Source organism: Callithrix jacchus, chromosome 5 (assembly GCF_049354715.1).
Source record: "Callithrix jacchus isolate 240 chromosome 5, calJac240_pri, whole genome shotgun sequence".
In the NCBI taxonomy this organism is placed as follows: Eukaryota; Metazoa; Chordata; class Mammalia; order Primates; family Cebidae; genus Callithrix; species Callithrix jacchus.
Genome location: NC_133506.1, coordinates 132,279,064 through 132,404,789, shown reverse-complemented (window position 1 = coordinate 132,404,789; position 125,726 = coordinate 132,279,064). Strand labels below are relative to the sequence as shown.

Here is a 125,726-nt window from a genome sequence, read left to right as displayed (position 1 = left end):
TTGTAATTTGTATGTGTATTTTATTTTATTTTTTGAGACAGGGTCTTGCTTAGTAGCCCAGGCTGGAACGAGGTGGCTCCATCTCAGCTCACTGCCACCTCCCCCTTCCTAATCCTCCCTCCCTGCATCCTCGCTCTCCCTGGTCCCTTTATTCCGGCCTCAGGGCTGATGGCTCCAGGGCTCTGTCCTTGCCCCTCTTCTCTTCCCACACTCTTTTCTCAGTGAGCTCATCCAATCCCACATTTAAATCCCAGCCCTGACGTCTCTGTCCCGATTCAGGCTGGAGAATCCAGTTGCTTCCTGGACTCCTCACGCTTCGTGTGAACAAAGCAGAACTCCTGCCAAAGCCTCCTGTCCCCTGGCTATTTCCCCTTGAAAATGGCGACTCTGTTTGCCAAGTTAAACAGGCCAGAAGCCCTGGAGTCCTCAACTGTCCTCTCTTTCACCCCTTGCATCCCGTCCATGAGTAAATCATGTTAAACTGGGCATGATGGCTCACGCTTGTATTCCCAGCTACTTGAGAGGTGGAGGCAGGAGAATTGTTTAAGTTCAGGAGTTCGAGGCCAGCCTGGGCAACATAGTGAGACCCTGTCTCTATCATTTTTTAAAAAAGAGACTAAATCAGGTAGTGTTTCTCCTCTCAAACCTCTCCATGGGAGGAGAGGGAGGCTGTGCACATGGGCGTGGATACCACAGAGGCGGGGGCTTATTCAGAAGGGACGGTGAGGAAGGTTCTGGGAAAGAGGGTGCGGTGCGCCTCAAGGCTCTGTAACGAAGGGAGACCATGTCAGTGGGTGGAGATCATGTCAGTGGGTGGAGGCCCTGGGGTCGAATGAGCAGAGGCCAGGAGCTAGAGAAAGCCAAATCTGGATGGAGAACATGCCAGGGTAAGGCCAGGGATGTGTGTTGGTGCCAGGTATCAGGGCCCTTGATGGCTGAGGCGCTGAGACTGCCTTTGGGAGGTGACCTGGGGCCTCTGGAGATCCTAGAACAGGAGCAGTGACGGCTGCAGAGCTGGCAGCCAGTGCAGGATGGACTGGGGAAGGCAGGGAGGCCACCCCAAGCTTAGGCCTGAAGCAACCAGGGCAGCAGAGAGAACAGATGGGGACGGGCAGATGGGCAGGCAGGACTGCAGCTGGTTGCTGTGGGGTGGGGGCAGAGAGGACCTATGATCAAAAATTAAAACTGCGAGATGCGGTGGCTCATGCCTGTAATCCCAACACTTTGGGAGACCAAGGTGTGTGAATCACCTGAGATAGGGAGTTCAAGACCAGCCTGACCAACATGGAAAAACCCGTCTCTACTAAAAATACAAAATTAGCCAGGCGTGGTGCCACATATCTGTAATCCCAGCTACTCAGGAGGCTGAGGCAGGAGAATTGCTTGAACCCAGGAGGCAGAGGTTGCAGTAAGCCAAGATCGCACTCCAGCCTGGGCAACAAGAGTGAAACTCATCTGCCTTAAGATTGTGACCACTTCTGCCTCCTTCCCAGCACCCGAGACTGCCAGGCACCCTGGCTTTTCCCTTGGGTGACAGGCAGTTCCCAGGGTGCCTAGGGTCTGGTAGCCCATGAGCACCTGGAGAGAGAAGGTCACTCACGGGTGCCCTCCCCGGCATGATGTCCTAAAGGCAGGCAGGGTGGCAAGGAGAGGCGTTACAGAGGCTTTGGCATCTTGCTAACCACTGACGAGTCCTGTTAAGAGCGAGCCCATGCCCCTCTGCCCTTAACCTTCAGGCTGGACTGCCAGGGTATCAGGTGAGAAAGCAGGTGGGGGGAACACGAAGACTGCAGCTTCCCCAGGTTCTTCTGACCCCGTGAGTTCCTTGGCGCGGTACCTCTTCTTGCCACCAGGTGGCAATCCCACATCATCAATCTCTGTGGCCAGGATGGCAAGATGCTGTGGTTCTCTTCTCTGGGGCTCCCACTTGGGCCAACTACCCAATGATTCTCCCTGCTGGAGGCCGGGGAGGTGGGTAAGGGGAGGAAATCTAGAGCATATATGGAGAGGAAGTCTGGGGGCTAAATTCCGAAGAAAGGGGATGCCCTCTCAGCCCTCTCCCTACTCTGCTCCCCCAGCCACTCCCCTGCTCCCTCTCACCTGGCCTCCCCACCTTCACCCAAACCCATCTGCCCTAAGCACAGCCAGAATGACCCTTCTGAAAGATGGGAGTGGTCTGCCGGGATGGCTGGAAAGAGTGTGGGCATGGGGCCAGCACTCAGCCCTGTTCTTGCTCACCAGCTGTGCTGTCTTGGGCACAGTCCGACACTTCTCTGAACCTTGACAAGGAAGTCACCATCCTCTCATTCAACAGAACTTCACTTTTTTTTTTTTTTTTTTTAAGATGGAGCCTCACTCTGTTGCCCAGGCTGGAGTGCAGTGGCACGATCTCAGCTCTCCGCAGACTCCAACTTCCAGGTTCAAGTGATTCTCCTGCCTCGGCCTCCCAAGTAGCTGGGATTATAGGCACGCACCACCACACCCAGCCAATTTTTGTATTTTTAGTAGAGATGGGGGTTCCTCCATGTTGTCCAGGCTGGTCTCAAACTCCCGACTTCAAGTGATCCACCCCGCCGTGGCTGCCCAAAGTGCTGAGATTATGGGTGTGAGTCACCACACCCAGCCCACTCACATTCTAAAATGAAAAAACCTAACCAAGAGACCCCTAGTATTAGTCCCATGGACAAATACCAGGGCGTCCTTCAAAGGTGTGTTGTCAGAGCTTTTCTGAGTTCACTAACTCATGGCTTCAAGGCCCTCTGCCCTTTTCTTCCAAGGATCACAAAGTGAGTCTGGAGGGGGCCACAGTTCCCAGTATGGGTCCCTCTCTGGGGCACATTCCCCTGCCTTCCTCTAAGGCAGTACTCACTGAGGGCCAAAGCTTCTCAATGTCAAAGTCGGAGCCTCTGGTCTGAATTCCACAGCAGCCTCAGTGTCCTCAGCTGGAAAACCTGACCTGCCTATCTGCAGAATTATTAAGATTTAAAAATAAAATAGGCTGGGTCAGTGGCTCATGCCTGTAAACCCAGCACTGTGGGAGGCCGAGGCGGGAAGATCGCTTGAGTTCAGGATCTCAAGACTAGCCTGGGCAACATAGTGAGACTTCCATCTCTACAAAAAATAAAGCAAAATTAGCTGGGTGTGGTGGCACATGCCTGTAGTTCCAGCTACTGAGCAGGCTGAGGTGGGAGGATCACTTGAGCTCAGGAGGTTGAGGCTAACAGGGATCCCCCTGTACCACTGCCCTCCAGCCTGGGTGACAGGTCGAGACCCTGTATCAAAAGAATAATAATAAATGAAATAGTGTCTGTGAAAGCATGTTTTAAAGAAGGCTACACAAGCAGAAAATATTAGGGTGCAATTTCCTGGTTGAAAAATGCCTCGGCCAGGCACATTGGCACATGCCTATAATCCCAGCACTTAGGCGGATCACCTGAGTTCAGGAGTTTGAGAGCAGCCTGGCCAACATGGTAAAACCCTGTCTCTACTGAAAGTACAAAAACTAGCTAGGCATGGTGGCGGGTGCCTGTAATCCCAACTACTCAAAAGGCTGAGGCAGGAGAACCACTTGAACCTGGGAGGTGGAGGTTGCAGTGAGCTGAGATCGCGCTATTGCACTCCAGCCTATGGGACAAGATTGAGACTGCATCTCAAAAAAAAAAAAAAGAAAAAAAGAAAGAGAGAGAAAGAAAGAAAGAAAGAAAGAAGGAAGGAAGGAAGGAGAGAAAGAAAGAAAGAAAAGGAAAGAAAGAAAGAAAGAAAGAAAGAAAGAAAGAAAGAAAGAGAAAATTGGCTCAAAATAAACCAAAAAAAGAAAGAAAAAGAAAGAAAAAAGAAAAATGCCTCATGGTTCTCCCTTGCTTACAGAATAAAGTAAACCCCTTATCCCACACACAGCAGCCTCCACCCTGAGGCCCCCCACACCTCCCCAGCTTCTCCTGTCCTCCTCCTCACACAGTCTGTGATGTAGCCAAGCGATAGCACCAAAAGCTTCCACACCACAGCCAGAGTTTCCCGGCTGTGTCTTTGTTCTTGTTCTTCCCACCAGAAATCCCTTTCCTCATCCCAATCTGTCATGATCTTCCCTATACCTGTAGGTCTCTAAAAACCAAGGCTGGGCTCGGTGGCTCACGCCTGTAATCCCAGCCCAGCACTTTGGGAAGCCATGGTGGGCGGATCATGAGGTCAGGAGTTTAAGACCAGCCTGGCCAACATGGTGAAACCTCATCTCTACTGAAACTACAATAATTAGCTGGGTGTGGTGGCGGGCGTCTGTAATGCCAGCTACTGGGGAAGAAGAAGAAGGAAAAAACCTAGATAGGTTTATACAGTGTTTTTTTCTTTTCTTTTGAGACGAAGTCTCACTCTTGTCCCCCAGCCTGGAGTGCAATGGTGTGATTTCAGCTCAGTGTAACTCTGAGAATCTCTGCCTCCCAGATTCAAGTGATTCTCCTGCCTCAGCCTCCCAAGTAGCTGGGATTACAGGCATGTGCCACCATACCCAGCTAAATTTGTGTTTTTAGTAGAGACGGAGTTTCTCCATGTTGGTCAGGCTGGTCTGGAACTTCTGACCTCAGGTGATCTGCCAGCCTAGACCTCCCAAAGTGCTGGGATTATAGAGGTAAGCCACTGCGCCTGGCCAACATTGTTTTTCTGTAAATTATAAAAGTAATATATGCAAAGTGTAATCCCAGCACTTTGGGAGGCCAAAGTAGGATCACTTGAGTCCAGGAGTTCAAGGTCAACATGGGCAATGTAGTGAGACCCCCACCCCCCACCATCTCTACAAAAAAAAATTTTTTTTTAATCAGCCAGGAAGGATGGCAAGCACTTGTAGTCCCAGCTATTCAGGAGGCTGAAGTGGGAGAATCACTTGAGCCCCAGAGGTTGAGACTGCAGTGACTGTACTCCCCCCTGGGTGACAGCAAAACCCTGTTTCCAAAAAGCAAGCAAACAAACAAAAAAACACAAAGAGTTTAAACAGTGTTTCTCTTTAAGTTATAAAAGTAATGTATGGGCCGGGCGCGGTGGCTCAAGCCTGTAATCCCAGCACTTTGGGAGGCTGAGGCGGGTGGATCACGAGGTCAAGAGATCGAGACCATCCTGGTCAACATGGTGAAACCCCCGTCTCTACTAAAAATACAAAAAAAAATTAGCTGGGCATGGTGGCACATGCCTGTAATCCCAGCTACTCGGGAGGCTGAGGCAGGAGAATTGCCTGAACCCAGGAGGCGGAGGTTGCGGTGAGCAGAGATCGTGCCATTGCACTCCAGCCTGGATAACAAGAGCGAAACTCCATCTCAAAAAAAAAAAAAAAGAAGTAATGTATGTACATGATATAAAATGAAAAGCAAGTTCCCGTCTTCCCCTAACCCCTGCAGGGTCACTCCACAAATAACCTTCCAGAAAGATTTTGTGGATCTACCAACAGATATATGTCTGTTCTATTCAAATCTGGGTAAATGGGATTATACTTAACATGCAATGTGCTTTTTTTTAAACTTATAAAAGGTGGAGATAATTCCTCATCAGTACATGTATAGCTGCCTAGTTGCTTTTAACAGCTGCATGACATTAACACAAATTATACCCCCTGCCTAGTTAACGCTCTTCCCTCTGGCCTGGCAGGTGTGCCTTGCTGCAGCCAAGGCTGAGCTCAGCATCCCTGCACCTATGTGGCTGGGCAGCATGCCATGCTTGCATGGGACAAATTCCTGACACCAGCTTAAACACCACCATGAATCCCTCCCCTCCTGGGGACTCCAACAGAGCTTCCAGTAGAGCTCCAGGAGAGAGGACCCAGCTGGGGCGTTTGTAGCCACGTTTGTTAGACTGTAAGGTCAAATCGTGAGTGAGTTTAAACCCCAGCCGCTGCCCTCACATTGCCCTCTGCCTCCGTTTTCTCATCGCTAAAATGGGGATGATCATATGGTACCCACTTCATAGAACTGTACCACAGGTTAAACAGACAAAAGCACTTTGGAAAGGCTAGCTGCTCTCACCCTTCCTGTGACAGTATTGAGTCCCCACGTCATCTCCCCTGTAGAGTTCTGGCACTTTGTGGACAGACCCTGGTTTTGTTCGTCTCTGCACATAACCCTGGAATATGCTGGTTGCACAATAAATGTGGACCCTTACATTTCTGATTAGGAGCACACCCCAGCTGTGGCCCATGCCCCCTCCTTCCAGGCTGTGCCCTCCTGGTTGCCCCAGAGCTGGGGAGGAGAGATGCAATCTCTCAGGATAATCCCCAGCAGCCAGGCACTCCCCACTGCCACCCAGAACAGTGATAAACACCAGAGTGCTGGGCTGGGGGGCAGAGTGGCTCAGGAGCTCTCTAAGGGCTGGAGATTTTGGCTCTGCCCTGACACCCCCACCCCCACCCCTCCAAGCCTGAGTCTCTTCAAACTCTGCTCCTCCTGGTCTGGCCAGGCCTCCTGAGGCAGGACTGGCAAGATGATAGCGCTGGGGCTGAAGACGGGGCATCCAGACCTTGGAGTTCGGTCCTAGCTGCTCTGGCCAAGGTTTTGTTTGTCAAGTCCCAGGAGGGAGGCCAAGTCAGGTCCTTGGAGTTCAGGGAAGAGAGAAGGATCCAACCCGGGCAGATAGACCCAAGCAGAGGGGCCAGGTGTCCCAGCGTCCCCAATCTCCAGTCTGGCTCTGGCCCGCATGGCAGCTGGAAGGGCCAGAGCTGGGTGGGTCCTGTCAATGCTCTCGGGGGAGAGGGAGGGGGAAGTAGTCACGAATGTTGGCCTTAGCTACAAGGCAAATGCAGATAGGACCTCCACGGGGTGCCTGTTCCCAGCCCAAGGGCACAGCAGAGCTAGAAGCGAGACCTCGGGGTCCAAGCCCAGTTTTCCAGATAGAGAGCAACTAGAGATTAAAAGGGTCGAGGGAACAGGCCCACTTGGCCTGAGGATGAAGGCGCCGGAGGAAGGAGTTAGGAGATTGGGCGCTGTTTCTTGTTACACTTGTTATTAGGAGCAACCCCCAGCTGTGGCCCACTGCCCCAATTCCAGCCTGTGCCCTCCTTGAGGCCCCAGAGCTGGGGAGGACAGATGCATCTGGATTGCAGACTGCAATCCAGACCTAGATGACGTGCTTGGTCTGGGGTGGAGGGAAGACGCCAAGAGGGAAATTCCCGGATGGCGCCCTGAAGAGGCCAGCTCGGGCGAAAACAGGGAGCTGCCCAGGCGATGACCCAGCCGGGTGGCCGGCGGGGGCGGGAACGCAGGAAGCAGGCGGAGCCCAAGGCCGCGTCCAGGCCCCGCCCCGCCGGCAGCGCGCAGGTAGGGAAGAGGCGGAGCGCCGCCGCCCCGCCCCCAGGAGCCGCCGCCCGGCCGCTCGCAGGCGCCGCTCGGAGCCTAGTCCCGGGGACTCGGGGTCGCAGGGAGGTGAGCGCGGGGCGACGAGCGGGCAGAGCGCACGGCCACCCAGCCGCAGGCGCCAGACAGGTCCCGAGGCTGGGCCCCAGCCTGCCCTGGAGCGGCGGTGCGCGGCCAGGGAGGGTGCCCAGTGCCTGGTGCCCGCCCTGCGGAGCGCCCGGGTCCCACGTGGGCTCGGCCGGAGGCCTGGGCTGTCTGGGACGGCGCCCGCGGGGCCTCTGGACCCGGTCTGCGGGCCCCTGGGCTCGGCTCGGAAAGGACGCCTAAGGGGTCCCTGGGCAACGGGGCGCCAGATGTGGAGGCAAGACGACTGGGCAGAAGTTTAAACCTCCGGAGGAAGGGGGGGGACTGAGCAGGGCAGGACCGGGTAGTCCCGCCTGCGCCCCAGAAGAGCCTGCAGTTCAGACTCGACTCTCCTCTCCCCTCCGCTTTCCCCCGGTTGAGCATCCGGCGGCCCCGGGCCGAAGTTTGTCGGTTGAGCCCAGCCAAGATAGAACAGGTGCGGGGTGAGGATGGGGGAGCCGGACTCACCCAGGAGCCCGGACTTCTGGATGGGGGGCTGGGGAAGGTTGGCCCTGGGCTTGCCTTTTACCTAATTGGCCCCTCGGATGTTCCCGCAGAGCACTGGGTTAGAGACGGATGAGTCCCCTAGGGTACAGACCCCGCGCCACTTCCACCCCAGGGCGCAGAGGGAGCCCCGGTTTCAGCCCCTGCCCCACTCCATGAAAGACTAACGAGGCGGCTCTAGGGTTAGGGCTGCTGAGTGGGTGGCAGCGGGTGTGTCTGAGGAGCGGGAGGCTGGGGGAGCTGACCCTACATGGGGAGAGACTGCTGTTGCCTGGGCAGCCGGCATCAGGCCCCCAGTGTATGCCATTTGCTGGTAAAATAAGGAGACCAACGTCTGTCTTACTTGACCGCCATTGTTTGTAGGGCAGGGCGTGGAAAGAGGGGCGTGTTAGAACGGTGGTTCTCAACCGGGGGTGACTTTGCCTGCCATGGGATGTGTGGCAATGCTGGAGTCATTTTGGGTGTCACACATTTGGGAGGGGAAGTGAGTGTTGTTGTTACTGGCAGGTAGTGGGTGGAGGCAGGGATGCCACCAGACATCCTTCAGTGCACAGGGCAGCTCCCACCACGGGGAATTATCCAGCCCAGGGCAGTGTGCTGTGGTCAGGTGCCTTCTCAATGGTTCTCCCTCAGTGAAACTACCTGTTTCCCCAGTGGTTAGGGGAGGAACTTGGAGGAACCCTAAATGAGATAAGAAGGCAGCATGAGGGCAGTTATTCACCTCGAAAGAGTCCTTTGGTGCCATGAGCCACCGCCTTCCCCATCTCCACTGGCCCTTTGGGAAGCTGGTCTAGATGCTGTAGGTTGGGGGAGGGTTGAGAGCAGGGGCCCCCTCGAAGCCGGGGTCTGAGTGCTTAACCCCAGGGCAGTCTCCCAGGTAGGCTGGGCCGAGGCAGTCCTTGAGCTCAAATATCCCTGCTCTGGGAGGGCGGGCAGAGGGTGAATTCTGTTCCCATAGATTTTTCCAAAGCTGGATTGCTGAGGCTGCCATGGGTGCCTGATACCATGTGACCTGCTGGAATTTTCCCTTGTGAACCCACACCTAACTCCTCTGATTATTTACACCTTTTGAAAGTGACATCCAAGGAGCATCAGAGCTCCTAATTCCTGGGGGCTCCCCTGGCTCCTTTCTCCTGCAATAAAGAGGGTATCCTGGGTTAGCCAACAAGCCCTGGAGTGGGCCCAGCTGCTGGTGGGGTGGGGACATCCCTGCCCTTGTCATTAGCCAAGCAGAGGTGAGAGATGGGAAGCATCAAAGCCCAATCCAGGTGGCCTCTGATAGGGATGACTCAGAATTGTTTGCGTTGGGCTGGAGGAAGCCACTTCCAGTTTTCTGGCAACGAGGAGGGGAGGCTGGCATGGTGGGAGAGGATCGGATGAAACAGCCACATGTGTTCCCAGGAGCCGGGCCACCTCCTGCCCTCCCTCCCTGTTCCCTTGCAGTGGCCATTACACCGTCCTGTTCACTTCTGGACCTGGCTGCTGTGCCTGGTGGAGGTTTTGAGTTTGGGTTGTTGGTGTTGCTGGGTTGTGTTTGGTTTTGTTTTTCTTGGTCTGTCGACTGTAAAAGCCCAAAGTGAAACCCCCACCTTTTCATTTGTACAAAAAACAATGACAGTGGTCCCCACCGCTGTGAGCCTCTCAAGGCACAGGGCTGAGCACCCGGACTTGTACAAAGTTGTTCAGGAAGTCAGCAGTGGAGTTCAAGTGTGAACCCGGCTGCCCACCCTCAGGCCTAGCCCAAGAGCTCCACAGACAAACCCCCAGTGACTCCTACCTGTCTGTATCTGGTGTAAACACACACACACAGATACACACTCACTCCCTCTCCTCCCCAGGAAGGGGCCATTTGTTCCTGGGGAGGAGAGGAGTAAATCACACAAGTGCTCTGGGTGACCCACTTGGGGCCCGAGTCATGCTCTGGCGTCACCAGTGCTGTTTTTCCTGTGGCCTCAGCTCTGGATACTATGGTGGCCTCTCCACCAGGGTTTCTGTCCTCCTTGCTGTGTAAACTGTCCCAGACAAGGTGACAGATGACAGCAGAAGTCCAGGAGCTGTGCACGCCTGCCTGCGAGTGTCCAAGTGGCCTGGCCGAGCCGCCTGGTGTTACCCTTTGGGCCTGGTCCCCGCCTACTGCTGGCACAGCACAGGGGAGACGTGTACCCTCCTGGCTGCCTCTCCCCCTCCGCACACCCCTCAGATCCCTGTGCCTTGCACTTCGGAGCAGGCCTTGGAGCTGCCCCTGCTGTCCCAGGGGTTTCCAGAGTGAGCTCACACATCTGACCGGCTGCACTGGCTGTCAGTTTCCTATCCCGCTGAGCCAGGCAGGGGGAGGAGTGGTGGGGACATCTACCGTGCCCAAGACCTCGGCATTGTGGCGGCTGGGCAGGGCATGCTCAGGGCACGGGTGGCTTCACAGGGAAACCAAGCCTGCCTGGAAAGTCATTTTGCCTCCCTAGGAGACCTGGATGGGTGTAAGGGAAAACTCATCTTCAGGGACGTACAAAGCACCAGTCTGTCCACGGTCCCTACTTCGGTAAATGGATCCGGGCACCGAGCTGGGAGTTGTTTGTGGTCCCAACGCCGCTGGAAGGCAGTTCCAGCCCCGGTGCCCAGCTCCTCCAGGAAAGTGGTTTCAGCCAAGTGGGCAGTGCAGGAGGTGGGCCAATTAGAGACACTGTGTGAACCGTGAGGGTCACCTTGTCACCAGCAGAAAGGATGTAGAGGGATTCCAAACTTCGGGAGCTGGGCCAGGGTCCAGGGGCACAGTTGTCTGTGTGTGACACAACTGAGGCACAGTTGTCTGTGTGTGTGCTCAGTAGGATGGGGTCACTTAAACAGTCTGTGCCTCGGTTTCCCCAGCTGCACAGTGGCGTCACTAACAGTAATCTACCCGGAGGGTTGTGTGAGGTGAGGACTCCCATGGTGATTTGCATGCAGCCTTCAGTGTAGCGCCCAGCCGTGGCAGGAGCAGTGAGGGGAGCCATCATGATAATGGTATTATGGTGGCTTCAGGTAGGGGCGTGGCTGCTGGTCCGTGGCACAGACCTGGGAGATGGCTGAGGCCCTGCCTCGAGGGCTGTTGAGGACTAGACAGGAGCACACTTAGGAGCAGTGGCGCTGCTGCTATTACTGTTACTCTGTATGAGTGGCTATGTCTGGGGTAGGGGGACCTCAGTGCCTTGGTGGCCAAGGGAAATGCGGGTGGCTTTCCATCTGGGCATGAACTGCTGACCTCTGCTGGGGGGTTCCTGGCCTGCCAGTATGTGTGTCGCTGACGTTGGAGTGGAGGACAGGTCACGGAGTTGGTGCCCCTCAGCTGTACCTTCCTGGTGGAGGTTCCTGAGGCTGGGAGCTGGGCAGAGGTTTTCTCCTCTGCCTCCCCGTGTGGCCCAACCCTGTGGCGGCAGGTGCTGCGGGGATGGCTTTCTGCTCCTGGTCTCTGGCAAGAAACCTTTTCCCTCTCCCAATGGGTCTTCCCAGGTTGTCAGCTCCATGTAGCCATAAGCAGATCTGGAAGAGGACAGTTGGGATCTGCTGTGGGGTTTGGAGTGGGAACAGGAGTTTGAACCTGGGCCTAAGCCCCTGATGACCTTGCCAGCCTGTGAGGAGGCTGACAGCTACCTCTCGCCCTTAGCCTCAACTAAATGAGATCATGTTTGTGGAAGTCCTTTGCCAAGCCGGGCAGTGCTGCCCAGGGAATTAGGTGTTGTCCCTTCTTCATGAATCAAAGGACTTCACACATGGGACTCGCTCCAGCATCGAAGCCACTCAGAGTCCTCACCATTCTTTTGCCCCTGCCTCTCACCAGTGCCAGGCTGGCAGGAGGCTGCAGTGTGGGGGTTAAGACCACGGGACCCTGACTGGGGTTGTAGCCCCACAACTCCCTAACTGTGGGACCTTGGACAGGTGACTTCATCTCTGTCAGTTTCCCCACCTGTCGAATAGAGATCTGTCTCCTGTCGAATAGAGATCTGTCTCCTGTGAGGCTCATGGCTCAGAGACTAAGTGAGTGATGATAGCAGAGCTCAACCTGAGTGCCGGGTGTGTGTCAGGCGCTGCACATCCATATCTGCTGTGGTCTTCCCTGGCTTCCTCCATGGTGGGGCATCACTCCGTCTCAGCAGAGGAGGCAGGCTCCGCAGCACCCACTTGCCCAAAGTCTCACAGCAGGTAGGTGGCCACTGCGGGTTTGAGTCCCATCCCATCTCTGGCCCCTTATCCCTCCTCATTCTTCAGCAAGAGAGCCCCACGCTGCCCCAAAGCAAGGTACAGGGCATGAATAGATGGCTTTGCAGGCTGCTTGGGACAAGCAACCTGGCAGGCTGGTGGCCAAGTGTCCTGAAGCCCTGGCAGCCAATGGGGCTAGGACCAGCCTCTTCCCCGGGAAGCAGGGAGCCGCGGGGCAAGGTTCTGGGAAATCAGGTTTATTAGTGTCTTAATGACCGTTTACAAGCTCAGAAGTGTCTACCTGGCATTTTCCGTCCCTGCTGAGGGGCTCCATGCAGCCAGGGGCAGAACTGGGCCTCCAGAAGTTTCCTGAGTGTGTGGAGGTGAGCGCCCAGGACCGTTGTCAGCTCGCTGGGGTCTGCATGCTAACGCCCAGCCAGCCCAGAACTATTTCTGGCTGGGTGACACTGGGCAAGGTGCTTACTTCTCTGTATAATAGGTGAGACCTTGTACCTCAGCTGAGCTGCTCCTGGGGTGAGCCCTTGTTCAAAGTGACAAAGTCACCTAGATCTTAGCCCCTAGGAGGGTATTAGCATATTATGCATACACAAACTCAGGCTCAGAGATGTTAAGTGGCTTGCCCAAGATCACACAGCAGTTAGGGATGAGCCTATGACCCTGTCTTCTGTCGTCAGGCAGGATTTTACCTGTCTGGAGGCAGGTGGAGATCAGGTGGGCACCTGCGTTGCTGTGGCACCATGTGTGAACGCCCCACCCTGGGAACCCTCCAGTGTCCTGGTGTCTGACCCCAAGTGGACAGGCAGGGCCTTTTGGAGCCACTTCTGACTCCTCCCCTTCACATCGATGCTGAGGGAGCAGAACTGGGGTCTGGCTGCTGCGCATGCCCCTGCCCTTGATTGCCCCAAACCCTTCAATCCAGCTCCAGGCTGGGGAGCTGCTTCATCTTCCCTGGGGTGTGGAAAGCACCTGCATCCCTGCCCAGCTGCTGTCACTTGCCTGCCTCCACCAGCAGCTTTGTTTTGTTGTATTTTTTCTGAGATGGAGTTTCACTCTGTCACCCAGGCTGGAGTACAGTTGTACAATCCCAGCTCAGTGCAACTTCCACCTCCAGGGTTCAAGTGATTCTCCTGCCTCAGCTCCTGATGGGATTACAGGTGCCCCTGCCACACCCGGCTAATTTTTGTGTTTTTAGTAGGGATGGGGTTTCACCACATTGACCAGGCTGGTCTCAAACTCCTGGCCTCAGGTGATCCACCCACCTTAGCCTCCCAAAGTGCGGGGATTACAGGCGTGAGCCACCATGCCCAGCCTCCACCAGCAGCTTTTGAAATCCAGAAATTTCCAGGGGAGGACACTGTGGTGGGTAGGGCCCAGCACTTCGTCCAGCTCAAGAGGCCTGGCTGCACTCCCACTTCCTTTGGTGCCCACCCCTGTGTCTTGCCAGCAGCTGCTGCACCTTGGGCTTCGGGGGTGTAGGGCTTGGGCACCCCCAGCCCAGCCTACTTCCTGGACTGGAAACCCTAGCAGAGGAGGGGGCATTTGTGTATCTGCCATCCCTGCTGGCAGCTGGTCCTGAGAAAGCCCAGATGGTTGGTGCAGAGGGGGCGTCAGGGGCTGGACCACCCTAAGAACATGACACATCCCCCACCCCTGCAACACACACACGCAGGTTCACACCCTCACACGCTGATCTTGGTGGCTACCTGGAGCCCAGTGCCCGCTTCCCGTGTCTGTGGTTGGCTTACAACGCCCCAGCCACTCTAACTGGGTTAAGGGGAGCCCAGAGCCTGGGGTCTGATGAGAGGAGGCACAGGGCCTCAGTTGAGAGGAGTTTTGAGGCTTTGGGAAAAATCCCAAAGAAGTTGGGATGGTTAAGCTCCTGAGCCTGCCCTTGGGGTCTTGAGCTTCTGAACTGAGTTTGGGGTCAGCCCTGGAGAGGCGAGGAGGAGAAAGAAATGGCTCCCTGGGTAAGGGCCCACAGTCCCGTCCGTGGGATGTCTGGGAGGTGTGGGAACCTATAGGCCATTTTGTTTTTCTCTGTCAGTGGCTGCGGTCTGAAGCATGTGCCAGTGGAGTGGGTTGAGATCGTGTCTGCACCCACTTGCCACCAGCTCCGGTCTCTGGGGAGGTGGTGCTGAGAGGGAGGGAGAGAGGCTCCTGTTTGGCTTTTGGAGACTGACAGCTGGGTGTCCCACCCTTGGAGTGCCCAGCCCCCCTCCCCTCCGCTTACTCTGCTGATGGAGCTCACACTGCCACCGGCTTCTGCCCCTTCCAGCCCTGCCTTCCTATTTTGCCTCTTATGACTCTCCCCAAATCCTGCCCCCAGACCCCAGCCAGTCGTCTTGCCACTTTCCTGCCCTTTACCCTTGTCCCTTCTACCTCTCGCCAGAGCAAGGAAGCGTGCAGGGGAGCATCGCTGGCTGCATGAGGCCCAGCCTAGGGAGGTGTGGGGAGAGGTGAGGACAGCTGTGCCATGACCCATCCCTCGGGACTCTGGGGCTGGAGAACTCCTCTGGGGTCAGCAGAAGCAGGGTTTTTTCCGGGGGTTGCACAGTGGGTGAGTCCCAGCTTCCTCTTTGCAGCTTTCTAAAAATGCTCTGGTTTCCAGCAGGGCCACAGGCAGGGAAAACAAGTTTCAGTTTCTGCCTCGCATCCTGTGATTCAGCCAGGAAGATGTGGCCCCAGGCCTCCCCCCCGCCCCCCTTCTGTCCTGACTGCCCACTCCCAGGGACACCGGGTGACTGCTTCACCCTGGAGGTGGCTTCTGGCCCAGGGGGTGGTTTCCTCACTTCCTCTCTTCAGGTGGCTTGAGCCCCTCCCTTCAGGAGGTCCCCTAAACCTCCTGGTCATATCCAGTGGTTAATAATGGTCTCCCTCCTTCCTGTCTGGAGGGGAGGGGGCTGCTTACTCTTTATCCAAGGGCCTGTCCCCCACTCTGTCCCAGGCTTGGCCCTTGCATCAAGCCCTGTGTTTTCCTCCGATCTGCCCCTGCATGCTCTCCCTGCCCTGGCCCATAGAGCACTCCCTGCCCTGGCCCATAGAGCACATAGAGCCCAGGGCTTGTGGGGACTGCACCCTACAAGACCCGCAGCCTCTAGAAACTGTACCCTGAAAGACCCGCAGCCTCTAGAAACCCACTCCTATAGGGGGGTTGTGGGGGGATTGGTGGCACCAGGTAGGGGGAGAGAAGGAACCACACCCGGGGGAGTTGGGAGGGGCAGTAGGCTGGCCCTGCATGTTGGAGTGCGGCTGGTGCAGTCCGAATTGGGGGTGCCCTTGTACCCTGCCTGGGCTGGCTGGTAGATCTCTGTTGGGGACCTCCCTGGCAGTGGCCTTGCTTACCCAGCTTCGAGGGACAGGTTTGGTTGGGAGTGCCCAGCCCCACCCTTTGTGGGGAAACCGGATTCTCTGGGCAGCAGTGGTAAATGGTGTCTGAGTCTGCATTTCTGTTGGATGTGCTTGAGCTCAGCTGCTGCTAGCTGAGTTCTGCTATCTCCAAAGCTATCTGCAGTTGGGGAGGCCCTGAGCCTGGGCAGGAGAGGGTACAGAGGCCCCAGCCAAGGGACCTGGGGGTGATCTGAACTCTGCACTCTCTCAGGATCTCCCTGCCCCACCCTAAAGGAAGAAGAAATAGAGTCTGTCTCACCCTAGCCCCTGTCCCTCTCCCAAGGTCCATTTGGCATCTCCCAGCTGGGCTGGGGCAGGAGGCTGGGATCCAGCTGGGCAGGTGGCAGGGTTCCGCCTGTGGGCTGTGTGCGGAAGCAGGCCTGGGGTCTTAGAGAGCGGCGGATGTGACTGCAGGCCAGGAGGAAGCCTGGTCCCAGGATGTCACCATTTCCCCTGCAGTGAGCAAGCATTTCTGGGGCAGGAGATAAGTGCTGGGTGGGGCAACTCCAGCTCTCCAGCTCTTTTTTCTGCCTGGTCCCTGTTATCTGGACTTGAGCCATGCTAAAGGCCAGAGAGGGTCTGATAGTCCCCACTCCTTTCCCCGCTGAGCCCCAAGGAAGGGGGCTGGGCTTTTGCACCCCCACCCCAATGTCTGCACAAGTTGCAGGCAGTTGGTCTCAATGGTGGAAAGTGGCTGGTGCAAAGTAATGCCTTCCTTCTTTCTTTTTTTTTTTTTTTTTTTGAGATAGAGTCTTGATCTGTCACCAGGCTGGAGTGCAGTGGCACAATCTTGGCTCACTGCAACCTCCGCCTCCTGGGTTCAATTGATTTTCCTGCCTTAACCTCCCAAGTAGCTGGGACTATAGGTGTGTGCCACCACACCGAGCTAATTTTTGTATTTTTAGTAGAGTTGGGGTTTCACTATGTTGGCCAGGATTGTCTCAATCTCTTGACCCCGTGATCCGCCCACCTCGGCCTCCCAAAGTGCTGGGATCACAGGCGTGAGCCACTGTGCGTGGCCAAAGTATTGCTTTTATATTCCGTGTTTGGGCTTTGTCGGTGTCAAAGCTGGGCTGTGACCTTGTCCCATTCCCTCAGAGAAGGGAACTGAGGCAGGGGGTGGAGCTGCTCACAGGCCGCTGCCTAGGCCTCTTGTGCTCTGAGGTTCAGGTGGCGCTCCCGTGTCAGGCTCCTGCCCCAAAGGCATAGCTGCCCACCCCTGCGCTGCCCCTGCTTGCTGTCTGGTGTCAGGCCACCTCTCTTTGGGACTCCCCTCCCTACCGATTGCCCTGGGGCTGGCCAGGCTCTCCTCTTCCTCAGTGTTGGGTCTTGGGAGCCCCTCTCATTCTCATCAGGAGGTTGGCACAGATGCCAGCAGTGCAATGGCTCCTGGGCAGGGGTCTCATCTGGGATGGCCTGGCCTTGGGATGGGGTGCTGGCTGAGCAGAACCCCGTAACCAAAAGCAGTGCCTACGGTGAGCTAGGGAGCTAGGCAGGGAGTCTAGCGGGGAGGCCCACTGGAGATTCGTCCTGGGACAGCATCCAGCGTCCTCCAGCCTGGCCATGCTGTGGATGCAGAGCCAGCAGGGTGGGAGCTCTCAGTGAAGCCCTCAAAGGGGGCTGCTTCCTGGACCAGCTGCAGGATGGGGGAGACCGCTTCTGTCCAGGGCTTATGTGGACGGACTGCCCATGCCTAGCCCCCCAGCCCCCCCCCTCACTAGCTTCACATGCAGTTAGCCATTAATGAGGGCCCCTGGGGTAGGGGACTCCACAAGTAGGTAGATCTGCAAGATGCTGGAGAGAGCGGGCAGTAAAGTGATTGACTCTCTCTGGGAGTGACATTTTCTTTTCTAGTAGGGCTTGGCCAGGCAGGCAAGGTGGAGCATGGTGGGCCAGGTACAGGGCTTCGAATGAGGAGGTGAGAGCTTGGAGGCGGCACAGGGATGTGGCTTGTCTGGTGAGGGTGTGGCAGGGAGGGCAGACCTGAAGGGACCTCCAGGGAGGTGTGATCAGCTCTGGCTTCCAGAAAGATCCTACCTGCTTGGCGACCTTAACTAGCTGGAGTCTGGAGTCCCCACCCTTGCACCCGGTTCCTTCCGCTGCCTGCCTCCCACTCCCCAGTGCTAGTTCCCCAGGGCAGTACCCTCCCAATGCCCTCTTGCTGTACCCTGGTCCCAAAGGAGGCCAAGCTATGAACGTTCCCTGCAGAGGCCCCGGTGAAGCTGTGGTCTTGGAGCTGTTCCCAGAGCAGTCTCAGGATGAGGGGACCTGGCCACAGCTTCAACCAAGTGGGGTCCCTCGGTGGCTGCCAGGACTCCTCGGTACCAACCCAGCCCAGTGGGTTGATCTCTGAGGGCCTCATTTCACTCCACTGGGCAATCTGCCCTAGGGGGTGGGGTCAGGACTCCCCAGCACTTTGGGTGGAAGGAGGTGAAGCCAGCACTGCTGGTCTAGCCTTAAAGAAGCAGGAGACATCGTAGCTACGCCTCAAGATTTCTCCTCTGCACCCAGCATTCTGCTCTCCAAAAGTCCCAAATATGCAGGGGTAAAGGGGCATTGCTCGATGGAATCACTGGGAAGCCTGGGCTGCTCCCCAGCCTCTGGTTTGCCCCATAGCAGCCCCTTGGGCACCTCTGGGGAGCCAGGCCTCTGAGGAGCATTGTTTGGAAAGTGCTGGAATGCTGGACCAAGTTCTCTCTCTGGCTCCTTGAGAGGGGGTCTTCTAGCCCCAGTCTTAGGGCAGGAGGCAGCCTATCCCCTAGGAGCCCCCAGGCCCTGGAGCTGGACATCGGGAGTCCTAGCTGCACCACTTCCTGGCTGTGTGAGCTTGGGCAAGTTACTGAGCCCCTCTGAGCCTCCATTCACCATCTGTAGAATGGAAGAGATGCTAATGTCTCCCTGGAAGGTGTTTCAAAGGGTAATGCATATAAAGGGCCAAACGAGGCCTGGCACAGTTGGGGACTTAATCCTGTCCGGCTTCGGGAGGGCCTCCAGTACCTCAGGGTTCCCCTCAGAGGAGGGCCTGGGCAGGTCTGCTTAAAAACAAACAGGAATGCCTCGGGGTTTCGTGCTTTAAAACAAAACCACATATTTTGGGGCCAGATGGCGGTGGCTAACGCCTATAATCCCAGCACTTTGGGAGGCCAAGGTGGGCAGATCATGAGGTCAAGAGTTTGAGACCTGCCTGGCCAACATAGTGAAACTTTGTCTCTACTAAGAATACAAAAAGTAGCCAGGTGTGGTGGTGCGTGCCTGTAATCCCAGCTACTCAGGAGGCTGAGGCAGGAGAATTGCTTGAACCCAGGAGGTGGTGTGTGCCTATAATCCCAGCTATTCAGGAGGCTGAGGCAGGAGAATTACATGAACCCAGGAGGTGGAGGATGCAGTGAGCTGAGATTGTACTACTACACTCAAGCCTGGGCGACAGATCAAGACTCCATCTCAGGGGAAAAAAACAAAAAACCTCATATATTTAACTTTAAAAGGCCAGGAATTGCTAGCTGCCTTCTGATACTTAGGTAAAGTTCAAACAATCTTGAAGTGTTTTGTTGTTTTGATTGATAATTTATTGAAGTAAAAGCCACACAACATAAAATCAACCATTTTAAAACACGAAACTCAGGGGCATTCCTGTTTGTTTTTAAGAAGACCTGCCCAGACCCTCCTCTGAGGGGAAACCTGAGGTGCCGGAGGCCCTCCCGAGGCCGGGCAGGATTAAGTCCCTAACTGTGCACCACATGGCCTGGAGCTGTCTCCCCATCCTTCCAGCCATCTGTCTATCTATCCACCCTTCTACAGACTGAGGCTTCACTGCAGAGTATCTGTATAGAACGAGGAGAGGACAAGAACATGCTCTAAAGCCTTTCACAGCAAGACCCGGGAAGAAGCCGCAGGCAAACCCAGACTTGAAGGTAGGAAGCTGGGCAGCTGGATCCAGGGCACTGGCTGCTGCGCCCGGGTGCACCACGTGCAGATGCTGCCCAAGGGGCCCACACTCTGTGTCTGAACAGTGGTGGATAGTGAATGAAGGGAGCAACAGGGAGGGATAAGGGCAGGGAAGGGCTGGGTGCAGTGGCTCATGCCTGTAATCCTAGCACTTTGGGAGGCCAAGGTGGGTGGATCACTGGAGGTCAGGAGTTTGAGACTGGCCTGGCCAACATGGCAAAACCCCATCTCTACTAAAAATACAAAAAAAATTTAGCAGGGTGCAGTGTGGGTGCCTTTAGTCCCAGCTACTTGGGAGGCCAAGGCAGGAGAATCGCTTGTACCTGGGAGGCAGAGGTTGCAGTGAGCCAAGATCATGCCACTGCCCTCCAGCCTGGGCAATGAGAGTGAGATTCCGTCTCAAAAAATAAAAAAGGGGAAGGGAGGGAGGTGGGGCTAGCACTGCTCAAGATTCGGCAGGAGAGAAGAGCTGGCCTGTCTGCTGGGTGACAGTCTGGGACAGAGTGACTGGCTCAGGCAGAGGCCCAGCATTATGAAGCTCCTGCTTCATTGAGAGAAAATTCACACACCAGTGATTCACCCATTTAAAGTGTACCATCGGTGTTTTTATTTGTTTATTTTTTTGAGATAGGGTCTCACTCTGTCACCAGGCTAGAGTGCAGTGGCATAATTGTGGCTCACTGCAGCCTCAGTCTCCAGGCTCAAGCCATTCTCCTGCTTCAGCCTCCTGAGTAGCTGGGACTATAGACATACCACCACACCTGGCTAATTTTTAAATTTTTTGTACAGATGGGGTATCACTATGCTGCCCAGGCTGGACTTGAACTCCTGGGCTCCAGCAGTCCTCCACCTCAGTCTCCAATTGCTGAGATTACAGTGGTGAACCATCACTCCCAACCTTCAGTGGTTTTAATGTATTCACAGTGGGTGGGTGTGGTGGCTCACACCTGTAATCTCAGCACTTTGGGAGGCTAAGGGGGGTGGATCACTTCAGGTCAGGACTTTGAGACCAGCCTGGTCAACATGGCATAATTCCATCTCTACTAAAAATACAAAAATTAGCTGGGTATGGTGGCTTGTGCCTGTAATCCCAGCTACTCAGGAGGCTGAGACAGGAGAACCACTTGAACCTGGGAGGTAGAGGTGGCAGTGAGCCAAAATCACACTACTGCACTCCAGCCTGGGTGACAGAGCAAGACTCTGTCTCAAAAAAGACAGAAAGAAAAAGGCTGGGCACGGTGTCTCATGCTGGTATTCCCAACACTTTGGGAGGCCGATGTGGGCAGATCACGAGGTCAGGAGTTCGAGACCAGACTGACCAATATGGTGAAACCCTGTCTCTACTAAAAATAAAAAAATTAGCGGGGCATGGTGGCATGCACCTGTAGTCTCAGCTACTCGGGAGGCTGAGACAGAAGAATCACTTGAACCTGGGAGGCAGAGGTTGCAGTGAGCCAAGATTTTGACACTGCACTCCAGCGTGGACTACAGAGTGAGACTCTGTCTCAAAAAAAAAAAAAATTATATATACATATGTATATTCACAGAGTTGTGCCACCATCACCACAGTCAGTTTTAGATTGCTTTCGTTACACCCTAAAGAAAGCTTGTACTCAGGCCGGGCACGGTGCCTCACACCTATAATCCCAGCATTTTGGGAGGCTGAGGCAGGTAGATTACGAGGTCAAGAGATCAAGACCATCCTGGCTGACATAGTGAAACCCTGTCTCTACTAAAAGCATAAAAATTAGCCAGGCATGGTGGCATGTACCTGTAGTCCCAGTTATTTGGGAGGCTGAGGCCGGAGAATTGGTTAAACCCGGGAGGCGGAGGTTGCCGTGAGCGGAGATCGCACCACTGCATTCCAGCCTGGACGACAGAGCAAGACTCTGTCTCAAAAGAAAAAGAAAGCCTGCACCCTTTCGCTGTCACCTCCTCCCTGCCCAGTCCCCACTTATCCAGTCCTAAGCAACCACTAGCCTGATTCTGTCTGTAGATGTCCCTATTCTGGGCCTTCATATGCATGGACTCAGGCAGTGGGTAGCCTTCCATGACTGGCTCCTCTCACGGGGCACAGCATTCTCAAGGCTCGTCCATGTTGTAGCTGTGTCAGGACTTCCTTCCTTTTGTGGCTGAAGGATGCTCCATTGTGTGACTTGACCACATTCTGTATTCGTGCCTTTATCTGCTGACGGGCGCTATTGTTGTTTCCCTTTTCGGGCTCTGGGGAGCGGTGCTACTGAGCACTTCCTGTCCAAGTTTCTGTGTGGACACAGTGCTTCAGTGTGTCAAGACATCCACTCATTCATTCATTCATTTATTTTTGAGACTGAGTCTCACTCTGTTGCCCAGGCTGGAGTGCAATGGCGCAATCTCAACTCACTGCAACCTCCCCGTCCCAGGTTCAAGCAATTCCTGCCTCAGCCTCCTGAGTAGCTGGAACTACAGGTGCCCACCACCACGCCCAGCTAATTTTTGTATTTTTAGTAGAGACAGGGTTTCACTATGTTGGTCAGGCTGGTCTTGAACTCCTAGCCTCAGGTGGTCCACCTGCCTCAGCCTCCCAAAATGCTGAGATTACAGGCATGAGCCACCATGCCTGGCAATGTCATTTACTCATTTGGTCCTGCAGATGCTTCCCTGGGGAGGAACTGTGACTCTCCCCCTTGTACGCGTAAGGACTCTGGGTGAGAACAGGAAATCCTGGGAGAGTGTTGGGCAGAGAGTGACAGATGCGATCTGTGCTTTAAGGAGATCACTTGTCCCAGCTGTGGTGCAGAGAATGATCAGTGTCAGAGGGCTCGAGGCAGCAGGTAGAGGAATTGAGAGAGTAGAGTGGGCCTCCAGGTGAGAGGAGATGGAGGAGGTGTGGTCAAGATGGAGGGAGGAAGACAAGTTCAGAATATACACAGCTGCTGTCTTGCCCACCCGTGCATCCCACGCTTCAGCCCACATATGCCCTTGGCCGAAGGGCTCCCAGGGAGGTGGGTATGGAGTCCCTGGCTTTGAACAAGGAGAGGAAAAACAAAACTTGCCCAGGAACCTTGGGATGTGAGGGAGAGGGGACAGCTGGGGGTTTTAGCAAGAAGACGGTCATGGGCCAGAGCAAGAGATGAAACGAGGAGAGTGAAACAGCTAGAAGGTGTTAATTCCGGTGGAGTCAGAGGAGAATTGGAAACTGGTGGCACAAGCACAGGAAATCCCCAGATGGGGTATTGGGCAAGACCCACTGAAATTCGGGATGGACTTCCTTTAACCCAGCCATTCTGCTTCCAGAACGTGGTCTTGTGATATACTTAAACAGCGCATGTGGCATATGCAAGGGTGTTAGTGTCAACATCAGACCCATGTCTCCAATTCTGGAAACATCCTAAACAGCCAGCAATTAGGACTTAAGTAAATCTTGGTGCCTTCCATTCTATAAAATGTTTGCATCCATCAGCCAGGCCCAGTGGCTCACATCTGTAATCCCAGCACTTTGGGAGGCCAAGGCAGGTAAATCACCTGAGGTCAGGAGTTTGAGACCAGCCTGGCCAACATGGTAAAATCCTCTCTCTACCAAAAATACAAAAATTAGCTGGATGTGCTGGCGGACACCTGTAATCCCAGCTACTCGGGAGGCTGAGGCAGGAGAATCGCTTGAACCCAGGAGGAGGAGGTTACAGTGAGCCGAGATCTCATCACTGCAGTCCAGCCTGGGCAACAAGAGTCAAACTCCGTTTTAAAAAAAAACTTTACATTCATCAAAAAAGTTTTGCCATCCAAAGTGCAGTGGCCTCTGCCTGTAGTCCCAGCACCTTGGATGGCAAAAGTTGCAGTGACCCAAGATGGTGCCACTGCACTCCAACCTGGGTGACAGAGTGAGACCCCATCTCAAAAAAAGAAAAAATGTAGGTCTGTCTGTATGTGTTGACAGAGAAAGATGTCCATGCTACAGATAAGAGAGTGTGGGCCAGGCGCAGTGGCTCACGCCTATAACCCCAGCCACTTGGGAGGCTGAGGCAGGAGAACTGCTTTAACCTGGGAGGTGGAGCATACAATGAGCCAAGAACATGCTACTGCACTCCAGCCTGGGCAACAGAGCAAGACCCTGTCTCCAAACAAAAAATGACATGAGTGTGTGTAGGATTTTGAAGTATGTATTTCCAGGCCCAGAGAGGCCTTCCAGAAGATGAGCGGGAAAAGAGGGTCATCTGCTCACGTTCTGCTTTATAGAAGTCTGATTTTTTTTTCTTTGAGACAGAGTCTCACTCTGTTGCCCAGGCTGGAGTGCAGTGGTGTGATCTTGGCTCACAGCAACCTCCACCTCGCGGGTTCAAGCGATTCTATTCTCCTGCCTCAGTCTCCCGAGTGGCTGAGATTACAGGTACGAGCCACTGTGCTTGGCTAATTTCTGTATTTTAATAGAGATGGTGCTTCTTCATTATTTTGGCCAGGCTAGTCTCAAACTCCTGGCCTCAAGTGATCCACCCACCTTCGCCTTGCAAAGTACTGGGATTATAAGCGTGAGCCACTGCACCTGACTCTGTGATTTTTTTTTTGCAATGAGCATATGTCATTTATATTGTTAAACAGTGTTCTCACTGTGGGGGGAAAAGTGCCCAGACAAGTGGCAGTTTTCGTTTTTTTTTTTTTTTTTTTTTTTTTTGAGACAGAGTCTCACTCTCGCCAAGGCTGGAGTGCAATGGCACGATCTTGGCTCATTGCAACCTCTGCCTCCTGAGTTCAAGCAATTCTCATGCCTCAGCCTCCCAAGTAGCTGGGATTATAGGCATGTGCCACTACACCTGGCTAATTTTGTTTCTGTTTTTTTGTTTCGGTTTTTGTTTTTCTTTTCAGACAGATTATCACTCTGTCACCCAGGCTGGAGTGCAGTGGCGAAATCTTGGCTCACTGCAACCTCCGCCTCCCGGGTTCAAGTTCTGCTCCTGACTCAGCCTCCCAAATAGCTGGGACTACAGGTGCATGCCACTTGGGAGGCTGAGGCAGGCAGATGTCTTGAGCCCAGTAGTTCCAGACCAGGCTGGCTAACATGGAGAGACCCCACCTCTACAGAAAAAGAAAAATAAACCGGGTGGGCTTGGGGGACAGGAACCAGCATAGTAGGTTTCTCATCTCTCTGGGCATTTGGCTGAGCTGCCACTTCCTGCTGCACAGCTCAGGAGCCCTACTCTGAAAGCCACCTGCTTCCTGCGCAGCTGGCCCTGGGAGCATAGCACGAACCTGCCCAGCTGAGCTTGTTGGGAGCACCAGGTTGTCCTGGAGCCTTCTTGTCCTCCCTCAACCCCCCTGTCCAGAGACAAAAGCAGGACCCATTGTCTACAAGAAGCCGCCCTACGCCCCCTGGCCTACCCCTGATGAGGCAGTCAAGAGCACTCCAGCTCTACATTTTTTCATCTTCATACTCTTTTTTTTTTTTTTTTTTGAGACGGAGCCTTGCTTTGTCACCCCAGGCTGGAGTGCAATGGCGCCGTCTTGTCTCACCCCTCCCGGTTCAAGCGATTCTCCTGCCTCAGCCTCCTGAGTAGCTGGGATTACAGGCATGCACCACCACGTCTGGCTAATCTTTGTGTTTTTAGTAGAGACAGGGTTTTGCCATGTTGGCCAGGCTGGTCTCAAACTCCTGACCTCAGGTGATCTGCCTGCCTCAGCCTCCCAAAGTGCTGGGATTTTCAGGCTGGGTTTAGTCCCCAGAGATATCTGAAACAACTTTGGGCAGGTCGGTTGGTTCTCGGCATGCCTTGGCATCAGGGTCCTGATACCCCGCCACCCCTTCCGCCACCCACCGCCACTCTCCCGGTCTCCATTCCAGCCCTCCTGCCTCCTGCCCACTATGGCCTCTGCTGACAAGAATGGCGGGAGCGTGTCTTCCGTGTCCAGCAGCCGCCTGCAGAGCCGGAAGCCACCCAACCTCTCCATCACCATCCCACCCCCTGAGAAAGAGACCCAGGCCCCTGGTGAGCAGAACAGCATGCTGCCTGAGGTAAGGGGGCCGGCCTGTGGGCTCACTGTCCAGCTACAGGCGACAGATGTGCCCACATGACACCTTCTGGACAGTTTCACTTCCTAGAGAGGCTCTTCCTGAGCCACAGCTGCTGCCTGTGCAGCCCTTGACTCGGCCTCACCCCCTCCTTCCTGGGCCCAAAATAATCACAGGGAGTCAGGCTGGGAACCAGGCTCACTCTCATGGTCAGAGGCGGATAGGAAGTGCCAGCCCCGAGAAGGGGCTTGCTGGACTCTTGGTCTCTCTTCTGAGGGCTGGGGGCTGTCTTTGACACAGGTGAGCAGGGACAGTGTCTCCCTGGCATCAGCAGCCTGCCTAGGCAGTACCCGGTTCCTTTGGAAGAGGGCAAAAATGAATCAGTGTTTCCGACAGTCTGGGCTATTGCTCCATAAAGAGCTCATTGAAACAGGCTCATAGCAGCGTGGGCTTCCCGCACAGACTGGAATATAAAGGGAAGCAATGTGAATACCACCCGCTCAGCCCAGAGCTCTGCAGAGGACGCAGCAGCAGGCAGGAGCATCAGTGCGGAGGGGTGGGACTGGGTGATGAGTGAGGGAAACATGCTGGGCTTGATGGAGAAACGCTACACAATGGCGATTTTAAATTCAGAATGAGGCTGGACACAGTGGCCTCATGCCTGTAATCTCATCACTTTGGGAGGCTGAGGCAGGCAGATCACTTGAGCCCAGGAGTTCAAGACCAGCCTAGACAACATAACAAGACCCTGTCTCTGGAAAATACTTAAAAAAAAAAAAAATGAGCTGGGTGTGGTGGCACCGCCTGTAATCGCAGCTAGTCTACTTAGGACATGGAGGTAGAAGGCTTGCTTGAGCCTGGGAGGGTGAGGCTCCAGGGAGCTATGATGATGCCACTGCCCTCCAGCCTGGGCAACAGAGCAAGACTGTCTCAAAAAGTATGTATGTAGGCCAGGCAAGGTAGCTCACGCCAGTAATCCCAGCACTTTGGGAGGCCAAGGCGGGCACTTCACTTGCGGTCAGGAGTTCGAGACCAGCCTGGCCAACATGGTGAAACCCCATCTCTACTGAAAATATAAAAATTAGCCAGGTGTGATAGCGGGTGCCTGTAATCCCAGCTACTTGGGAGGCTGAGGCATGAGAATCACTTGAACCAGGGAGGTGGAGGTTTCGGTGAGCCAAGATTGTACCGCTGCACTCCAGCCTGGATGATAGAACAAGACTCCATCTCGAGAAAGCCTATATACATATACATATATTTACAATGAAAGCAGATTGGGGTTGAGGTTCGTTCTCAGGGTTTTCAGAATGGGAGGCTAAAGAAGAGCCAACCTCGGACCTGGGCTGCACACGTCACTGCCTGCCCTCCCTCCTTCTTCCCCAAGAGGCCCAAGAACCCAGCCTTCTTGAAGAGCGTCAGCCTCCAGGAGCCACGGGCCCGATGGCAAGAGAGCTCAGAGAAGCGCCCCGGCTTCCGCCGCCAGGCCTCGCTGTCCCAGAGCATCCGCAAGTGAGCCCCACACCCAAGCTCAGCACCCCCCACCCAGCAATCTGTGGATTCCTGGTGCCTGGACATTACTGGGCCTGGTCCCTGCGTCCCTGCTCTGGAAGGAATAGGCAGGCATTGAAGAGCAGTGTCCTGCAGCCTAATGTCATGGTAGAGAAGGGGAGGTGGGTGTGTCCCTTGCGGAATGTCACAGTGTAGAGGCTGATGGGGTTCAAGGATCTCGCTGGATCAGCGTGGGGGTGCCTGTGGCCCTAGTCTGGCTCCTCACACTCTAGTCCTCCCCTGCTTCTGCTCATCTGGTCACTGGGCTCCAGCCAGGGGCCTCACAGGTGGATCCGCCTCCCAACCCCCTGCAGGCACACAGGCACACATGTGCCATCACCGCTTCCACACATTCAGGTGCACAGGCACAGACAAGCTCATGCCCACCTGCTCCTTGTCTGCTCCTGCAGGGGCGCAGCCCAGTGGTTTGGAGTCAGCGGCGACTGGGAGGGGCAGCGGCAGCAGTGGCAGCGTCGAAGCCTGCACCACTGCAGCGTGCGCTACGGCCGCCTGAAGGCCTCGTGCCAGCGGGACCTGGAGCTCCCCAGCCAGGAGGTGCCATCCTTCCAGGGCACTGAGTCCCCAAAGCCCTGCAAGCTGCCCAAGGTGGGATCCACAGGGAAAGGGGACAGGGGTGGGGACCCTAGTGGCTCTGCTCACTGCCCCCTCCCTTCCAGATTGTAGATCCACTGGCCCGGGGCCGGGCCTTCCGCCACCCAGAGGAGGTGGACAGGCCCCATGCCCCACACCCACCGTTGACCCCAGGAGTCCTGTCCCTCACCTCGTTCACCAGCATCCGCTCTGGCTACTCCCACCTGCCACGCCGCAAGAGGATGTCTGTGGCCCACATGAGCTTCCAAGCTGCCGCTGCCCTCTTCAAGGTACAAGGCCCCCTCCTGCAGGGCCCCTGTCTCACCCCACCTCTGCCCAGCCTCCCTCCCTTGCCCCTCCCTTCCGCTCCTCATAGGAGCATCTCCTAAAGCTCACCTGGGCATCTGCCTTCAGTGCCAAGGACAGTGGGTGTGCTGGGATCCCGGGGCAAAGAGGGACCCCAAAGCACAGCACCCCGGCTTCCATCCTTCCGTCTGTCTTCAGTCTCTCTGACCCCCCGGCACCTGCCTAGTTTGGGAACCTGGTCTCTGCACTGACTGTAAAGCTGGGGAAGTGGGAAGTGAGACGTGCACTTGCTCCTCACCCACCCGGGTTTGCCCAGTCCCTGTTATGTGCTGGGCACAGCATGCAGAGCCATTGCTGTCCTGGCTGAGCTCCCAGCCCAGGGTGAGGGTCACCATTCAGGGTGGTCAGTTTAGGAGAGCGGCTGGTATCAGGGAAGACATCGAGTTAAGCACAGAAAAACGAGGAGATGTTCACTAGGGAAGGAAGGGAACAGCATTCTCAGCAGAGGGAATGGCCTATGCAAAAGCCAGGAGGCTGGAGGAAGTGCGGTGCTTTGAGGGAGCAGCAGGCGGTCATGGGAGCAGTGGCAGGAGATGGGATCTGGTATTCTTTGCCAAGAAACAGGATGGAGACATGGCCTGAGCCTCGGGAGTAAGGGTATAGCCTGTGGGTTGCTTTGAGTGTTAGGATACCAGCAGCCCAAGCCAGAGGGGCAGCAGGACCAGGGGAAGGTGACTCCAAACTGTGCCAAGAGTGGTGTGCCAACAGAAGCTGGTGCCCCATTTCCTGACCTTCTGGTCTCAAGAGCTCCTCCTGGCCATTCAGCTTGCAGAGCCATGCTTTGGGCAGGATCCCTCCGCCCAAGGTGCTGTCTGCAGGCAGATGGACCTGATGATTCATTCGGTGCTGGGGCTGGGGGTCTGGATGGCTGGGCCCTGGTCCTGATGCCTGTGCCTCTGCCTGTGCACAGGGGCGCTCAGTGCTGGATGCCACCGGACAGCAGTGCCGGGTGATCAAGCGCAGCTTTGCCTTCCCGAGCTTCCTGGAGGAGGATGTGGTTGATGGGGCAGACACATTTGACTCCTCGTTTTTTAGTAAGGCAAGCATGGGGTATGGGCCCTCAGGGACGGGAGGGGTGAGGTGGCCTGGGAGCTGGGTGAGGAGGCCAGAGGCCCACTGGCAGAATGTGGCATGGTCCTGTGTGGAGCTGCTGGGCCCCCATCTTTCTGTTGGGTAGAGTGAGGATCTGGGGTGGGGCACAGTGCCACCCGGGAAAGTCACCACTGGGGCTGACAAGCATGTGGCTTCCCGCTTCATTGGGAAGAGCCTGTCTGTCCAGCTGTGTCCTGCCCTTGAACTGAGGTGCTGAGGTGCAGTGTTTGGGACAGACTCCTTACACTGTGTTTTCTTGTCCCCCACCCCAGGAAGAAATGAGCTCCATGCCTGACGATGTCTTTGAGTCCCCCCCACTCTCTGCCAGCTACTTCCGAGGGATCCCCCACTCAGCCTCCCCTGTCTCCCCCGATGGGGTGCAAATCCCTCTGTGAGTGCTAGGGCAGTACCTCCTCCAGGCCAGCCACCAGCCCAGGGACATCCCCAGACCTCACCCTGGCCGCCAAGCCCTTTCTGATTACCCTGGTGGGGTCTGGGAGTATTTCGGGGAGTGGACATCAGGCTGAAAGCCACCATCCCCACCAGGAAGGAGTGTGGCCGAGCCCCAGTCCCCGGGCCCCAGCGCGGCAAGCGCATCGCCTCCAAAGTGAAGCACTTTGCCTTTGATCGGAAGAAGCGGCACTACGGCCTAGGCGTGGTGGGCAACTGGCTGAACCGCAGCTACCGCCGCAGCATCAGCAGCACCGTGCAGCGGCAGCTGGAGAGCTTCGACAGCCACCGGTGAGGCGCCGCCTTGGAGCCTCCAGGAGGACCTGGAAGCTTCCAGATTCCTCTGGGCCCTCGTGAAGCGCCCCCTGACTCATTCAGTGAACCTTTCATGAGCATCTCCTGCGGGTCAGGAGTATAGTGACACCCTCTGTCCCAAGGGCTGTGCACGTGACCTGGGAAGGGCCTGGGTGCTTGCTGCCTCTCCTCCACCCCATGCTTTCTGAGCCTGCATCCTCAGCCTTGCTCCCAGAGAGCAGCCAGTCAACAAATGTTCATTAAGTGTCACTGCCTGCAGGCCCTGAAATGGAGCCCCCCCGGAGGTGGAGATGGGAGGGCAGGCTGGGTCAGGGGCCAGTTAGACGCTGGGGCCAGGGCTCATGCTTGTAATTATAGCACTTTGGGAGGCTAATCAGACCAGCCTGGGCAACATAGTGAGATCCTACCTCTACTTTCAAAAAAGAAGCTGGGGGCCGGGCATAGTGTCTCCCACCTGTGATCCCAGCACTTTGGGAGGCCAAGCTGGGCAGATCATTTGAGGTTGGGAGTTGGAGACCAGCCTGACCAACATGGAGAAACCCCACCTCTACTAAAAACACACAATTAGCAGGGCATGGTGGCTCATGCCTATAATCCCAGCTACTCAGGACACTGAGGCAGGAAAATCACTTGAACCTGGGAGGTGGAGGTTGCAGTAAGCCAAGATCACGCCATTGCACTGCAGCCTGGGCAACAAGGGCAAAACTCCATCTCAAAAAACAAACGGGCTGGGAGTGAGGGGACCCTGGGGGAGGCTATACAGAGCCCTTGGGGAAGAGGAACAGGGCTTCTGATTTGCAGCAGCCCAAAAACACTGGGCCCAAATTAGAAAACAACAAGGTGGCTCACACCTGGAATCCCAGCACTTTGGGAGGCCAAGGTGGGCGGATCACCTGAGGTCCCAAGTTCAAGTCCAGCCTGGCCAACACAGTAAAACCCTATTTCTACTAAGAATACAAAAAAAAAAAAAAAAAATTAGCTAGGTATGGTGGGCGCCTGTAATCCCAGCTATTCAGGAGCCTGAGGCAGGAGAATGGCTTAAACCTGGGGACAGAGGTTGCAGTAAGCCAAGATTGCACCACTGTACTCCAGCCTGGGTGACAGAGTAGAACTTTGTCTTAAAAAAGAGAAAAAGAAAAGATAGGTGTTGTGGGAGTCCCAGAGCAGGACCGAGAGTGAACAGCTGGTGGGGAGGGGTGCAGTTATGATCAACAGTGGTATCGTGCAAAAGCCCTGGGGCCACACAGAACAAAGTATCCCAGGAAATGCAGGCAAAGAAGCCACAGACGTGGTCGGGCAGGTGAGGCTTTGCAGCCAGCAAGAGGGAATTTGTCCAAAGCACAGTGGAAAGCTGTGAGGGTTTTAAGCCGGGAGAGAGATGCTTGGAGGTGCATCTTCAAAGTTGATCTGGTTTGAGAAGGGCTGAGGGGGCGGAGCCAGGCGACTGGGCCAGGGTGGTCCCATGGCTGGGACTGGAGATTGGCATAGGAGCTCGGCTCGACTGACCCAAGGCCTCTCTACACAGGCCCTACTTCACCTACTGGCTGACCTTCGTCCACGTCATCATCACGCTGCTGGTGATTTGCACGTATGGCATCGCACCCGTGGGCTTTGCCCAGCACATCACCACCCAGCTGGTGAGTCAGGCTCCATGCTGGGAGTTCCAGCCTCCCCTAGGAGGCCTCAGTGTCGTGGGTACCTGATCCCTCCCACCACAACTATCTGGCCCCTTCCTGGAGGCTCCGAGCTGGGGGCGGCTGCCCCAGCCCCCCACACCCAGGGTCCACGCTGTTCTGATGTCCTCCTCTGCACTACCTCTGTGCTCTGTGACAGGTTCTGCGGAACAAAGGTGTGTACGAGAGCGTGAAGTACATCCAGCAAGAGAACTTCTGGGTCGGCCCCAGCTCGGTGAGGGTCCAGGCTGGGGGACATCATCTGAGCCAGGAGTCCCTGTGCCCTGTCACCCCCAGCTGGGCAGGTGGGCTGCTCACCCACCTGTAGGCCCCTCATCAGGGGGAGACTCCACAGAGCAGAGGTGGAGTGATGGACCCATCCCAGGTCTGGAGCCCAAACTCACCCTCTCCCCTCCCCTCCTCTCCCCTCCTCTCCCTTCCCCTCCACTCCCTTCTGCTCCCCTCCGCCAGATTGACCTGATCCACCTGGGGGCCAAGTTCTCACCCTGCATCCGGAAGGACAGGCAGATCGAGCAGTTGGTGCTGCGGGAACGAGACCTGGAGCGGGACTCGGGCTGCTGTGTCCAGAACGACCACTCAGGCTGCATCCAGACCCAGCGGAAAGACTGCTCGGTGAGGGCAGGCCCGCCGTCCCACCCCTGCCGGACCCTGGTCCCAGGCCAGCCTCACTTGCCCTGGCCTGGGGGATGGGCCCTTCAAGGGCAGTGACCACATTCCCTCTTCCCCGCCCCACCCATCCCCAGACCCCGCTAGATGAGACTTAGCCCTGGGAAGATGGAAAAAGCCTCCATCCTTGCCCACTCCAGTAGGTCATGGCACCAGCATGACCGACCAGCCCTCTTCTGCTCTCCAGGAGACTTTGGCCACTTTTGTCAAGTGGCAGGATGACACTGGGCCCCCCATGGACAAGTCTGATCTGGGCCAGAAGCGGACATCGGGGGCTGTCTGTCACCAGGACCCCAGGTAGGGCCTGGAGCCTCTGCTGGGTCTCGAGGTCAGGCCATTGGAGCCACCCACAGGAACGTGGCTGGGTGGACATGGCAGGCTGGGGGTGCCACTGCCCAGTCTGATGTCTGTCTCCAGGACCTGTGAGGAGCCGGCCTCCAGCGGTGCCCACATCTGGCCTGATGACATCACCAAGTGGCCAGTGAGTGTCCCTGGCAGGCATTTCTGGGAAGGTCGGGGACAGGGGACCTGCCCACTGCACAGGCCCACTCCCCTGCCGGTGCCCCTCCCGGCAGATCTGCACAGAGCAGGCCAGGAGCAACCACACGGGCTTCCTGCACATAGACTGCGAGATCAAGGGCCGCCCCTGCTGCATTGGCACCAAGGGCAGGTGAGTCACCTGGGCCCGTCCTCAGCCTGTCCCGCTGCCCCCCAAGCTGCAGTTTCCTGTGGGCCCTCTGCTCTGCCACCATCACCACCCACAGTTGCTGGGTCAATGCCGTCCGATAACTGTCCTTCCCTCCCCTGCTCTGGGGCCACCCATGGTGTGAGCTGGAGGAAGGGAGCTTGTTCCAGAGTTGAAGGCCCTGTAAGAGGCGTCCCCCTTCCTGCCAGCGATGCCTGCTGTCACCAGGTTCTGGGCTCTGGGCAAGGTGGGCAGTGGTTATTCAGGGCCCTGATGCCCCCTCTTGCCTCACCATTGACCCAGCTGTGAGATCACCACCCGGGAATACTGTGAGTTCATGCATGGATATTTCCACGAGGAAGCAACACTCTGCTCCCAGGTGAGGCGAGGCCTGGGATGGTGGAGGAGAGGACGCTGGGGCCGGGGCTCACACACTCCCTCCCAGGCTTCTGGGGCACTGAGCACCATCCGCCTACCCCCAGGTGCACTGCTTGGACAAGGTGTGTGGGCTGCTGCCCTTCCTCAACCCAGAGGTCCCAGATCAGTTCTATAGGCTCTGGCTGTCTCTCTTCCTACATGCCGGGTAAGAGGTTCCTCACTGCCCCCGAACCCGGCCCCTGTGATGGCCACCCAGCCAGACCCCTGGAGAAGGGTTCCTGGGCCTGGGCATGGCCAGCCCAACCCGCCAAAGCCTGCTGCTCCTAAAGCACCTGACTGAAGGCCACGCCTGGTATGTCCCTTCCCCAGTGTGGTGCACTGCCTTGTGTCTGTGGTCTTTCAAATGACCATCCTGAGGGACCTGGAGAAGCTGGCTGGCTGGCACCGTATCGCCATCATCTTCATCCTCAGTGGCATCACGGGCAACCTCGCCAGTGCTATCTTCCTCCCATACCGGGCGGAGGTAAGGACATGGGGGGTAGGACCCTCTTGAGTCTGAAGCCTTTCAGCACGTAGGGGGCCAGTTCTGCTGCTCCTGTTCCACCCACCTGGATCTGCCTGAAGGACATGGGGCCCCTCCTGTGCTGGGCTCCATGGCAGATGGACGGCTAAGCTGGGGGCTTACTGGCTGGTAATCCCAGTGAGAGGGAACAGTGATGCTCCTGAGTCATCCTGTCCCTCCACTGCCTCATTTATCTTCATAACCGTGCCCACTGCCTGGCAGTATGCCAGGTATTTGTAGGTTGAGGGGTAGGAAATGGCTCACATGCGCTATCAGGAGCCTTTGATCGTTCCACCTGACTAATCTAGCTTGCTCAGTGTCCGTCCTCTCGCCTCCGTGTGTGGCCTGGAATTTGTCTTTCTTATTGTTGTGACCCACACCAGGGGTGTACACAGTAGGCACTCAGCATTCGCTGAAAGAATGGACAGAGCAGGCCCAGCTTTGGTCTGGCAGCTCCAGCCGACCCCACCCCTCAGCCTCAGGGGTCCCCAGTGCCTGCCAGGGAGGAACTGACCGATGGGATGACCCAGGGCATAGGCCGGGCCCAGGCCGCCCACCCTTGCCTGAAGCCCTGTCTCCCCTGCCCCGCCCCAGGTGGGACCGGCCGGCTCACAGTTCGGCCTCCTTGCCTGCCTCTTCGTGGAGCTCTTCCAGAGCTGGCCACTGCTGGAGCGGCCCTGGAAGGCCTTCCTCAACCTCTCGGGCATCGTGCTCTTCCTGTTTGCCTGCGGCCTCCTGCCCTGGATTGACAACATTGCCCACATCTTCGGCTTCCTCAGCGGCCTGCTGCTGGCCTTTGCCTTCCTGCCCTACATCACCTTCGGCACCAGCGACAAGTACCGCAAGCGGGCCCTCATCCTGGTGTCGCTGCTGGCCTTCGCAGGCCTCTTCGCTGGCCTGGTGCTCTGGCTGTACATCTACCCCTTTAACTGGCCGTGGATCGAGCACCTCACCTGCTTCCCCTTCACCAGTCGCTTCTGTGAGAAGTACGAGCTGGACCAGGTGCTGCACTGACCCAGGTCCCACGGCTGTGCCATGGCACCGCTGGCACGGGGGCTGCCTGCGAGGGCTGCCCACTGCTGAGTGCCCTGCATGCCACAGACCCAAGACAGTGCCCGGGCTCTGGACCCGGGCCCCCTGGTGCCAGGCGAGGCTGACTCAGTGTGAGATGGTCGGTTAAGCCGGGTTCTTTGGGGACATGAGGCCTGCGTGATCCTGGCTCAAGTTCCGGCACACCCAAGGGACCTGCTTCTCCGAGCCTCGGGTCCCGGGTCCCGACATCCTCCCGCTCCCTGCTGGGACCATCTCCTGGGGGTCAGGGTCCTTTTCCTCCCAGGGTCCTCAGCACTGCCTCTGCTGATGCCTTCTCCCCTTCTACTACCCAAGCGTGCCCTTGCTGGGGACGTGGCTGTGCCCTTAGTTGCCCCAGGGCTGGGTGCCCACCATGGCCCTTCCTGATTGTCCTACCTCTGCCCTGTGAGCCCATCCGTAAGGCTCTCAGATGGAACGTTTCGGGAGAGGCTTTGGCCATAGTCTAGGGGCAGAGGGCAAGCAAGGAGATACAAGCAGACCTCAGGTGGAATGAGTCTGGGTGGAGCCACACCAAGGACTGCTCCCAGCAGGTGCTCAAGGCTCATCAGGCCCGTTTTCTACCAGTTTATATCACAGTCTTAATTTTTGAAAGGAACGCTAACTTTGTACGGATATCTTATGGATTAAATAATTCTCTTTATGGCAGTGTTGTCTCAACGTAGACCTCAGGTAGAATGACCCTGGTGTGTGGGGTGAGGGGTGAGCCATCAGCAGCTCAGAGACTGCGGTTTGGCCCAGTGGACGGCAGAAAACTTGCAGAGCCTCTTAGGGGTTTAGTTGGGCCAGAAACCAGATTGAGTCATGTGAAGACCTCAGGGGATCCACTTGGGAGGGCTGGGTTGAAGGCCCCTGGGGTTCCCATCCCCACCTGCTCAGCCTTGGCTGCAGGGCAGGGAGGGGCTGCCTGGGCCCAGGGGCCACCTGCACTGATGGGGATGGTGCTGAGGAGAAGACACAGCACTTGTCCTGTCACCCCTCCTGGGGACAGGTCCACTCCCTGTGCCCATGCCTCACCCACCACACCGAGGAGCTGCCCAGGAGGCATGGGGCATGACCCCTTGATTACCATGGCCAGAGGGCCCTGCCCCAGCTTCCCTGCCCCAAGCTGCCTCCACAGCACAAGCCACCTCTGCCCCATCCTGCTCCCCACTACCCCCAGGGGCTGAGGGTGAGAAGGGGCATCCATGAGGCTGGGGAGAATAAGGACCCCCTGAGCACTGGGCTCCTGTGAGGACCCGCCTTGGTGCTTTTGCCCACCTGCCCAGGGAGGAAAGGAGGCAAGGACCCAACATCACCTGCCATTGTCCCCATTTAACCCAGCCTGGTCTCAGGCACAGAGTTCAGAACACAGGAGGTCCAGAAGCCTTGTGGGGACAAACGGGACACACCACTCCAGCTCAGGCCGTGAGAAGCCACCCCATCTCTTCTTTATTTAGCCCTGCTCTCTCCACTCTCTGGAAGCTACTGTCTCCATGCTCAGGAGATGAGCCCAGGGCAGAGAAGGGGATCATGTGGGCAGCCCAGTTTAGCAGCCGCTGCTCCTGCGCAGGAAAGGGTAGTTCCGCAGGGAGCAGTGGAGCTCCGTGAAGGTGAGGGAGCCCATGCTGATGGCGCAGGGACCCATGGTGTGGAAGCCGAACCTCTCATAGAAGGGCACCAGCACATCCTCGCACATGAGCACAGCCCGGTGCACAGCCAGCCGGCTGCCCAGGTGGTGCAGGTAGCGCCACAGCAGGATGGGGCCCCTGCCCTGCTGCCGGAAGGCATGGTGCACGGCCAGCACATGCAGGTGGGCTATGTGGCCCCCAGGCCTGTGCAGCATCAGCGACTCCTGGGGGTGAGCAAGGGACCACTGATGTGTGCTTCCCCCCAACCACCTACCCAGGTGGGGAGCAAGGTGTCCCCTGGGTGCCTGGAGTCAGGGCTCCCTTCCCAGCTAAGGAGGGCCCCAAATTGGGAGCCATACCCCTAACCCCATGGAGAAAACTTGAAAACAGAAGGTCTTGCATATGGTGCTGTTCTCAGAGGTTTCTAATCCCCCCACCCCACCTCCCATGCTATACCAGGCAGCTACACCAGGGAGGGGTCCCGCGGCTGTACTCTCTCCAGTACTGGAGGAAGAATTCCTAGCCTCTGGTCTCCCCTCCCCACCATCTGGCTGACCTCTGTCTTCAGAGGTCTCCCCGGAGCTGGGCGTCGCAGCCCCATCCTCACCTGCGTGAGTCTCTCCTTGTCCCAGAGCGAGCCGATGATGAAGGCCACAAGGCAGCCCTCCTCGAACCAGCCCAGGGACAGCTCTGGACACAGGGTCAGGAAGTACCGGATCTCATCCAGGTAGAGAGGGCAGATGCCCAAGACAGAAATGAAGGCTGAGGCAGGAGGCTCTGGTGGGTGACTGGTTAACTGTGCCTTGAACCCACTGCCCACTGCACCCCGAGTGTCCACTCAGATGTCCCGCTCCCCACAGGAAAATGGGGTTTAGGGCTGCTGTTTTCCCCACTTTCTTGAGCACACACCTGGTCTGATACTCTGGGACCCAGCCTCCAAGAACAGGAGACTCAAGGGTCTCCTCCCCACAGGATAGCTGGGCCAGAGTGGAGCACCCCCCAACCCTGTGTGCAGCCACTCACCTTCACGCTCGATCTCAAAGGCGCTGACAGCGTCCTCCAGAGTGAGGCAGCGAAACTCACTGGCAGGGAGTGTGTGGCGCCGCTGACAGCTCAGGGACTTGGGGATCCCAGGCGGCTGATGTGGGGCCTTCGGTTTCGGGGGGTTGGTGCTCTGCATGGACATCCTGGCCACTGCTGCCTCCCTGAGGTGCCCCAGCTTTGGAAGTGGTCTCCTAAGCCAAGGAGGGCCTCCTAGCACCTGGTGGAGAACAGACAGGGGTCTGATCCGCATCTCCAGAGAGGCAGGCCACACAGTGAGCCTCTGGCCTCTTTTGCAGCAAGAACTGGGGCAGAGCCAGCCCCCAAATCGATGGCCACATTCCCCAGGTCCCTGGTTCCCGAGGCTATTACCAGGGACTGCAAACATTGGCACTGGCTCCCCACCTTTCCCTCGCAGCCAAAAGGATTTATGGAGGTTTGTGCCCCTTGCAGACCTGCAGACACTGGTCTCAGGGTGCCTTCTGGGTGCTTCTGAGCCCCAGAGATGGTGGGAGGGATGAGCAGGGCTCAGTGGAGCCTGGGGCACCACAGTCTTACCCTGCGGCACCCCAGCCTTACCCTGCTGCCCACGGTGGGAGAAGATGCAGGACTCGTGAACCTCCAATGACCACATCTAATGCAACTGTGTAGTGGGTGGGTGCCCGGGTCCACCACACCACCATTCACATGGTTTATCTTACTTGCCCAGAGGGAAGATTATAGTCCTTTGGGTGCAAGATCCTGTGGCGGAGAGCTTTTAGGTAGCCTCCGCACTTGACCCTAGAGAAAAAGCCCCTTAATCAAAGTGGGCCCTTAGCAAGCCTCTGCTTCTATCCAGATGGCTCAGACTGGACCACACACATGCAAGATTTGTGCTGGGGGGTGGGGAGGTTAGAGAGAGTCGGTGGCTGCAAATGGCCTGGAGGATGGGGAGGAGCAGGCAAGGAGGGTGCATAGGACACCCCCTGCCCTACATGTCCAGCTCATCAGACATGTCCTCTGGGCACTCTTGTCTCCCAAAACACCCTGCTGATCTGCAGTTCTTAGAGGAGGCCGTCCCTCCCTCCAACTTCCAAGACAATAAGCTCCATGAATTCCACTTTTCCCTCCATGTCTAGAAGCTCCAAGCAGGGAAGCTCCTGTTCCTGACAGCTGAGGGGTCCTTAAAGTGCACCCCTTGCCCTCCAGCTCACACACCATCCTTTGCCCCTTAGTTCTTCTCTCACCGGCACCTACCCATCCCTGCCACTCCCCTGCCATGCCAGCTCCTGCCTCTCCACCCCACCCAGGGGCTGGGGTTCCACCCACCTGGACGGTGAAGAGGGCATTTAGTGTTCCCTTCACAAAGCCAGTCGCCCTAGGGGCCTGTCCGCAGGCACAGGAACCAGGAAAATCCGGGACTCCTGGCTGCAAGGCTGTAGTAGCAGGTGTTACCCGAGCAGCATGTGGTGCTGTTCTCAGAGGCTTCTAATCCCCCCACCCCACCTCCTGAGCTATACCAGGCAGAATGACGCCAGCAGGACTCTGGCAGCCTCACTCCCTGCCCCTGCCTTGCTGAAGGGAAATATCAGCGCTGGTGCCCTGGGCACAGAAGGGATTACCAGAGGCTGACTGAGGCCCCAGGGTTGGGGAAGAGAGCATGGGGCTAAGCCTTAGGGGTCCAGCTCTAATCCCTGTTCTGTCACCGACTGGCTGAGCACCAGCGATCCCACTGTCCCTCTGAGTCTTAGACAAGCCTGCCTCTTCTGTAGGGGAGGTGGTGGGAATTCAAGCTGCCAATTTGTGCACTTTTAAGTAAGTTCCACTTCAAGTTTACTTAAATATTCAGGAGGTTGCTCTACCCAATATCACAACTCCAAAGCTCTCTGACTGCCATTGACCTTGGCTCCACTCATTCCCAGGGCTGCTGGGCCTTGGCACCTGGTGCCTGGTTCCCTTGGATGCAGGCCCCTCTCTCCTGCCTTCCAGCTCACACCCCATCCTGCGCCCCTTCGCTCTTCTCTAGTGGCACATGCCCCGTCTCCCGACACTCCTGCGCTGCCTGCCTGTCTGCCCCACCCAGCAGTGCAGATCCCCTGTCCATCTCGGGTTCCTGGGGGCCCTGCAGGTTGGGTCTCACAGGTGCACTCTTTCAACACCTCCCAGAGAAAGCTCCTGCTCCTACCCACACGGTTTGGGACACACTTAGCCCCTGACAATGGAGTGACCCAGTCCCAATGCCCCTGCCCACCCACCACACACACTCCTCCTGTCTCTGGGTCCCCTCTCCCAGGGCCGGTCCCTATTCTCTGAGGCCCACCTGCCTACTAGAAGGGACCCTCGACAGATCTCTCAGTACCAACCAGAGACCTCCTGGGACTTGGCCTGGCAGGGTGATCATGTCCAAGACCTCAGCTTGGAACCCCCACCTTCAACCTCCAGGGTCTCCCCAAAGGCCTCTTCTGTCCCTTCATAGACTATGGCTCCATTGCACCCCCTGGTGGCCAATCCTAATCACAGCCACTTGGCAATGCCTCAGAAGGTGATGCCTGCTGTCGAATCGGCCTTTTTCTTTTCTTTTTTTTTTTATTTTTATTTTTTCTTTTTTTATAGAGACACCGTTTCACCATGTTGGCCAAGCTGGTCTTGAACTCCTAACCTCAGGTGAATTCCTAACCTCAGGTGATCCGCCTCGGCCTCCCAAAGTGCTGAGATTACAGACGTGAGCCACCATACCCGGCCGAATCAGCCTCTTTTTTCCAACTTCCACAAGGCCCTGTTCCTTCTGTACAACACCCTAGAGGTCTAGACAAGTAGAACCTCAGGGAACAGGATGAGGCAGTAAGACAGGCACAGTGGCTCACTCCTGCAGTCCTAGCACTTTGGGAGACGAAGGCAGGAGGATAGCTTGAGCCCGAGAGGTCAAGGCTGCAGTGAGCCAAGACTGCGCCACTGAACTCCAACCTGGGCGACAGATGGAGTGAGACCCTGTCTCAAAATATATATGTATTTTTTGAGATGGAGTCTCTCGCTCGCTCGCTCGCTCGCTCGCTCGCTCTCTCTCCCTCCCTCCCTCCCTCCCTCCCTCCCTCTCTCTCTCTCTCTCTCTCTCTCTCTCTCTCCCAGGCTGGAGGCAGTGGCATGATCCCAGCTCACTGCAACCTCTGCCTGCCGGGTTCAAGCGATTCTCCTGCCTCAGCCTCCCGAGTAGCTGGGATTACAGGCATCCGCCACAGGATGTGCCACTACATCCAGCTTTTGTTTTTGTATTCTTTTTATTTTTCTTAGAAATGTCAAGTTGTTAGAACATTTTTTTTTTTTTTTTTTTTTTTTTTTTTTTATTTTGAGTAGAAACAGGGTTTCACCATGTTGGCCAGGCTGATCTCAAACTCCTGACCCCAGATGATCTGCCTGCCTTGGCCTCCCAAAGTGCTGAGATTACAGGCATGAGCCACCGTGCCCAGCCTAAAAAATATATATATATTTTAAAGATGAGGTGGTATGTTAAACATGACGAAGCTGGGAAGTTCAAACCTTTTGGGACAGGAGAGGAGACAAAAGGGGAGTGCAGGGTGATGGCTGGGAACTTTGTCCTGGTCAACGGGAAGAAAACCACACACCATTACCAATGAGAAGGAAAATGAGAAGGGTGAGGGGCCCACAGGGTGATGGCAGCAGAGAGGAGATCCCTAGGTTGAGCATATGACTCGCACCTGTAATCCCAGCACTTTGGGAGGCCAAGGCAGGAGGATCACTTGAGCCCAGGAGTTTGAGACCAACCTGGCCAACGTAGCAAAAAAATTTAAAAATCAACCAAGCATGGTGGCACACACCTGCAGCCCAGCTACTTGGGAGGCTGAGGTGGGAGGATCACTTGAGCCTAGGAGGTTGAGGCTGCAGTGATTGCGCCACTGCACTCCAGCCTGGGTGACTGAGCAAGATGTTGTCTCAAAAAAAAAAACAAAACTCCTGACCTCAGGTGATCTGCCCACCTCATCCCAAAGTGCTGGGATTACAGGCGTGAGCCACTGCAGCCAGCCAATAAAGTCTATTTTTAAAAATCAATGTTCCCTTCTAAAAATGTGTGGGTAAACAAATAGTGGCATATGCATGTGAAGAGTTACTTAGCAGTTAGGAGGAGTGAAGTATTAATATAAGCTGCAACCTGGATGAACTTCAGAAACATTATGTTGGGTGAGAAAAGACTAATAAAAGGTCATATACTGGCCGGCTACAGGGGCTCATGCCTATAATCCCAGCACTTTGTGGGGCAGAGGCGGGAGGATCACTTGAGGCCAGGAGTTTGAGACCAGGCTGGCCGAGAGGGCAAAATCCCGTCTCTACTAAAAATACAGGCATGGTGGTGAGCACTTGTGGTCCCAGCTACTCAGAAGGCAGAGGCAGGAGAATCACTTGAACCTGTGAGGTGGAGGTTTCAGTGAGCCAAGAGGGCACCACAGCACTCCAGCCTGGGCAACAGAGTAAGACTCCGTCTCGAAAAACAAGGTCACATATTGTGTGATTCCTCTTACATGGAATATCCAGAATAGGGCTGGGCATGGTGACTCACACCTGAAATCCCAGCACTTTGGGAGGCCCAGGCGGATGGTCAGGAGTTTGAGACCAGCCTGGCCAACATGGTGAAACCCCATCTCTACTAAAAATACAAAAATCAGCTGGGCATGGTAGCGGGTGCCTGTAATCCCAGCTACTTGGAAGGCGAGACAGGAGAATCACTTGAACCCAGGAGGTGGAGGTTGCAGGGAGCTGAGATCTCACCACTGCACTCCAGCCTGGGCAACAGAGTAAGACTTCACCATCTCAAAAAAAGAAAAACAAAAGTGAATGTCCTAAGGATTGTGACCCAAGACTTTGTCTAATCTTGCACTTGCATTTTCTCTGGGAAAAATTTTACTCATATGTCTTTCATTTTTTTTGGTAGAGATGCCATGTTGCCCAGTCTGGTCTCAAACTCCTCAAGTGATTCTCCCACCTCGGCCTCCCAAAATGTTGGGATTACAGGTGTGAACCACTGCGCCCTGCCTATATTTTTTAAAATTTATTTTGAAGGGTTAATAGATTTATATGGTTCAAAAATCAAATGTATTTTCTGAGAAGTTTTACTCACATCCTATTCCCATATTTTCTGCACTTTCTTACATAAAAATAGCATACTGCATCCACTGTTCTGCACCTTGCTTTTTTTTTTTTTTGAGTTGGAGTCTCTCTATGTCACCAGGCTGGAGTGTGCAGTGGCATGATCTCTGCTCCCTGCAACCTCTGCCTCCCGGGTTCAAGCGATTCTCCTGCCTCAGACTCCTGAGTAGCTGGGACTACAGGTGCATGCCACCATGCCCAGCTAATTTTTGTATTTTTAGTTGAAATACGGTTTCACCATGTTGGCCAGAATAGTCTCGATCTCTTGACCTTGTGATCCACCCACCTCAGCCTCCCAAAGTGCTGGGATTACAGGCGTGAGCCACTGCGCCCGGCCCCTTGCTTTTTTTTTTTTTTTTTTAAATCTAATAGTATATCCTGGAAATCACTCCAAATCAGTGCATGGAGAGCATCCCCCCGCCCTTTTTTTTTTTTTGAGACAGAGTTTTGCTCTTGTTACCCAGACTGGAGTGCAATGGCACGATCTCGGCTCACTGCAACCTCTGCCTCCTGGGTTCAAGCAATTCTCCTACTTCAGCCTCCCAAGTAGCTGGGACTACAGGCGCGCACCACCATACCCGGCTAATTTTTGTATTTTTAGTAGAGACGGGGTTTCACCTTGTTGACCAGGATGGTCTCGATCTCTTGACCTCGTGATCCACCCGCCTCAGCCTCCCAAAGTGCTGGGATTACAGGCGTGAGCCACCGCACCCGGCCAGAGCATCCCCCTTTTTTGCAGCAACAGTACAGTATTCTATTAACTAGCCCCTTCTAGATTGACTCCTGGACTGCTTCCAATCTTTTCGTATTTCAGAAAGGGATAATCATATTTCTACCACATTTTAAGTCTGTACAAGTGTGTCTTTAAGGCATAGATTTCCGGGAGAATTGCTGGGTCAACAGGAAAAGCTGTTTGTACTTTCCTGAGCTGTTGCTAAATTGTCTTATCTGGGGGTTGTGCCATTTTCCACACCATCAGCATGGTGTGGAAAAGCCTTGCTTTGCTTCACTGACTCTGCGCTAACCGCCTCGCCTGTGCCTCAGACTCATACATCCAACTGTCCCGGGTCCTCTTCCACTTGCAGTATTAGGTCTAAAGTCCTTGCAGTGTGTACACTTCAAATCTATCTCTGACCCAGCCTTTCCCTCTCCATCGCCACCTCCCACTACCCCAGACGCACACATTCACCTGGACTCCAGACACACGGAGGCCTGAATTCCCTCATCTTTCTTCTGTCTACACTGCTCTCACTCTGGCACTGTCCACATGGCAACACTACTTGGCTGAAGGGTCTGTTTTACTGTGAAGTTGCCTTTGATCTCGTAGATGAAACTGACCAATCTTCCTTTTTTTTTTTTTTTTCTGAGAAGGAGTCTCTCATTCTGTCAGTAAGCCTAGAGAGCAATGGTCAGATCTCTGCTCACCGCAATCTCCACCTTCCAGGTTGAAGCATTTCTCCTGCTTCAGCTTCCTGAGTAGCTGGGAAAACAGGCATGTGTCACCACACTCAGCTAATTTTTTTTTTTTTTTTTTTTTGAGACGGAGTTACTCTGTCACCCAGGCTGGAGTGCAATGGTGTGATCTCGGCTCACTACAACCTCTGCCTCCCGGGTTCAAGTGTTTCTCCTGCCTCAGCCTCCTGAGCAGCTGGGACTACAGGTGCTTGCCACCATGCCTGGCTATTTTTTGTATTTTTTAGTAGAGACAGGGTTTTACCTTATTGGCCAGGCTGGTCTTGAACTCCTGACCTCATGATCCACCCGCCTCAGTCTCCCAAAGTGCTGGGATTACAGATGTGAGCAACTGCGCCCAGCCTCACACCTGGCTAAGTTTTGTATTTTTAGTAGAGACAGGGTTTCACCATGTTGGCCAGGCTGGTCTTGAACCCCTGACCTCAGGGGATCCACCCACCTCAGCCTCCCAAAGTGCTAGGATTACAGGTGTGAGCCACCACGCCCAGCCCCAATCTTCCTTTGTAATTTCCATGCCACCTGCATTGCCTCTGTGGCCATTTTAGTCCCTGTAACATTTTATGGAATTTATTAATGTCCATATCTTTCTCCCCTTAGAGAACCATCAACTCTTTGAAGGCAGCGATGATACAGTAGGTTAGGAAGTATCCCCCAAGCCCCCAGATTCTTGTCCATCTGGAACATTAGAATGTGACCTAACTTGAAATTAAAGTCTTTGCAGATATAATTAAAGTAAAGATCTCGAGATGATGAGGTAATTCTGGAGTAGGATGGGCCCTACATCCAATAACTGGAGTTTTTATAGGACAAAAGTCAAGGGGATTTGAGACTAGCATGCAGGGAGGCCACATGAAGATGGAGCAGAGTCTGGAGGGTTGTAGCCACAAGCCAGGGAACACCAAGGACTGAGGGAGCCCCCTGTCCCCAGAAGCTGGACAGGCAAGGAAAGCTCCTACCCCAGAGATCCTCCTCTCTTCTCCTTCCTCCTTCCCTCTATCTCCCTCCTCCAGGAGGGACTGACCCTGTCAACACCTTGACTTTGGACTTGTGGCCTCTGGAACTAGGACGAAATACATTTCTGTCGTTGTTGCTTCATTGTCTTGTTTTGAGACCACTCCAGCCTGGGTGGGAGGGTCTTGCTCTGCCACCCAGGCTGGAGTACAGTGGCATGATCACAGCTCACTGCAGCCTTGACATCTGAGGCTCAGGTGATCCTCCCACTTCAGCCTCCTGAGTAGCTGGAATTACAGGTGCACACAACCACACCCAGCTAAGTTTTGTAATTTTTGTACAGACAGGGGTTTCACCGTGTTGTCCAGGCCGGTCTCGAACTCCTGAGCTCCAAAGATTCTCCTGCCTCGGCCTCCCAAAGTGCTGGGATTATAGGCATGAGCCACCATGTCCAGCCATTTCTGTGGTTTAAAGTCATCCAGTTCGTGGTCATCTGTTCCAGCAGCCTGGGGAAACTGCAGGTGTCATTCTCCCTGTCTGTACCTACTTTGCCCATCAGGTTAGCAGCTGTCTAGAGTGACTGAACAGGTATGACTTGCAGGGCAAAGGATATATTCTCCTCTCCATCCCCAAGATCCATCTGAGAGGCAGTCACCAGAGATGTTGCCAGCACTCTAACTGCAGAATCAGGATAAGATTGGGCATTTGAAGGGGTCCAAAGTGGCTCCCGCCGGAGGTCATGGCGCTCGCGAAGGTGAGGTCATCAGTTCAAGGCTAACCTGAGCAACCTCATAAGCTCAAACTGATTGGCAAAAAAAAAAAAAAAAAAAAAAGATTGGGCATTTGATACACAGTCAGTGCAACTGGTGTCCCTGGTGTGAGGGTGGTCTCAGAGGTGCTTCTTTTTAGACTCCTGCTGATAGCTTTGCTCTTTGTGCCCAGACTCTCCCTCCAGCAGCAGCTCCTTTGAAAGTCCTGTATCCACAACTCTCCCATCCCAACTCGCTGCCTAGGGTATACCATGCCACCCTGCCTTGCCCATGATGGCCTCCCTCAGGGGTCCCTCTGTCTCTCCATCCAGGCTGGCCTCTTTTGGTCTCCCAAACAGGTTTACGCATTTCAAATGCCAGATGGGGTTCAGTTTTCTCCCAGAAGGCTCTTTGGTCCCAAGAAAATCATGGTCTGTGACTGGGCTTCTACTTTGGCACTCCAGAATATTCTTTTTTCTTTTTTTTAAAGACAGAGTCTCACTCTGTGGCCCAGGCTGGAGTGCAATGGCATGATATCGACTCACTGCAACCTCTGCCTCCCAGGTTCAAGCAATTCTCCAGTCTCCGCCTCCCAAGTAGCTGGGATTATAAGTGTCCGATACCACGCTGGGCTAATTTTTTGTATTTTTCATAGAGATGGGGTTTCACCATGTTGGCCATGCTGGTCTGAAACTCCTGACCTCAGCTGATCCACCTGCCTCAGCCTCCCAAAGTGCTGGAATTACAGGGGTAAGCCACCACACCCAGGCAGGACTCCAGAATATTCTATGCAGTTTGGAGACGGGTTGTCCGGGGCACACAGAGAACTCTGAGGGGCCAGGCTACCTAATTCCCCACCTGCCCTGGTAGAGCCTCACCTCTGATCCATCAGAGCCCCCATCCCACTCATAATCAGACGGGGTGAAGATGATGGCTACAGTTATTGAGTGGATAACGGATCTCATGGCAGTAAAAGAAGGGTCTGAGGGATTTGTATCAACACAGGAGAGCTGAGATCCAAGCTTTAGGGATGTCCACTGTTAGCCGGGAAAGGAGTTGTTAACAGGAAGACAGGTGAAGCCACAAGGAGGGAAGAGCCAGGGGAGAATGTCCAAGGAATGGGGCAGTTAGAGCCTGAAATGCCGTGAAGAATGGAGAACAGATCTCAGATTCTGCCAACAGGGAGGTTCCAATGATCTTTAAGAATCCTTCCAGAAGGCTGGACATGGTGGCTCACACCTGTAATCCCAGCACTTTGGGAGGCCAAGGCGGGTGGATAGCTTAAGGTCAGGAGTTCAAGACCAGGCTGGCCAACATAGTGAAACCCTGTCTCTACTAAAAATAAAAAAAATTAGCTAGATTTGGTGGTGGGTGCCTGTAATCCCAGCTACTCTGGAGGCTGAGGCAGAAGAATCGCTGGAACCCAGGAGACAGAGGTTGCAGTGAGCCAAGATTGCACCACTGCACTCCAGCGTGGGCCACAGAGCGAGATATTTTATATATACATATGTATATATATGTATATACACATATATATATGTGTGTATATATATGTGTATACATATATATATATAAGGAGTCCTTTCAGAAGGGAGAAATGGGTGGTGAGGCCACATGCAGAGGAATGGCCTTAATGGTAACAATGAGAGATGGAGGGCAGAGGCTGTTGATTAAAGGCACACTGCCCCGCTGCCATGGCTGGGGATTGGAGACCTCCCTACAGCCCCTACCCCATCCCAGGCACTGAGCCTGCCGCAGCTGCTGATGCATCTAGAGAGCCTGGTGCAGGGGCAGTGAGAATCCCGCCGGGCCCAATGCAGAAGCTTCCTGCCTGGGGACACACCCCCTCCCCTCCGTGTGTCAGCTGCCCAGTTTCACTCTCAGAATAAAGGGAGCCCACTTGGGGCAAACCAAGGAGTGGGCCCCATGGCCATGTCCCAGGGACACCTTGATAATGCCTCTGAGAGCCCAGTTTTCCATGCAGAGCAGCTGAGAGGCCCAGCGTGCAGAAAGCACAGCCCTTTCTCAGGCACTGTACAAGGGCTGCATTTTTTGGTGGTTTAGATGGTCACTTTCTCTCTCAACTCCTCCCCTGCACTTAAGGTCTGCCCCACAGACCTGGCACTGAGCATATCTTGCCTTATTGTCTTTACCTTTCCAGCCTGAGTCCGACCACGTGGCAGGCTGCCCGGGGGATGGGAAATGGAGAACTGTGTGCAGCAAGTGTATTGGGAAGAGGTCTCAGGAATGACCCCTGCCATGAAGCAGGGCAGAGGGCTGGGCAGGGAAGCTGAGCCGTGATGGTGCAGCTGTAACCAAGGCCTCAGCCATCCCCTGAGGAGCTCCAGACCTGGGGAGCCCTCCTGGACCCGCCTCGTCGTCCTGCATCACTTTGGGTGAAGCAGCTGCTTCATTGAGCGCAGCTGCAGGAGAATCCAGCTGGGAGCCATCGGCAGTCCTGCCTGATTCAGGGTAAGTGCCCTCCCTGAATCACTTTCTCCACACTTCCAAGTACCGGGGTCCTTGTCAGGGCAATAAATCATGTAACAGGGAAAAGAGCTCCCACACCAACACATGTTCCTTATCCAACTTCATGCTCTGACCCCCTTGGCCCAGCCAGCATCCTCTGATTCCAGTCCCCACTATCCTGGCTCTGGCCAGGACCTGCAGCTCCTTCAGGGCAGAGCCTCCTTCCTCCCTCAGCCGATCCAGCACTTTGCCAGTGAGTGAGGTTGTGATTTAGCCTGAGTTATTGGCCCAGTGCAAGGGGAGGTGCAGTATATACTCAGGGTTGGGGAGGGGATAGCACATGTCTCCTAAGGAAGAGGCATTGTCCCCAAGGAAGGAAGGGCACTAGTCTCTGTCCCTGGATGTCTCCTGCTTCTCCCCAGGGGCCTCCTCTGTATAGCTGACTCATTAAGGTTGAGAATTCAACCTGCTCTGGGGCTCTGCCACGCTAACTTCTCTCTGTTCCCTCTGTTCCTTAACATCAGGAGGTGAGTTGCTTTACATGCTACCAAGGAAACCCTCTGGCTTTTCCACTTTACCTTCAAGTGGCGACTTTTCACCCCCAGCCTTTGACTGTCTTTCTCCCCTGCACTAACTGCCCCAACAGCCCTCCAGCTCCCGGTCCTTACACTTACTCCATTCCCATACCTCTCACACACTTGAGATGTTGCATCCACTGCTTTTTCTTCCTTCCTTTCTTTCTTTCTTTCTTGCTTTTTTTTTTTTTTTTTTTTTGATGGAGTCTCACTGTGTCACCCAGGCTGGAGTGCAGGGGCGCAATCTCAGCTCACCCACCTCCACTTCCCAGGTTCAAGCAATATTCCTGCCTCAGCCTCCCAAGTAGCTGGGATTACAGGCACCCACCACCACACCTGGCTAACTTTTGCATTTTTAGTAGAGGCAGGGTTTCACCATATTGGCCAGGCTGGTCTCAAACTCCTGACCTCAAGTAATCCAGTCTCCTCATCCTCCCAAAGTGCTTGCTGGGATTACAGCTGTGAGCCACCACACCTGGCCCACTGCTGATTTCTTTCTACTCTTATCCCATCGCTGTTCACCACTGGTAAAGTTTGCACAGCTTTGTTGCTGCAGCACGCGGGGGCCATCCACGTCAAGCATCCCACTAGTAACAGGGTCCTCATTCACAGGCATATGATCCAGCTCCAAAACCCCCTCTAGACTCCGTTTCCCAGGACCACACCCGGCATCAATTCTTATGTAGGTCAAATTCCCCAGAAAATAGACTTTAAGACTCTGAGACTTACGTGAGGAGTTTGCTGAGGCGAGCTCTCAGGAACACAGCTGTGAGAGAGTATATCCTGCAATGTGGACGTTAACTGCAGCAGAGGCCTCCGCTGATCCCAGAGGGAACTTGGAAGCGGGGCTGGCCCTTCACCCGAATCCTGAGTGGAGGCAAGAGGGCCAGGCTCTGTCAGTGGATGGGTGAGGCCCCTTCTTTCAACCAAGGGCAGTGCTTGGGGAGGGATAGGATAGGGAGGTGCGCCACAGCATCCACTACACACCTGTCCCCCCAAGAGGCTTATGCCCTCTGGAAAACAGAGGCTGGGTTGAGAGTGTGGCACCATGCCACCCACAGAGCAGGTGCCTATCAGCTAGGGGCAAAGTCTTCTGTTTTTTGGTTTTCTTTTTTTTTGAGATAGAGTCCCATTCTGTTGCCCAGGCTGGAGTGCAGTGGTGCGATCTCGGCTCACTGCAACCTCTGCCTCCCAAGTTCAAGCAACTCTCCTGCCTCAGCCTCCTGAGTAGCTGGGATTACAGGTGCATGCCACCATGACTGGCTATTTTTTGTACTTTTAGTATAGACAGGGTTTCACCATGTTGGCCAGGCTGGTCTCGAACTCCTGACCTCAAGTGATCTGCCTGCCTCAGCCTCCCAAAGTGCTGGGATTACAGGTGTAAACCACTGTGCCCAGCCCAGAGTCTTCTGTTGAGGAGGGTGGCACTTAGGGCTGAGTAGGACTCTGCCTTATTTGAGGCTCCATATCTGCGTACTAGAAAGGCATTTACCTCAGGAACCTTCCAGACCATTCTGGAATGGAGGCATTAAAGGCAAGGAGGGACTGCCACCTCCTGGCCAAAGAAGGGACCTATGCCTCCCTGAGCAATGGAGCCACACTGCCCAGTAGTAAGATTGTGTGAGCCCCACATGTGATTTTAAATGTCCTAGTAGCCACGTTTTGAAAAGCCAAAAGAGGATGGATGCAGTAGCTCATACCTGTAATCCCGGCACTTTGGGAGGCCAAGGCAGGAGGATCGCTTGACCCCAGGGAGTTCAAGACCAGCCTTGGCAATGTAGTGAGACCCTATCTCCATTTTTTTTTTAATAAAAAAAAATTTTTTAAGGCAAGGCACGGTGGCTCATGCATGTAATCCCAGCACTTCGGGAGGCCAAGGCAAGCGGACCACCTGAGGTCAGTTGTTTAAGACCAGCCTGGCCAACCAAAACCCAGTCTCTACTAAAAATACAAAAATTAGCCAGGTGTGGTGGTGGACATTTGTAATCCCAGCTACTCAGAAGGCTGAGGCACAAGAATCACTTGAACCTGGGATGCGGGGGTTGTGGTGAGCCGAGATCCTGCCTGGGCAACAGAGAGACACTCCATCTCAAAAAAAAAAAGAAAGAAAGAAAGAAAAAAGACTGGGGCTGGAGTGCAGAACACTACATGCTGGATGCAGAGGGGGAAGAGGCTTGGAAGGATTAGATCAGTTTATGAAAGGCCACATATACCTTCTTGGGTGGACCCTGGGAAGCCACAGAAAGATGTAGAGTCAAGAGTCCAATGACCATGTTTGCATTTTCAATCACCCTGGGAACAAGGCAGCAGATAGATTAGACGGCCTGGGGCTTGGTGAGGGGACTGCAGCCGAGGTCTAGGCAAGAGATGGAGATGAGCTCATAACAAAAGCTCACATTATCAGGCCTGCCATTTTGCAGTCTCCGGGCAAAGCATGTTAGATTCAGTTGGTCAGTTACAGTCTCTACAGTCCTATGAAGTAGGTACTATTATTATTCCCACCTTACAGAAAGGAAACTGAGGCTTAGAGAAATAAAATAATTTGTCCAGGGTCACATAGTGACCAGTAGCAGCACAGCTTCAAACCCAGGTCCCTGTGACTCCAGAAGCTCACTCTTAGCCGCTGTATCTCCCACCTCCCCACCTCTCCATGGATCTGCCCCCACCTGGTGGAGCAGTTCTGGACAGGAAAGGTGTGAAAAGGTAGTGGAGGGGCCAAGACCCAGGCTTTGATTGCATGTAGAGCTTAAGAGTGAGGGCTGGCCCTCAGGTGGCCAACTAGGTACCCAGGTAGTTGACACTGCCCTCAATCAGGATGAGGACTCTGGGAGAAGAAACTATTCGGGGAAAAGATGATGAGTCTATTTTGGACCTATGACTGGTCACATCCAAGACACACCCATGAGTCTGGAGCTGTGGGAGGTGGCAGTGGCATATTATTCTTGAAGCTAATCCAGCAGATTCACTGTGCCTCGCCCTGTATCTTCAGGAATGAGGGAAACAGGATGAGCCCGGTGATCCTGGGCTGTCATTATTGCTCAAACTTTTCACGGTTGCCCCAGCACAAAGTGTTTTGCCCAGTGGATTGCAACCCATCCTCCCATCAGGAGTGAGACTGGCCAGGGGCCAGCCAGGCTGGGTCCTGATCCTGACTGTACTGCAGAGTGACCTTGGGCAAGTCCCATAGTTCTCTCAGGGCACCTGTGCAAGGAGCAGGTGAGGCTCCAGGAGCAAGAAGGGCCCCTTTTCACTCCAAAAGCCTTGAGCAGCATTCAGCTGGAGCCTCAGAGGCATTTCTTCAGCCAGCCACACGAGGGCGTGGAGGACTCCCCAAGGCAGCTCACCTCCCTCCGCACCCCCCAGCTGAAGTCCCCAGTGCCTAAGGCACCTTAGTGCCCCCAAACACCCACTCCAGGGTGGAAGGAGCTCTTTGGGCCAGCCTGAAATCACTTGCACAGCAATGGAGAGGTCAAGCAGTCTCCCTCAGAGGGCAGTGTTGGGCCCCGAGCACACCATGTGGGTCCAGAGAGGTGCCCCAGTGGCTCCTAAAGATAGGGATGAGACAGGGCCTGCTTCCCTGAAATCAGTTCACTCTGAGGCCGGCTCTGCCGCCTCCTGCACACCAAACACCCCACTTAGTGAGGCCAGGCCAGCTCACTTTCTGGCAGGCACATTTGTAAATAAGTGAAATTCTCCCAAGAAATAGCTCTATTCCCCATGAAAGGCTGGGTGATGGGGCCATGATAGGAAAGGGTTTCTTTATTAGGGAATGAAGTTTTTTTCCTCCTTCCTATGCCTCAACAATAATTAAAGTAAAAACCAAGCAGAAGCTTCCATCCACGCTTACCCTGCTAGCCAGCCTATACACATGGAGACTGTGTCTGGGCACCCAGGGAAGGAGTCAAGCTGCAAACCTTATTCAGAGCATCTTGGGTCTGAATGAGGTCACTGAAAGACACCATCAGATGGGTAGGAATTTACTGAGTCTCATTTCTCAGAAGGAGCTCAGATGCAGTTCAAACTGGGGGCACTTGAAAGGATTTAGAGCAGCCAAAGAGTATAGCTCTGTCCCAGCTTTTTCAACTTTTGGGTGTTTGTCAGAGGGAAGATGGGAAACTCACAGAATGGAGGTACAGGTTCTCAGGCCCTTCACATCCACTAATATGGTACTTTTCTTTTCTTTCTTTCTTTCTTTTTTTTTTTTTTTCTCTGAGACAGAGTCTCACTCTGTCGCCCAGGCTGGGGTGTGATGGTGCAATCTCGGCTCACTGCAACCTCTTTTTCCTTTGTTCCAGCAATTCTCCTGCCTCAGCCTCCCAAGTAGCTAAGACTACCGGCGCCTGCCACCATACCCAGCTGATTTTTATATTTAGTAGAGATGGGGTTTTGCCATGGTAGCCAGGCTGGTCTCGAACTCCTGACCTCAGGTGGCCCACCTACCTCAACCTCCCAAAGTGCTGGGATTACAGGCATGAGCCACCACGCCTGGCCTAATATGACACATGATTGAGCTCCATCCCTATGCCAGGTACTGTCCTAGGCACCAGGTTTACACACACAAATATGACATGATCCCCACGATCAAGGGTTTCGTCTAGTGAGGGAGAGATCAGTGTCAGAAATCAAGGACTCTTACCTACAACCTGGCAGTTTCCTGACAATCTATTGAAAGCACTTAGTAGAGTACCTGCCAAGGAGTTATAGCTCCATAAGTGATAGCTATTATTAGCCATTATTACAAGACGCCGCAGAATAAACACAGCACATCTTCCATGAGTGCCAATATAACTCAATGATTAGGGAGGAAAGGGCATTAGTTTTTACACTAAAACAACTAACACAGGCATACTCTGGAGTACAATGCAAAACTCACTTGATGTTTTGACCAATCAAAAGCAGATTTGATTGGTCGCTGGCCAAGTAAAAAGTGAAAAAAAAAAAAAAGAAAGAAAAGCAGATTTGAGGCTGGGTTCGGTGGCTCATGCCTGTAATCCCAGCAGTTTGGGAGGCCAAGGTAGGCAGATCATTTGAGGTCAGGAGTTTGAGACCAGCCTGGCCAACATGTTGAAAACCCATCTCCACTAAAAATATAAAAATTAGCCTGGCACTTTGGCGGGCGCCTGTAATCCCAGCTACTCAGGAGGCTGAGGCAAGAGAATCACTTGAACCTGGGAGGCGAAGGTTGCAGTGAGCCAAGATCACCCCACTGCATTCCAGCCTGTGCGACTCTGTCACACACACACACACACACACACACACACACAAACACACACACACATACACACACAGCAGATTTGAGGTCTGGACTGCCCTATCCCCCAGTGGGATACATGAAGACATGGACTCCTCTCTGCAAGAGAGTTCTTCCAAAGGAAGCCTACAGAAATAGCATATCTAGAAAAAGCCCTGCCCTGGGAGTGGGGAGACTCCCCAGGTGATTGCCTCTTATCTGAGGCACTGAATTCCTTGGGACCTCTTTCTTCTTTGGTAAAATGAGGTTAAAAGCCCTCTATATCCAAGATTGTGGTAACAAACAAGATAATGTGCATGGAAGTAACTGGCACAATGCCTGGTCAATAACATGTGCTTAATAAATGCTATGTTATCGGGGCCAAGAAAACGGGGCTGAAAGGATCATGGGAGGCAGAACGGAAACTACTATGTTATTGCTGTTTAATCTCCCAGGTCTCTACAGGAGAGGGAGTAGGGACCTGCATCTTTACAGCAATGATTCTAGATGGCCATTCAGCATTGTTGTCTAGGATGGGAAGGCCATGATTTGAGAACCCAGTTTTGCCCCAAAATCATATCCTAACTCCCCTTCAGCTCATTCAGCCCCAGTTTTTTTCTATATCTTAGTATATAAATATTCTAAGATTTGGGTCAATAGACAACCACGCTGAGCCCAATATTACATCAATACTCTATCAGTACTTGGTCTAGGGCATCTTAAGTACTTAAGGTGCCATCTGTTTTGTGCATGTTCTTTTAACTTTTTTTTTTTGAGATGGAGTCTTGCTCTGTAGCCCAGGCTGGAGTGCAATGGCATGATCTCGGCTCACTGTAACCTCCTCTTCCCAAGTTCAAGCGATTCTCCTGCCTCAGCCTCCCGAGTAGCTGGGATTACAGGCATGCACCACCATGCCTGGCTAACCTTGTGTTTTTAGTAGAGACAGGGTTTCACCATGTTGACCAGGCTAGTTTTCAACTCCTGACCTCAAGTGATCCACCTGCCTCTGCCTCCCACAGTGTTGGAATTTCAGGTGTGAGCCACTACACCCAGCCAAGAGTTATATATATATATATATATGTATGCATATTTGAGTCAGAGTCCTGCTCTCTGCCCAGGGAATCTGCCCAGGCTAGAGTGCAGTAGCATGATCTCAGCTCACTGCAAACTCCACCTCCCGGGTTCAAGCTATTCTCTTGCCTCAGCCTCCTGAGTAGCTGGGATTATAAGCACCTGCCACCACACCAGCTAATTTTTTTGTGCTTTTAGTAGAGATGGGTTTTGCCATGTTGGCCAGGCCGGTCTCAAACTCCTGACTTCAGGTGATCTGCCCACCTCTGCCTCCCAAAGTGCTGGGATTACAGGCACGAGCCACTGTACCCAACCCTAGAGCCACCTTTTATATTTTAAAATGGCAACATGGAGCAAAATGTAAGTATAACAGTTCTGCTAGTCTGGAATTTAGTCTAGTCAGGGCGCTTGGAAATACTACAATAATGGTTAAGCTTATTGAAGGAACTATATGCCAGGCACTGTTCTTCTTTATTTAATCCTCCCAATTGCTCAATGAGATGGATATTGCTACTATTATCCCTATTTTACAGATGAGAAAATTAAGGTGAAAATAAGTTAATCGGTGTGCCTATTTTTATCGATTAGTAAATGACAGTGCCAAAAATTGGAATCCATGGCTCCCACTCTTAGCAACCTTACTATGCTACCTCTTGCCATTCCTTCTTGGCTTGAGAGAGCTTTGAACTTATCTAAATGGATTTATAGCCAAACCCATTGGGTCCACTGATCCTTTTGTTACCTTTCTCTGGCCCTCCTTCACCAGCTGCTGGCTCAATCTCTGAGGGGTCACGACCTTCCAAACTGCTTGGAATTCCCGAATACAGTGCATTATACATGTGCTCTATGTATATCTATTATAGCCTTACAAGTTGGAGTCGCTTTTTATCTATTTAATGTGTATTTGTTTTGTCTCCCCAGCCAGACTGTAAACATCTGGAGGACAGGGACAGTATCCTTCTCTTTCTGTAACCCTCGCAGTGCCTGGGGCTAGGCTAGGACGCCAAGGGAGCTCATTAAAAGTTGTTGACAGCCTCTCCACCATCCTCTGCCCCACCCGGACCACTCCCCTCTTCCTCTGTGGCCACCCCACTTCCTCCTCCCGAGTCTCCGCCCCTTCTCGCTTCCTTTTGTTGAATCCTGTTTGCCCTTGCCCCACTCAGTGGATTCCATCCTGCCCCCACCCGCCGCAGCATCTTCAGCGTCCCCTAGCGACGAGGCGGTGGCTCCTAGCAACTGCATCCCGGCTCCCTGACGACGGCGCCACGCAGGGACACGTCAGCGCGCCGTGGCCCCGCCCCCGGCGCCCACTGGCCCCGCCTCCCCGCGCCTCGTTCGCCGCCGCCGCTGCTGCTGCTGCCGCCGCCGCCCGACACTCGCGCAGAGCAGTTATGGCGGATCCTGCAGCCCAGACGCCCGCAGCTCCCGCTCCCACCCAGGCCCCGGCCCCAGCCCCGGAGGCTGTCCCGGCCCCGGCCGCAGTCCCCGTCCCGACCCCGACCCCGGCGCCGGCGCCGGCGCCGACGCTCGCCTCAGACTCGGCCTCTGGGCCGTCCTCGGACTCCGGCCCTGAAGCCGGCTCGCAGCGCCTGCTGTTCTCTCACGACCTAGTGTCGGGCCGTTACCGCGGCTCCGTGCACTTCGGGCTGGTGCGCCTCATCCACGGCGAGGACTCGGACTCGGAGGGCGAGGAAGAGGGCCGCGGCAGCTCGGGCTGCTCCGAGGCCGGGGGCGCGGGCCACGAGGAGGGCCGGGCCAGCCCGCTGCGCCGCGGCTACGTGCGCGTCCAGTGGTACCCGGAGGGCGTCAAGCAGCATGTGAAGGAGACCAAGGTGCGGCGGGCGGGGGCCGGGCGGCGCGGGCGGCAGGGGGTCGGCGGCCCGGCCGAGACCCGGGAGGGACGGCGTGCAGGGCCCTGCCCGGAGCGGTGCCCCTGCAGTGGCCGAGACGGGAGGACAGCCCCAGTGGGGAGAGTATGCTCCATGCAAAGTCATTGCAGCAGCCCTTGGCGCACACGCCAGCCGGGCACTGCTGCCCCGGGACTGGGCGGGCCCTGGGTTTCCCGACTTGAGGGGATTTCTAAGCCATGCTATGCTGTGGTGTCTGCCTCGAGATTAGAGACGTGGACCGACTCCTGTGGGGACTTCTCAGGTTCTGGGGCGCGTTCGGCATTACACCAGTGCGGCGTTTTGCTGACCCCCAAGGAGCTGGGTGCTGCATTGTGCATCCAGAAATGAAGGCCGTGCCGGGTCCGTGCAGGGAGGCCTTGTGGGCATTCCAAAACAAAGATAGAGGTACAAATCCCAGCCGAACCCAAGAAGTTCACTAGATGACAGACTGCCTTATGGTGAAGCCACCCAGCCTCTTTTTGTTTTACACTGCTACCTCATTTTAATTGCTGCGGGGAACTTTGTGAGTAACATCCTCAGCAATGAGAGCCCCAATATGAATAGTACTGGGGGGATTCTGACAGCTGCGACCGGGATTGGTGACTCCTAAGTGCATTTGGACTCCTTGAAAAAAATATTCCAAAACCCTGGTAGAAGAGAGTCACCAATTTGGAAATCTGGAGGGTTTTTCTTGACCTGTGGCTATTAAACAGACCTCAGACTCCCATATGGTTTTTGGGGTGATGCTAGTGAATATGGCAGTTTTACAAAACAAAAGGGCTTGTCATAATAAACCTGACACCTTGAACCAGGGTCTGTTTGGTGGCTTGTTTTCCTGTGTGTGAATTCCTATCAGTAATTGACACACACACACACACCCCTGTATCTCATACTCCTTCTTCCTCTCCTACTTCCCCTCCCCTTCAAGAAAACATTTCTAAGCGGTACTCAGGCCCATGCTGTTTTAGGTCCCTGGGAGGTTGAGAGGTCTGATTTCAGGGGAGGGCACTTTAGAAGTTGATCTGGATTTCTCACACAGTGGGAGACAAAGACTACAGAGGAATGGGGCTTCATGCCAAACTACAAAGGGGTCTGTGGCATCGGCTTGAGCAGGAAAAAAGTCCACTCCAGAGAATAGTGGACTTTTCTTCCAGAGAAGAGCCCGTGATCCATTTCCTAGTGGCAGAAGTGATTGCTGATGCCAGCAGGATCTTTTTCTCACGAATACACATACATCCACAGACACAAATCCACACACAGGACCCTGCTTCCCCTCAGAGAAATGCAAATCAGGCAACAGCTCTGAGACTTGGAAAGAAAATTATCAGTCCATTTGCAAGAGTATTTGGGAAATGCTACTTTTTTGCAGCAGAATGCTGGTTAAAAATTACCCAGTATTGTGTCAGGAAAAGAGAGTTATTGCTCTGTATACTGTGTGACACCAGATGATTGCTGGTGTCATTCTGTGAGTTTTTAAGAATATTTTTCACCACCCATCTACTCTAGCAATTTGTGACTTTTGGAACGCAACTCATTTGACTGCAGCATCCTGTGTTGTGGCCTCCTGCCCTGGCACTCAGGGAGGCAGGCCCAGCTCCCTATTGGGAGCCTCCGTGTTTATCAGTTGTTGTTATCGTCTGTCCTGACTTTGGTGGTTAACTTTGTTTACGATTATGTTCTGTCTGCCTCCTGCACCATGTGTAATTATATGGAATTTGACCCGAAATACCTATTTTGGAGTTAAATAGAAAACAGCGGCTAGGCTCATTGGCTCACACTTGTAATCTCAGCACTTTGGGAGGCCAAGGCGGGTGGATCACCTTCAGTTGATAGTTCAAGACCAGCCTGACCAACATGGAGAAACCCCATCTCTACTCAAAATAACAAATTAGCTAGGCATGGTGGCACATGCCCATAATCCCAGCTACTCGGGAGGCTGAGGCAGGAGAATCGCTTGAACCCAGGTTGCAGAGGTTGCAGTGAGCCAAGATCACACCGTTGCACTCCAGCCTGGGCAACAAGAGAAAAACTCTGTCTAAAAACAACAACAACAACAAAAACCTTTGAGGCAACACTTTGGATAGATTTTGCAGCTGGCCTCCTGTGACTTGCTTTGAATTTGTTGAAATTGGTTTTGTGGCTCCGGTGGTAGTATTTTGTCACTAGCTTCTGGGCTTAGCAAAAGCCAGGTGACATAGGAATTCCAAGGAAGTGGTGAAATGTAATGCCGTTTTATGGGTGGCAAGATCCAGTTCTTTTAGGATTTAGAATAGGTTTTGGAGGGTGGAGTTTATACCTGATCGTAGGTCTGATACTGTGAGCTATAGACACAGGTGACTGATGAACTGAATGACTCCTGGTCTGTTACCACCAACCAGGGTGGTAGGGTGGATCTTGGGACCTTGCAGCACTGTAGCTTAGGATGATTTTTCTTCTCACCTCCTGTTCCTTATAAATTCAAACAAGGTGACAGTATGCTGTAAAGGAAAAACCAGTAGACCAAGATTGACTAATCTAGTTATGAGATTTTAGAACCCAATTATTGATAGAATAATGTAGTGGGAGATTTTTTTTTTAAGTTACTGGTTTATTATTTTTGAGATGGGGTCTCTCTGTGTTGCTTAGGTGGCCTCGAATTCCTGGGCTCACACAGTCCTCCTGCATCAGCCTCCTAAGTAGCTGGGACTACAGTAGTGACGGTTTTGAGAAACATTTTTTTTTAAGCTGCTACCTATTGAAATTTTTTTTGTGTGAGTTTTTTTTTTTAAAAAAAAAAACAGAGTCTCTCTCTGTCACTCAGATTGGAGTGCAGTGGCATGATCTCAACTCACTGCAACCTCAGCTTCGCAGGTTCAAGTGATTCTAATGCCTCAGCCTCCCGCATGGCTGGGATTGTGGGCATGTGCCACCTCACCTGGCTAATTTTTGTATTTTTAGTAGAGACAGCAGTTTGACATGTTGGCCAGGCTGATCTTGAACTCTTGGCCTCAGGTGATCCACCTGCCTCAGCCTCCAAAAGTGCTGGGATTATAGGTATGAGCCACTGTGCACCCCCCCATTGACTTTTTTTTTGAGATGAGATTTCATTCTGTTGCCCGGGCTGGAGTGCAGTGGCGTGGTCTTGGCTCACTGCAACCTCCACTTCCCAGGTTCAAGCAATTCTTCTGCCTCAGCCTCCGGAGTAGCTGGGACTGCAGGCATGCGTCACCACACCTGGCTGATTTTTATATTGTTTCATCATATTGGCCAGGCTGGTCTCAAACTCCTGACCTCATGATCCACTCGCTTCGGCATCCCAAAGTGCTGGGATTACAGGTATGAGCCACTGCGCCTGGCCAGATTTTTTTAATAGTATCTATTTAATGTGGAGTGTTTCATAGGGTGTGGCGTATTTTTGTAGTTTTCACTGTAAGTTGGAGGGAGGTGTGGTATATTTTTGTAATTTTCACTGTAAATTGGAGGGCAATGAGTAAAGGCCTAATCTTAGTCTCAAGTTTTTAGTGAACAGATTTACAAAGAGAGATGAAGGGACTGGGCAGCAAGTCATGTCCTTTCCCTGCCACCTTCATGAAAATAGCAAACAAAGTAAGTTCTTCCATGAAGCTATGGAATTTATGATTGTGTTCCTGAGGCTTCCAGCCACCAAAATTAAGCTTCTTAAGGACTCAGAAAGAGCAAGTGGCCAGTGCTGCTTTATATGCTCCTTCCTTTCTCCTGTCTTCTGACCCCTTCAGCGAGGTAACCCATATATCCACTTGAAACTCTGTCCATCTGGCCCTGGATCTCCTTAGAAGAGGCTTGCCCCTTCCCTATCACTGGTCATTCTTTGAGCAAAATTTTGTAATAAAGCCAAATGCCAGCAGCTGCTTAAACCTTCATGCACACTGGCTAGACATGGTGGGTCCTTCTGGTCTCCACCTGTCATGGTTGGGAAGAACGGCCCCCTGCCAGGAAGGAAGCAGAACTGCTGTCAGTTCAAATTCAGCTTTCGTCTCAGAGGCGAACCGTTTATGCTTTAGCTTTTGTGTGCTTTCTCATCTCTTTTGCATTGTCTTTTGTTTTAAGTTGCCATGACATTCAGGGTTTCACCAGATTTTAGATATAATGCCTCCAAATTAGGGCTGTCTGTGATCACCCTGCTTTTATGAGGCTGTGTGTGAGAAACATTCCTCATGACAGATCCCTCGGGAATTGGCTTTTCAGTTTATTTTTGGTTCCTACTCTGGCCAGCATTTCCATGGGGAAAGCTATTTAGGTGTAGCATCATGGCACGTGAAGTTTGTCTCACTTGTCTAGGTGCCCGGCCCATTAAAAGCAATTGTTCTTAGTGATGTAATATGAAGAAGTTATATAAGGTTAACCATGATGCAGGACTCAGTGAATCTAAATTGCATTTTATTCAGATAGGATCACAGCACATGTAGACTCTTAACAGCTGTTCTGCGATTTTATTCTTTGTCCCTTGATTTTCCCCTAACTCTTGGACCTCAGTGTCTTGATCGTGCTTCTGTCTGTCTGCCGCCTGACTCAAGGGCACTTTCCCCAGATGAGGGGCGCGTGTTTTGTACTGTGATTGGAAGCCAAAACCCTTGGATATTCTTCCTGGCTATCACCTATTCTGAATGACCTTGACCAAGTCACTGCCTCATTTTCTCCCTCTGCAATGAAACAAGGTCTGTCTTCCTAACCCCTGAAATGAGCCTGCACAGATGGAATCACCAGAAGTGTATCTGGGTTGAGCCTAGGATGGCCACTTGGTTATTAGCAGACAGCATTCTGATGTCTGTCAGAGAGAGCCAGCCCCGCCCTTCAGGAGATCATTTCCATGCGACAGAGGGTGATGCTACACCAAAGAGGCACCTTGAGAAGCAAAAGGTGCAGAGGACGGGTTGTGGGGAGGGGGCTTGTTTCACGGGCATAGGAATTCCTAATGGATCATGCTGCTAGTGACCAGATGGATTATAGATTTGAGTTTATTAAACCTCTTCTAGAAATACTCATGAACTTCCTACCTCTTTTATTTTATAAGAAATTCAGTAATGCACATTTAAAGTAAATCTCAGCCATCCTCCAGGAGGGGGATGGAATGAATCTATATGTATGTATTTATGTTGCCAGAGTTGGAAGGTCTCTTTTGAAATCCCAAAAGGCAGGTAATGAGATTTTGAATTACAAGGATGATAGAGTATTGCTTTTGTATTTTAAGATAAGAGCAATCATGATACAGTATACTGTTACTGGTGTGCCAGGCACTCTTAGTGCTTCATCTGTTTACTTAACACAGCAACCCTGTGGTGCTATTATTAGCCCCATATTCCAGAGGAGGAAGCTGAGGAACAGAAAAGTTAAGTAAATTGTCCAGTGTCACACTTCTAAGTGGAGGAACCTCAATACAAATTAAACTAAATGTACTTTGTTCTCACCTGAGAATACTTAAGTTCAGGATTCATAGATTATTACTATACGTGACCGAGTGCCCTGATCCAACATGAATCACAAGCCCTGTGGTTGGCATTAATCATCCCTTCTTTAAACAGTTGAAAGTCTTAGTGTAATAAGAGTTACTACAAGTGAGGAGGGAGGAAGGCGCAGGATGTTGGGATGGGTGGAAGTTGTACCAGTAGGCAGGAGGGAGGGAGATCCTGGGTAGGGAGCAGGATGGGAGGAATACTCCATTTGTGCTGGCGATGTGTGCTTCTGCTGTTCCTCACTTTTCGTTCCCTGACCCCTCAGTCATTCTCAAAATAACTGTCAAAAGCACATTCCATTTCTAGAGAACCTTTGAATGCCCCTCAGTGTTGAATGAAACAACCTCTATAGTCTAATTCATTCCAAAACTGGTTTTATTCCCAAACTCCACCTCCTAGAGCAAAACAAGTATACTGACACTCTGCGTAACTGGAGTTTTGGTGTTGTCTCTGAAGTGGTCAGCATTAGGAGCTTCAGCTTGACCTCCTGTCCCCTCTGCTGCTGTTGTCATTCTCCAGCTGGGAATGCTGAGTCATGAGACAGGTTCAGGAAGGATTCCTTGGAGAGAGGCTGAGTTCTGCCTCAATTTCAGTTTCTGTTTTCTTCAGTTTCCATGTGTTTTGCTTTAGGACGTTAGAGGTCTTTTGCACCTTTCCCGTCTCTATTTCACTTTTAGTCTTGTTTCTCTCTTGTTTTGTTTTTGGTTTGGGGTTTGTTTTTGTTTGCTTGTTTTTTTTTTTTTTTTTTTTTTTTTTTTCCTGTTAAACTGAGAGAAACCTTTTCTCTTTTTTACTACTTTACCCACCATTGGGCCTCATCGAATCCAGTGGAACCTGTTCGGGGCCAGCACTTTTTAAAAGGATGCAATTGTCGTGTGTAACATGAATTGCCAGCACAACAGTCCTGGGCATGTGATCAGTGTCAGCTGCCCCTGGTGGTCGGTCCCCTCAGAGTTGGAGACAGGGTAGTTTTCTGTGTCATGTGGGTTTTCACCCAGGAGGATGTGATCTGTACTGCTTTTCCAATGGAAGCTTTTTGAGTTTCCTCACCCAAGGCTTAGCCTGCTTCTAGATGGCAGTGGGGAGTTGCTCATTTAAAGTGATAATCCAAAGGGGGAAAGTTACAGTCAGGAACGTCTATAATGTGTTTTCCAGTTTATAAGAGGCTGTCACTTATCTCTATAGGATCTCAGTTTTTTTAACTGTAGCTCCTTCCTGAAGCTCCACTTGCCCTGTGGATAGGTGCCCGTCTTGGAGAAGGTCGTGGTTTAAATGCTGCACATCCACATTTACAGCTCTTATTGAGCAGGAGTGCCCATTTAGAATTGCTTCAGTTTCTGGCATTCCAGCCAGCCTTGGGGGGAACTCTCTCAGGAGTCAGGAACCACTTGACATGTTTGGTTACAGCCAGGGAAGAGCAAAATGCTTTTTGGAATTTGTTGTCGTTCGGAATAAAATTGTGTTACTGAATAACCCTCTGGATTTATCTACTCTAAGATTATTTGCATTTGATTCATTCATATTAGCTATACTGTGTGGTTAAAGATTTAATGTCCTTCGACTCAGGCTGACTGTATTGGATCCTTGGGTCAGCTTTGTTCAGGTCACCCCTAGATAATTGTAGGCTGTGCTCTCCTGAGGCAGTATTGTGAAAAGCACATTTTTATGGTTTAAACATTGCAGTCAATTTACATACTACTCAGAAGTATTAGGTGGGCAATAAGGATTGGAATGAATGTCCTTTTGGGTTTTAATCTGGTTCTTTGGTTGGGCGATTTTGAGTTTGTTTGCATTTTTAGAGAGACCACAGCAGCATTTAATGTTCTGCAGCTAGGTCAAAGGAGTAAGACACTTGTGAGGTCACTTTTGGTTTAAATTGATAGCATAACTATACCTGGGAAACAGTCTGGCTATAATTTAAAGTAAAAAATAAAAAATTAAGATACTGAGTCATGCTTGAAAAAAAAAGAAAAGGCAGTCAATCCTACCCAACAATGACATGAAAACTCCCTGCTAGCAAGGACAGATTTCCTGCAGGCACCCTTAAAAAGAGAGTCCTTCATTCGCATCCTGCAAGAGAGCTGGTCTTCCACACTCAGTGGCTCCGGCTCTGATGATATTCTTCCTCCTTTTAATTCTGGTCCTTTTTTTGGGGAGCTCCTTCTGGATGAGGGCAGTTGAAGATAGACGCCTTGACAGGCAGATCCAGCGGACTGTGTGTGGTCGCCCCTAGCGCAGGTGGGAAGTATAGACACACAAATACATCTCCAGAGACGGGAGCATCATGACTTCACATACTCAGTGCTGAAAGCATCCCAGTATTCATGTGCTCTGACTGTTTTATTACTTAAGGGATTTTGAGAGTCCTGAAGTTTGATGACATCATCTTCAAGCCGAGGAAGAAAACAGCTCTCTGGTCCCCCAGTGTGCTTTTGGGTCATCCCAGCACTGTACTGAGGGAAATGGATGTCTGCCTCCACTTATTCATGACCTGCTCACCCCTTTAGTCCTTTTCTGTCTGGCCTCTCACACCACTGAGTGTAACAGCTCCCCTGAAGGTCACAAATGACTAGTGAATTTCTGGTCACTGCATTTGCTGACATTCTTCAGTCCTTGTCCTCCTTTTGATCTGTCAGCCTTATGCTCTGTCACCCAGGCTGGAGTGCACTGGTGTGATCACAGCTTACTGCAGCCTCCACCTCCCAGGCTCAAGCAATGCTCCCGCCTCAGCCTCCAGTGCAGCTGGAATTACACACACACCCGGCTTTTAGAAATGTTTTTCTTTTTCTTTTTCTCTCTTTTTTTTTTTGAGACAGAGTCTTGCTCTGTTGCCCAGGCTGGAGTGCAGTGGCGCAATCTAGCCTCACTGCAACCTCCGCCTCCCGACTAGCTGAAATTGTAGGTGCCCACCACCATGCCCAGCAAATTTTTGTATTTTTAGTAGAGGTGGGGTTTCACCATCTTGGCCAGACTGGTCTTGGACTCCTGACCTCATGATCCACCCACCTCAGCCTCCCAGAGTGCTGGAATTACAGGCATGAGCCACTGCTCAGGCTGATCATGCCATCTTAATGGTATTCGCTTCCCTGGGGTTCCATTATACCAAACTATACCAAATGTTTCTCTTTTTTGCCTTTTGTCTTCTTCCTCTTAACCCTAGATGTGTAGCTTTTCCAAAGATCTGTCTTTTCATGAGTGGCCTCCCTTCCTGTAGCTGCATCTGGTGTCTGTATGTAGATAGGTGACTTCCACATTGATATCACATGCCCAGCTGCTTATTTGATAGCTTCATCGTGCAATGTAGACTTTCTGGGTGTAAAATCTTGTGATTGTGACTGTCCTTCCCATACCCAAGTCCGTGGACTTAAAAAAAAAAAAATGTTTTGGCTGGGTGCAGTGGCTCACACCTATAATCCCAACCCTTTGGGAGGCCAAAGTAGGTGGATCACTTGAGGTCAGGAGTTCGAGATTAGCCTGGCCAACATGGTGAAACCCCATCTCTACTAAAAATACAAAAATTAGCCGGGCATGGTGGTGTGCGCCTGTAATCCCAGCTACACAGGAGGCTGAGACAGGAGAATTGTTTGAACCCAGGAGGTGTAGGTTTCAGTGAGCTGAGATCGTGCCACTGCACTCCAGCCTGGGTGACAGAGCAAGACTCCATCTTGGGGGAAAAAAAATGTTCCCCAACTTTTATGTTTTTGGTTCTGAACTCAGGACTCAACTTTTTAATAGGAAAAAATATTGACTGTACCAAAATGTTGAAAGATCAAGCCAGTAATTACTAATTTCCAACCATTTTGAGTCAGTAGTTGTTAACATCCTGCCTTATTTGCTTTATCTGTATGTTTATGTAAATATATTTCCTCCTGAGTTATGCCTGATAATAACTCCTGCTAAGTTAGTGGCAGGCATGATGATACTTTACCCCTAGATACCTAAGCTTGACTCTTCTAAAAATTAGAACATTTGGGGTCATTTTTAATTTACTTTCTTTGGCCCTCATTCTAACTTGTCATCAGTTCCTTGAGAGGCCTTTTGCATCCTATGCCTGCATTTCCTTTTTACAATCCTGGTTTGCTCTCTGCTTGTCTCGTGCCTGCACTAGTGTAGCCTTCTTTCTGGTCTCCCCACCTCTAGTCCCTCCTTCAACCAGTGAACAGCACTGCCATCAATTGACCTCCCAAGGGCTGACCTCTCAAGTGATCACCTGGATTGTGTCAGGACCCAGCCTCTGATCATGCCTTGGTTGTCATTCAAGGCCCCTCACCTTCGCTTCCTGCTTTATCTCCTGCCTCTTCAGTTGACTGCTTTTCCCCAATTCACTTGTGCTATTCCCTTCCTCTGATGCCCCATAGGACACCTGCATTCCCTCTCCTGGTTGGGAAGCTCCTTGAAAAACAAAGACAGCAAATCCTAAAGCTTGTGTGCTATCGTGCAGATGTTGATTCTTGATCTTCATGAATGACCAAAGTGTGCTCCCTCCCACTTACCTACAAATAGTATTCTTAGTCTTCTTCCACATGCCTTGTAGTCTGTGCTGGAGCTGTATGGGCCCCTTGCTAGACGACTTCGTCTCCCACCCCCCTTACTAGGTGTATTGACCATGTACAGTAATTTATTGCCCAAGCTTGGTTGTTTTAAGAGCACTATCTCTAGAACTGGGACATACGGGCATCTTAATACTAGGAAGAGCAGATTAATCAGAATACATCATATTGTAGTTATTATTTTAGCAACTTCTGTCAGGGGGCTCCCCAGGCAGACTGAGTGCATTGTGGACTAGGCTAGAGCTAGCTAGAGCTGGCATCACCTGTGGTCAAAATGCAGCTGTTTCTGGCTGCGTTTCCCCTGTAAGAACCCTGCCAAAAGCACTTGTCAAATGGCAGATTCCACACATGTAGGTTTCCTGAATGGTTATTAGCATGCTGTCCTTACCTTAGGAGGACGGCTGAGTATGAACGAGGCTCTTTATTGAAAAAAGAATGCCCACCTGACTGCAGATGAACCAGGAACGCAGCTTAGGCTATGCGCTCTGCCTGCACCAAGACCCTTGAGTGCAGGGCCTGGAGTTGCAGTGGCTACGCCAGGCCTATTACTTTGAAGGAGTAAGGAACCATCTATTGATAGTAGTTATAACCACCCCTGTTTATCAGTGGAGGGGGAGGAGAAGTGAAGAGAGCATGAATAAATGGATTCTAGTCCAGCACTTCTCCAAGGTGAATGCCACATGCCATCACCTAGGGTCTCCTGATACAGATTGCCCTAATTCCACTGGGCTGAAAGCGTGTCTAACAAACTCCCAGTGACATTGACGCTGTTGGCTGGGCCTGCCCTTTCAATTGCACAGATGTAGGCCCTTCCAAACCTTGTTGATGTCAGTGGGCTTGTCTTTGATTTGAGGCCTTTTATCTCCCCTCTGCTTATTCTTCTAGTACCAGTGTTAACGAACTGGGAATTGTCCAAAGATGGGCTGCAGGAGGGGCAGGAAAGGGATGAGGCGACCTCATCATCCGCGGTGCCTTAGTGTTAGAAAGGCTTGCATCTTCCTCCCTCTGCATTGCTTGCTGGTGGTTATTGTTAATGCACTGTCGTTGCTAAGAAGTTTCATTGGATTTAATTTTATTTTAGGATGAAAATATAATCGTTGTTGAGTGTAACACACCCAATCCAAGAGGAAAATGATTATCCAGCATTTTAATGAAATTGCTCTCTTTTACCCAGCCAGTGTCAGTGGGTTCCTGCTGAGAGCCAGGCAATATTAACTCACACTTCACCTGTGTCATCTCACTTCCCCTAAAGTGGCCAGTGCCCCATTTTAAGGAAGGAAAGACTGAAACCCAGAGAAAGCTTATAACTTAGAAAGGCCACACAGCAAGTGAGAGGCCAACCCAAATTCAAACTTAGGCCAGTTTGTGCTGCCCAAGTGCAAGTTCTCTTCACTGGCTGCACAGCTGGCCCCTGCACTGGGCTTGGTGCTGTGGAGAGAGAGGCCACCCTCTAGATCAAGGGCCAGCAGAACTTTGTGTAAAGGGCCAGATGATAAATGTCCTAGTGTTGCAGGCTATACTGTCTTCACAACAACTCAGCTTTGCCATTGTAGCACAAAAGCATTCAGAGGCAGTAAGCAAATGAGTGGGTGTGGCCGTGTTCCAATAACATTTTATTTTTTAAAAAAAACAGGCAGTAGGCTGGATGTGACCTGCAGGCTATAGTTTTCCCACCTCTGCTCTAGAAGGATCCTGAAAAGTAGAGCTATAATGTGAGTCACAGCTGAAAAAAGTAAACAGAGGCCAAGCATGGTGGCTCACACCTATAATGCCATCACTTTGGGAGGCCAAGCCAGGCAGATCACTTGAGGCCAGGAGTTTGAGACCAGCCTGGGAAACATGGTGAAACCCTATCTCTTCAAAAAGTACGAAAATTATCTTGGTGTGGTAGCTCACACCTGTAGTCCGAACTACTCAGGAGGCTAAGGTGAGGGGATTGCTTGAGTCCCGGAGGTCGAAGCTGCAGTGAGCCATGATCGTGCCACCCACTGCCATGATCATGCCACTCCAGTCTAGGCAACAGAGCAAGACACTATCTCAAAATTAAAAAAATAACAGATGAAATTAATTTTAATAGATTTTACTTAATGTTTTCAAAATATTATATCAACATATAATTCATATGAGAAGTACTAGAAGGTGACTGTGTGCTGTTTTTACCATCGTGGCTACTGGATTGGGTAGCACTGCTTTAGAAACTTGGGTAGGAGAGGGAACCATCGCTCTGATCCCCTTACTCAGCTTTTTTCCCTCATAGTACCTAGCATCACCTGAGATTATACTACTTCGTGTCTTGTTTACTGTCCCCAGCCAGAAGGCAAGAGAAGCACAGAAGCATCTCAGTCACTGCTGTATCTTCAGTGACTGGCCCAAAGTAGGTGCTGGGTGAGATTTGTTTAGTGAGCATTTGGGAAATGGCAGATTCCACACATGCGAATGAGTGGAATCAGTGAGTGAATGGTGCACATAAGGGAGCAAGACCTAGTTCCATGTGCAGGACACAGTTAAGATGCTGAAGGATGTGGTGGGGAGCATTAGGAGATGCTGTCATGGAGGTGGCTTTTGAGTTCACCCTTGAAAGATAAGAGCTTGGAATAGCAGCGACAGAGGGCAGAGCATCCTGGGTGGGAAGTCCAGTGTGCACAAAGGCAAGAGAGGCAGGAAGTTCACTTCAGTGGTTTCAGACTTAGGCCTCAGAACTCCTTTAACTTTTTTTTTTTTTTTTTTTTGAGACAAGGTCTCACTCTGTTGCTCAGGCTAAGCTCACTGCAACCTCCACCTGCCAGGTTCAAGCAATTCTTCTGCCTCAGTCTCCCGAGTAGCTGGGATTACAGGCACTTGCCACCATGCCTGGCTGATTTCTGTATTTTTAGTAGAGATGGGGTTTCACCATGTTGGCCAGGCTGGTCTCGAACCCCTAACCTTGTGATCCGCCTGCCTTGGCCTCCGTAGGTGCTGGGATTACAGGCCTGAGCCACCACGCCTGGCCGAACTAAAAGTGTTGAGGACCCCAGTAGTTTTTTTAGCTTTGTGAGCTTTTACTTATATGGGTTGTTTCTAGTAACATTTACCATATAAGAAAACAAACTTAAAAACCCAAGAATACCTGGGCATACATTCTAATAGCCATCAGAGCAGTGATGGCATCACACCTCATGTAGCCTCTGGAAAATTCCACTGCAGACTTTTGAGAGGATGAAAAAAACAAAAGATAAATAATGTCTTAGTCTCGTTATAGAAACATTTTGACTTTGGACCTCCAAGGGTTTCAGGGATCCCTGGGCCATATTTTGAGGATCATGAGCTAGAGGTGGGGTGGAAGAAGACAGGTGAGAGAGTGCTAGCAGGTGAGGCTGGACGTAACTGTAAATAATGATAATAGTGGCCAGGCCTGTAGTCCCAGCTACTTGGAAGGCTGAGGTGGGAGGATCACTTGAGCCCAGGAGTTCTGGGCTGTAGTGCATTATGCCCATCAGTGTCCACACTAAGTTCAACATCAATATGGTGACCTTTGGGAGCAGGGGATCACCAGCTTGCCTAAGGAGGGGTGAACCAGCCTAGGTCGAAAACGGAGCAGGCCAAAACTCCTGTGCTGATCAGTAGTGGGATTGTACCTATGAATAGCCATTGCACTCCATCCTGGGCATCATAGTGAAACCCTGTCTCTAAGAAAAATTAACTAATTTTTTTAAAAATGGTAACAGTGAAGGTTTGTTGGCACCTGCTACAATCTAGGCACAGTCACTGGAGGACCCCATGAAGTAGGCATTATTACTTCAGGTGAGGAGAGTTTACGGCAGTGAGCAGAAAGGCTTGGGCTAAAGCCAGGCAGCGCCCCCCACCTGATGCTGTCATCTACCCCTGGGAAAGGCCACTGGTTTCATGCTTGCTGTGTGTGCAGGTCTTTGGATGACAGACTCAGAAGTTGGGATTTGTTTTTTACAAGAGGACTTACGTCAGAGTTTGCAATGGGCGATTTGGTGGCAGTTTACAAGGTGGAGTGTGGGGAGCTAAGAAGCCTGGAGGCCAGTTAGGAGGATTTTATGGGGCAGGTGAGTTGTGTCCTCTGTGCCCTCCGTGTGCATGGCATTGCCTATGCATGCATGGTGTGGAGTGCTGGAGGTGCCGACTTCTCGCACAAAATGACCCCTAAGTGGAAACAAACTTCTTCATTCCATATTCAGTGGAAGAAGCAGTGATCTGTTCCAGTGCAAGAGGAAACACTGGGTATGTTGGACTTACTGATGGATTTAAGGGATTTTTCAAGGATAATTTTAATGATGTTCAATTTGACTTAGTACCTAATCCCCAGTAAAATCTGAAATCTATCAAATCTTAAGAGAACAGTAATAAAGCTTTCAGTTAGAGTTGTGAGGCAGACGGGAAGGTGAGGTGGTTGGAGAAGGTTTCTCAGATGGGGTGCAAAGGTGTGAAGGACTTTTGAGCAATAACAGGTAAAGCATGCATTCCACAGCCTGGCATGTATAACTGAGCCCAGGTGCATTAGGGGAGGTGGGAGACAGAGCAGGAATGGGGACAGTAGTGTGCCAGGCCTTTCAGGTGATCAGAAGAGAGACCAGGAGCCTTTAAGTTTTTTTTTTTTAATTGTAGTAAAATATGCATAACAGAATTTACCATTTTAACCATTTTAAATTCAATGGCATTAAATACATTCACATTGTTGTGCAACCATCCCTACTGTGCAACCATCCCTACCGTCCACCCCCAGAACTTTTCATCATCCCCCACTGAAACTCTGTCTCCATTAAACAATATCCTCAAACCATTAAGTTTTATAGCTTGTAGAAAAACCTTTTCTAAAAGCAGTAGATGTAGACATGTGGTCCCCTACAAACAGGCAGTAAGAAGGGGAAGCATGGCAGAGACTCAAGCTTCTCATGAGCATGGCCAGGTGGCTGGTCCTGCCAGTAATAGCAGTGTGGACAGAGGGATGTGGAGGGAGATTCCGTTTTGAACACATTGCGAATGAGATGCCTGGAAGCATCCAGGCAACCAGAGACACCTCCCTTTGAAGTGTGGATTTAGCCTGTCCCTCATCTTCCTTTATTTTTTACTGCTGTCCTATTTCATGCCCTCATAATTACAGTTTCTAAACAAACATTTTTTTAGATTTATAGAACCATTTCAAAGATCACACAGAAAGTCCTTGTATCCCCTTCACCCAGCTTTTCCTAATGTTCACATCTTACATATCATGATATCTACTTGTCAAAAGTAAAAAATTAACATTGAGGCAGGCACAGTGGTACTTAATGCCACTGAACTGTTTATTTAAAAATTGTTAAAATGGTCAGTTTTGTGCCTGTAATCCCAGCTGCTCAGGAGGTTGAGGCAGGAGGGAGGATCACTTGACTCCAGGAGTTTGAGGCCAGCCTGGGCAATGTGGTGAGACTGCATCTCACAAAAAAGATACTAACATCAGCCACATACTATTGTCTAAACTGTACACTTCTATTTGGATTAGTTTTCCACTGGTGTCCTATTTCTCTTCCAGGATCTAAACCAGGATACTGCATTGCATTTAGCATAATTGGCTTTAAAAAAAAAAAATGGAGTCACACTCTGTAACCCAGGCTGGAGTACAGTGGTGGGATCTCAGCTCACTGCAACCTCCACCTCCCAGATTCAAGTGATCCTCCTGCCTCAGCCTCCTGAGTAGCTAGGATTACGGGTGCTCATCACCATGCCAGCTAATTTTTTTATTTTTAGTAGAAACAGGGTTTCACCGTGTTGGCCAGGCTAGTCTCAACTCCAGGCTTCAAGTGATCTGCCCACCTTGACCTGACAAAGTGCTGTAATAACAGGCGTGAAACACTGTGCCTACCCTAGCATGATTACCTTTTAAATGTTGAAATAAATGCTCCTTATCTTTCTGTAATCCCCATTTTATACTCTGTTCTGAGAGGAGTTACCTTTTTTGAATTTTGTTCATAAGGAGGGTGCCGGCCAGTGGCTTTTAATGTTAGGGGCAAGGGGTCAAGTAAGATGCTTTGTAAAGAGAGGCAGTTTGGGAGTTCTGAGGAACCTTGGATATCACTTTTAGGTAGAGAGGTGGTGGCTGGACACCAGAGCAGCAGCAGGTGAGGAAGAGCGGGCAGGGCAGGGCAGGGGCCTGGAGGCATTGGCCGGGCTCTCAGGGATTCAGGGTCTGGCAAGGGGGGAAAGTCCCAGGTTTAATGCTCTTTTCTTCAGTCTCTGACAATCCAGCACTAAAGAAAAATTGCTGGATTCATTCTCTTGTTTGTTTTAAATTTATAGCTTTATTCCTGATCGGTCTATTAAGTTATTTATATACTTAATACAGAAGTTCAAGAACATAGGAAAGGTGGGTAAAAAAGTCACCCCTTATTCCACCACTCAGGGATAACTTCTATTATTTCAGTGGATGGCTGTTCTAGTCTTTTTTAAGTGTATAAATATTCTGTTTATAGGCCAGGCACAGTGGTTGATGCCTGAAATCCTAGGGGAGGGTGAGGTGGGTGAATCACTTGAGGCCAGGAGTTTGAGACCAACCTGGGCAACATGGTGAAACCCCATCTCTAATAAAAATGCAAAAATTAGCCAAGCATGGTAGCGTGGGCCTGTAATTCCAGCAACTTGGAAGGCTGGGGCATGAGAATTGCTGGAACCCAGGAGGCAGAGGTTGTAGTGAGCTAAGGTGGCACCACTACACTCCACCCTGGGCAACAGAGTGAGACTCTTATCTCAGGGGGGAAAGAAAATTCTGTTTACAAAGTACGTACTGTATGAACTCTAACCTTCCTCTTCCCCCACTTTAATAATCTTAAAAATGGGTCAGGTACCAAAAGACTGCTTGCCACTATCCAAGAGGGTTTTAAGTTTTTGTTACCCCTTTGTATTTCTGCTGAACAGTGGAAGTTTCAAAACCAGAGATAGTCTTGTTGTTTTTTTTGTTTGGTTGGTTTTGGTTTTTTTTGGAGACAAGTTCTCACTGTGTCGCCCAGGCTAGAGTGCAGTGGTGCAATCTCTGCAACTCTGCCTCCTGGGTTCAAGTGATTCTCATGCCTCAGCCTCCAGAGCAGCTGGGATTACAGGCATACATCACCACACCTGGCTGGTTTTTTTGTTTTTTTGTTTTTGTTTTTGTTTTTTTGAGACAGAGTCTCGCTCTGTCACCAGGCGCCAGACTGGAGGGCAGTGACGCAACCTCGGCTCACTGCAACCTCCGCCTCCTGGGTTCAAGCAATTCTGCCTCGGCCTCCTGAGTAGCTGGGATTACAGGCACGCGCCACCATGCCCAGCTAATATTTGTATTTTTAGTAGAGATGGAGTCTCACCGTGTTACTCAAGCTGGTCTCAAACGCCTGAGCACAGGCAGTTCCCTCACCTTGGCCTCCCAGAGTACTAGAATTACAGGCGTGAGCCACCGCACCTGGCCACTTTTTGTTGTTTAGTGTTCTAGAAGGCATCTTTCCCAAAACAGACCACGTCTACATTGAAAACCTGTCAGATTGGTTGCAGTGCATGTGGCCTCCCTTGATGACCATTGCAGGTATCCCAGGAACCTTGTCTGTAGCAGCTGGACATCTTCCCTCTCCCTATTACCCTGATTCTCACAGGCTTAAACCAAAAGACTGGTTTCTGGATTTTATTTATTATTTATTTTTTTATTTTTTTGAGACAAAGTCTTGCTCTGTTGCCCAGGATAGAATGCAGTGGCACAATCTCAGCTCACTGCAACCCCCACCTCTTGGGTTCAAATGACTCTCCTTCCTCGGCCTCCCGAGTAGCTGGAATTATAGGCGCACACCACCACACCAGGCTAATTTTTGTATTTTTAGTTGAGATGAGGTTTCTCCATGTTGTCCAGGCTGGTCTCAAACTTCTGACCTCAAGTGATCCACCTGCCTTGGCCTCCCAAAGTGCTGGGATTATAGGCGTGAGCCATCATGCCCAGCCCTGTTTCTGGATTGTATTTAAAAAATAAAACAAGAACAAGAACTCCTTTGCCACTTTGCTCTTGCTTAGGCCTGAGGGTCTCTTTTCCAGGCCTTCTCCTTACCCTTTCCTCTCGTTTTACCTGTCACCCAGAAAAGTGGCATTAGTTTATACTTGTATCTCAGAATGACCGTTTTCCCTGAACGGTGTTGAGAATTTTTTTTTTTGAAGACAGAGTCTCGCTCTATTGCCCAGGCTGGAGTGCGGTGGCACTATCTCAGCCCACTGTAACCTCCACCTTCTGGGTTCAAGCAATTCTCCTGCCTCAGCCTCCCAAGTAGCTGGGACGACAGTTGCATGCCACCACACCCAGCTAATCTTTTGTATTTTAGTAGCAACGGGGTTTTACCATGTTGCCCAGGCTGGTCTTGAACTCCTGAGCTCAGGCAGTCTGCCCTCCTCGGCCTCCCAAAGTGCTAGGATTACAACCTAACGATGATGAGAATTTGATGTGACATCTGCAGGATCCCCAGCTAGTCAGCAGCATCTAGAGAGCTGGAACTCTGGCCAGCTGACTGGGCCTTTTGCTAACTGTTATCTCTCCGCTCTGTGCCAGGGTGTCCCTGAGCTTTGCAGGACAGGCTGGTCTGTTGTACCTTCAGCTCAGGGAATGCAGCCCCCGGGCATAGGGCTGGACTGAGAGGCATTAAGTGAGCCAGAGGAGGCCTCAGACACAGGACTCAGAGTGGTCATGTAGACCTGTGATAGCTTAATGTCCATGACTAGAAAAGACAGAATCTTGTAGGGTTGCTGGGGATTGCATGAGATCACCTTTGAGAAGGCCCAGCATAGCACCTGACCAGTGGTCACTACTGGGGGAATAGTTAGTTTAGCTCTGCCTCTGTTTCCCTTTTGTTTGGAAGCCCATCCAGCAAACATGAGGGAAATATTGCAAATTAGCTTGTCAGCCTCATAAGGCCGACTTTAAAATTAAATCTTAATCTTCGTGTGTGTGTGTGTGTGTGTGTGTGTGTGTGTGTCTATATTAAAGCAGATATTATTAAAGCAGATATTATATTCAAATATCACAACATTCAAAAGGTTTAAACAAATAATGTAGGAAATGTTTGTCTCCCTCCTACCATTTCTGCTCTCCAGAGACAGCCACTGTGACCAGGCATATTCTATGTATGTGCGTATACCTTTTTTGTATTTTAGTTTTTTACATAAATAGTAGCTTTCAAATACAGCTACTCTGTATTTGGCAGGTCGCAGCTTTGGATTCAGACAAACCTGGATCTGGATCCTGACCTTTCTCTGTTTGCTTCATGGTGGCTCACAGCTAGCTTGGTGCGTCTCATCTCTTGGCGCTGTGCCGGGTATGTCACCTCCCCTTTCCTCTCCTTAGTGTTGTCCTTTGTGTCAGGCTGTTGGGCTAGATCCAGTCTAGTGTGCCACTGCAGAGAGAGCCCAGCTTTGCTGTTTGGGGGATAGTGTAGGAATCCATGATCCCTGGATGGGCGTGCTTAAGACACTCTATTAGGGCAGTGTTTTCTCAGTAGCCAGAGGGTACCACCGATGGGGGTGGAATGACTATAACAGAGATATTTGACTCAAAAGACTCTTGTGAGGGCAGAGACAAGGATTTTTTTTTTTTTTAAAGCTTAAGTGAAAAAGCATTTCCAGAATGTCCCAGGTGCCTTTCGACTTACTCCTGACCTTTGTCCTGTCGTAATTGCTTAGTTTGTGTTAGCAGCGTGGACCACCCCTGAGCTCCTTGCAGAAGCCAAGGCAAGACTCTAAAAAGACCCTCCACAACCCAAAGCAAACCATGGCCATACAAGGTGGGTTCTGTTTCCTTTCACCAGGGCAAGGAGTTACCCTAATTCATGCTTGGAATCCCTGTTTCTTTCATGTGATTCCTGTGAGACATGTCTCAGGTGATACAGTTCATGGTAAGACTGTTGACTGTGTCTTTTACAGTTTCCAGGAAGACAAACGTGCCCTGTGATTTCCAGGATAGGACAGTGTTTCCTACACATTGAGGTTTCGTTTCTCTCCATCTCTCTCGTAGGCCCTTGCCCCTCACACTTTCCTCTTCTATGCTGGGAACATCAGAGTAGGAAGAAGTGTTCAGCCACTGTGTGCTCATTGCGGGTGGGGTCCTCATCCAGACTTCTGAGATAGGAATGTGTGCTGGGTTTCCATGTATGTGTAGATCTGTAGTGGTAGGACTGGAAGGGATCCTAGGGTGATTTGGCTGCACCCCCTTATTTTATAGTCAGATCCATAGAGGCTAAGTGGTTAAGTGAAGTCAATAGAAGCCACAAAAGAAAACAGACTTCTTTCTTAGGAAAGAAAAGTCCATAGGAGGATACGCATCTAATTTCTAAGAGCAGAAGATGTTAGGAGGGCTGGTTTTAGTTTTCTGGTGAGTGTAGTTTGAGACAAGTTCTGGTATTTGACTTGAAAAATAGAATTGTTAACATAGAGGATTTGCAGGAAACACTGTAGCTAGGCCTATAGGCGCGCACTGCCACGCCTGGCTAATTTTCATTTGTTTTTAAGTTTTTCATAGAGTCAACATTTCACTCTGTTGCCCAGGCTGGTCTCAAACTCCTGTCCTCAAGAGATCCTCCCGCTTTGGCCTCCCAAAGTACTGAGATTACCGGCATGAACCACTGTGCTGGCTTAGACCCCATCTCTCTTTTTTTGAAATGAAGTCTCACTCTTTTACCCAGGCTGGAGTGCAGTGGCGTGATCTTGGCTCACTGCAACCTTTGCCTCCTGGGTTCAAGCAATTCTTCTGCATCAGCCTCTCGAGTAGCTGGGACTACAGGCGAGCGCCACCATGCCCAGCTAATTTTTGTATTTTTAGTAGAGATGAGGTTTCACCATGTTGGCCAGGATGGTCTTGATATCTTGACCTCATGATCCGCCCAATTCAGTCTCCCAAAGTGCTGGGATTACAGGTTTGAGCCACTGCACCCAGCCTAGAGACCCTCACATCTTAAAAAAAAAAAAAAAAAAAAAAAAAAATAGGCCAGGCGCGTTAGCTCACACTTCTAATTCCAGCACTTTGGGAGGCCAAGGCCAGCGGATCACGAGATCAGGAGTTCGAGACCAGCCTGGCCAGCATGATGAAACCCCATCTCTACTAAAAAAAAAAAAAAAAAAAAAAAAAACCCAAAATTAACCGAGCACAGTAGTGTGTGCCTGGAATCCCAGCTATGTGGGAGGCTGAATCAGGAGAATCACTTGACCCAGGAGGCGAAGGTTGCAGTGAGCCGAGATTGCACCACTGCACTCCAGCTTGGGTGATAGAGCAAGACTCTGTCTCAAAAAAAAAAAATATATATATATATATAATAATGATAACAGGTTTATTGAGACAATTCACATACCATAAAATTCACCCTTTTAAAGTGTGCAGTTCAAGTGGTTTTTAGTATATTCAAACAGTTGCGCAGTCATCACCACTATCTAATTTTAGAACATTTTCATCACCCTAAAAAGAAACCCCATACCCATTAGTAGTCAAGACCATATTCTCCCGCACCCCCTCCCAGCTCCTGGAAGCCATGTTCTGTCTCTGTGGGTTTGTCTATTTTGGACATTTCATATAAATGGAAGCATACTAGATGTGGCCTTCATGACTGATTTCTTTTAATTAACATGATATTTTCAAGGTTAATCCATGTTGTAACATATATCAGTATTTCATTCGTTTTTACTGTTGAATTATATTCTATCATATGGATAAATCATGTTTTGTGTATTCATTCATTAGTTGATGGACATTTGTTGTTGGATTGTTTTCACTTTTTGGCAATTCTGAATAATGCTGCTGTGAGCATTCAAATCCACATTTTTGTATGAACATATATTTTCAATTCTCTTGGGTAGTATATCCAGGAGAGGAGTTGTTGGGTCATATGGTAAATCTGTGTTTGCATTTTGAGCAACTGCCAAACTGCTTTCTAAAGTGACTGCACCATTTTACATACCCACCAGCAATGTTGGTGGGCTCCAGTTTCTCCACGTCATCACCAACGCTTGTGATTGTCACTTTGTTTATAGCCATCCTGGTGGGCATGCCTGGGTATTGCATTGTGATTTGGCATGCATTCCTAGCAATGAGTGATGTTGAGCATCTTTTCATGTGCTTATTGTCTGTGTGTATCTTCTTTGGATAAATGTTTATTCAAATAAGTCCTGTGCTTGTTTTTGAACTGAGTTTTCTTTTGGTCTGCTTATTACACCCTGCATTTGGATCTTCCCTCTCTCCCATGGAGTCTGGCAGTAGGCCACCTCTTGGGGCAGGTGCCTGTCAGTGTCATTGGGATCTGTGCTAGCCATCTTGCATTATGTTGAGATTTAACCCCCTTTGCTATTTAAGTATGCTGTAGAGGATTTAAGACCCTTAGAAACTAAAAGGGCTTTAAGTCCTAAGTCTTTCCAGTAACAGAGTTGTAATTGTTTTAAATCTGGGACTCCACAAGCACCCTAGGATGAGAAAGGGATTGCTAAATAGGTTTTCTTAGACAATGGGCAAACTTTCAAATATTTACCAGTCACATGAACTGTGGCATGCCAGGTATAATATAAGTCTTTCCAAGGTGGAGACCGTATGATCTATTTCTTTTGAGTCTCTCATAGTACAATTATAATATAATACTTCTTATGCAGTGGGATGATGAAATATTTGTTGATTGACAGGACCATACTTTGATAACTGAGTCCCTTCTGTAGCACTTTGACGTGTCTAAGACACAGTGTGTGTGAGAGTGTCTGGTGTGTGTGCCTGGCAATAGGGGGCCCAGAGTTTCCAAAGGCTCTTGGCTGCTGCTGCCTCACAGATTCTCCATGCTGTGTGGCTGTCTGCTGAGGGGCACATGTGCTGCTATTTATGTTTGGTGATTTTCTCAGTGATTGTTTTTAGTTTAGCCTTTTAAGAAGCTAATTTAATTTTATGTATAAAGTGTTGATTTACCCAGCCTGCTGCATGACACTGACAGTGTCTTCCACCCTGAGCCTGGGTTAGTTCTCTCATCACTGGATCACAGCAATCCATGGGATTTACAGTTTCTTTAACCTTTGAAACAAAAAGGAACAGATGGGTGGCTCTTTGAGGTGTCTGGGGGAGTTTCAGATGGAGCTATTCTTTTTAAAAATTTTTTATTTTAATTTTACTTTTTAATAGAGATTGGGTCTTGGCCTTGTTGCCCAGGCTGGTCTCAAACTCATGGTTTCAAGCAGTCCTCCCACCTAGGCTTCCAAAGTCCTAGGATTACAGGTGTGAGCCACAGTGCCTGGCCCTAATAGTTATTCTTTCTTTTCCCTACCCACCATTTCACATCTCAGAATAGCAACACAAGGAGAGTCCATCAAAATGATTTGATGAGTCGGTGAATGTCTGAACTAAGGATAGCTAATTTTTGAATTTGTGATTTCCTGGTTTTTGTTCTTCATCTTCAGTTACAGTTGTAAGGACTTTGCAAAATAAAGATTTAAAACCTCTGGATGCCTCTTTTCCGGCTGAAACCATGGAGGTTGTCAAAAGAAGAAGGTTTCTGTTGTGCCATAAGCCCTTAAGAAAAAGTGAAGGAATTTCAGAGCTAAAGATCAAGTGCCTGAGAAAGAAGTTTGCCCAAAAGATGCTTCAGAAGGCAAGGAGGAAACTTATGTATGAAAAAGCAAAGCACTATCACAAGGAACCTGGGCAGGTGTACAGAACTGAAATTTGAAAGGCTAGGTTGGCAAGAAAAGCTGGCAATTTCTCTGTGCCTGCAGAACCCTAATTGGTATTTGTCATCAGGGTCAGAGGTATCAGTGGTATAAGCCCAAAGGGCCGAAAGGTGTTGCAGCTTCTTTGCCTTTGTCAGATCTTTAATGGAACCTTTGTGAAGCTAGCAAGCCTTAGTTAACATGCTGAGGATTATAAGGAGGAACCCAAATCTGAAATCAGTAAATGAACTAATCTACAAGCATGGCTATGGCAAAATCAGTAAGAAGCGAATTGCTTTGACAGATAACACTTTGATTGCTCAGTCTCTTGGAAAATATGGCATCATCTGCAGGGAGGATCTGATTCATGAGCTCTATACTGCTGGAAAACGTCAAAGAAGCAAACAACTTCCTATGGCCCTTGAAGTTATCCCCTACACAAGGTGGAATGAAGAAAAAGACCACCCATTTTGTAGAAGGCAGAGCTGCTGGCAACAGGGAGGACCAGATCCACAGGCTTCTTAGAAGAACGAACTGAGGTGTCTACCGTGATTATTTTTCTAATCTGGTCAGTTAATAAACACTGCCTGCTCTCAAATCGAAAAAAAAAAAAATCTCTGGTTAGCATACTTTAGGTAAATGTCGATTGAACATACTCATTTAAATCTACTTCCCCCAGAAACCCTGCTAAAATGACAGCAAAAGAATTATTTTTAAATGTATAAACTCACAGGGACACAGAATGGGAGATAAAACAGTAACAGACAAAAGATCTCAAATATCTAGATGGTGGAAGGTGAACAGAAGGCTGAGCAGAGCAGAGGAGGCTGAAATGTTGGTACCTGTGGAGACACCAAGGAAAAGCACTTTAGAAAACATCAGGAATTGGAGCACCTGCTGGCACTCAAGGTGGGAATACAGTTTGGGCCTAAAACAGAGGGATTAGGGTTAGTTGAGAGTCTGTATAGGGAGGAATTAAACTTCCCAAGTCATCTCTTTTAATTCTGCAAACCAGAAAATACTCATCCCCTTTGACAGTAAATGAGAGAGCAGAGGCTTATGCTCCAGATTGAGGTGCCTTGGGCAGAGCAAGGGGCAGGGTATTGCTGGACTAAACGAGGGATTCATGAACATCTGCACACTCAAAGAGAAAATCTCAACCATGCTCCTGCCTGCCCCTGGAGTGCTGAGGCCAGGCATAAGGCATGGCATTGGATTCCAGTCTGGAAAAAGTGAGCATGTCAAAGGCAAGACCTGCCATTACCAACATGTAGTGATTCCTCACAGCAGTGGCTGGCTTTCTACTCCTTCTAATTGTCGTTACCTGTCCAGAGCCTTGCTTATGTTCACAAGGTTTCCATCAGCTTCTCATTGCCTCAACTCTTATAACATTTTTTTTTTTTTTTTTTTTTGAGACAGTCTCACTCTGTCACCCAGGCTGGAGTGCAGTGGCATAATTTTGGCTCACTGCAACATCCCTGAAGCAAACTGAAGCAATCCTCCCACCTCAGCCTCCCAAGTAGCTGGGATTGCAGCCATGTGCCACCACACCCAGCTAATTTTTGCATGTTTTGTTGAGATGTGGTTTTGCCATGTTGCCTAGGCAGGTTTTGAACTCCTGAGCTCAAGTGATCCGCCCACCTCAGCCTCCCAAAGTGCTGGGATTACAGGCATAAGCCACCATGCCCAGCCTAATTTTTTATTCTGAAATAATCGTAGATTGATAAGATGTTACAAAAATAGTAGAGGACTGACCAGACACTGACCAGGCTCATGCCTGTAATTCCAGCACTTTGGAAGGTCGAGGAGGGTGGATCACAAGGTCAGGAGTTCTAGACCAGCCTGGCCAACCCAGTGAAACCCTGTCTCTACTAAAAATACAAAAATTAGCCGGACATGGTAGCATGCACCTGTAACCCCAGCTACTTGGGAGGCTGAGGCAGGAGAATTGCTTGAATCCAGGAAGCAGAGGTTGCAGTAAGCCAAGAATACATCATTACACTCCAGCCTGGGGGACAGAGCAAGACTCCATCTCAAAAAAAATAGTGGAGAGGTCCCCCTCCACACTCCATGCAGTTTCCCTTGATGGTCATAGCTTATATAATCATAGACAATATCAAAACCAGGGAATTGACAGGGCACACAATATATGCCGTAGCCATGCTTTATCACACGTGTTGATTCATGTGACTACATGTAACAGCAATCAAGATATGGAACTCTTCCATCACCACAAAGATATCTTAATTGCCTTACTTTTAAATAGGAATAGATGCCAAAAATCACTGGATATATTCAGAAAGTTCCAACATGAAGGGTAGAGGCCAGAAAAAGCAAAGAGAAAAATGCATCTCCGAGGAATCAGAGTTGATTCAGGCAGGAGAAAGCCTTAAAGCACATGGTGAATATACTTAGAAGTAAGAGCCAGTATTTTATCCATGAAATAAAAAGTTACTCTAAAAATCAGAACAAGAAAGAGTTCTTGGAAATTAAAACCATTGTTTTTTTCTTTGGAGAGTCGGCGAAGGCTCCCAGGAAACAGAATAAAAATGTCTTATATCCAGGAAGTCTATAAACAGAGAAAGGGAAAATTAAGGACAATAATGTGTCAAAGAAACAAGAATTGTTTTAGAATGGACAGTCATAAATTTCCAAAATAGTACATGGAAAATGTCCTGTGGCACATTGTGTGATTCCAGAGCACTGGGGATAAAGCTTCCAAAGAGCAAAAACAGGTCACATACAAAAGATTGGGAACAAAGATGGATTGGATTTTTCAACCTCATTGGAAGCCAGAAGACATTGGAGTGGATTTTCTGTTTCAGTGACATGGTAGATACAGCTCTCAAGTAAAACTGCTCCCATTACAATCACTTAAAATGCTGTGTAAACTATAGCAAAAGATCTTAAATGTGTACTGAGCTTATAAGAAAGAAAAGCAGAGAACAAAATCAAAGCAGGAACTTCAAGTCAGAGCAGGGTAGGCAGCTCTGGGGAGGGGCAGGGGGTGGGTTCATTGGACCCTGAAATTCATCCTAACAATGATAGTGGTTTGAATTTGCATGAGCATGTAAAGCTTGGAATTGAAACAGAAATCCCCTCAAAGAGCCATTCCCAGGTAAAAGGGATGCCAGAAAATTTTCCCCATGGGACCAGAGAAATGTCAGGTGTTGGAGGAGGTCTTCTGTGAGCAGTGGAAACTTGCAGGTTCAAAGTCTGTGTTTATAACACCCACATGTTACAGGAATCCCCACGCTGGCTCCAGACAGCAGACCAGTGATGCCCTTGAAGCTTCTTGCTTGTAGAAGCAAAGGCAGAAATTTTCTAGAGTGACCCTTGCACAGTACAGGCCACTTGGGATCCTAAGATGCCCACAGTTGTTGAGCTTGTTCTAGGAAATTACCAAACATGTAGAAATTAGAACATGAGTCAGCAATCACAACCAACAGGAAGATTCTCAACATGAGAGTTTGGATAATAGACGAGATTATTATAGAAATGTCTAAAGTGATTGAAGGGCTAAAAGAAGGAATAGATGTCAAAGGAAAAAATAAGACTACATTTTAAAAGGGATTATTTTTTAAAGAACCAAATAAAACCTCTAGAATGAAAACTCTAATCATTGCATTAAAAACCAATGGAAATGTTAAATAGCATATAGCATAAATTCTCAAGAGAGAATTATGGGAACCGGAAAATGGATCTGAAGAAGTTAGAATTCCACACAGAGATAAAACAGATGCTTGTGAAGAAGAGATGTTATGAACATGGAAGGTGGTATGAGAGGGCCCAGCTGGAAAAATAGCAACCTAAAGGAAGCTTGAGAGGGAAGGCAGATTACCCCCCCCACCCCCTACCCCCAGTTAACAGTGAAACTCAGCATATTGCTAAGTAGCAACACTAGAGACCACAAGGAAATAAAAAATCTTCAGTGTGCTAAGGAAAATCAGTTGTTGGCTTAGTTTTCAGCAACCAGCTTAAATTATCATTCGATAAAATAATAAGAAGAAATAAGGACATTTTCACAGAAAAAAAAAAAAGCTGTTTATTAAGAGACCTTTGCTGTATTTCAGGAAAAAGGAAATGAGAAAGGAGAGATGTGGACAGGAATGCTATGCAGAGGCATTGGGAAGTGCAGATACATCTGAATAAGCATTTACTTATGAAAGTGATCGTCACTAATTTGGAGAGGATTAAAAACCAAAATCCCGGCCAAGGCAGGTAGATCATGAGGTCAAGAGATCGAGACCGTCCTGGCCAACATGGTGAAACCCCGTCTCTACTAAAAAATACAAAAAATAGCTGGGTGTGGTGGTGTGCGCTTATAGTCCCAGCTACTTGGGAGGCTGAGGCAGGAGAATTGCTTGAACCCAAGAGGTGGAGGTTGCAGTGAACCAACATCGTGCCACTGCACTCCAGCTGGCAACAGAGCAAGACTCTGTCTCAAAAAACAAAAAAAAAAAGAAAGAAAATCCCAACAAAAAATGGAAATCGATGAGGGAGTAATTTGAATGAACACACTCTAAGATCTTTGAACCGTTTGGGAAGTGTAGGAGGGATATTGATTGACTTCAAACTTTCTGAGTCAAGTAGACATGTTCTAATTTTGAAGGTAACCACTGAAAGAATAGAAATAGGGTTTAAAGCTTTCAAACTCACAGAGGGGAAAAATATGGAATTTTAAAACTAGGTCATTTGTCTAGAAGAAAGAGAGCAAAGAGAAAGTGTGGTAGCCAGAAAGCCCTAAAGGTAATAGAAATAAATTCACATGGATCACTGTGAACATAAACACATTACATGTGCCAGTTAATACAGGTTCTCAGGCAGGAAGACAGCAGAGCAAATCCTACAGCATTCTGAGAGAATTCCATATCCATCCCAATTACTAGTCAAGTGGAGTAGAAGAAAGTTCTTTTGGCTAGACACAGTGGTTCACCCCTGTAATCCCAGCACTTTGGAAAGCCAAGGCAGGAGGATTGCTTGAGCCCAAGAGTTCGAGAGCAGCCTGGGAAAGATGGCAAACCCTACAAGATGTTTCTAGAAAAAAATACAAAAATTAGCCGAGCATGGTGTTGCATGTCTGTAGTCCCAGCTACTCGGGAGGCTGAGGTGAGAGGAGCACTTGAGCCCCAGGAGACTGAGGCTGCAGTGAGCCATGATCATGTTACTTGCACTCCAGTCTGGGTGACAGAGTGAGACCCTGTCTTTTAAAAAACAAAAAAAAGTTCCTTTTAGGCATGCAAGGGCTGGGAAAAAAGTGCCTCCCGTGAACCTCTTGCGGGGAGGGGATAGAAGGAGTGATTCTTCACCAAAATTAGGGAATTTTCCCAGGATCTAGGAAACGGGATCTGACACAGGTGAGCAGCAGAGGAAAAGTCCAAGTTAGAGAGACAGGTTGGAATTCTGCAGGAGGAAGAGAGATAGACAAGAAAAAGAGACAAAGCCGAAAGACACCTGATCGATAATTTGGGCTAATTTGTAGGTAATTTGATGATGTTTAGAAAAGTAATGGATAGGTATTTGACGGAAGTATCAAGATGTACATAGTTGTGTGAGGGCACGGTATTCACAGAGCACCACTTGGTTCAGCTGTGAGCTCCATTTCCTCCATCATAACACATTTACATTTTTCAATTAATGCAATGGAACTGTTGAAGTATGGAGTACAGGCAAAGGGCTTCAGAGGGGTTTTGGTACTCTGATTTTTTGAACTTAGGTATGCATCAGTTTTTTGTTTTTTTTTTTTTGTTTTTTTTTAAAGACAGGGTTTCACCATGTTGGTCAGGCTGGTCTTGAACTCCCAACCTCAGGTGATCCGCCCGCCTTGGCCTCCAAAGTGCTTGGATTATAGGCATGAGCCACCACGCCCGGCCCAAGGTATGCGTTACTTTGATACAATTAAGCTAAATTATTATTTTGAAAAATACAATATGAGCCAAGTAGATCGTTAAAAATTTTTTAGTGACCACATTTTTTTCTTTTTTCTTTTTTCTTTTTTTGGCAAAAGGACCTTGAGAAGTGGTCACATTTTTAAAACTTTGAAAGAAACAGGTGAAATTAATTTTGGTGGTTGTGGGTGGATGAGGTCTTGCTCTGTTGTCCTGGCTGGAGTGCAGTGGTTCTATTATAGCTCATTGTAACCTCAAACTCCTGGCTTAAGGGATCCTGTTCCCATTTTTTTAATGTAGAAATAGGGTCTCACTATGTTACCCAGGCTGGTCTCGAACTCCTGACCTCAAGCAGTCCTCCCCTCTCAGCCTCCCAAAGTGCAGGAATTACAGACATGAGCCACCTCACTCAGCCAGAAATTAATTTTAATGTTTTATTTAACCTAGTATATATCCAGGATATCATTTCAGAATGTAATGAATATTAAAAATATTAGTGGACTGGGCACAGTGGCTCATGTCTGTAATCCCAGCACTTTGGGAGGCCAAGGTGGGTGGATCACATGAGGTCAGGAGTTTGAAACCAGCCTGGCCAACATTGTGAAACACCATCTCTACTAAAAATAGAAAAAATTAGCCCGGCATGGTGACACACACCTGTAATCCCAGCTATTTGGGAGGTGAGGCAGGAAAATCACTTGAACTTGGGTGATTGCCCGGCATGGTGACACACACCTGTAATCCCAGCTATTTGGGAGGTGAGGCAGGAAAATCACTTGAACTTGGGTGAACTGAGATCATGCAGCTTCAGGCTGGAGCCTGGGCAACAGAGCAAGTCTGTGTCTCATGAATGAATGTCTCTTCAACAGTAGTTCTACCTCGATTCCTGGAATTTAGTTCTCAGATTTAAATCAACAGAGAGCCATGAACTTTTGTGGGTTTTATAAGGGTGCTAAGGTTGTTTTATGTTTTAAAGCTATTGGCAGTGCCTTATTTTTTATGTAATTCTCTGAGGATCCGGAAAGTCCTGGTCCATTTGGTGGATTTACACACACACACACACACACACACACACACAATTCACTGCATGGTTCCTTTTCCTTTTAACTCTTCCCACTTTTCACCCCTTCCAAAAAAAAAAAAAAATCGTTTCATAAAAGCCACCACTGAGACTGTAGATACAGTCTTCGAGCTAGGAATGAAGACAGTGTGTCAAGGTGGCCACAAGCAGGGAATGATGGGTACTTCCCCATCCTCTGCTTCCTGATTGATCTCACTTCCACCCCTCCAAGATCCTGGCAAGGGCACAGGCTTGAGGCCCTTCACCATATGCAATGCCTGTACTATGGACACCTATCAGAACTGTCACATCAGACTAACAGACTGCCATTGGTGGGGTTTGGGAGCTGAGCTCTTGGGCCAGGATATTGACCTAAGGTGGTGCACAAATACTTTTGAGCCTCCCATTCGCGTGCACTCTCTTAGCCACCAGAGACTAAGAGGTGTGACGTGACCCTGTCCCTGAGAGCCTGTAGTCTAGGGGAGAGGGTAGTCATGCATGAAAAAGTGGCTGCCAGCAGGAGGTCTTGTGCCAGAGGCTGAGGGCAGAGGTGCTGCCTGCCATCAAGGTGATGGTGGTTGTGTGTTTTCCTCTGAGTTTACCAACTGAGGAATTTCCAGCTGCCATTTAGAAAACCCAACCTGCAGGCCAGGCATGGTGGCTCACGCCTGTAATCCCAGCACTTTGGGAGGCTAAGGCAGGTGGATCACTTGAGGTCAAGAGCTCGAGACCAGCCTGGGCAACATGAAACCCCTGTCTCTACTAAAAATAGAAAAATTAGGTGGGCCTGGTGGTGCATGCCTATAATCCCGGCTACTCAGGAGGCTGAGGCAGAATTGCTTGAACCCAGGAGATGGATGTTGCAGTGAGCTACCTCCTTACTTAAGCCTGGGAATTCAGGGCTGCAGTGAGCCCTGATTGTGCCATTGCACTCCAGCCTGGGCAACAAGAGTGAAATTCTGTCTCAAAAAGAAAAAGAAAACCCAACCTGCTGGAAGTAGCTGAGAGCCTCCTGGTGTGGAGGGAGGAGGTCTCCTCTCCTGGGCTCTGGTTCCTTTTCGCACACTGGACTGTAGGCCACCTCTATCAGTTATGTCTCCAGACTGAATCTTCAGACTCCCTTGGCAGCTTTCTGCCTGACCCTATTTTTATTTTTGCTTATTTATTTTATTTATTTTTTAGAGACAGGGTCTTACTCTGTCACCCAGGCGGAAGTGCATTGCCACAATCAGGGCTAACTGCACCCTTGAATTCCCAGGCTTAAGCAGTCCTCCCACCTCAGCCTCTCAAGTAGCTGGGACTGCAGGTGCACACCCCCACTGTGCCTGACTTGACCCTATTTTTAATGTCTTGAAAAGAGACCCTTCCTCAGCTTACATCCACCCCCTCACCTACTCTTCCTCCTTTTCCTGCTCTTCAACCATAGCTCCTGAATGAGCTCCACCCTGTGATTCCTATTTCCTGGATTGCTGGATGTTCTCCAGGCCCTGCCAGTGGGACTTCTGCCCACACCACCCATTGGGACCGCTGAGCTCAGGTCAACAGGGACACTGTTCCCTATGGCACTGGATCTCTCAGCACCATCAGGCATTGCCGGCCACTCCTTTCTTGATACTTGTTCCCAATTCCCATGGCCTTTCCTTCAGCTCTCTCTAGTGACTCCTCAGGGGCACACTTTTGTGTGCCAGGCACTTGCTGGGGTGCAGTGGTGAGCAGTGCCCGCCCTTGTGGGGTTCACATTCTAACCCTCTTGGGGCACACAGACAGTGATAGCTGTATGCAGGGACTGCAAGTGTGGGAACAGTAAGTGCTGTGAAGAAAAATAAAGCAGGTGGATAGAGAATGAAGAGGAGCAATTCCAGACAGGGTAGCCAGAGAAGCCCTTCTGAGGAGGTGACGTCTGAACAGAAACTTGGGTGCAGCTGTCTAGGGGAATTTGCAAGCCACGGCTGTTCCCCATGGCAGCCCAAACTTCCCCAGCCTGGCATGCCTCGGTGTTATTGGGGATCAAACCCTGGTCCTGCTCCGAGCCCTGCAGGACAGTCTCATGTTCCTGATATTTCACTGGCATCTGGCACAGCGTCTGCCCACCCAGTGGTTATTCGGTTTGCTGAATTAGTGAGTGAATGACTGAACAAATTGTCTACAGTGTATGATGAATGGGAGGAAGAGGCCACCGGGGGCCCAGAGCAGGTTGTGTTCCTGTCAGGCCCTTGCTGGAGGAGAGATGGGACTTGAGCTCAGCCTGGGAACAGCCAGGTTAAGGTGAGCTGCCCTTTGCCCACACCCTCTCCCTGTGTTGTTTATTTAGGTCGTGCTTCTGCATGTCATCTGCCCTTTCAGGACCACTCAGGCTGTGGATGAATGGAGTGACTGAAATAGGAGCCACTGAGGAAAGGCCGGAGAGGCCACAAAAACTAGCATTTTGGGCTTACTTAGCACACATCCCATGGCTTATCACACATAGAGGTCTCAAAAACATTGCCGCAGGCCTGTCTGTCCTCCTGTGGCTTGGTTGTCCCTTAAAGGAAGGACAAAGCAGAGCCTTTGAGACATCTCCATCTTCCCATTTTCCTCCACCTGGGATTTGTGGTCCTTGAGCATGTTGGATGCTTGGATGCAGATTCATTGGAGAGGATGGATCCTCAGATGCAATCTGGTGGCGTCTTCTGGTCTTCTCCAGACTCTGGCCCAGTGACTTGTTGACTTCCTCCTGGCACCTAGGGACTGAGGGAAATAGAGCCAGCCAGGATGGGAGAAATGGGAAGCACAAATGGCATTTACTCCATGAGAGAAAGTCCACCAGCCCTTCTCAACCAGGGGGTCCCAGTGCATCATGTACCAGTTGTAATGGATCTCACATGGTGCTAATTACTCCATTATTGGGAAAATAGAAAATAGTAACTCAAATCATGTTCTATGCTCCAGTGGCTTTAATGTGGGTGACTCCAATGTTTCAGTGTCTGGAAGAATGGCGAGCATGTGTGTTAGCCACGAGTGCTGACAGCAGGCTGTCACTTCTTTCTGCAGTATTTCCCTACAGTTGGGCTCAGCTATAGGGAGCTGTAGCTGTGAGTTACCCATTTCCTGTCAGAGGAGTAAGGGCCTGTTGAAGCGAAGTCTGCGGTACTGATGGACTCTACCCACTTATCAAATGGGTGCTGGTGAGTCCTGTTCACTTTCCTATCCATGCCTTTTACTAGGAACTCAGCCCAGATACGTGCTGCTATGTGTTTATATTTAATTTTGTTGGAAATCTTGGCTTGGAAGGCAGGCTACCTGATCCTGTCCGACCTAACTGCAGGGATGTCGGGGACTGAAGAAAGGGAGGACTCTTACTGTCAAGGTGGCATTTGGGAGTCCAGGAGGGTGAGTGACAAGGCTGTCCCTGCTGACCCAGTGGGGTCAGCCTGCCTGGGGCTTTCTGTGGCCATCGACATCAACAGTGTGTGGCAGGCCAATTTGGAATGCTCCGGTACCAACACCTGATGGTGCAAGACCCCAGCTTGCCCTTGATCCCAGGGATCTGGTGTCTCTTCCTTGTTGGCTTCCCCTGCCTTTATCAAGCTCCTGCTTCTCTGTGAAAAAGAAATGTCTGCAGTCCCCTAGCCTAGTTTGTCTTGGAAAGATTTAGTTACAGAGTTGCAGGGAGTGGAGAACCTGCAACGTTGTTTTAACATGTCATTCCCTGGGTGGATCATGGAACCTGCCAGCGCCTCTGGTGTGGATTCTCCTGGCCTGCATGTGGGGTTGCTCAGTGGTGTGTTTGGGTAAAGGTGTGGATGAGTAACATTTCTGGCCGCTGGGATTGATCTGAAATCACAGGTATTAGGAAAACAAAATGATGCAGGAAACTAGGACTGCTGTGGGAAGATCGGCCCCCCTGCTCCCACTTGAGTGGGAGCCTAGCCCCTGGAGAAATGATTGGCCTTGGATCAGGGCTCTTATGTGTTATTTTTACTGCCTTTTCCTACCATATTTGCATTTTTAAAAATAGCAGTGCTGAGTGGCTCCTTTTCAGCATGAGTCTGCCTAGGAAGGTACGGTGCATTTGCAGAGTGTGGCTATTGATTAGCAGCCAAGGCTCAGCATTTGGGACTGTGGTGTGAAGGGAGCCACTGCAGCGCCGGGTAGGGGTGAGGCTCCGGATCATGAGCTGCAGCAGGAGTGAGGCAGCATCCTTCTGCAGCCCCAAGGTTATGTCATGCTTCTGTGCATTCGAAGTTGAGGGGAGGTGATAAAAGAGGGGTGGGGGAGCACCAGGGTCCCCAGGGCCATGGCCAAGGAATGGGGCCAAGCAGGGATGCATCCTTCTGCCAGCAGGCTTCTTTCTCAGACTTTGACAAAGGTTTACATGTGGGCAGAGCCATACTTTAACACCAGCTTGTTCCTGTCCAGTCACCAGCCCTGAGCATCTGGTTCTCGGGGCCACAGCATGGCCTTCCTGCCTGGAAGTCTTTAAGGTGGAAAAACCATGTCCCCCAGGTTTCCATGCTGGCTTGTCACACTGTGACAGCGGCTGGCCCTGGGCCTTGTTCATGTCAGCATGGAAACCAGTCCTGACTGGGATCTGGACCACCTGAGCAGAGGTGGGTCAAGGTTGGGGCCATATCAGTTTGAGGACTGTCTTTCCCAAGGGCTGAACCACAGGGAGGGTGTGTCAGGGAGTGATGAGGGGGTGGCCATCAGTCAATTCTCGCTTTGTTAGTTTTTTTTCGCATTATTAGTTATTTTGAGCCACTTTGCTTTTACGCCTTGATCCCTAGATTTCACTTAAAATATTTTTTCTATTTTTTTCTTCATTACACTCCATATCAGCAATAAACTTAAAATTTTTTTTAATTGAAAACAAATATTCCTAAGTAGTCAGAGGGTATTTTGTTTCAGAAGAAAGGGAATTTTTGTTCATGACCAGCCTGGCCATCATGGTGAAACCCCATCTTTATTTTAAAAAAAAAAAAAAAGGAATTTTTTTTTTTTTTTAGGTGGGGTCTCACTCTGTCACCCAAGCCAGAGTGCAGTGGTGTGATCATGACTCCCTGCAGCTTCAGCTCTTGAGCTAAAGTAATCCTCTCACCTGAGTCCCCTGAGTAGCTGGGACCATGAGCATGAGCCACAGGGCCTAATTAAAAAAAAAAAAAATCTGTCAAGATAGGGTCTCACTATGTTGCCCAGGCTGGTTGTTGAACTCTTGGGCTTATGCAATTCTTAAAGCTCAGCCTCTCAAAGTACTGGTATTACAGCGTGAGTCTCTGTTCCAGTAAGAAGTTGAACTGTTTTATTAGATTCACCTAGGGAACATTAATCTCTTCACCCAGAGATTCATTCAATGAGTTTGGGTTGAAAAATCGGGAATCCGTGTTTTTCAAGCTGGTGAACAACTACCGTAAAATCTCTTCCTCCTTCCAAGGGACCTGTGGAGGGTGCTCCATTCTTCACTGCCTTACAGTCTTTTTCTTTCAGCACTGCTGAATTAAAGATCTAGACTTCCTCCAACTGTTGGCTTCCACCGTTTGCCCTTTAGAGACCAGCGCAGTGTGTAGACAGACAAATGCCGCCTCACAGTTGCTGGTTGTAAGGCATGGCTCCTGAAAGAGGGTGTCCTGTAGTCCAAGTACAGTTTGGTCTGTTGTTCTCAGGAACTGTGTACCTCCTTCAGGCCTTTCTGCATGAGGCCTGGGGAGCCTTCCCGGAGGCTATGGGCTCCTAGAAGAGGGAAGTTTTATGCGTAATTGTATAGAAAAAAATTATCAAAAGGCCGGGGTTCCAGGTCTCACATGCTGGTGTCTGTTCTCTAGTGTCCCTTATTCAGGATGTCCCAGGGCAGTGTGGGCAGCTGTCCCAGTCCCCCTGGTGGCACTGGGTATAGGCCCACTCCATGCATCTCAGCTTTGTGATCTCCCTTGCACCTTTCTCCTGAGGTGGTGAAGAGCATTGAACCTCATCCGTGCACTTCTCCACCTCCACTTCTCCCAAAGCACAACAGCAGCAAGCTCATCTCAGAACAGTGAGCCAGGACTCAAATACTAACCGAAACAGCACCATCATGGAAACTAGGAGGAGTACCTGCCCAATTCTGCAGGTGCAGCGAGACATTCATCTCTTCACCCAGACGTCTGATGTATCCATGAAGCGTCAAACACCTGCTTCTGTTCCTTTCCTCCTGTCTCACCTGGGCCTGCGATAGCTATTTCCTGCCCCTTTATCTGTTCAGCATTCTTTCCTCCTGCAGTCAAAGGCCCTTCATGCTCTCTGCCAGGTGGTTTTAGTGATACCCTCTAAAGACCCAGCTCAGTTCAGCCTCCCATGCGCTCTCATTTGGCCTCCATCCATGTCCTCTTATCACTGGGGGTGAGTGTGTCCACACTCATAAAAAGTAGAGAATTTTGACCATGTCAATAAGGAGGTTACTATTGTAAGATTTCCTGTTGGTTCTCTTCAAATATCTCTCCATCTAAATTCTGATGTGCCTATATGTTAATTTTTGCATTGTGTTCTGTTCATTGTAAATATTATTGTCTTCAGGGAAGAGGTTCTCATCTAGGGACCTGCCCTGGTGCCCCAGCCCTGGGGACCTCCTTGGGCCATGCTGCCCAGGGATGTCTTTGCCTTTCACCTGGCCTGCTCTGACGATCAGTGGGGATGCCCACATGTGAAGAGCAGAAGCCTGCCCCTGAGGCAGGGAGAGGTGCCAGGCAATTGGGGCCCCAGGAGGTGTTTAGGGGATAAGCTCTGGAGCCATAGCTGAAAGGGCCTGGAGCTCACTCAGCTCAGTGTTGCCAAACCCCCTTTTGAGGTGTCTGGTGCCCAGAGAGGTGACATAACTCCAGCACACGCAACCAGGGAGTGCAACTCTGTGGCCCCTGCAAGACTTCATCCCTGTGCCCCAGAGCCCACACTCCACACCTCTGTACCCTGCAGTATGCAGCCTCCATGCCACCAGCTGCAGCTGTCTCACTGCACTTGCAGAATTGGGCAGAAACTCCTCCCAGTCTCCATGATGGTGCTGTTTTAGTTAGTATTTGAATCCTGGCTCACTGTCCTAAGATAAGCTGCTTCTTGCTCTTGTGCCTTGGGAGAAGTGGAGGTGGAGAGGTGAGTAGTTGAGGGTATTAGGACCTAATGATCCAACTAAAAAGTGACATTTTGGACAATTCCCACTCTCCAGGCCAGCTGGTGTCCCAGTGATGCCAGCAGCCTGGGATGGTATTCATTGCACCTGCCTTGAAATAGTAACTGCAGGTGTTTGAGAAGCACGTGGAAGTTGGTGTGGGCTCAGGAAGGTTTTGTCTCTTCAATGTGGGATCTGTTGTGGCTGAGACTAGGCCCTAGACTTGGACATGGCCCCTCCAGGGCTCCTCTATTCCTGGGGAACATAGCTACAGAGAACACCAGTGTTTCCCCCAAACTAGAATTTTCCCAGAAGCAGCTCAGAGGGATATAGTCTCTTTTAGCTGTTTCTCTGGGGAGTGGGGTGTGCATCAGATTCATCTGGGGAACTTTTTCAAATGATTCCCAGGCAGCAGGTCTGGGATGGGGCCTGAGAGTCTGCATTTCCAGCAAGCTCAGGGAAGATACTGGGCTGCTAGTCCAGGGCCACAGTTTTGTTTTTGTTTTTGTTTTGTTTGTTTGTTTGTTTGTTTTGGTACAGAGTCTCGCTCTGTTGCCCAGGCTGGAGTGCAATGGTGCGACCTCGGCTCACTGCAACCTCCACCTGCTGGGCTCAAGTGATTCTCCTGCCTCAGCCTCTCAAGTAGCTGGGATTACAGTTGCACACCACCATGGCCAGCTAATTTTTGTATTTTTGGGAGAGATAGGGTTTCACCATGTTGGCCAGGCTGGTCTCAAACTCTTGACCTCAAGTGGTGTGCCTGCCTTGGCTTCTCAAAGTGGTGGGATTACAGGTGTGAGCCACTGTGCCAGGTCCAGGGCCACACTTGAATGGCAACATGGTTCTAATTGCTCCAGGGGTACCAAGGGCCATGCTCGGGGCCATACAGGTCAAATGAGGAAGGACAGGTGAGCAGAACAAAGGCTCTGGAGTCCTGGCACTTGGTTGACCTTAGGCAGGTCACTTACCTCTCCAAGCCACCCAGTCTCCTGTGGAATGAGAACAAGAGTGATGCCTCCTTTGCGGGGGTCATACGGGTTGGAGGAGGAACACATGGAGTTCCTTCCTGGCAAGCTCCGTCAGGATCAGTTTGTGTGATTCGCAGCCTAGGTCCTCATTCCGTGAACTAACAGGGCATCAGACTCTGAGGGGTGTTGAGGCTATGAACTTGCTCTGTGCCTGGCCGGCTGGCCAGCTGGCCGGCTCCCTTCTTGCTCTCAGGAATACCCGGCAGCCACAGGACTGCAGCCTGTCGCATCTGAAATGGAGCAGTCCAGGCCTACTGGTTAGGCAGTGATAGCCCAGTTAGGCCTGACAAGAACAGAACTTGAAATCATGCTGATCACTTTTCTGCCTTTTACTTATACTTTTGAGGAGGGAGGCTACCTTCTCCTAAGATGCCCATTTGTCCCCTCCCTTCAAATGCAGGCACTCTGGCTGTTCTTACCTTTTTTTAAGCCAGATTGACAAGCCCAGAGCCAAGATGAGGGGCGCAGGGCTGCGCTCATTCTTGACTCCCAGCTCCTGCCGCCAAGTGCACATATTGCATATCAAACACTGCAGCATCTGCAGAGACCAGCCCTGCTGCCCAGGCCTCCTATTGGCCCCCTGCCAAGCTGAGCTCCGCAGTCCTTCCCCCTCACTTAGCAGGCAGTTGGACTCAGTCCTCTTTCTCTGTCCCTCCAGGCAGGCTGTGCCCCCAGGCCATTTAAGCAAGCTAACAAGCTGCAGCCAAGTTTCCAGGCGGTGATGGAGTGGCACTGCATTGCCCAGCCTGAGAGTCTGCACTGTGAGATCAGAGAGGGTGTGGTTGTGGGGAGTGTGCTGTCACTGGTGTGTAGTTCCCCTACAACCTGGATCCTCCTGCCTTCCCCCTCTGCCATCCAGAAACAGGACTCTCAGCTCAGGGCTGTATTTGCTTGTGTATAACTGTTTTCAGGTGTAATTTCATGTTATCTTCCTCATCTCAGTGTAAGTTCTAGAAAGCTAATGCCCATTCTTAATTATATATTTGTTCTCTTGTTTTATCCTGGCTCTGTAGAAAACACTCAAAAACTATTGAATCGATTGACCTCAGTCTTAGCACAGCTTCTCTGTTGAATGGCTTCCATAGTACATGATTGACAGAATTTTCCAGCTAGGGGTACCAACATTTTGTTTACTTCCAGCCATTTCTGGAGATCCTCCCTGCCCTCTCCCAGGCATGTGAGGCCCCCTGGCCGTTTGTGCTTTGCTGCTAAAACCTTCTGTCCTCAGGTGGGCAGCGAGCTGATTACTGGGTTATCAGGACTCAGCCATATGATGGTCAACTGCTCTGAGAAAGTCTTTACACTCCTACCAGCCGGAATTACTGACCAGTCATATCCTCAAATCCAGTCCAAACTGGAAACTCGGGCTTAGGAAGAAGCTCATAGAGGCCAGCACCAACAGGAGGCCTCATTTTCTGCCCCTCCTAGTTTTACTGTTCAGGCCAATTTGGTAACATTTTAAGTCAGGTCAGAAAGTTAAAGTTCCTCACCCTAAAAGTGCCTGAGTGTGACTTTGGAGGTCCTGGGTTTTGTGTTTGCTTGCATGTTTTTTGGTTCCAAGACCAGTTTCTGATGAGAGGGATGTCCTCCCTCTGACATAACTGGCCTGAAGCCTGGCTGGAAAGGACCAAGAGTCAGTGCAGGCTCTGGAAAGAGAACTCAGTAGAGTGAGATTCTCCAGCTTCTCAGCAGTCACCCACAGTAAAATACACATTTTACATCGTGACCCAGGACATATACACGTTATGTATGCAACTGAAAGGGTTTTTTCAAAAGATTTTAGCTGCAATTACTTTTACTCTAACCTTATAGTACTTATTCTTTCCACATGTATGTAACGCACTCAGATTTTTTTTTTCAATGATGATCATGACCCACTAAATTGGTTTCATAACCCACTAATGAGTCACAACACATGGTTTGAGAAAAAGTGCTGCTTTAGGGAATATACCAGTCTAAGATTTCCACAGCTTTTTCAGAAACCCACACTGGGATACACTTTCCAGTCAGGTGCAAGTAGCTTCTTGAGCCATCAGGCTGCATTTACATTGTGGGGTGCGGGTGAATGTCACTGGCCCTTACCTTTTCCACCCCATCTCTACGTCAGATTCTTGCAAAATCTTGAAAGACAATGTGTATATGTTATTTTATGTTTGTATTCTTGTCTAGCCTTAAATCTGTAGGAAGCACTAAAAAAGTGGGATCCTAGGATTCAGCAAGATTTCCTGTTTTCACCCCCCAAAACTGAGTTGGGTTTCTTAGTCAAAAAAGTATCTATATGTGTACTAACACACATGACCCCTGTCTTGGACTATAGTGGTGCCACACCTGTGCTGACATTGAGTGGGTGCACTGCAACGTGGAGCTAGACCTTTTAAGCTCAGGGACAACCGAAGAGCCAGAGGGGCCTCACCTGGGACAGGAGGGGAGGGAGAGATGCTGCTTAGGAGCCCTGAGGTCCCCAGCACAATTGGAAGCTCTATCTCTCCCACACCCACAATTGACCACTATCTTATTTCACCCTTTTTCCATATGCCTAGGACTCAGACCCAGCTCAGACTATAAGACGTCGGGGGTCAGGGAGAGGGTGGAGGAGTGGTGTTCTCAGATTGTTTTTACTCTTTGGGAGGTAGCAAGTTGGAATTTAGAAATTTCCAGTGCTGGTCTAACCTCTTCTTCCTTTTTGGAACTTGGTGTTTGAGTCCTGGCCTAGGTCAACAGCTTCAGTCCTATATGTGGCTGCTGGACCTTCAGAGGTCTAGGGCCTGGCTCAGTTCTACGAAGGGAAAGCCTCACTCTTTGAACACAAAGCCAAGTCAGGAGCCATTGCAAGCTGTCCTGTGCTCGACACACTCACCAGGGACATAGTGTGGGGCTGGCCATCTGCTTGTCCTTGAGGTCCCGGGCTGTCTGTGAACCCTCAGTGGGCACTTGGCGTGATGCTGGACCTTTTCTGTTTGATGAGAGGACTCCGAGCTGTAAGACGACTCTAGCTGAAAACCTAGTATTGGGGCCAGGCATGGTGGCTTGCGCCTATAATCCCAGCACTTTGGGAGGTTGAAGCAGGGGGGTCTCTTGAGCTCAGGAGTTCAAGAACAGCCTGGGCAACATGGTGAAAACCCATCTCTACAAAAACAAAAAAAATTAGCCGGGTGGTGGCGTGCGCCTGTAGTCCCAGCTACTCAAGAGGCTGAGGCAGGAGAATTACTTGAGCCCAGATTTTGCCACTTCCCTCCAGTATGGGTGACAGAGTAAGACCTTGTCTCAAAAAAGAAAAAGATTTAGTATTGATTACATCACTAACCTCCAGAAGAGATGGGGTTGTTTTTTCCTCTGGGATTAAAAAAGAACACCCATGTCTCCTCCCGTTTGGCCTTCCCTGGTATCTGATACCTGGAGATGACTGTGGCATAGCTGGTGGCTTCTGGCCTTGAGGCTCCAGGGAGTCCCCTCCCTTTTGACTTCCTCCAGCGCCTCCTTTTGAACCGGGAGCCCCTTTGGTGTTCAGATGCTGGTGCTAGTGGCCAGCCACAGAACCACCTTTTCCCTTGGGACAAGGGTTTGGCCTCCAGGGACCCAGCCTTTAGGAGTCACCCACTCCTACAGGGACATGAAATTCAAAATCACTTGAAAGTAGCTTCTTTGCCAGGTGTTGTGTCTCACGCCTGTAATCCCAATACTTTGGTGGCAGGCCAAGGCAGGAAGATTGCTTGAGCTCAGGAATTTGAGGCCAGCCTGGGCAACATAGCAAAACCCTGTCTGTACAAAAAGTACAAAAATTAGCCAGGCATGGTGGTGCACACCTGTAGTCCCAGCTACTCAGGAGATAGGCGGAAGAAGTGCCTGAGCCTGGGAGATGGAGGGTGCAGTGAGCCGTGATTGCACTCCAGCCTGGGTGACGGAGTGAGGCCTGTCCTTCCCACTCCCCTCCCCCACAAAAAAGGTAGCTTCTTTATTTACCTTTCTTGTATTTTTAACATGTTGAGCTTTATACAGTGAATTTGGATTCCACCTGGTTAGTCAAGGTCAATGTTATGAATGAGAGTCTGGACCAGAAGCTGCAGGACAAGCTAGTTGCTTTTGCTGTGTTGTCAGGGGTCGGCCTCCAGATTGTAGCTCAGAGAAGCAGCATGTGCCTTTGTAGTCAGGCAGACATGGAGGAGAGTGCTCCTGGCAGGATAGGCCGCCAGTAAGCTTCCCTGCCTCCTGAATGCCTACTCTGAGTGACCCTCAGCGGAGCTTTGGGAGGCTCACATGGGAAGTGCCCAGCCTCCTGCCACATTGCCTCCTCCCCTGGCATTGTCCCTCACCCCTCACTTGCTATTTGATTGCTTTCCTACTTGATGCACCTAGAGGCTGGTCCACAGACACACCTTCTCCGCCATTGTTCAGGTCTCAGCACCTGCACCTCCAGAGAACCTACAGGGCTTCTCAGCTGTGGTACTGTGGGTGCTTTGGCCACGCCATTCTTTGCTGAGGGATGTCCTGTGCATTGTAAGACGCTCAGCATTCCTGGCCTCTGCCCCCTAGATACTACCCCACGCATCACCCTTTGTGACCACCAAAAGTGTCTCCAGACATTGCCAAATATCCTGTGAGAAGCAAAATCACCCCTAGGTGAGAACCACCGGGCTAACTGGTCTCCGTGTTCCCTCTTGCAGCATGTTCCCTGCCCCAGAATCAGGTAATCTTTTTGATATCACCTTCAGGCAGGGCTCTGAGACGAGGCCTTCAGGGGCTTCCATCTTGCTCGGGATAGAATCTTAAGCCCTCCCTATGGTTTTCTAAGGCCTGAATAAGCAGGCTCCATTCCTTCTGCCTTCTTGAAGCCCTGCCGGCTGGTGCCCATTACCCCACCCAGCGCCTTGACGGCTACTCCTCCCTGCTTGGTAAGCTCACTCCCCATCTCACCCCAATCTCTGGTTCAGCATCACCTTGAAGGGGCCTTTCCTTACCACCCATTTAAATTTCCTCACTGTGCTCTTCTCCTGCTATCCCCCACGTTGCCTAGTTTTTCTTTGTGGCACTTGGTACCACTTTCCCTGCATCTGTCTGTCTGCCTGCTTCCCCCCTGCAGGAGAATGGGCGCTTAGCATGTGCCAGAATCCCTCTCCTCAGAGGGCAGCTCTGTTTGCTGCTCCTGTTTCCAGAGGAGGCACAAAGGATTTTGGTCCTGGGTTCCAATGGGAAGCCCACAGTCGTGTCACATGTGTGCAAAGTAATGCAGATTCATCTTAAACCAGCCACAACCCCTCCTGGCTTAGAGACACTGTTAGCATTTTGGCATCTTGTCCTTTTTCTGTTCAGAACCCTCTGGTAGCTACAACTCTGTAAGAAATGTTAGACAATAAATAGCTCATCAACTCTCAGGTGGTTTAGAATTTCAGAGCCCATGAGGACAGTTGAAATCTCTTCACCTCCCTGACCCCAGATCCCCTCCTAGTAACAATTTTTTTAAAAACTACAAGCAGGCTGCAATCCCAGCTACTCGGGAGGTTGAGGCAGGAGAATTACTTGAACCTTGGAGGCGGAGGAGGAGAATTGCTTGAAGCTGCAGTGAGCTGAGATTGTGCCACTGCACTCCTGCCTGGGTGACAGAGTAAGACTCTGTCTCAAATAAATAAATAAATAAATAAACAATAAAGATAATAATATTTTCAAAATATAAAAAACCACAAGCAGGACACCTCTTAACAGTAGGGATTGAGTTTTATTCCAAGGCTTAGTTTTGTTCACACATCCGGTGTTTTCCCAGAGTGGGCACAGTGCCCTCTAGTGTTTGCCTGCCGGGCTGGCTGGCATCTGTCACTTGCTCTTTGGAGGTGAAAGGGGAAGTAGAGGGCAGACTGTGCCCAGCAGGCATCCTCAGTCAGCGGCCACCACAGCTGCCTTCCATGTGCCCCAGAAATGAAGAGAGTTTTTATTTCTTTGATAAGCAGAAGAGTCGCTGTCTTTAAATGTGTAGACTTGCCAGAAGTCTCTTCCTGTCTCTGTAGCTCCAGGAAGAGATGAGCTTTTTATGTGGTTAAGAGAATGAACTCTGGAGCCAAACTGCCTGAGTTCAGGTCCCGGTTCCACTACTTAAGAGCTTTGTGACATTGAATGAGTTGCTTATTTTCTTTGTCTTATTTTGCATATCTGCAAAATGAGCATGGCAGTGATGTGCTTCGTGGGTTGTGGAGCACCTCATACATGAAAGCAGTGAAGCGCTTAGAGAGCTGCCTGGCAGATAGGAAGCATCTGGTTAGCATGAGGCTGAGGACTCCAGAGCTCTAGCATTCTCCAGGAACATGGCGGCTCCTTCCCGATGAGGGCACTGAAAGGCTTTATGAAGCAGGTTGCACACATGGGGGCAGGGAGAGGAGGAACTGTCCAGTGGACTGGCTCACAGATGGGAGGGTATGGGCTTATTTGGAGAAAGCCAGCGTCCATTATGGGTGGGGTATAGGGAGTTAGGAAGGAAAGTCACAAGAGAGATGATGGAGAGCCTCCCAAGTCACCTGAGTCCTTCCAGATGCCGATGTCTCATTATCTAATTCCCAATGGGAGAGATTGTAGCCACCATGTTACCATCCCCCAGCCCCTTGTCACTCCTGCTTTGCTCCCAGCACTGTCAGGGCTTTGGAGAAATGTAACTTCCCATCATAGAAAAGATCAGAAGAGCCGTAGAGCCCCTGGAGGCAGTGTCCTGGTGGGGTGGAGCCACTCTTGTCTGGAGAGCCCCATAGGAAGGATGGCATTTGCTGCACTGGCTCCCTCTCCTGGGAGCATTGGGCACTGCCTGCCCTGGCGGCCTCTGGCCTTGCCATGATGCCAGCTTTCACCAGCTGTTTTGTTTCTGCTTCAGCTTCAGAATTGACACCTCAGTTTCCCCTGCACTCCCAAGGGTGCAGTTAGGCTGAGCAGAGTGTCCCATCAATGACTGCACTGATCTATGTCTGTGTCTGTGCTGTTCTTGCCTCCTTTCCTGACTGCTCTCTCAGGGACCCCTAAGTGGTGGATGCAGCCCTCCCACCACACGTGGTGCAGCCCCCTTGCACTGGATTCTGCAGTCCTGCAGCTTGTGGTTTCTCTGAGAGCAGTTGTGACTTTTTGAAGTCTAAAATGGGACCAGGGGATTAAAATAGGATGGGGCAGTGCAAAAAAATACGATGTCTCAGAGTGGAGATTTGGGCACAGAGGGTTATAGCACACAAAAGTGCTTACAGTTAGAAAAGTGGCACCATCACACACCAGCATGCCCCTTGATCCTCCTGGGGTCTTGGAGCAGATGTAAGGAGAGCTTGGCCTTTCAGGGCTCTTCAGCCTCCACCTCTCAGGGCCAGTTATCACAGCTGCTGGCCTTGCTGAGTGTCTGCTCTGAACTGTGCATCATGTGCCACCTGTGCGCCCGCTGCCTTGGTGATTCCGCCTCAGCCACGCTTGAGATGGCTGCTGTCATCCCTCCTTCCACTTGTCGGCAGGAGTGGTTTGCCTGAGGTTCTTGTGTCTGACTCTAGAACCCTGTTTTTTAAGGACTGGGCTTGTTGTCATTTGAAACTTGAGTTCATAGCTGGACACGGTGGCTCAACGCCTGTAATCCCAGCACTTTGGGAGGCTGAGGAGGGCAGATCACGGGGTCAAGAGTTTGAGACCAGCCTGGCCAACCTAGTGAAACCCCCCGTCTCTACTAAAAATACAAAAATTAGCCAGATCGTGGTGGCATGTGCCTGCAGCCACAGCTACTCAGGAGGCTGAGGCAGGAAAATCACTTGAACCCAGGAGGTGGAGGTTGCAGTGAGGCAAGATTGCACCATTGCACTCCAGCCTGGGCAGCAGAGCGAGACTCGTGTTAAAAAAAAAAAAACTTGGGTTCATGAGTTCCTGTGGACTCTCTGCACTGCTGGTTGGTGAAGGGGTCCTTTGCTTTTTTTTCCCCTTTTTTTTTTTGTTGAGTCATGTTCTTCTGGCAGAGTTTGTTTTAGTCTTCATTGCTAGCATTTAAGTGACCTTGAGCCAGTATCTTTCTTTTTCAGCAACTCAGTTCTCCTTTCTTGGTAGTGACCTCTCAGTGCCCCAGGTCGAGAGAGGCTGCCACCACAGAGTGTCTGGTTGGCTATTTGAGGAAACAGCTCTCTAGACACGTGGCTTGGGGTCTTGGAACTGGACACACGCGGAGACCTGTCCATAATTATGACCGTAGGCTGGGCGTAGTGGCTCACGGCTGTAATCCAAGCACTTTGGAGGCCTGAGGTTGGGAGTTTAAGACCAGCCTGACCAACATGGTGAAACCCCATCTTAAAAAAAAAAAAATGTAAAGGAACTGCCCCAGGTTTGAGGAACCAGCAAAAAAGAAGGCAGGCTGGCCTGGTGGAAGCATCTCCTGCCTAGGCTGTTGGGATGTGGAGCAGCAGGAGGCAGCGGTCGCTGCTAGCTGTGCATAAAGGACAGTCAGGTGCTCATGCAGTTGGCCAGGCTCCAAGAGCCAGCCAACTCAGCAGCCCGTAGGGCTCCACAGCGCAGCAGATAAGGTGCAGGCCACAGCTGGTCAGGAGGATAACCCAGATTAGAACGTGGTGTCCGGTGATAGCCGGGCTTCAGGGTGACCCAGCAAAGCCCGGTGTTCTGCTCCTCTCCCAGCCCACGCTCCGTCAGCCGGGGCAGGTACTTGCAGAGGGCAGAAAAAGGATTTAACGCAAAGCAAATACTTTGTTCTCTGTAGAATGGGCTGTTAAATCCTTAATTAAAGTGTGGCCTTATGTGATCTGTCATTGAGCTGCATTCAGCCTGAGGAAGGATACCTTCGGTCAGCTGAGTGTTTACTGTTGGTGGGCGAGACAGTGACCATAGGGGTACCAGGAGGCCTGCGGGTGACTCGCTCTGCCTGTGAGTCTAGGTGCTGGTTGGAGGTATGTGCAGTCTGTGAAAATGCTTCTAGCTGAACACTTAGGATTTGTGCATTTAGCAGTGTGGATGTGACACTTCAGAAGAACTTTGAAGAAAAATGTATTCTCTGGTGGCTTCAGAGCCCATTCTCTCACACTGGTATTTACTTTTACAGCTGAAACTAGAAGACCGTTCTGTGGTACCCCGAGATGTGGTCCGGCACATGCGATCCACTGTGAGTCCTGCGTCCCCACCCCAGCCCTGGGCCTGGGAGCAGCCACCTTGGGGACTTGAGCCTGCCCACTTCGCACTCTGTATGTGGGAGAGCTGGCCAGCTCTGCAGGGGACATACTGGGGTGGTCTGGGCTGGGTCTCCCATGGGACCAAGGCTGCTGCACCTTGGGGCTTGCATGCCTCCTCCCTCCCCCAGGACAGTCAGTGTGGCACAGTGATCGACGTCAACATAGACTGCGCCGTCAAGCTCATTGGCACCAACTGCATCATCTATCCCGTCAACAGCAAGGACCTGCAGCACATCTGGGTAAGCCAGCCTTGTCTTCTCATCGTCCTTTCTGGGCCCTCTGGTTCTCTAGGGCACGACCTCAGGGCTGTAGCCTTCTCTGCGCTCTTGCCAAGCACAGCCTTCCTGGGTCAGAAGGCAGAGCACAGCAACCGGCTGGCTCCTGTAGTCTTGTTTTCGCTGCCTTCCAGTAAGCCATTTAGACACGAGGTCAGGAGGTGCCCTTCCCCAAACCCAGCATAGACTGCTGATGTGGTTGTCTTTAACTGGTTTCCTTTCACCTCTAATATTTCTTTTTAAAAAATTATTTTCAATAATTTTATTTTTTAAATATTTTTTAAATAATTTCAAACCTACCAGAAAGTTGTAAATTCCTGTGTCCCTCTCATCCAGATTCCTCAGCTGTTAAGATTTCACTTCATTTGCTCCATCACCTTCCCTCCCTCCTTCTCCCCCAGATCCCTCTCCTGTCTTTTTTATTCCCAAAATATTTTGGGAATAAAAAAGAGCAAGCTTTGAGAGCAAGCTACAGATATGATGCCCTGTCACCTACCCCTGAATACACCTCTCTGTATTTTCCAAAAACAAGGACAGCCTCCTGTGTAACCACCATATAACCCCCAGATTGGGAAGTGGACATTGATAATTACAGTCTTGTCCATAGACCGAATTCAGTTGTCCCAACTCTACTCTTGTTTTGTTTTTTTCGGATCCAGGACCCAATTCAGGAACACATCTTGCGTTTAATTGTCACCTCTCGGCCGGACGCGGTGGCTCACGCCTGTAATCCCAGCACTTTGGGAGGCCGAGGCGGGTGGATCACGAGGTCAAGAGATCGAGACCATCCTGGTCAACATGGTGAAACCCCGTCTCTACTAAAAATACAAAAAAATTAGCTGGGCATGGTGGCGTGTGCCTGTAATCCCAGCTACTCAGGAGGCTGAGGCAGGAGAATTGCCTGAACCCAGGAGGCAGAGATTGCAGTGAGCCGAGATCGCGCCATTGCACTCCAGCCTGGGTAACAAGAGTGAAACTCGGTCTCAAAAAAAAAAAAAAAAAATTGTCACCTCTTTAATTTCTCTCCAATCTGGAATCATTTCCCAGCCTATCTTTGTCTTCCATGTCCCAAACAGTGATACATTCAGTAACTGGACCCTCAGCCTAGGTCTGTCTGGTATTGCCTCATGCCCATGAATTCATGGCAGACCCGCCACAGAAATGCCACTGAGCTTTGCGCTGGTTCATGGTACCCCATAGCCAAAATGTTGGGGTTGTTCACTTTGATCCCTGGTCATGTTGGTGTCCTCCAGGTCTCTCCACTATAAACTCACCATTTACCCCCTTAAGTGATTGTATTCTGTGGGAACACAGTCCTGGATTATGTCAATGAACTACCTATCATTTGTCAAACTGAAATCCACCACCTTTGACCTCCATTCACAGTTCCTCCTGCACCAGCCATTGCTCTGATGTTGCTAAATGGTGATTTTAAGGCTCCCTGGCTGCCCCCCATTTCTATTAGCTGGCATTCTGCTTTGTAGAAGAGCTCCATCTTCTGCTGACATTTATTTATTCGTTTTTTAAAATCAGTATGGACTTAGAGATTTCTGTTTTATCCATTGGTTGTAATTAATTGCTACTATTACTACCTGTTCTGTTGCTTAGGTGATCCCAGATATAGCCAATGGGAGCCCCTTCAGGCTGGCTTTCATGTCCTTTTCACATGGCCCTTTCTGTTGGTTTTTTAAGTATTTTCTTTCTTTCTGGCATGAGAAGCTTCATTGTGTTCAAAGAATGGAATTTTTAAAACCCAAATCTGGATGCTAGGTGTGCTAATTGCTACTTGGCCCTTTTGGGACACACTAGGAAATACTCATGTATTAGATGTATACACACATTTAAATATGTCACTACCTGTTCTATGTGTATGTTAAAGTATATGAGTTCAGGCCAGGTACAGTGGCTCATTCCTATAATCTCAACACTGAGAGGCTGAGACAGGTGGATCACTTGAGCTCAGGAGTTCACGACCAGCCTGGGTAACATAGCAAAACCTCATCTCAACAAAAAAAAATAGGAAAAAATTGGCTGGGCATGGTGATGCATCCCTGTAGTCCCAGTTATTCAGGAGACTGAGGTGGGAGAATCACTTGAGCCCAAAGATAGAGGTTGCAGTAAGCCAAGAAGGTCACACCATTGCACTCCAGCCTGGGCAACAGCAAAACCCTGCCTCAACAATAGAAATGAAAATATATAAGTTCATCCTGATACATCCAATTCCACTTAAACACCTCAGATGACTCTTCCTTCTCCCCTTCTGTTAGTAAACACCTGGACACCTTCTCCAACAGTGAGGGACTTGGCTGTCAATATCCTCGATATGCTAATGGATTTACTCAGAACACTGTCCATATAGCCACCCCCCAGCGGTATGGCTGTCTCCTCTGCCTGCTACCTCCACAGCCTACTTGCCAGTTGTCCTGTGTCCATGGATGTCCCATGTCCATGGATGCCATCAGCCCTCTGCCCCTGCATAAACCACCCCGTTACCTCTAGGTAGCCCCACCACCACAACCAGCACCACTTCCTTCTCGCTGAGAAGAGCAGCTGGGATGCAGCCTAGAACTTGTACAGATGGCCTGCTGCAGCAGCTATTTAGGACTGGTTGCCAACCAGTCCAGACAGTGGGCTGTCTAGATCCTTGCCTCTGCCTGTCTCAGTGGGGCATAGAGGAATCTATTCCCTGGACATGAGTGTTGTCTGCTGTGTCTCACTGCCCCTGCTCCCTTGGTCTGCAGCCCTTCATGTATGGGGACTACATTGCCTATGACTGCTGGCTGGGGAAGGTCTACGACTTGAAGAACCAGATCATCCTGAAGCTATCCAATGGCGCCAGGTAGAGTCTCACCACCAAGGAGCCATTGGCTTGGGAAATGGCTTCTTGGAAAGAGGGAAGGAAGAGGGTGTTTCCTCCTGGGGCCAGTGATGACAGGTTTGATCAAGAGCAGTGACAGATGTTGATAGCATCCCAGGCCTGCAAAGCAGGGCCTAACCCTGTGGCGTTCTCCTCATCTACCATGGTCTAATTCTGTTGGTCAGTTTCTGATCTGTCCTGCCGTGGGGAGAAGCGTGTTCATATCTGCTAGGGGCTGGTGCTTTACTTGAGGCACTGTGATGGTGCTGAGCACTCCAGTGGCACTTGGGATCTTGTTCATTGTGCATTGTGGGAGAGTTTTTTATACTACGTCGGGCTGAGCTGATGGTGGAAGATGAATTTTGCTGTTTCGGGTACTTGGTGTATTGGCATCTTAGGATCGCAGCTATTTGGTACTCACTGTGTCCCCTGGTGGAGACCAAGCCTCTGTTCTCTGTTTTAGGTGCTCCATGAACACGGAAGATGGCGCCAAGCTCTACGACGTCTGCCCGCACGTCAGCGATTCGGTAGTGTGCTCTGTTCAGGCCACGCCCTTCTCTGATTGCTCAGTCCTCTGGGAAGAGGACTTCTTAGCAAAGAGCTTGTAGCTGGCCCTGGCTAAACAGAGTGGTTTCCTGGAAGAGGATTGGGTGTGCACCAGAGGCTCTAAAAGTTTGGGTATAGGCAGAAAGTATTAGAACTTTTTTTTTTTTTTTTCTGAGACAGAGTCTTACTCTGTCGCCCAGGCTAGAGTGCAGTGGCACGATCTTGGCTCACTGCAACATCTGCCTCCTGGGTTCAAGCGATTCTTTGGCCTCATTCTCCCAGTAGCTGGGATTACAGACATGTGCCATCATGCCTAGCTAATTTTTGTATTTTTAGTGGAGATGAGGTTTCACCATGTTGGCCAGGACGGTCTCGAACTTCTGACCTCAGGTAATCCACTCACCTCGGCCTTCCAAAGTGCTGCAATTACAGGTGTGAGCCACTGTGCCTGGCAGTATTAGAACTTTTATTTGCATTTCTGTTAGCCTTTTCCTCTCATCCTTTGAAGTCTCACTGTTGCTCTCTCAATACAGGATGATGTATTAGTTATAATAGTACATGGACACAAATAGCAAACAAGTAGATATACAGGGGGTGTGTGAGCAAACAGGTTTCAGGTCCACTGCTCTCTGGAGCCTTATTCCTCAGAGTGTGAGCCCTTGACCAAGGAGCACGGAATGAGTCAGCCTACATTTGAACAAGGGTGCCAGGTGACCTCTACGCACCCAGAGTTTGGGAAGTGCTGTTCTTGAGCCACACGACTTGTTTTAAGGCATGTAATGCCTGTGAGTGAGCTTCTGCAGGTGGGCAGCCAGCAGGCACAGGTGTGGAGAGCGCGGTCACCCAAGGAGGCACTGCTCACAGGGACTTTCCTCTGGCCCCAAATCCCACAGGGTCTCTTCTTTGATGATTCCTACGGCTTCTACCCAGGCCAGGTGCTCATTGGCCCCGCCAAGATCTTCTCCAGCGTCCAATGGCTGTCAGGTGTCAAGCCCGTGCTCAGTACCAAGAGCAAGTTCCGAGTGGTGGTGGAAGAGGTGGGTCTGGGCCTAGGGGCAGGAGACAGAGTCCTTGACCTCCACGCCCTGGAGCTGAGCTGCTGCCCCTTTCCTGCCTGCTCTGAGGATTGAGCCCTGCTCTTCAGCTTCTGGACCCTGTTGATCTCAAAGGGCTTTAAGGAAAAGGGGAACCCAAGCTCTGGTCATAGTGACCAAAAGACAGATGTCCCCAGCCCAGCCTGAGCAAGGTGGGAGGGTGGTGGGTGGCTACCAGTGGTCCCTGGCTGGTATGAGCAGTGATACTGGTCCTGGGTGTTGCATTGGGGCCGTGGTTACAGTCAGGGCCTACTCTGATTTGTCTGTACTTGGTGCTGCACTAGGAAGATCAGTTTCCTCCTCTGGAGGTCAAGTGGGCCCTGGGCAGCTGGCTAAAGAGTGCTGTCAGAGCCTGCCCTGACTGGCGTGTCCCACCTGCCATCCCCAGGTGCAGGTTGTAGAGCTGAAAGTTACATGGATTACCAAGAGTTTCTGTCCAGGGGGCACGGATAGCGTCAGCCCCCCACCCTCTGTCATCACCCAGGAAAACCTAGGCAGGTGAGCATGCCCTGCTGCCAGCAACCCAGGGGCACCCATGGGACAGGGCTCTGGGCCCTGGCCACAGATACCTGGGGAGGCTGGAGAACACTGCTGGCCTCCCAAGAGTTCAGCCTGGCTCACCCCCACTTCTCCCTCAACCAGGGTGAAGCGTCTCGGATGCTTTGACCATGCTCAGCGGCAGCTTGGGGAGCGCTGTCTGTATGTCTTCCCAGCCAAGGTAGAGCCAGCCAAGATTGCCTGGGAATGTCCAGAAAAAAACTGCGCCCAGGGGGAGGGCTCTATGGCCAAGAAGGTATGTCCTTGGGGTTGGGGGTTGGTGGGCATTTGAGGAACTGGCCTTGAGCCATTTCCATGGCCAAAAAGGACAGTCTGTGCTTTAGGCCTTGGTGGGCAGCAGCCCTGATGACCCTTGCCGGCTACTCAGGTGTATGCAGCTATCATCCTCACAGCTCTGTCATCTCTGCTTCGCCCTTGCAGGTGAAGCGTCTATTGAAGAAGCAGGTTGTGCGGATCATGTCATGCTCCCCGGACACCCAGTGTTCCAGGGACCATTCCATGGAAGACCCAGACAAGAAGGGGGAAGCCAAAGCCAAGGGTGAAGCGGACTCTGCCAGCCCTGAGGAGACACCTGATGGCTCTGCCAGCCCAGTGGAGATGCAGGATGAGGGCGTAGAGGAGCCCCAGGAGGCAGGAGATCAGCTGCCCCCGTTCCTGCTAAAAGAAGGCAGAGACGACAGGCTGCACTCGGCAGAGCAGGATGCAGATGACGAGGCTGCCGATGACACGGATGACACCAGCTCAGTGACCTCCTCCGCCAGCTCCACCACTTCCTCCCAGAGTGGCAGCGGCACGAGTCGCAAAAAGAGCATCCCTTTGTCCATCAAAAATTTGAAGCGCAAACACAAGAGGAAGAAGAATAAAATCACCCGAGACTTCAAGCCAGGGGACAGGTAAACTGAGAGTTGTGCCCCTCCCCCATGGCATCAGCATGAAGTCAGGCAGAGTGCATGCCCCCTCAGCTGCATGCCTATGCTTGCACACACACTGCACACCTTGTAGTGGCTCTAGTGCCTGGGGTAGGCCCTGGTGGAAAGCAGAGACTTAGGAATGGTACAGAGGGTGGAATGGTGGTGGTGGCCTTAAGCTTGGCCTTCTGGGGCCACATTTGCCTGAGCTCTCCCAAGTGGGTCCCTTTCTCAGAATGCATGGCCTTGGAAGCCTGGATTAGCTTCCTGTGCACCAGAGAATCATCCTGCAGGCCTGGGACTCAGAGTTTCATGTTACCGAGCCTGCAGGGATGGGAAGGGACAGAACGATTCTCTGCCCTTTCCCTGGGGTGGCGGTGAGGGAGGGGGGTGTTTTTGCATGTCGCTGACTGGCCTGCACCTGGCAGGGTGGCAGTGGAGGTGGTGACCACGATGACCTCAGCTGACGTGATGTGGCAGGATGGCTCTGTGGAATGCAACATCCGCTCCAATGACCTCTTCCCTGTGCACCACCTGGACAACAACGAGTTCTGCCCCGGAGACTTCGTGGTAGATAAGCGAGGTAGTGCCAGCTCTGGAAGGGCAGCCAGCGGGGTGGTCACCGACGAGGGCCCAGGTTGGGGCTTGGGGAGAACAGAAAGGGATCTGGGGTCAGAGCTAAAATGAGGTCGGGAAGGGGACTGCCCTCATGAATTGGGCTCTCCATTTCCAAGACGGGGGAAGGTCAGGGTTCTGCACCCTGCACTGGCTTGAGATGTGGGCTCCTTAGCCTGGGTCCCTTAGCTAGTTGCGTCCCTTCCTCTGGTTCCCTAGTCCAGAGCTGTCCAGACCCTGCTGTCTATGGTGTGGTACAGTCTGGCGACCACATCGGTCGTACCTGCATGGTGAAGTGGTTCAAGCTGCGGCCAAGTGGGGACGACGTGGAGGTGTGTGCAGCCCCTACTGCTTTCTTCAGCTGGGCTCTGGGGTTGGGTGTAGGCCCCTAGCTCATGATGGCCTGTCCTATGCCACAGCTAATTGGAGAAGAGGAAGATGTGAGTGTTTACGACATTGCTGACCACCCTGACTTTAGGTTCCGTACAACTGACATCGTTATCCGCATCGGCAATACTGAGGACGGGGCTCCTCACAAGGAGGATGAGGTAGACCTTCAAATTCAAGTTCTAGATCGCTGCTCCCTGCCCTATGCAGCAGCTGCAGTCCCTGATGCTGCCACCAGGTGGCTCTAGGAGACAAGACCTGAAAGTCCTCTGGCTAGTTGTTACTAGGAGAGCAGCTGCCCCAAAGTCAAGCTGCTGCTCAGCCCTAGCAGCTGCAGAAGGACTTGTTTCCCTGACTCTCTGCCGGTGTCAGGCTTCTTGAGCCGCTGCTGGTTACGTTTACCAGAGGAGCTAAGTTCCTTGTCACAAGCTGGGTGGGCATGATGTCAGTCACTGCAGAGCACAGGAGGGCTGGGGAGCTGGGGCTGGAGCTGGGCTCCCTGACTCTGTCCCCTTTGCCCAGCAGCCATCAGTAGGCCAGGTGGCCCGTGTGGATGTCAGCAGCAAGGTGGAGGTGGTGTGGGCTGACAACTCAAAGACCATCATCCTGCCCCAGGTGAGGCTCTGGCAAGTCCCCCTGCTGGGCTTGTGACTATGGCAGCTGGGGCTGGGGCCACAGTCAGGTAGCCTAAAGGTGGGCTCTCGGGTCTTCCTGGTGAGATCTCAGTGAAAACCTGAGGAGAAAGGCAGTCATTCCACACAGCCCTGGTTGCGGGGTTGGGGTCAGCCCACAGGTGGCCCACCAGCCTCACTTCTCCCATCCATCACTGGGTGCATGTAGATTTTCACAAACCTCCAGGATTTTCCTGGATTATCACTATGCTAAGAAGAATGTAAGTTCCTTCCTAAAAGGAGATGGAGACTTTCCTATCACCCTTTCTAGAAAGCTCTAACAGCAAAGGAGAGAAAGGAGAGAGCTGGCCCCATTCTAGCCCCAGCTGCTGGGTCCTGAGCTGAAGGGCCACACGGGCTCTCCTTCCCTCGCCTCCCTGGCTGGAGCTGCATGGCCCAACTCTCCTCTCCTGGCTCCTGCATAGGGGGTGGGGATGGGGCAGAGCAGGGGCAGGAATGGCTTGCCCCATCACCTTAATGGTCATTCCAGGGAAGGCAGCAGGATGTGCTGGCCCTTCCGCACATACTCTCCTAACGTATGTTCCCAGCTCCCAGTGCAGCCCCACATGGGCCTCCCTGCCTGCATCGTTAGCTGACCCTGAGCTTTTCAGGTGTGGGGCTGGGCCTGCCAAGGTTGCCTGCCTTCTTGGGCAGATGCTGACCAAGTGTACAGAGTGGGAGGGGAGGCTGAAACAGACCACTGGCTGGGGCTTTGGGTCCAGCTTGGGGGTGGGACAGGTGGAGGGCCTCTCCCAGAGACCTAGGGACTGCAAAGTCCAGAGCACAGGGTGGGGAAAGAGTGGAATGAGGTTGCCAAGGCCTCATGAGCCCAGTCCCCATCAGCTGTGCAGATCAGGGATCCCCAGAGCTCTTCCTTTGTGGTAGGGAGGTAACTTCCTGTCTGCATTACCCTGGCACTTCCCTTCTGCCCCCAGCACTTGTACAACATCGAATCTGAGATTGAGGAGTCAGACTATGATTCGGTAGAAGGCAGCACCAGTGGGGCATCCTCGGATGAGTGGGAAGATGACAGTGACAGCTGGGAGACGGACAATGGGCTGGTAGAGGATGAGCACCCCAAGATAGAGGAGCCCCCCATCCCACCCACGGAGCAGCCTGTGGCCCCTGAGGAGGACAAGGGAGTAGTGATCAGTGAAGAGGCAGCCACAGCCGCTGTCCAGGGGGCTGTGGCCATGGCTACCCCCATGGCTGGGCTGATGGAGAAGGCTGGCAAGGACGGGCCTCCCAAGAGCTTCCGGGAGTTGAAAGAGGCCATCAAGATCCTGGAGAGCCTCAAGAACATGACCGTGGAGCAGCTGCTGACGGGCTCGCCCACCTCTCCCACTGTGGAGCCTGAGAAGCCAACTCGGGAGAAGAAGTTTCTGGATGACATAAAGAAGCTACAGGAAAACCTCAAGAAAACCCTGGACAATGTGGCCATTGCAGAGGAGGAGAAAATGGAGGCAGTGCCCGACGTAGAGCGCAAGGAGGACAAGCCCGAGGGGCAGTCACCTGTGAAGGCCGAGTGGCCCAGTGAGACCCCGGTGCTCTGTCAGCAGTGTGGTGGCAAGCCTGGCGTCACCTTCACCAGCGCCAAGGGCGAGGTCTTCTCCGTGCTGGAGTTTGCACCCTGTGAGTCAGCCTTTGCCCAGTCTTCACCTTCCCCTGCCTTCTCGGGGCTCCTGTTTGTGTCACCAGATCTGGGTGCGGTGGTTAGGTGGTTAGTCCTCACTGGCCCCCAACTTCTGGCCCAGGGCAAACAGTTTCCCTGTATGGTTACAGTGCTGAGGCCAGCGAAGGCGAGTGGGAAGTCTGTGGGTGCGCTCACCTATCCAGCCAGGTTTGCAGATGGAGAGCTCCAGGGCCTCTCCATGAGTGACTGACTGCTCTCTTTCCTCTTCTAGCAAATCATTCTTTTAAGAAAATTGAGTTCCAGCCTCCAGAAGCTAAGAAGTTCTTCAGCACAGTTCGGAAGGAGATGGCACTGCTAGCTACCTCACTGCCTGAGGGCATCATGGTCAAGACTTTTGAAGATAGAATGGCAAGTAGGCTTGGCATGGGCAGGTGCAGATGTGCTGTGTGGGTGCCCAGTGCCCAAGAGGCCACCAGCCTTGGGTCCTCAAAGCTCCAGGGCTGACTGGCACCTGTGAGGACACCCACCCACCCACCTTTTACAGGGGCGGTCACAGGCACAGCCAGGTGAGGGCTGGCGGAGAGCCATGTGTCCAGGCCAGATGGTTTTCTTTTCTCCCTTCTTTAAAAAATGAGTTTGAAATTAATTATATTATGAGTACTCCTCAAGCCTGCTCTTCTTTTTGGAAAAATTAGAACATTACAGATCCTTTGAGTGGAAATAGAAGAGCTAAAGTTGCCTTTGACCGGCTCTGACTTCCCTTTTTTCCTGAATCATAGGCCTCTTCCCACACCCAGAGGACTGCTGGAAGTTTAGTGGGTCTCCTTCCAAATGGATGACCACGGATTACCTTTTTTATGTATTTTTACATTTTTTATACATTGAAAAAGTATTTCGACATGTTCATGTATCACCATGAGTACAGAGTGTTTTGTATGATTTGTTTACACCGAGTATTTGCCTTTTGTTGTTGTTGTTGTTGGAGATGGAGTCTCACTCTGTCGCCACGCTGGAGTGCAGTGGCCTGATCTCAACTCACTACAGCCTTTGCCTCCCGGGTTCAAGTGATTCTCCTGCCTCAGCCTCCCAAGTGGCTGGGACTACAGGCCCGTGCCACCATGCTCAGCTAATTTTTGTATTTTTGGTAGAGACGGGGTTTCACCATGTTGGCCAGGATTATCTCAGTCTCTTGACCTTGTGATCTGCCTGCCTCGGCCTCCCAAAGTTCTGGGATTACAGGTGTGAGCCACTGCGCCCAGCCCAGAGTATGTCATTGTATATATATCATCTCTAATTTGCTCAAGACCTACCCATATTGATTTGTAATGATCTAGTTTCTTCCTTTTTACCTACAAAATAGGACAACAACATGTGGCCACACCACATTCCATTTTCCCACTCTTCTGTTTGTGGACGGGGCCTAGTGTCTCTGAGTCATCTTTACTGAGGCAGCATGAGTGCCTCCTCTGGGAACAGGCAAGCCTATTTGCCTGCCACCTTGTTTACTCAGCAATCCCTACTGGGCCTGTGCTTCAAGCCAGGCATCATGCTAGACTCTGAATCTGAGTCTGAGGCCCCAGTTCTGGCCCTGTCCTGGAAGGAAGAGGGCAAAGAAAAGGAGTAGGGATCCTGAGAGCTGCCAAGAGGGGCGCTGTTGAGATGGGCCCGGAGCAGCCCCTCCTGGAACAGGGCTAGGCAGAGTCCTAAGTCCAGTGCTGCTTGAGATTCTTAATAACACTTTTGTTTTTTGCTTGGGTTATAGTAAAATTCCTTTTGAAAATTCTAGCTTTTCTCAGCTCTGCTGAGGGAAAACAGGAACAGTATTTTTTTGGTTTGTTCTGTTTTCCCAAAATCTCACTCAGGAGAAGAAAAGTAGTGTGTTCTCTGGAGGCTCCCAGGGTGGCACCAATAAGAGCATGCATGAGAGGTTCCCTCACCCCAGCTGGCGCTCTGCCCTTGTTGCTTCTCAGCTCATCACCGACCTCGCCCATTGCCCTGGCAGTTGAGATCACACACACACACGTGTACGCACATGCACACAAATAGATGCGCAGATTCCAGATGTCTGTGGAACGGTGGTCTCCCAACATCTCCCCTGGATCAAACCCTCACTGCCAGCTTCTGGTGGAGAGATCATCCCTAATTCCCCAGGCCCCACCATCCTGGAACTGCCTTTCAGCTTGGAACTGTTTGTACTACTTGCCTTGTGGGAGATAAGGGTTGGGGCAAGTGTTTAGAGGAGTCTTTTTTTGTTTTGTCTTTAAAAGACAAGGTTTCATTCTGTCGCCCAGGCTGGAGTGCAGTGGTGTGATCATAGCTCACTGCAGCCTCAACTTCCTGGACTCAAGTGATCCTTCCACTTTGAGTAGCTAGGATTACAAGTGTGCACCACCATGCCAAACTAATTTTGTATTTTTTGTAGAGATAGGGTCTCACTATATTGCCCAGGCTGGTCTTGAACTCCTGGCCTCAAGCAGTCCTCCCACTTTGGCCTCACAAAAGTGCTGGGATTATAGGTATAAGCTACCACATCTGACTGAGGAATACAATTTTAAAGTAATGATTTATGAGGAAAACCACCTGATATGATAAAAATTCATTTAGAATATTTCTCTTAGCCAGGCTTCAAAGATTCCAGGTAAGGGCTGGGCACAGTGGCTCATGCCTATAAACCCAGCACTTTGGGAGACTGAGCCAGGCGGATTGAGCCTGGGCTCACTTGAGCCCAGGAGTTTTAGACCAACCTAGGCAACATAGTGAGACCCTGTCTCTACAAAAAATAAATCAGCCAGGCATGGTGGCACACACTGTAGTGCCAGCTACTTGGGAGGCTGCAGTGAGCCATTATTGCACTAGTGCACTCCAGCCTGGGCGACAGAACAAGACCCTGTCTCCAAAAAAAAAAAGAAAAAAGAAAGATTCGAGGCAATTTGGCACAGAGGTATTTGTGCCTAGCTTTTCCACTGCTGGTGGCATCTGGAGTCCCAGCTGCCCTTCCCGCTTCATTCACACAGTGTCCTGGGAAAGTGCAGATGCAGATACCACATGCAGGACACCCCCCCTTCCAACCTGCCAACCTCAGCCTCCCTCCCTCCCTACATAGGACCTCTTCTCAGCCCTCATCAAGGGCCCCACTCGAACCCCCTACGAGGATGGCCTCTACTTGTTTGACATTCAGCTCCCCAACATCTACCCAGCTGTGCCCCCCCACTTCTGCTACCTCTCCCAGTGCAGTGGCCGCCTGAACCCCAACCTGTATGACAATGGGAAGGTGTGCGTCAGCCTCCTGGGCACCTGGATTGGAAAGGTGAGTGTAGTGCCAGGCCCCCAGCCAAGAAAGAGGAAGAGCCAGTGGGGGATAGGGGCTGGGGGAACAGAATTGATGGTGTCCTGTGTGTTTCAGGGGACAGAGAGGTGGACGAGCAAGTCCAGCCTTCTCCAGGTGCTCATCTCCATCCAAGGTACGGTTGGGCTGAAGCAGGGGTGCGGACAGGGAGGGCCAGTGGAGGGAAGTGACTGATGGGTCCCTGGAGGGTGGAGGGTAGGCCTGCTCCATGGGCTTCTCCCACCCACTGTGGGAAGATGTCGCTCTCCCACAGGTCTGATCCTGGTGAACGAACCATACTACAATGAAGCCGGCTTCGACAGTGACCGGGGCCTGCAGGAAGGCTATGAGAACAGTCGCTGCTACAATGAGATGGCGCTGATCCGTGTGGTGCAGTCCATGACCCAGCTGGTGCGGCGGCCCCCTGAGGTCTTTGAGCAGGAAATCAGGCAACACTTTAGCACTGGTGGCTGGCGGCTGGTGAACCGCATCGAGTCCTGGCTAGAAACCCATGCCCTGCTGGAGAGGGCCCAGGCTTTGCCTAACGGGGTCCCCAAGGCCAGCTGCTCTCCAGAGCCCCCAGCTATAGCCGAGCTCTCAGACTCCGGCCAACAAGAACCTGAGGATGGAGGGCCAGCCCCAGGAGAGGCCTCCCAGGGCTCAGACTCGGAGGGCGGTGCCCAGGGCCCAGCCTCAGCTAGCAGGGACCACACAGACCAGACTTCGGAGACCGCAGCAGACGCATCAGTGCCGCCCAGTGTCAAACCAAAGAAGCGGAGAAAGAGCTACCGGAGCTTCTTACCTGAGAAGAGTGGCTACCCTGACATCGGCTTCCCCCTCTTCCCACTTTCCAAGGGTTTCATCAAGAGCATCCGGGGTGTCCTGACGCAGTTCCGGGCTGCCCTGCTAGAGGCAGGCATGCCGGAATGCACAGAGGACAAGTAGGTACCAGGCACAGAGGAAGGAGCATCACCGTGGGAGAGGCCAGCCGCCGTCTGCTCACTCCCCCCGGAATCACCTTCTTCCCATGCCCCTCTGTCCCCACTGCAGGCCCTCACTGCCCTCTTCTCCCCAAGGTGAGTTTGATGCTGAAGTACAAGAAGTGTGCTGAGATGCCGCCGTTTATTCTGAAGCGAGATTTCAACAGGCGGGTCCCCCGTGGCAAAGAAAATCGGAACCTTGTTGCTGATTTTCCAGTTGTCACCCCAGCAGAATGTCCCGGCACTTGCTCCCTTGCTGTCCCTTCTCAGGTCAGAGGCGGGTATTCCAGGGCCTGCCGCTGGGCTCTCTGGACCGGTGCCCTGCAGACCCGCAGGAGAGCAGATGTGCCTTGCATGAAATGTGGGTTGCGCCAACAATTCCCCTGGTCCTTTTCAGCCTCTTCAGTTCAACTTGAGCCTCCCTGTGTCCCAGACCCTCCTGCTGCCACCTCCACCAGGTCCTCCTCCCTAGTCCCCCAGCGTCAACACTATCCCTTGGGAGTTGTAGCTGCTGTCACTGACTCCCAGCTCTACACTGGCCTGTCAACAACATTGTAGCCCCAGACCTGTTGAACTTGCTCTCTAAGAGAGGTTGGGACCAGGCTGGGTTCAGGCTAACACCCATTAGAGGTGGTGGCCTTCACATATGCACATGAAGTTGAGGACCAGGGAGCTGTGGGGAAAGCAACAGTTGTAGGTGCCTTGCTCTTCTGTTGGAGGCTGCTGGGGCGAGAGCAGCTGCACAAGGCCAGGGCAAGTGCTAGGGCCTCTTCCCCATCACATGGTCACACTGGGACATGGCATGCAGCTCAGTGAACTCCGAGCAAGCCCAGCCCTCTCTTGGACTAGAAGGAGGCCTGCTGTCAGCCCTTTGCTTACAAACTGCAGGCTCAATCCATAAGGGGATGGCCGGCAGGGGCTCTCCTAGTGCCCAGAGACAGGCCTAGAGGTTTACAAGTTTTCTAAGCTTTTGATAATGTGAAGCTCCAGGCCGAGAGGATGCTGTTGAGCACATTGCAGCTATGTAATTTTTGGTGTATGTATGTAATATTTAAGGTTGGGAAAAAAAGCTCGGAAGCAAAGATATTAACTCTTATTAGAAAAAAAGACAAAAAAAAAAAAAAAAAAGCCAAAGCATGATGCGTCTTGTCAGCCTTAAGTGGGCTCCACACCTGTGCTGTGCTGTGACCACCCAGCCAGCAGAGCTGCGGGAAGACGGAGCTGGGCCACGCACCATGGTATTTGGAGCCGAGTCGGTATCTTGTTTGAGAAACACCCAGAGTGACTGGTGGGGCTGAGCTTCCCAGTGCATTTGTACATGTGGAGATGTGAATGCCTACTGCTTACACTATCTGTATAAAGTGCTGTGTGATTAAACTTTTTTTTACTTGCATTTTTTTTTTTTTTTTTTGGTTGGCTCATTAACAAGACAAGGTGACACCATTAAACCTGCCTCTGCCATTCATCTCGGCTCCGTTGCCTTTCTTTCTCTCTGGGGCACTGTGTGCTTGTGTCCCTCACACATAACCTTCCTGGGGAAGGAAAGAGCCTGTTGCCAGGGAAGGCATATGGCAGTGGGTCCTGGCTTCAGCACCACCACCCTCCACCCGCCAGGTCTGCTTGACCACCTTTTGCACTTCCTGTCCTGGGCAGTCCTCTGGCCTCTTCCTGGCTGGTGTTGTGCTCCTCAAGAGCCAGCTTAGAGCAGTCTTCCAGCAGCTGTGGTCCCCAGAGGCATACAATTGACCAGTTCATCCAGTTCAGCTCCTTCCAGATTCTAGAAGAGCCAACATCATAGCACCTGGTGGTAGACAGGTGCCACAGCTCCTGGGCCCTAAGCCAAAATGGCGGCCCAGTTTAGGAGACTGGCATCAATCCTTCCCTGCTGCATCTTTTCCACTCCTGCCTGGCACTCCTCCACAAGGACAAGTGGGGAAGGGAGGCAGCTGAGGGAGGCTGGGGGAACCCCAGACCCCTCATTGAGGGGGATGGCAGACTCCTTTTTAAAAGGTAACATACTGGCCATTGTTGTGGCTCACAACTGTAATCCCAGCACTTTGGGAGGCAGAGGCAGGTGGATCACCTGAGGTCAGGAGTTTGAGACCAGCCTGGCCAACATGGTGAAACCCCGTCTCTACTAAAAATACAAAAATTAGCTGGGTGTGGCGGCAGGCATCTGTAATCCCAGCTACTCAGGAGGCTAATTGGGAGAATTGCTTGAACCCAGGAAGTGGAGGTTGCAGTGAGCCAAGATGGTATTTTAAAAGGGTAAGATAATGCCATTTTTTTTTACTTCTGAAGTCTCTTGCTCCTTGCCAATTTTGCAGGGTAGGAGGCAGTGTTTTTGTTTTTGAGACAGTCTTACTCTGTCACCCAGGCTGGAATACAGTGGGTATGATCTCAGCTCATTGCAGCCTCAACCTCCGAGGCTCAAGCGATTCTCCTGCCGCAGCCTCCCAAGTAGCTGTGACTACAAGTGCCCACCACCACACTCTGCTGATTTTTGTACTTTATAAAAAGTACTGGTCTCAAACTCCTGAGCTCAGGTGACCCACCCACCTCGGCCTCCTGAAGTGCTGGAATTACAGGCATGAGCCACGGTGCCTGGCCCACCAGTTCCCTCATGCCTTGAACTCAGTTTCCCTCTCCTGCTGAATGGTCTCTGATGAGATTTGCTGGGACTAGCTAGTTGTGTGGCCGTAGCTAAGACATGCTAGCTCTGAGCTGCATCCTCCCTCATGGTCAGGCAGCTGGCTGAGCGCTGAGGCTGCTTCAGGGTGGAGGTGCTGTAAGTTATCAGAGTGAGAGAGGCCCCCCCATCATTAGGCTGGTCCTGAGTCCCCCAACAGAATGCCTGGGCCAGTAACATCCATTGCCCATCCCTGGGGGCACTACTGGCTATTGTTAACATTAAATTCCATAATCCTGGCTGGGGTGAGACCCCATTCCCTTCCCACTCACCAGGACAGGACCAGCAGGCTGGGAACATCACTTTATTTGGATTTGATTCATGGGGTGAGGGTCTTACATAGGCAGCTGGGCCCAGCCAGCTGGGCTCCTGACCCAGGACCTTGTTCTGGCCTGTCCTCCCAAAGCACCTGTACCTTCTCCAGAGGAGTCCCCTCCACCCTACAGGAGCTGTGGTCATGCCCTGCAGTCCTGGGGAAGGAGGAAGGGTCCTAGAAGTAGACACTAAGGCACAGCGCAGCCCAGGGGTCATAAGGGCTCTTCTGGAGATGGTGTCTGCTGGGGCTTCTGGCTGGGCGGGGGCTCCACACAACCGCTGACCATCCAGAAATAGTTTGGGTGCACCTGGCCCTGCACAGCCTCGCTGACCATCAATTCCCCGTCCACTGCAAACACACCCCTCCCATCCTTGGGCTCCAGGCGGAAGGCGACCACAGGCACGTATACCAAGTAGGGACATTCATACTCCATATGCCTGCCCTTCTCCATGGCCAGGAAGAGGCGCAGAAGCATAGCCCGAGACACACCTGCCCGCACGTAGAACAGATGCATGACACCGGCGGCACAGCGGCCCATGGGTGCCGCGAACATCTCGCTGCCCAGGTGGGAGTGCAGCAGTGCCAGCACCAGCACAAAGTCCTGGTCGGGCACCACTGTCCAGTGAGAGGGCACTGGCTCCTCCAGTGGCACAAGGTGTGCATCCACCGGGCCCTGCTGGACCACAACGGGGGAGGCAGGTGTCTTGGGGTTGACTCTTCCTACAGGGAGGTAGGACAGTCGGCCATGGTACGTGCGCAGGGCTGCCAGGCGAAGGAAGGTGCCCAGAGTGAAGCGCATCTCCCCCAAGCGCCGATACTTCTCACTCTCTAGGTCCACGTCAGCAATGAAGCCCCAGGCCAGGCTGAGCACAGAGAAGAGGCGCAGCCCTGAAGCTGTGTGCAGTGACAGCAGGTTCATGGGCGACAGTAGCCGGCTGCACAGCAGCAGCGTGCAGTTGGTCAGGAGGTCTTCATTAGTAACCTGCTCATAGCTGCAGGGGAAAATGGTCAGATGAAGCAGGGAAGGAGCCCCCCAGGTATCCCCGCTTCCTCCCGAGGAGTGGGAGCTGGCAAAGCACCACGTCATCCCTAGGGAGTTGGCAGGAGCAGTAGGTGACAGAAGGAGCAAGTGGCAGCAGCCAGTTGCGGGTCACCAGGAGAGGGCCCCAGGACGAAGGGAGAGGGAGAATGGAAGTGACCTCGACCCATGGGAACTTAGACCAAGAAAACCCACAGGAGAGGGGCACAGAGGGGAAGCAGGCTCACTTTGGCCCTGGGCTCTCACCCAGCATAATGGTTCAAGGAAGCTGCCAGCGCGTTGCCAGAGCCTGCTGGGAGGCTGCACAGGGGCTTCCGAATGGCGGCCTCCCAGTCAGGCCGCTCCATGAGCCCGTTCACCACCTGTGTTGGAGCACAGGTGGCCTCAGTCCGGGACGCACTGCGCCAGGCGCCAAGCCCCAAGCCAAGCCACGCGGTGCGGACCTCACCTCGTGCATCAGCCCGTCTCCAGACATGACCACCAGAGCGTCCCAGCGGCCCAGCTCCTCTGACCGCACCAGCTCCCGCGCATGGTTCCGCCGCTCTGCAGGGGGACAGGCAGCTCTCAGGACCGGGGGTCCCCTAACAGGGGATGCTCCGGAACCCCCTCCGAGAAGTACTCACCAGTGAGCATCAGCGTGAAGGAGACTTCCGCCTCAGCCAGAAGGGGCTGCACGTGACTCCGGAAGAGTTGCAGGGCCTTGCCCTTGCCCCCGCGCGGGTTCAGCAGCACCAGCACGCGGCACGGCCGCGGGAGCAGGCCCCGGGGGCCGCCAGCTGAAATAAACAAAGCCGAAGAGGCCGCGTCCGCAACCGGCCACTAGGGGGCCACGGGTAACCACAGGGGCGCTGGTGTGGGAACCTGGTGCCCGTAACACCTGGGTAATTGCCCCCGGCCAGAGGAGCGGCCTCCGCAGGGAGCCTTGGGGTGGGGACGCGGGGCCCCTGCCACCCCCTTCCTTGGCTCAGACTCGGCCGGCTTCTGGCCTCGTGAGGGACAGTGTTTCTCCCGGGCGTCCACAGCCCCTTTCGTCTAGCTGGGCGTTCCATCATTCCTGGCGCCGAAAAGGAATCCCCCTACAGCCCTTCCCAGCAGGGACCCCACAAACCTGGATCCATAACCCGTGGCTGCCGCTGCCAGGGGGTCCCCGACGCTGTCGGGGTGCTGCCCGTGGCGGCCGCTCCTGCCTTCAGCTCCTTATCGGTGCTGCCCAGGCAGGCGTCGCAGGGCCGGCTGTGGGGCTCGCCCTCCCCGCCTGGAGCCAGGGCTGTGGGAGCACCGGCGTCATTCCCTGCGGCGGCTGGATCTGAGGGAGAGAAGACGGCGCTGGCGGAGTCCCGGACCGAGGCTCCCAGAGGTGGGGAGCGCCCGGCTAAATCCCGGGACCAGGGGCGGGGAGCCACGCGATCCCGCATCGCCGAAGCCCGTGGGGCGGTGACCTAGGTTCCCGGGAGGTCAGAGAGCAGAGGTCTGGTGCCTCCGAGGGCGCCCCCGTCGTGTGAATAGGCCCTCCAGCCCCCGAGGCGAAGGGTGCCTGCTCCGCGCCTTTCCTTCCTGGGGCTTGGGGTTCCGGCCTGACGGATGCGTCAGAGCCGCGTGGCTCTCTTCGTCGGACTAGCTCCTCACCCCTCGGAGCTGCTGCCAGGGGGAGGGGAGCCCAGCTGCGTAAAAACCCCAGAACTTGAGTGGACATTGCCCGGCACGAAGTTCTGGGCTAGGATCCCCGCCTCAGCCAACCGGGATGCCGCGTCCCCTGCCCGGAGCTCCACAGCGGTGGGAGCCGCGGCGCGGGCCTCCCACGGCCCCGCTCCGTCGGAAGGCGAGCGGCGATTGGGGGAGCGGCTCCTGGGTCGCCCGAGTGCCAAGCCCGAGCCGGGCCACCAACTGCCGCCTGCTCTCGCCCAAGAGACGAGTGGCCCAGTTCCCCGGGGCCCCGCGAGGGCGGGCCGCACAGCAGCCACGAGCGGCGCGAAGGAAGGGTGGCCGGCCCTACCCAGTCGGTCCGGTTTGCTGGGGAGGCTCCACTGCCGTTCCCTACAGTGGCCTGAGGCGGAACGCAGCTCGTCCCAAGCTCAGCCCACGTCTGAGGGACTGGAGCGCCCCGCCGGAGCGGACTCCCCAGCCTCGCTCCCTCCGGCCTTAAACTTTTCGCTCAACTTCGCAGGCGGCGCCGCAGCGCGAAGCCTAGGCGCCGGCCTGGCTCCGCCCCGCGCTCCCAGGGGTGGAACCTGAGCGCCGCGCGGCGTCGGCCCCGCCCGTCCCTGGCCTCAGAGCACCGCCTCCGGCACGGCCCGGGTCGCACGACGTGGCCGCGCGCCCCCGCCGCTCGTCCTAGGCATCCTAAGCGTCTGTTTAGCGAGAAGGCGGCGCCGCGGCCCTGCAGGCTGAGCTGCGGCGACAAGCGACGAGGCACGGAGTCCGGGCCCGGCCGCGAGTGCAGCGTCTGGGGCGCGCGAAAGTGACCGCGCGCAGCAAGCAGAGGCGCGGGCTCCGCGCGAACTCGTGTGGGAGCGAGCGCCGGACGCGCGCGGTTCCGCTCTCCCTGGAATCCTTGGGTTCACCTCGACGCCGCGACCTCGCCGCTCCGGGTGCTGCCCGCGCCGGGTTGCAGCGCCCCCTTTGCGCGCCGCGGCCCCAGCCCACCCGGAATTTGAGGCCCGGACGCCACCCGGGGCGCCTCCTTCACGTGCCCGGGCGTCTAGCCAGCCACCTGCGGGCTTCCCTCTTTCTTCCACCTCCGCTCTACCGCGGAGGTTATTTTTAACTTCCCAGCGCTGCAGCTGGGCCACCGAGCCCGAGGCCGCCTAGCGCGCTTTCCCGGGCAGAGCA

The 125,726-nt window shown here is 51.8% G+C and overlaps 4 protein-coding genes and 1 long non-coding RNA gene across 17 annotated transcripts in view; 3 read left to right on the top strand and 2 right to left on the bottom strand.

Annotated features, from left to right (window-relative positions):
• Window positions 1–7,132: 7,132 nt before the first annotated feature.
• Window positions 7,133–35,539, top strand: RHBDF2 (rhomboid 5 homolog 2). 8 transcript variants are annotated; one of them, XM_078374719.1, is made up of 20 exons: window positions 7,325–7,394; window positions 19,329–19,441; window positions 23,719–23,841; window positions 25,288–25,432; window positions 26,840–26,964; window positions 27,414–27,609; window positions 27,681–27,884; window positions 28,871–28,999; window positions 29,325–29,443; window positions 29,599–29,793; window positions 31,343–31,454; window positions 31,651–31,725; window positions 31,962–32,123; window positions 32,365–32,474; window positions 32,595–32,658; window positions 32,753–32,847; window positions 33,166–33,241; window positions 33,345–33,445; window positions 33,610–33,763; window positions 34,397–35,539. In XM_078374719.1, exons 4-20 carry the CDS (start codon window positions 25,328–25,330, stop codon window positions 34,814–34,816), a joined length of 2,442 nt encoding a protein of 813 aa, XP_078230845.1. In that variant the 5' UTR covers window positions 7,325–7,394; window positions 19,329–19,441; window positions 23,719–23,841; window positions 25,288–25,327; the 3' UTR covers window positions 34,817–35,539. The 8 variants fall into 8 exon arrangements, with proteins under 8 accessions (XP_035157745.1, XP_078230845.1, XP_078230842.1 ...); XM_078374716.1 differs by having other exon boundaries at window positions 25,288–25,458; XM_054256521.2 differs by having other exon boundaries at window positions 7,325–7,884; window positions 25,288–25,458.
• Window positions 35,540–36,291: 752 nt separating this feature from the next.
• AANAT (aralkylamine N-acetyltransferase) lies at window positions 36,292–51,210 on the bottom strand. Of its 2 annotated transcripts, XM_035301858.3 has the most exons (5): window positions 51,109–51,210; window positions 49,625–49,762; window positions 37,525–37,762; window positions 37,109–37,263; window positions 36,292–36,725 (listed from the first exon to the last, which is right to left on the bottom strand). In XM_035301858.3, exons 1-5 carry the CDS (start codon window positions 51,166–51,168, stop codon window positions 36,420–36,422), a joined length of 897 nt encoding a protein of 298 aa, XP_035157749.1. In that variant the 5' UTR covers window positions 51,169–51,210; the 3' UTR covers window positions 36,292–36,419. The 2 variants fall into 2 exon arrangements, with proteins under 2 accessions (XP_035157749.1, XP_008996028.1); XM_008997780.5 differs by lacking the exons at window positions 49,625–49,762; window positions 51,109–51,210 and adding an exon at window positions 38,851–39,001.
• Window positions 51,211–56,557: 5,347 nt separating this feature from the next.
• Window positions 56,558–120,318, top strand: UBE2O (ubiquitin conjugating enzyme E2 O). 4 transcript variants are annotated; one of them, XM_035301850.3, is made up of 18 exons: window positions 56,558–57,028; window positions 104,878–104,937; window positions 105,133–105,243; window positions 108,021–108,118; window positions 108,600–108,663; window positions 109,576–109,719; window positions 110,165–110,274; window positions 110,419–110,494; window positions 110,755–111,227; window positions 111,671–111,825; window positions 112,077–112,189; window positions 112,277–112,405; window positions 112,770–112,859; window positions 113,851–114,547; window positions 114,820–114,956; window positions 117,652–117,855; window positions 117,952–118,009; window positions 118,148–120,318. In XM_035301850.3, the coding sequence occupies exons 1-18, from the start codon at window positions 56,588–56,590 to the stop codon at window positions 118,816–118,818; spliced, it is 3,831 nt and encodes a 1,276-aa protein (XP_035157741.1). In that variant the 5' UTR covers window positions 56,558–56,587; the 3' UTR covers window positions 118,819–120,318. The 4 variants fall into 4 exon arrangements, with proteins under 4 accessions (XP_035157741.1, XP_035157740.1, XP_008996027.2 ...); XM_035301849.3 differs by having other exon boundaries at window positions 112,767–112,859; XM_008997779.4 differs by having other exon boundaries at window positions 110,419–110,569.
• Window positions 120,319–121,833: 1,515 nt separating this feature from the next.
• SPHK1 (sphingosine kinase 1) lies at window positions 121,834–125,057 on the bottom strand. 2 transcript variants are annotated; one of them, XM_078374715.1, is made up of 6 exons: window positions 124,891–125,057; window positions 124,006–124,203; window positions 123,521–123,673; window positions 123,346–123,440; window positions 123,144–123,259; window positions 121,834–122,850 (listed from the first exon to the last, which is right to left on the bottom strand). In XM_078374715.1, the coding sequence occupies exons 2-6, from the start codon at window positions 124,013–124,015 to the stop codon at window positions 122,070–122,072; spliced, it is 1,155 nt and encodes a 384-aa protein (XP_078230841.1). In that variant the 5' UTR covers window positions 124,016–124,203; window positions 124,891–125,057; the 3' UTR covers window positions 121,834–122,069. The 2 variants fall into 2 exon arrangements, with proteins under 2 accessions (XP_078230841.1, XP_035157736.3); XM_035301845.3 differs by lacking the exon at window positions 124,891–125,057 and adding an exon at window positions 124,524–124,736.
• Window positions 125,058–125,166: 109 nt separating this feature from the next.
• Window positions 125,167–125,726, top strand: part of LOC144582717 (uncharacterized) — an 11,712-nt gene continuing 11,152 nt past the window's right edge. The window contains exon 1 of the long non-coding RNA XR_013536009.1: window positions 125,167–125,726. This exon is cut by the window's right edge and continues 318 nt beyond it. This is a non-coding gene — a long non-coding RNA (uncharacterized LOC144582717).

Coding starts and splice junctions, on each gene's coding strand:
- RHBDF2 (XM_035301854.3), top strand. CDS start 25,309: ATGGCCTCTGCTGACAAGAATGGCGGGAGCGTGTCTTCCGTGTCCAGC. Junction 29,444..29,598: donor GATGGGGTGCAAATCCCTCT/GTGAGTGCTAGG, acceptor CATCCCCACCAG/GAAGGAGTGTGGCCGAGCCC. Junction 31,726..31,961: donor TCTGGGTCGGCCCCAGCTCG/GTGAGGGTCCAG, acceptor CCCCTCCGCCAG/ATTGACCTGATCCACCTGGG.
- AANAT (XM_035301858.3), bottom strand. CDS start 51,168: ATGGTCATTGGACTCTTGACTCTACATCTTTCTGTGGCTTCCCAGGGT. Junction 49,763..51,108: donor CCCAGGGTCCACCCAAGAAG/GTATATGTGGCC, acceptor GCCTCCACTCAG/GATTCGGGTGAAGGGCCAGC. Junction 37,264..37,524: donor CTTTGAGATCGAGCGTGAAG/GTGAGTGGCTGC, acceptor CTCCTGCCTCAG/CCTTCATTTCTGTCTTGGGC.
- UBE2O (XM_035301847.3), top strand. CDS start 56,588: ATGGCGGATCCTGCAGCCCAGACGCCCGCAGCTCCCGCTCCCACCCAG. Junction 108,664..109,575: donor GCCCGCACGTCAGCGATTCG/GTAGTGTGCTCT, acceptor CAAATCCCACAG/GGTCTCTTCTTTGATGATTC. Junction 110,570..110,754: donor AGGGCTCTATGGCCAAGAAG/GTATGTCCTTGG, acceptor TCGCCCTTGCAG/GTGAAGCGTCTATTGAAGAA.
- SPHK1 (XM_035301845.3), bottom strand. CDS start 124,590: ATGTCCACTCAAGTTCTGGGGTTTTTACGCAGCTGGGCTCCCCTCCCC. Junction 124,204..124,523: donor CCTGGCAGCAGCTCCGAGGG/GTGAGGAGCTAG, acceptor TCTCTCCCTCAG/ATCCAGCCGCCGCAGGGAAT. Junction 123,260..123,345: donor GAGACGGGCTGATGCACGAG/GTGAGGTCCGCA, acceptor GCTCCAACACAG/GTGGTGAACGGGCTCATGGA.